The 101,818-nt window shown below is 44.8% G+C and overlaps 3 protein-coding genes and 1 long non-coding RNA gene across 4 annotated transcripts in view; 1 reads left to right on the plus strand and 3 right to left on the minus strand.

Moving 5' to 3' along the window:
- Window positions 1–251: 251 nt before the first annotated feature.
- LOC135391643 (regulatory-associated protein of mTOR-like) lies at window positions 252–69,105 on the minus strand. The gene is made up of 28 exons (XM_064621969.1): window positions 68,717–69,105; window positions 68,143–68,245; window positions 66,817–66,977; window positions 64,483–64,563; window positions 63,202–63,429; window positions 59,322–59,588; window positions 57,139–57,369; window positions 56,379–56,525; window positions 55,215–55,325; window positions 55,060–55,134; window positions 52,059–52,124; window positions 46,401–46,592; window positions 44,960–45,103; window positions 40,533–40,671; window positions 38,638–38,712; window positions 29,065–29,342; window positions 28,005–28,096; window positions 26,402–26,543; window positions 22,745–22,855; window positions 21,346–21,454; window positions 18,114–18,231; window positions 16,685–16,806; window positions 15,073–15,171; window positions 5,870–5,976; window positions 5,139–5,266; window positions 4,058–4,258; window positions 2,016–2,145; window positions 252–525 (listed from the first exon to the last, which is right to left on the minus strand). Exons 1-28 carry the CDS (start codon window positions 68,846–68,848, stop codon window positions 460–462), a joined length of 3,855 nt encoding a protein of 1,284 aa, XP_064478039.1. The 5' UTR covers window positions 68,849–69,105; the 3' UTR covers window positions 252–459.
- A 5,663-nt stretch (window positions 69,106–74,768) lies between these two features.
- On the plus strand, window positions 74,769–76,709 carry LOC135393257 (uncharacterized). Its single transcript, XR_010422557.1, has 3 exons — window positions 74,769–74,849; window positions 76,282–76,438; window positions 76,564–76,709. It is a non-coding gene; the product is annotated as an uncharacterized LOC135393257 (long non-coding RNA).
- A 22,107-nt stretch (window positions 76,710–98,816) lies between these two features.
- LOC135392488 (uncharacterized protein K02A2.6-like) lies at window positions 98,817–99,827 on the minus strand. Its single transcript, XM_064623196.1, has one exon. It carries the CDS (start codon window positions 99,825–99,827, stop codon window positions 98,817–98,819), a length of 1,011 nt encoding a protein of 336 aa, XP_064479266.1.
- Window positions 99,828–100,630: 803 nt separating this feature from the next.
- LOC135392489 (uncharacterized protein K02A2.6-like) overlaps window positions 100,631–101,818 on the minus strand; it is a 2,208-nt gene continuing 1,020 nt past the window's right edge. The window contains exon 1 of the mRNA XM_064623197.1: window positions 100,631–101,818. This exon is cut by the window's right edge and continues 1,020 nt beyond it. Within this exon, the coding sequence (XP_064479267.1) occupies window positions 100,631–101,818 (1,188 nt within the window).

Consider the following 101,818-nt stretch of genomic DNA (forward strand, 5'->3'; position numbering starts at 1 on the left):
ACCCTAAAGAGGCAACCTTCAATTCGGGGAAGAATCGTGTTAGACCCATCTTCAGGCTCTACGAGGGATCTCTGGAGCCTGGCCCTCTCTGTGGGGAAGGCACCCGGGGTGGCAGCCCATATCTCACACCCCTCGGAATGGCCCTGGCCGCCCCAAGCTCATGCTTACCATATTTTGGGGGGAGGGGTGGGAAATTGTTTTGGTTGTCTGCAAGTCCTAGGAGAAACTTGCTGACAATAAGAAACACAAGACAAGTTGTAAGCTTTTGTTTCTTTTGAGAAAGCCTGTACATATGTATTTTCTCTGTTGTCAGGGAGAGGGTAGCACTAGTAGCAATGAGATGGCACCACACTGTATGGCGCGATGGCCTATGCCGTTGAGCGTCCTGAGCGCGAGTCTGCTGTGCACGAGGCGTCTGTCAGCTAAAAAAGGGCATCCTTTTGTCTAAAGAAGCGTAGGTCAGTGCCTCTTGTCCGTACTGTAAACACTGACTATCGTGTCTGTACTTCCTGATGCGAGGCACATCTGTGTGAGAAAAATTTGCGTTTAATGTCAAAACTGCTACAGTTTTTTGTTGAAGTGGAAAGGAGAACTAGTGTGTCTACTCGTACGGTTAACATGTCCAACACTTGGGCAGCCAAATGCTCTATTTACCACATATTTTGCGCACCTTGGCTTTAGCAGCAACACATCATGCACGGCCACAATGGTGTAGTGCCAATTAGTGCATCATCTCAATAGAGTCACTAACATGAGTAAATACACCATTTAAAAAGTTTCAAGATAAGTTCCAAGATAAGGGCCACACACGCAATATTAAAGCTTCTGGAACCGCTCCGGACTGACGCAAGATGAAGGCGTGCATGCACACGGTTAAGGCCCCGGGTTTTCCGCGAAATATCGCAGAATCCTTCGTTTGGCACCGAATTTCACAGAATCCCTTATTTTTAGGCGTATGCGGATATTCGAATTCTCGAATTCGAATCAAACATCAATTACTCGAAGTATTTCATTCGTGAATCGAATAACCAATATTTGGACTTCCGAATATCTCACTATTCGCCGAATACGAACGACACCTCCCAAAAGTGGGCTTCACCTGAAGCTTCCCTGCATGAGGTGAAGCCTGCTTTACGAAACCGTCCCTGCTGCAGTATCAGCATAGACAGATTGTAGTTTAGCTTAAGATAACGTTAGTCCAAGTTTATTGTGCATACTTCGCCAGAGGAAGGGGCGGCGTCCCTCTCGGGTGCAGGCGTGCAGCTTAGCGGTGGCAGTAGGGGACTTTGATTTGATGTCTGGGAGGTTGCCTTTAAAGAATAATGCCTATAGCTGAGAAACAAAAAGGGTGTCCTGTAACTTCCACAGGGCATGTATTGTAAGCTCCTTCCTATAATCTTCCTATAAAGTTCCTATAAACTCTGAATATGCTGAAAGATCTTTCAGCAGGTATAAAATGATTGCAGGTGACAGACTTTTGTCTTTGTCAGAGGAGAATGCAAGATATAATGTATGTAATGCTAAGCCACAACAGTGCTTTCAATCTGTAATTTTATAAAATATTTTTGTTCCCACATTATCCAAGAAAATAAAGTGTTTCCCATTTCAAGCTGCCATTGAAAGAAAGCCGTCAAGAAAATCGCAGAATTTACAAGTCGGTGCCGCAGAATTTTGAATTTGCCGCAGCAGAAAACCAGGGGCTTTACACATGGTACTGTCCCTCCTAGGCCCAGTTTCACTAACACTAGTTAACTTTGAACTGAGATCAAGGGTTGCTAGAACATGAAGGTAACACTCAAATCTTTTTGGCAGCATTAGTTAGTGACATGACAAATGTTTCAGTGAAAATAACTACCCTTTGTGAAGCAGAGTGAAGGGTTAAATTAATTCAAGTTGAGGGACTGCTGATCTCGGTTCAAATGGTAATCGGAGTGGTGAAACAGGGCCATAGTAGTTCTGACCAGTAGAGAACATGTGAGCGTGAACAGTGAATGTGAACACTGAATCTGTCTTACCTTGAGAGGATGGAAAGCAAGGCAGGCAACTGACCCTACCCGCTGCCCTATGAACCAGTCATGGTGTTTAATGTGTCCAATGGACTGCCCTTCATCATTGAAAACGCTGATCTGCTGATTGGCCGATCCACTGAAAGGAGAAAAATGAGGGTCCTTAATGGGGTAGTTCGCTTACCAAGTACTGATTCATTGATTTCTGTTGCAGACAGCAGCACATATTTAAACCTTTATCAGGTCCGTGGCTTAGCTTCCAACAGCTCGAGCAGTATGGTGTATTGTAGGTGTCTGAATGGAACGAGATCCACGCAAGCAGGCTTTCCCGCAGAAAACGACATATGCGCGACATAAGTCTGACAACAATGTGACGACAAGAGGGCATTCCTGTTCCCCGGGCAGAGATGCGGCTTCCTATTGCCGGCCCGGAAGCAATGTTACGAGACATCATGAGACGTCACGCGAGCCAATCGCAGCCTCCCATAATACCTCCTACCCCTGATGCTGGTTCCCACAGGAAAATACTGAAAACTTGGAAAATACATCGATTTTGAACTAGAAGGATTGACGAGGTGTTGTTCATTGTCTATTGCAGATGTCTAGCACGTTTTTTTCCAGTTCTGCCAGGGAGCGAACTTTCCCTTTAATGAATGTAAGGGCTTCATTTTTTGCACTCTACCTTCTTCTTCAAAAGCTTGACCTTGAGCTTTGTTGTAAGCACCAAAAGCTTTGGTGCTTGACCTAGGTGAATGTCTAGGGCACATGCCTACAAGTTAATGAGTCACAAAAATTATGAATATTAAAAATCAGTTTAGATTGCTTTGCTGGGTTAAACTGAACTTTACTATCGAAGTACCCTATGGATAGAGCCTGAAGTTTTAGGGTTTAACCCGATTCTTCCCTAAATTTGCACCCAGAATTCAAGGTTGCCTCTTTAGGGTGAAACCCGATTTTTACCCGGCAAATTGCCCTCACTCAGATGTCTGTACAAATGCAGACTAACTTGCCTGGGTGCAATTTGCTCACATTTGTCAAAAGTGAGTACCTTGTGTGGTTTTGCAGACATATTGTGTTTTTATTCAATGATGTTGTGTCAACCTCCTCATATATTACATTAGGTTGACTATTCGTCTCCCCAACTGGCTTCTTGCCACCTGGCGGACCCCAGCAGAAGCACTCAACCAATAATAGTAACAGCAGACGACAGGTATATTTCGCGCTGACCCGAAACTGCCGCAACTTCCCTTCGTGTGTGATGGAGTTTCCCAGCTTACAGAACTCAATTCGGCAGTGCAAAACTACTGTGGAGAAGAATATTCAATGTCAAGCAAGGGAAGAGGAAAAATATGCTATCACAGGAACGGCGTGAACGAAAACAACAAAGACAGAGAGGACATGCGACTTATGTTATTTGTACAATTTTTAAATCGTGTCTCGTGGAAGAAGGCACGAAGCGGGTTGATTTATTCGTCGGCTATTATTCTTTTCTCCGCCATCTTGAGGACGACGCGAGCACCTCTACAGGTAGCCGGAGAGGCAAATAGATACCATATTTGCTCACATAGCTAAGGCACATTTTCCAAAACACAGCACCATAAACAGGGTGCATTAACTAGGGAAAAAAACTGCATCACAACCAGTTACGGTACACTCAACTGCTCTTACATTCCAAACCATTAGAATCAGTGTTCTGGGAAACGCATGCGTTAAATATGCAAAAGGAAAATCCGGCACCCAAGGTAGGGTCGCACAAATTACAAATTATTGTGCAAATACAGTAATCTACGCTGTATTCCTATCTCTAGAATCCAGTTTCCAAGGCATGTGTCACTCGCTTTCTGGGCTTCCTGCCCTTTCAGTTCTGATGTAACTGTGAAAAAAAAAAAAAAAAAAAATGAAAAAAAAAAACTTATCAAAAATTTTAATTTATCCTATCTTATCTTCCACACAAGCTTTCAAAAACAACAACAACAACAAAGAAACAGCAGGTAAAATCAATCCTGGATTGGAGGAATTTACCTTCGATTTCCTTGCGCTTGCCAACTCACCAAGCAAAGATGTCGAAGGCAGGATGAACGGCCATGGCAGTGACGTCAGTGCCCGTTTTGACGGTGCGGTGTGAGGTCGTCTGTCCCAGCTCCCAGAAGCGGACATCCCCGGACACGCTTCCACTGATGATCCGACGGTCACGAACTTCTAAGTGAACATTAACCACCCAAGAGCTGTGGCCACGGAGAGTCATGATTCGGCTGTGGACACAAATCCCCCATCAGCACCATGGCAAAGCCCTGACCTTGGTCTTAGATCTTAGGTTTTTTTTTATCATACCTGCTACCACTAATGAAAACAAGTTGGGTTGCACGAGGGAGGACTAAACGAAAACTCCCAAAGTACAACGGACGTTCAACATACTGTTCAATTGCACTGCAGATTGGCACTGTGTGCACTGGCATCTGCAAACTGCACTCTGCAGTGTATACATATATGGTGGTAAGTTTGTCGTTGAGGTTTTTCGGGTTTAACCCCAAGTGATGATGCCAATCAGGAGTAAAAACAAGTCTTTCTGGGTTCGAACCTAGAACCTCTATATTAGGGCCGTGTTTTCGGGTCTTGTGTTTTTTGCAAATTGGGGGGGGGGGTTAATTATCAGGTTTTATTTCAGGACCTGTGAAACGGTAAAATTGGCTGATATCTAAATTTTTTGGCTGAAAAAAAAAAAAAACAAAAAATTAAAATAAAGGATGTTTCTCACACTTTAGATGAGCACAAGATACGAAACAGCAGCGCTAAATGTACAGTACCTAGCCTTCAGCATTGCCCATATTGCTGGCTGAATTTGCACATTGCCAAGTTTTTTATTTTACCAAAAACGCAGGCCCTATCTATGCTTTATCATCAGAAATGGCCTTTGACCATCCACAGCCCAGTACGAAGTGAAGTTTGAAGGCAATAATGCCAGTAAGCGCAAAGAAGAACAAAACGAATGAACCAAAGCAAAACTACAGGCAGCCACGACAAGGAAACCATCAGGGCGATGTTCCGGGTTCCTGCTGCTTGGTGCCCCTATCCCGTCAAAATTATGCAGGACTGCCTTTAAATTCCTATAATGAGGTAAGAAGGTCCCAATACCAGTCTGAAGGTGGCAACCGCCGGTCGTAAACTCGAACAGTTCCATCACCGCACCCGGCCACCAGGAGTGAACCTTCATGGTCCGTCGAAAGACTAGTGATTGGGCTGTCCGTGCCCGTTGGCATGTCCTGTGCAAGGTCAATATGTCATTAAATGTGAGACACTAAGGTGAGACACTAAGGCGAGACACTAAGGCGAGACACTAAGGCGAGACACTAAGGCGAGACACTAGGGAGAGACACTAGGGCGAGACACTAGGGCGAGACACTAGGGCGAGACACTAGGGAGATACACTAGGGAGATACACTAAGGAGATACACTAAGGCGAGACACTAAGGCGATACACTAAGGCGAGACACTAAGGCGAGACACTAAGGCGAGACACTAAGGCGAGACACTAAGGCGAGACACTATGGCGAGACACTAAGGCGAGACACTAGGGCGACACACTAGGGTGAGACACTAAGGTGAGGCACTAAGGTGAGACACTAAGGTGAGATGGTTTCAGCAATGCAGATTAATATTTGAACCGAGATCAACAGTCCTTTAACTTGAATTTAACAATTCGCTCTGCTACATTCATCTCGTCATCAACTAGTGTTTGTAAAAAAAGAATTGAGTGTTCGTTGAAGTTTCAGCGACTCCTAATTTTGGTTCAAAGTTAACCGGCATTGGTGAAACTGGGCCTAAGTAGTGGTCAACCACATCAAAAAGCCGGCCAGCAAGCGCACCAGAATTTTCCTCTCTTGCTCCGTGTCCCAAATCCGGATGACCCGCACGTCTCCGGATGCAATCAGTGTTGTGGACTCTTGGTCCCAATCCAGCACCATACCAGCTCCTGGAATGTAATGTAATCCTTAAATTATTGTGCACTGTACAGATTCAACTTAGTACGCAATATGTTGTGTATGATACCAAAGCACGATGATACAGTCAAATTCCTTTACAATGCAGCAAAGGCAGCAAAAAAAAATTCACAGTAAAGGTATTTTCGTTAAAAAGGATGTTCATTATTGGACCTATAGGGCTCCAGTGGGACTACAAAAAAAATTACTGTAGTGGTATTTTCGTTAAAAAGGTGTTCGCTATAAAGGAGTTTGACTGTATATGATATGATGATAGCACAGAAAGACTTGACACCGAGCGCTTGAGCTCACGTGGCAGCAGAAAGCTACAACGTTTCGTGCATCGTCCACCGTAGTATTCTGGGGAATGCCGCTCCTGTGAATACACAGTAGTAAGAGCGACTATACTTCACGAAAGTTCTCAAACTGGCAGAAGTGTAAGGAAAAGTGGCTGCAGCTGTGCTGAGAGGAGAGGAGAGGAGAGGAGAGCTTTTTATTACAAAGTAGTTTCATAGGAATTTCATTCCCTTGGCAGACAGACTTTTCTGCACAATACATTTTTATTCCTTATCGTGGATATGGCTTACTCTTTATACAACAAATTTTTTTCTGTTGGAATATGGTGCGACAAAGGCACTGGCGCTAAGACTCACTCTGCTGGTGCAATGCACTCAAACTTGGAAGGAATAGGCTTCCAGGTCAAGTAAGAAGCAATATACCAGTTACATGCACCAAATAGGCTCGTCTAATCATTTTGTGCTGGTAGAGAAGTGCCAGGCAAGCATGAAAATGGGATATGTACAGAGTCAAATGACCTCAAAATGATACCTAAGCAAATATAGAAACCTCGGCCTCTTGGTAGTAGCACTGGCGTGTGTCTCCCGGTCACTCGTCTTCGTAAAGGCTTAATGCAATACAGTGTATCATGCTCTCAAAATGATGTTATGTGTGGCTAGGACAAGATAATGATTTTGCCACAACTGACTACTTAAGGGCAGTCACAAAAATGATGGGAGTCTTGCACTCCATCCCTCCTCCCAAATACATGAACCATGCAAGGAAAGAGAAAGGAGAAGCATCTCCTTTTGCATATAAAAGACATGACCCTGTCATGTTCTACGTTATCTCCTTTTGCCTTTGTAAGTAAGTATAGCTTTGTCTACCTAGAATGAAAATGATACAAAATTCTACCAAGATGTGCTTCAAATAGTGAGATGTTCCAATATCAGGCTGTACCGTATGCAAGGACCTCTATCAATGTGCCAGAAGGAATACCCTGTGTGATGCCAGAGTACAAAGTGTCCGATTTCCAACATATTTCACTGACTGTTCACGTGCGTGCTGTGTCTAGCATGGCAAACGTGACATCACCAGAAAACTTGCCTCTGGTCGTCACAGAGACCTACTCTTTGGTGCTTGTTGCTTTTCTTTGGCACTCCGCATTATTAGAGCCTGAATTTTTCGGGGAATATCTTTGTCTAAATTCGGAGGGGGGTAAAAATCAGGTAAATAAAGATCCGCACTAAATTCACACAAATTCAGGTGAAAAAACTTCCAGTATGCTAAATTCGGGGAGAAATCCGTGCCACTTACCCAAACTAACTGCACTGGTTGGGTACAAATGATGATCCAACTGCACTTGCTGCCAAACAAGTTAGGTATTGTGCATTCTTACAGTCGTCCCAGTGAGGGCAATGTGCGCGGTAAAAATCGGGTGTCACCCTATAGAGGCAACCTTCAATTCGGGGTGCAAATTCGGGACGCAAATTCAGGGAAGGATCGGGTTAAATCCCAAAACTTCAGGCTCTGTGCATTATGGAGTCTATTCATGAAAACCAATGTATACCACTAAGACAGCTCGTTTCACCGTGACAAGACCAGTGTCGTTTGACAATGTTCCTTGCGGCGAGTCAAACAATATTCATCTTTGGCGCTATAAATGAGTGTGGTATTGAAGACACGAGTACTGCAGCTGACACACTGTACCGCTGTGATGCTACACACATGCTACATACGAATCCTAGGCAGAGATTCGAAATTCGCGAATCCAAATCCCAGTGCCCAAAACGCCGAATCTTTCGTGCCAGTTCGAGACATGTTATCCGTCGGTCCTTGAGGATCAGGCGCTCCACAAGTCGGATGTTCTCAGGAACTCTGACACTGGGCTCTGAGCCGCCCTGGCCGGGATCGTCCTGCACTGATGTACGGCCATCTCGGAACCGTTTACACCACTCAAAGGCTTTGCTGCGGTTAAGTGTATCGTGGCCATACTGAGCCTGAAGTCTTCTGTGAATTTCAGATGACTTTACGTCTTCATTCACTGTCACGACTGTGTCGCTACCGTCGGTCCCGCTCTACTGCCATCATCACAGGCATCGTCGGGCGCGGGAAAACGCGGGCGGCTCGTGCACGAAACGAACAAAACCGGGCAGCACGGGAGCTGATGGTCTCTCTCTTGACTGGTCTGGTCCATCGTCATGTCTGCCAGGGATTACGACTTTCATTAAAATCCAGTTGCTGGACCTCTCTGTGTCGTCGTTTCGGGGGAAGGAATGCATCAACTGGTGGCAGCGGTGCACGGCGGACCTCATGTGCTTCGAGTATGTAAAGGTGGGTACTAGCTTTGCTGATTAGTTGTAACCAGGATTTAGCCTAGTGTTCTAAATCTGGTTAGTTAACCCTACTGTCGAGGAGTCCTCGTTCGTTTTCCTCATAGTATTGTTTGTAGGCAAAGATACCCAAGTATGAAGCTAGATTCACTCAAGAAAGATGACTTGTTAGAAATATGTGAGGATTTAGGTATTGATACTTCGAAATTGAAGCGAAAGCCTCACATTATTGAAGCCATATTGAGTGCGGATATCGACGATGATGAAGTCGAAGAAACCTGGCAGATGATAAGGGACAGAAGGGAGAGGAAAGAGAGAGAGTATGCTCAGCAAAAAGAATTATTAGATATTCAGCTTAAATTGCAAGTCACGCGCAACGAGGAAGCTGATAAAATTGCTGAGACTAGCTTTCCTCAAGTAATGCAGGTGGAGTCATTTAAGATGACAAATTTTATGCAGCCCTACAAGTTAGGAGAGGACATAGGTATGTATCTAGTAAACTTTGAACGTACCTGCGAAAGGCAACATTTTGTCAAGTCTTCTTGGCCACAAAGGCTCCTTACTCTTTTGCCTGGTGAAACAGCAGATGTTCTAGCGAGGATGCCAAAGGATGAGTCTGAAGATTACGATAAAGTAAAGAGCAGTCTTTTGAGAAAGTATCGCCTATCTGCTGAGGCTTTCCGCCAAAGATTCAGATCAGATGTTAAGAAGCCCAATCAACCTTACGTAGACTTCGCGTATAATTTAAAGTCTAATTTGGTGGAATGGTTGACGGAGGTAAAGGCTTATGGCGATCATGACAAAGTCATACAGCATATTTGCATAGAACAGTTCTTTGATCGCATCCCAGAAGATATGAGATTCTGGATTCAGGACAAACCAGACGTTGACACCATAGAAAAAGCATCAGAATTGGCTGATGATTATGTATCTAGAAGGGTCTACAATTCGTCATCCATGAGCTTGAAAACACGCAAACCTTTCACACCTTATCGGAAGTTTGCTACTAACAAACCGGAAAGAGACATCCCACTTGCTACCCCTCGTGAAAGCAGTCAGAAAGGTGCACAGAGTACCACCATGAAAGAAAAAACTGCCAATGCGAGAGTTTTCGAAGCTAGAAAACCTCCAGTTTGTTATTTCTGTCACGAACCAGGTCACATCGCAAGTGTTTGTGATAAAAAACCGAAAACAGCCTTTTCCTACGTAAAAGATGACGAGGAAAACCTTAAGTTGCTAGGACCTTACCTCTGTGACTTAACGGTAAACGGTACACCGTGTAAAGCACTAAGAGATAGCGGTGCCACGATAGATGTTGCCCATCCTTCGCTGGTTAGACCCGAGGATTATACAGGCGAATCAACGTGGATCAGGCAAATTGTGCAGGAAAACAGTGTATGTCTTCCTGTAGCTAAGGTGACCCTTAAGGGATCCTTTGGTGAAATCACAACCGAAGCTGCTGTATCTAAAGGTATTCCCCAACATTATCCCTATTTATTTTCGAACAAGTCTGCAAATCTATTAGCAGAACAAGGGAAAGAATGCAGTGCACAACAGGTGAACGCTCTCACACGTTCGAAAGCGCGTGAACTGGCGAATAAGCTTCGGTACGATTACCACACAGAGCAAATCCTAGAGACGGAACCAAAAGTTCCCGTTCCGAATCCTAACGAAGAATCCTCCCCAGATGTTGGTCAAAACAGTATTCAGCAGGATCTTGAATACGCAGAAAACTCTGCAGCGTGCTCCTTTTTGCCTCCCATATCAAATAGTTTTGACAGCTTACGAGGACTTGACAAACAAACTCTAAAGCTGGAGCAACAAAGTGACTCAACGCTAGAGAGACTTTTCAAACTCATTGATGGTGTCCCTAGAAAAAATGCGACGTTTGCCACAAAGTCTGATCTCTTATATCGTTATTACAACGACCGCAAAGGTAGAACTTTGGATCAGCTAGTTGTACCACGAAAGTACAGACAAGATATTCTGCACCTCAGTCATGCATGTTCATGGTCAGGTCATTTAGGAATCAGAAAAACTAAGGACAGACTCCTTCAGGAATACTACTGGCCAGGATGTTTTAAAGATGTAGAAAACTTCGTTCGGTCATGTGATTCATGCCAAAGAGTAGGGAAATCTACCGACCAGTGGAAAGCACCACTTAAACTAGTCCCTATAATCACAGAACCCTTCAAGCGCTTAGTAATCGACACGGTAGGTCCTTTACCACAAACTAAGTCAGGATACCGTTACATACTAACGCTGCTGTGTCCAGCAACGAAGTTTCCTGAAGCAGTGCCTCTCAAGGAAATAACTTCTTCCGAAATAGTGGATGCCTTGCTTGGCGTCTTTGCACGAATAGGTTTCCCCAGCGAAATTCAAAGCGATCAGGCAAGCGTGTTTACTAGTGCACTGACAACAACCTTTCTACAACGCTGCGGGATTACCATCGTCCACAGCTCAGTATATCATCCACAAAGCAATGCAGTTGAACGTTGGCATTCAACACTCAAACGAGTTCTACGAGCTCTATGTTATGAACATAAAAAAGATTGGGACATGTGTTTGCCGGCAGCAATGTTTGCTCTTAGAACTGTTCCCCATGAGGCAACAGGATTTAGCCCTGCGGAACTAGTCTATGGCAGATCACTAAGATCACCGCTGAGAATAATCAGAGAACAATGGGAAGATAGTGGGGACGATCCCACAGTGGTAGACTACGTTTTAGAATTGTTAAATCGTTTACATGTAGCTCAAGAGCTAACACTAGAGAACATGAAAATTGCCCAGGAAAAAGCTAAAACTTACTACGACAGGACAGCTAGGTCACGGCTCTTCTCACCGGGGCAAAAAGTAATGATATTACGACCGTGTCGTCAAAACAAACTGCAAGTTCAGTGGGAAGGTCCAGCACAGGTAATAGAAAAACTTTCCGACACCAACTATGTCGTTCAGCTTGGCAAACGTAAATCATCCGTCAAAATCTACCACGCAAACTTGATGAAACCGTACACCGAACGCGAGGCTATTGTTAACCTCACACTAAACGAACCTGAGGAAATCCCCTTAGACATCCCTTCTCTAGGAACGGGTAAAGTTCCCACAGTTCATGAAATAATGCTTAATATCGTCGAAGCCGGTGACTTGCAACCTAATCAAATCCAAGATCTGACTCATTTAATCGAGGAGTACCAGACTTTATTTTCTGATAGGCCCGGCAAAACTACGTTAGCTTGTCATGACATAGAACTAACATCAGAAAAGCCAGTTAAGTCCAAGCCGTATAGAATGGCACCTAGACAGAAGGCCATACTAGAAACTGAAATTAAGAAAATGCTCGACTTAGGGGTAATAGAACCCGGTGAAAGTGATTATGCATCGCCTCTAATTTTAGTTGAAGCTCCAGGCAAGGATCCTCGCCCTTGCATTGATTATAGAAAGCTCAACGCAATAACGCGGGATCAAATCTACCCAATTCCGAACATCGAAGAAAGGATTGAGACTGTTAGTGCAGCAAAATTTATCTCAACCTTAGATTTGGTACGAGGATATTGGCAAGTACCCCTCACAGAACGAGCAAAAAGGTACGCAGCATTCACATCACCAATCGGTACTTTCAGACCTGTCATGCTCACATTCGGCCTGAAGAATGCTCCTTTCTGTTTTTCGAAGCTCATGGACACAGTTCTAAAGGGTCTCGAAAACTTTGCAGTTCCCTACCTTGATGATGTTGCAATTTTTTCTTCCACTTGGGAAGACCACATTCAACACCTTAAAATAGTTTTTCAGCGTTTTAGAGAGGCAGGGCTTATTATGAAAGCAAAGAAGTGCAAACTTGCACGCTCCCATGTAACATATCTCGGTCACATTGTTGGACATGGGTACCGCAGCCCACTTCAGACAAAAGTTGCGGCGATTAAAGATTTTCCTCGCCCAACTACAAAAACCCAAGTCAGGTCTTTCTTAGGACTCACTGGATACTATCAAAGGTACATCAGAAACTATGCTGACATCGCCAGTCCTTTAACCGATGCATTGAAAAACAATCAACCCAATCGTATTCTATGGGATACGACCAAAGAAAGCGCTTTTCAAAAGTTAAAAACAGCGCTATGTTCAAAACCACTCCTTCGGGCCCCAGACTTCGCACGTCCTTTCATCATTCAGTGTGATGCAAGTGACAGAGGTATAGGTGCGGTGCTTTGCCAAAGGGACGAAGCTGGAAGAGAACACCCCGTCGTATACATAAGTAGAAAACTAACCCTACGCGAACAGGCATATTGTGCTTCCGAAAAGGAATGTGCTTGCATTGTATGGGCCATTCAAAAACTTAGTTGTTACATGTACGGAACGAGGTTTACAGTCGAGACAGACCACTGTCCTCTCACTTGGCTAAACCAAATGTCAAACAAAAACTCTAGACTTTTACGTTGGAGTATCATTCTTCAACAATATAACTTCGATGTTCGCTACCGTAAAGGTAAAGAGAATGGCAACGCTGATGCTCTCAGCCGCGCAGTATGAGTTCATTTTTGGAATACTTTTTCATTTTCAGAATCTTTCTTTCATTCTCCCACTCTTCCCTTCGTTTGCTATGGTGTATCAAAACTTACTTCGTTACTGCACATTGTTGGATTTTTGTATATAAAAGTGCAGTTCACACTTTGGTTACTATTTTGGGTATCGTTCTTGATATTCTGATTTCATACGTACTTTGCCTTCATGGGATTAAGGATAGGACACCTTTTCTTCTTTACATATCCTGGTTCAATTGAAAGGTATAGGCTAGGCCTCGCCTGAGCTGCTTGGGGTGCTTTGGTGGTTTGTCTGCTTCCGTTTGCTCACACAGTGTTCACAACCCCAACTACATCTGGAGGCTTCATACATGAATTCCCTCCTGGTCATCGAACAAACGTCATCGATTGGCCACTGTCCAAGCCGCCACCTTCAGGCCCTGGACCTTACTGCGCCATTGGATAAAACATCGCCACCATCAAGCCACTCCAGAGTCACGGCAGCAAGCCGTCACACCTCCTTGGCTTCCTCTTCATCGGCGGGGAAAGTTGTCACGACTGTGTCGCTACCGTCGGTCCCGCTCTACTGCCATCATCACAGGCATCGTCGGGCGCGGGAAAACGCGGGCGGCTCGTGCACGAAACGAACAAAACCGGGCAGCACGGGAGCTGATGGTCTCTCTCTTGACTGGTCTGGTCCATCGTCATGTCTGCCAGGGATTACGACTTTCATTAAAATCCAGTTGCTGGACCTCTCTGTGTCGTCGTTTCGGGGGAAGGAATGCATCATCACGAGAACCTTCATGACAACTTGCTGTTTGATGTGCACGCTCACCTCGTTGTCGGCCATCTTGTCCAGCACGTGTCTTCTGTTTTGCACAAACTTTGGACCACCATGTGGTGAATGCGGAGGCCTGTCGCGTGTGAAAATGCCGAAAAAGAAGTAGTGTGAGCCATTTGTACACTCAGGAGACAGAAAGTCCCGGTTTGACTTGAACGCCTCTCATAAAAACAGGTGACAGGGCAATCGAGACACCTGTTTTTAATTTTGTACAAAGCTATACCAACTATGTATGTATCATCGGTCTTCAATTCAGTTCAATTAAACTGTCTTTCCCATTCAGCTTCTTCGTGTGATCCTGGTAGTGAGTGCAGTTTCTCCTTGCACATAGCTTATTGCTGCTATTCTGTTGTCTTCGGATAAAATGATGGATATTCAAACATTGTTGAGATTAACCAGGCAAGGTGGTAAATGAAACATGCACTTCTATTCGTTAAGAGTAGAGTGGAGCAGTGCTTTTGTAATATGTAGTGGGACTGTTGGACAAGCGCTACGACTGCAGTTGCTTCCTTTTCCGAATCTATATTAAGGTGTCGAAGCACAATAACTGCAGTGAATGCTCACACAGCGACTGTGAACTGCATACAAATGACATGGAAACTGCAGTCCATAGTCAATGGCAGACGACGCAGCGGATGGCACCTACTTGCACGCTCGCATTCTTTTCGGTTCGAGGGGTGGGGGCACCAGTCAGGCACTCTCGCATAATTTCTGTTGCACCCTTGGTGAAAATGGTAAAATAAGGCAGCACCATTTTTTGACGAAAAGGATGCGCCTATTAACCATATCGGGTGCGTGACCGACACGTGACAGCATCCGAATTAACAAGCACGTCGAAAAACCAGTGAGCGACTATAATCACCCATTATGTTACGATATATCTTATACAACGATCACTGCCACGTTTTTAACAATGCGCTGGCAACCAAAAAGGTTACTGATGTGCATTCCGTAATGCTGAATGACCAGCTGCGGAGCATCTTACGAGACATTATGGAACCCAGCTTGAGAGCCCCTATCCTAGCAGTGTAATGATGTGTAACATAGCAGGGAGCAATCCAACACTACTAGTCATAAAAGTCATTTCAACCTTTTGTGCAAAGTGAAAGTCACAAAAGAGCTTGCCTTTTGTTGTAGATGCAGTGTCACCAAGGGCTTGGAATGCTGTCACCAAATCTCGGCTGGAGCTTGAGTAATTTCGCCACACTCTTACTGCTCCATCATCTGCAAGAATTTCGTTCTTCTTAAAGTGCATTCTTGTCTGTTAAATTAGTTGCGTAGCATAGATGAACAAATATAAATATACGAATGATATACTGTAAACATGTTTTTATTCCGGATGTATTAATTTTCGCGAATTTTGTGACCGCTAAAATATTGCGAAAAATTGTACTCACAAATAAAGAGGCACCAATGAACACTGCATTGCCTCGATGCATTTACAAGATACACTCTGTTGGTTAAGTTGTCACAAAACAACAGGAAGTACAAAGTATATATATTCATTTATGTTCACATTTGTCTTCTGTTCTTGGAGCCAGCCCTTCTTCAACAAAGCCTGAACAAATAGTGGCGTCACGCAGAGATATTTTCAATCAACCACGCAGCATGGATGAGTTTGTTAGACACAGCATGGATGTCCACCTTGACTTCAGAAGATGAACAGTGCTTGTCCAGCAGAGCTTTGACACACGTGGCATAATATTTAGTGAACTTTTCACGCATGATACCTTTCAATGAGGAATTCACAGCTAGGTCATTCAGTTGCAGTTTTGCCAGTATAACTTGCTGGAACTTCCTTACAGACATGTCATGCAGCAAGCACATTTTGAGATCAACAGGAAAAACCTTCGAAAACACGTGCCAATCGGACGCCTTAATCGGCTTCATGTTAATTCTACAACACGAAACTGACTGCGGAATTAAATACACGTGAATAACTTAATGATGTGATGGTGATATCTGGTGGAAACATACAGTTTTCGGAGGGAAATAAAAAAGAGCGCTTATCGTATTTTAGATGAACATGAGATGCCGAATGGCTGTGCTCAATGTGCAACGCTTAGCACATAGCAGCGCTCGTATCAGTGGCTGCATTGGCCCTTTGACAAGTTAGTTTTCGAGGATTCTGCGTTTTGCTCTAAGTGAGGATGATGCAAATCAGGTCTTAGTGGGTTTAACCATAAAACACAAAGGCCCTATGTATTCTCCCAAAATATTTTGTGTGTGTAAACCTCTCTCTAAGGTGGAAGTATCATTAAATTAATTTCTAGTTTTAAGAAGTATGATGCCGTAGGGTGCTCAATCTGCAATGCGGCTGGCAACATTGCTCCTCGATGGTCCATTTCCGTCTCCTCACCACAACTGCTGGCAGACATCGAACCTTCTGGGGAGAGCGGAGACGCTCGCACTATTGCTAGGAGAGAGACGCCGACTCCAGATAACGTCATCCGCTTTTGGAGAATCCGAATGTATGGCGTTTCGCGGCTTCTTTCGAAAATTCGTGGGAGTGCGCAACTCTCATTGACGCCGTTCATAATCAAATAAATGCCATTTTTTAGTCTGTGGAGGCTTTAACTATGAGATAGATACATAGATTGCAACATCCTCTAAGCCCATGTGACGAGAAGGAAGACACTCTTGGAAGCCTTCGGCCAGTTACTTTAGCGCGTGATTACAGAAAGCCACAGTTGGAATGCATCGATCTGAGCATTCCACATGCTCTGCAGATGCTCACCTGAACCAGTCAGAAGCAGTGGCATGTCATGAGCATTGAGGTAGTGTAGTGCAGTGATGCGAGTCTGAGGCAAGTTGTCATTAGAATGTGTGCTCTGTAGGGTACCGTGCTCATCCCACAGACTGCAAGGGAAATGGTACAGGTTGGCCCATTGCATGTGAAACTGCCACATAAACTATTTGTCAATGGTTCTTTATATGGATAGTTCGCTCCCTAACAAAACTGGAAAAAATATGCTGGACGTGTGCAATAGACAACGAACAACTCCCCGTCAATCCCTTTCATCTGAAATCGGCATATTTTCGGAGTATTTTCCCGTAGGTATCGGCAGCACAGTCGAGCGCCGGCGATGGAGCATATTACGGGAGCGGTCAGTCAGCTCGAGCAACTTTTCGTGACATTGCTTCAGGACTGGCGAAATGAAGCCTAATTCGATGCCGGGGAAAAGCGGGGAAACGGACCGCCCTCTTAAGGCCACACTGTTCTCAGACAGACGTCGTGCACGCGCGTCCTTCTTTGCGGGAATGGCTGCTTGTCGGGATCTCGTTGCTTTCGGATGCCTGCAATGAATCATACTGCACGAGCTGCGGGGAACTAATGCACAGACCTGCTAAAGTTCTAATTACACTACTGTCCACAAGAAAAATAAACGAATCGATGCTTGGAGAGCGAACTATCCCTTTAATAGCAGAACATTTTTGTGCAGCACAATAGACGAGTTCAGAAAATCCCAGAGTGCTTAGCGCTGCTTTGAACTGTGGGAGTTTACTAATACGAAAGAAACGGGTGGCCTTCAAACTGTTCCGATTTCTCCCCTACCGGTCCATTGTCCACGACGTGTCAAGGTCAGCGAAAGCGAAATGTGAAGGATTATTCTTCGTTCCCAGCGATGCGCGCCCAGGATGTAATGCGTGCGCAAAGAGCACTGGGATTTTCTGAAGTCGTCTATTGACACTCATTGTATGAGACATAGATACCACAGTCACCACCAATTCTTTCAGGTGTTCTACGACAGAAACTCGTGCTGTGAAACACCCGGTAATATGACCGTAGGGTGATGTCATCATACCAAACGGTGAGGATCAGCATTGGAGTCCCTGTACAAAATCTTTGGTGGTTGGGGCTATTTGTGGCACTCAGCATGATTGGCTGTTACAGGGGGGTTAGGAGAAAACTGTGCCAGTAACCACACCTTCATCTATTAACTGATTCCTGTGCATAAAAGGCTGTGCTTCGAAAATTAAATGCTGGTGCGTCAATGAGTTTATATGTTGTTTATGTGTTAGTTTACTATTATCTTATTCCTAGATATCGAGGTTTTCTCAATGTCATGCACCACCAGCCAGCCATTGTGCTGTCAATTCTAATGTAAAGCTACGCTACGTCCCCCATGTTTTATCCACTGATTAAAAAATCAGGCTGCAGCTACCTGTAGGAGTCTCTGTCAGCAATGCAGAGCTCTGCCTCGTAAGGATGAAATACAAGGCACATTGGCGGCGTTGTGCTGGAGCTGCAGAACTGCTGCTCTTCTAATCGAGCTCCCTCTTCTGAAAGAATGGAGCACATTATTAGGCTGCTGTTGGTGTCATTGGCTGGCTTTGAGAGGAAGTATTCCCAGAATACATTTCACATTGCATCATGCTGAATGAGCCTAGACATGACTAGAACATTACAACACTAGAACACTCGTTCATTATTTCACGTTATTTAACCTATCACGAAATGATAAATGGAATCGCAAAAAATATTTTTTCTTCTCATTAATATACTTCAAGAACTGCAACATATTTCCAATATATACACAGTATATACGAGGGGTGTTCCAGAAAAAGACAGAGCTTATGCTCTGCACCTTTATTCGCTGTCCTGCATCAGACTAAACACAGTTGTCCTCAAAGTACTCCCCTGTGCTGCCAATGCACCGTTCCTAGCATTTCTTCCACTGCTGGCATGCTTCGTGGAACACACTTCCTGCTGTGGTGTGTAGATCCCTTGTTGCATTCTCTTGAATTTCCTGTACTGTCTCAAAGTGACATCCTTTCAATGTCGTCTTCAGTTTGGGGAAGAGGAAAAAGTCTGCCGAAGCCAAGTCACGCAATAGGGAGGGTGGGGCACGACTGATACATTGTGTTTGGCCAAATAATTACGGACCAAGAGTGACGAATGTGCCGACGCATTGTCCTGGTGCAGGAGTTCCTTCATGCCATGTTTGTTCCTTCCACAGCATTAGCAAGCAGCTCTGGGTGATTGCAACACCAGTCTCCTTTAAGTCGTCGGTTAACAAGCATGGAACGAAGTTTTGCCTGAGCCGTCGCATTTAAAGACATGGCCCGATGCTGACACCCACTTCATCAGCGACCTTTCTCACCATTAACTGGCAATTTCCGCGACTCACTGCATTAATTTTCAGCACACTTTCATCGCGCGTTGAAGCGGGTAGTCGTCCAGGAAACGGATCTTCAGTGACCGACGTCCTGCCTTCCTGGAAGCGTTTAAACCAATTGTAGCACTATGTTCTGCTCATGCAGTCTTCTCCTTATGATTGGCGAATCAACTGGAGCATCTCTGTAAAGTTCTTGCCACGTATGAAACAGAATTTCACACAAACACGTTACTCTACAAGCTCTTTCAATCCTAAAGAGTCAAAAACGCGACGAAGGACTTCGGGCTGTGTGGAGTTCACAAGCTGTAACTCGACAACAAACGGTCGCAGAGAATTCAAATGAACAGCAGTCCGTTGCATAGGAACACCTGTAGCCGTGCACATTGTGCAAGCGCCCTCTGTATTCCGGAGGACACACCATTTCAGAAGTTCGGTCCCTTTTTTTAACATGCCTCGTATATGCTGGTGGAGTACTACCTGCACAATGTCTGTCTTGAGCAGCCCTCTCCCCCACCCTCCTATTTCAAACTTTCCACATGGTGCTGTATGAAAATATGGTGGATTTGTTAATTCAAACTTGGATACTTCATACTTTTAGATGAATTCAAACAGATTTCAAACTTTTGTTTTCTAAAATCTTGAATTAATAAACTTTGCTAAAATATGTGAGCCAGCTTCTAGGAGCAACAAAATCAGTCTAAATTTATTAGTGGATGGCTTAAATACACTTTATTTCAAAAGCCTTCACTCAATACAATCAAAGTGGCTTAAAAAAAGTATCTATACATGCCTGCTTCGCAACGCGAATGCTAAACAACATATTGTTGCAAACTTCAGTGAGTGTAGTACTATCCTCGTACCACCTAGTGGCACTAGTATCATCCTAAATATTCTACTATCCCTGTTGCCTGTACACGTTCATCAGTCTAGTTAGCGCAGCAAGGATTGCCGCTGCGGACAGGAGCGCAAAAAGGACATCCTCATCACTACCAGCGTTTTTCTTTTTACTTTTATTTGTTTCTATGTTGTCGTTGGCAAAAATGACGCTTATGGTGGTGTTGCTGAAGCTTCAAATGGCAACATCACATTAGCCTAGATCGTCGACGAATTTGTCATCGCTTCTACTAAGTATGCCTACTAACATAAGAGTGTCAAACCGAAATGGGTTTATTTCGGGTTGGGTTAGGTCATAAAGGTTTGGTTCCTGTTTAGCTCCAAGTTCACATTTGTCGGCTCGATTAACTTGCTCAGAGGCTGTAAACCAGTTCGGAACCGGTTCGAGGTTCTAATATGCTACAAAATTATAGGTAGCCGCTAAACATGATACAAGATCTCTAGTTACATTTTTTATGCATTTGTTTCTGTTTTTCGATTAACAGTATCCCCTTTCATCCCTTCCTCAAGCAACATACCATCAATCTAGGCAGACAGACTGCTCAAATCCCCACATCACCCCCCCCACACACAGCAACCCGAACTGAACCGGCATCCCGACCCAGTTACCGAAGTTTTTACATTAGTTCGGTTCTGGTTCAGTTCAGCTCCAAGATGGTGCTAGTAACTACAGTTCACTTCCGGTTCAGTTCCAGCTAAAAATTACGGTTAATTACGGTTTTTGGTTTGGTTTGACGCTCTGACTAACATCATCGACATCCTCACTTGAGGTTCAGAACGACATTTCAGTATTTCCGCTCTTTTTCAGCTCTTGCAACGTCGCTGAGGCGGAGTGTTTGGTTCAGTCATCTGCAAATAGGCTTCACCATCCCTCACGCGCATGCTGTAATTCTGCAGATGCATCACGTTGGTAATTGCTTTCATTTCACAACACAGTATGAAATGTCGGGCATGAGAGCACACTGTTCCACTGTATTTCTGGTGCTCGGAAGACGGTAAGTTCCAAAAACCTGATATGAGTACGTATAATCGAGCCTGTCTTTCGAAGAACGGTGCGAATTATTGGACGCGGAAATGCATTGGTTCTTTGGGGCATTTGACATTGCCGACAGTTTTGTCCGAAAAGTGGGGAAGTCTGAATTTTTTTAGTCCGAATTATCCGTCGTCAACTGTATTTGCAGCTACGCATATAACAAACCACAATCTTGTCTTGCCACAACACATTTCAATGTATTACTAGTATAGTTCAAACAAAACAACTGGGGTCCACTGGAGTTTGAATTGAAAAGAGTCTACTACACATAATTTTATGTTCAAGGGCGCTGTGCACAACAGAAATGAAAACTGTCCGAAGCGCTCAACAACATTTTCATTTACACCTTACCTATTTTCCGTCGCTCGTTTCGGGCACGTATGCGAGCCTTGCGGTTTCGCAAATACCTCCATTCTCGCTGCTGGTAACTGCTGCTTTCTGTGTCCTGTTCTCCTGGATTCTGTGGGAGGAAGAAATATTTTCACCAGGAAAATCTAGAGTGAAAAACATTACAAAATGCTACTACAGTGTTAATCACTCGTGAAAACCTCATGCCCGAGCACAACGTATACCAAAAAGCACACGGAGGGTCACAAGTTCCATTCGTAACTCTAGGTTCAAAAAGGTTCCATATTGGCAGCAAAGGCTCTCAATTTTTCTCTGAGAGGAAGGTTCGAAGAATCAAGATTTTATATTAACTATGTTTCTCAAAGAGTGAGACTTGATCTCTCAGCATGGATGCAGTTATACATTTCAGCCAAGTCTGCTCCCCATGCTTCTGCTCTGGTGCAGCGTGGAGATATTTCTGACACAAAAACACTACCATCACAACAAGTGGCAGGTCAATTAGGAAAGTGATCCATCTGGTATTAAAAATAATTTTTCCACCATTAAGAGCCTTGCGTTTTAGGATTAAAGCTGGTAAAATCTGTTTTACCTCCCAATTTGTATCATAAGCACTTGGGGCAAAACCTGAAAACCAACTTGCCAAAGTAGTTTGTAATAAACTTCTGTGTAATCAGTGACTTGCAGAATTCCACTTGACTGCACACATTTCTAACTGTAAATTAACTACTTTTATAGTGATTTGTAATTCACTTGATATGACTTTGCATGCAATTTTCAGATTTAACCTCAGGTTAAGTGTTTTGTCTATTTTCACCATGTCAACAATCCTTGCTTCTTTGGAAAAGACAAGTTTACAGAGGACAACTCCCTGTGACGTTTTTTTCCAGCCTTAATTAAGGAATTGTTGTGTTTTTACTGAGCACAGGTTTCTAGTCATCATTCTATGTGAGTCATTTCATTTGTTCTTATAGCTACAGTGTACTAGTACTACTTTCATCCTGGAGCAAGAATAAGATCATGCATCAATGGTAACACATATTGCAATGAATGGTGTTCCACATAATTCAATTACTCATCACAGTTAACTGTAACTATAACTGTAATTGAGTTACAACTCCTGGACTGTAATTGGAACTGAGCCATTCCACGCAAAATGATCAAAACATGCCGCTCAACCATCACAGATTTCTTTTATATTTTTTTATTGTGCAGGTAGATTGCTTTGCGGGAAGAGTAGTATCAAAGTTGTTTGTTCAAAAGTTTTCGGACAACGTAGTTGCAATCGTGACTCAATTACTTTTGAAAAGTGATTTTTTACAGGTCTGCCCAAAATGCCATAAAGTGATGTGACTGCATTAGCCTAGCCAAAACAGTATGTTATTAGTCAATAAAACGTCCTTACCTTTAACAATGGTCGAGTGAAGTAGCTAGAACACCAATCAACAAAGCCAGTATGCACCAGTGGAGGCGCAGCCTTCACACTCTGTTGGTCATCCGTGTCATCCTCCGCCACCTTGAAGATAGAGACCAAATACCATATAAGTGGTTAAATTTGCGGGCTCAACAATCGGCGAATTTGTGAAGGTCCAGGATCAGGCAATTATTCGCAGAACCTTAAATTTGCGGTACTGCGCTGCGTCGACCAAGCACCAGGCATCTTAGGGGCCCTTCACCTTAAAGTAGCACAGAAGTCATTTTTAACACCCAGTTTTCTTCCTGTAAAACTGTTAAGTAGGCCAGTAAGATGCACCATGCGAAGTAATTTACACCACAGAGTCATAATTATCGCAGAAGTTGAATTTAAAATACGCCGCAAAAAGCCACCGTGCGCAACGGTGGTGAAGAGCAGTACCAGCCTGTGATCTGCCTGGAACCTCGTGCTGACGCTATAAGGAGAACGCTCACTGATTGGCCTAGAGAAATGTTGTCTGCTACTCCGCTGTCGTCTGCTACTCGGCTGTTCGGGGTTCTGATAAAGCCTTTCTCCTTGCTCGGTAATGCTTCGGCCGCTCCTTCTATCCCCAATTCTCCGGGAGAACTGGCAAAACAGGTTTACGGCGGCAAAGGGACAAGGCGCTGGCCCCACTGACCGGCGAACCAGAACGAGTTCTCCTTATACCGTCATCGGTGACGTGTCATCATACCTCCTCATCCTCGTTATAGCTGGAGTGGCGAGTTAAGGGTGAACGCGCGGAGCTATGTTTATGTGAGTTTTTTTCTGCGAAACAAACTGCACATATCAAAACCTTTCGCGCTATTCCGTATAATGACACACACACTTTTATCATATGTCTTAATCTGAAATTTTTTTGGATGGCCCTCTGTACTCCTTTAAACTTGCAGGAAGGAGTTAAAAAAAAAAAAGGTGTCACAACTAAGTAATAACATGTTGCACTCAGTGCCTTCCTTTTGAGTCTTTTTGACTGAAAGTGCTGCGACTAGGGGGTCCTTACTCGGATGGTACCTGGGACCAGAGTTCGAGGTAACTCGTTACTGTAACTAAGTTCCTTTTTTTGATAAGTTGTAACTTAACTCAGTACTTTTGCGCCGTGGTAACTTTCAGAGGAACTCGTTTCTTTTTCAGGTAACTTTTGCCAAAGTAACTTAAGGTAAGTTCCAAGTTACTTCTAATTCGCTTTTAACGAACGTCCACTTATTTTCTTGCTTTCTCTCTGGTTCTTTCATGACATTATATGCCATAAAATGTGATATTTCATCAATGACATTATAGTATTCAGGAAGGGAGAACCGCTGCCATTGAAATGAAGCTCAACCATTGTGCGTCCATAGGGAATAAGATGCAAAGCGTTCAAATTATTAGACATAAACGAAAACGATCTATGTGTGTTGCACTCCTCCGCAGTCAACTCAAGGCCGAACTCAACCAGGGCTCGAAACCGTTATTTTTTGGGGTTCGGTTCAATTTCCACTTCACGGTTATCGGTTTGGTTCGGGTTCAGTGCAACCAAAATAATGGTTTGAACCGATATCGATCAGTTCGAACCAGTTTACGTGTGTTGTGCTAATCAGTGTACCACATGTGAGAATTAATATCAGGTTCCGGCGATGGCTTGCTCCTTCTTTCTTCCTCCCACTCCCTCGCCTCTGCACTTCATAGGTACAAAGACCATGCAGTTCACAGCAGATAATCTTTTACTGCACCAAAAAGTTCTGGGAAATGGCGTACAGCTAGCATGACATTGAACTCCATTGCAAAAGGCTATTGCCAATTTCTAAAGAAAAAAAAAAAGAGAGAGAGAAGAAAGCGGCCACGTGGTAGATAGGCGTATCCCAGACTCCCACGCGCAGGCCGACACGTTGCCCTCTGTTGAAAAGAGGGCGCTGCTCCTGTGTTTCCTTCCTCGCTGCTCTGGGTCTGGACCACACGCAAACGTCTTTCCCGTAGTCGCTAGAGGTTTGCGTTGCTTGCGGATGTTACTTTGTGAACTATTAAAATTTACATTGCCTTCACACTGCAACGCTGAATGAATGCAAGCAGCTGAGGCAACAATGCAAAGTGTAGCTGTTGTGTAGGTTTACTTTTTTGTTTTTTACACCTCGGGTCACAAAAATGTACAGGGGTGCCGTGAACCTTTTGGAGGTGAGGCTGTAGGAGGTACATGGACTCACCACTTCTTGGTTTATCAACTTGTTCGCTCTACGAATTCGGCAAAATTCCGAGCGATGTAGGGAGCTGGTGCGTGGCAGTCGAGTGGGAAGGTATAGGCGTTTTTACCATCTGGCGAACTGGTTACCACATCATAATTTTTCGGCTCAGTTCTGGTTCGCTCAAGGGGAGAGAAAAGATGTTTGCGGTTCGGGTCGGGTTCGGTTCGACGAAAAATAACGTTTTTTTTGCGGTTTTCGGTTACGGTTCAGTTCCGGTTTCGACCCCTGAACTCGACTGCTCACGTGCGCTGCACCTGGGTAGTGTTATTTTGCGTCCGAAGTAACTTGGAAGTAACTCGTTCTTTTTTTTTTTAAGTAAATCCATAACTGCGAGTTACATTTCAGGCTGAAGAACTTCATTATTAACATAGTTACATTTTTCACACTGTAACTTAACTTGTAACGAGTTCTTTTTGATGGGTAATTTCTCGATCTATGCCTGGGACATTGCTGAATTGCTCTGTCTCCCACCTCTGAAGAACACAATTCAGCAGTTTTTGATGGCTACTTTCTTGTAATCTTCATCGTAAGGTTTACACAAGGATCAAGGATTAGGAAAAGTTTAAGGGATTCACGCATAATGCTCCTAGCATAACCTGATTGCATCTAATCTCCCTTGCTTCACACATCAAGCTTTTTCATACCCAACACCTTATTTAGCAAGGACGCATCTTGGCTGGGGCTGTGATGACAGCCTTTGTGGCATACCTATGGTGCTCGGAAGGCATACTATTGCTCACTTTGGCGCAATGGTATGTGCACTTTTCCTTTAAAAAAAACAAGAAGGAAAAAAGGGAGCCTATGAAGTATCTATGTGGGCACACATACAGGTGAGGAGGTGGAGCAGAGCACAGATACTACAGGGAGGGGAGGGTGGGTGTCGGGATGTCCTGAATCCCCCTCAACTTCTATCATCATATAGTGCTTCAATCAAGTGCTTCACTCTGAACATATGGAAGACAAGCACCAGATAGTGGGTAGGCAAACATGGTGAGCAGCATTTAAGAAGGAAATGGAGCAGATGCTTCAAGCCATGCTGTTGCTTATTAAAGTCATTGTTACAAAACATCCTCAAAATTCCTATATTCTCAAGAGCAGCTTCAAATTCATAAGCCCCTAGACCGTATGATTCTTTTTCTAATGCCTAGTTTTTCTTTCTTGGTGTTTCCAGGGCCTGTGCGAACCTCACATACACATTTTCTTTGATTTTGCAAACCTTCTCTACCAAGAATTATGGCTTGAAGTGACATTCTCAGACAGCTGTGAGGACCTCTATCAGTATCCTCAATTTTACTTTTATCAGTATTGTAGTTGTTGCCCTCGGACTACATGAAAGGTGCTGCCAATTAATCTAGCTTTGGTCACATCACAAGTCTCTGGTGGAACTTACAGAAGCCGGCACGTCTGGGCCTCGGTCGAAGATCTTCCTTGTGCGGATGAAATGTGCCGCATGCTGATACTGCTGCCCTCGCATAGCTGGTGGAAGCGGAGGTCGCACCATGTTGATGTGGTGGTTTGGAGGAGAATCTTCTCTGCACATCATGAAGAGTAAGTATGCCAAGTAAGTAAGTGTGTGCAAATCAAACAAAAGCACCGCAATAACTTCGGTAGCACAGATGGCGTTGCGAAAAGCAATCTCCACGATCCCTGAGACGCATGTGCCAGATATCCGCGCACGAAAGCACTGCTCCGAAAATTACGTGACTTTTTGTTTTCTCGTCATTTTTAGTGCCAAACTAGGGGTGGGCAAATTATTAGGGGTGTGCGAGTCTGAATATTTTAAGTCTAATCGAATATTGAATCGAATGGGGGAAAAATTCCGAATACCGAATCGAATATCGAATATTCATGCAAAATTTACAATATGTGACTTTCGCACTAAAAGTTTCCATTTTGTAGCCCATGGCTTTAGTGTAATTTTTTTGGCATTAACTGTCACAAGAGAGAGATGCAATTCTTCTGTTTAAAGCCCCTGCTCTTTAATTTTACATGAGAGTGCTTCCTGCTTTTCAGGTGAGCCTACACTTACTGGAGTACTGGAATGGTTATCTTCATTTCAAAATTGTATGCCAGGAACGTACGTGCACGTGTATGCACGTTATACGGACGAGGCTGTAATTGTTTCAGACAATCACAGGCCATTTCTGAAACAAACGAATTGGCATCCTGCCTCAGCTTTGCCATGAACACCTTTTAGTTTCTTTGCACTCGCCCTAGGAAGTTGCACTACTGAAACTTTAAGATACCCTTCTTGCTCGTGGACAGCAGTCATTATTCGAGAGTCCTAACTTTTTAAAGGCAACCTCACAGACATCAAGTCAAAGTCCCTCGTCGGCACCGCTAAACTGCATGTGGGAGGGGCGCCACCCCTTCCACAGACGATGTCTACAAAACTAACTTTGGATAACATTATCTTGAACTAAACACCGTCCCGCCTGTGTTGGTCCTGCAGCAAGGGCAATTTCGTCAAGCAGGCTTCACCTCATGCACAGAAACATCAGGTGAAGCCCATTTTCGGGTTGTGTCGTTCATATTCGTGGAATAGTCAAATATTCGAAAAATCGAATATTGGATATTTGATTCGCAAATCGAATAGTTCGAGCGTTTGATATTCGATTCGAATATTCACACACCTCTACAAATTATGCGATGGCACAAAATCGCGAGTAAATACGGTATGTATTGGTAATTTAGCACATCAACAAAGCTCAGAAGATTAATGGCAGAAGCACAAAATTTGTGCAGCGGCAGCATAGCTTTGGTCATTGTGGCATTAACAGTTTCCCACCAAATACTGATTCAATTACTGACCTGTAGCAGTGCAAGGAGCACAAAACATGAAAGTTTACATAGTCACCCCTAGCAACATTGGCGGAGCACAAGACAGGGCCCTGAACATGACGTAAAGTCATTGAGGTCAGTTACTTTTAACGAGAATAGGGCCCTTGTTCTCTTCCTTCAAAACAACCGATTTTCTTTTTCAAGAAACTCACGTGAGATAGCTGACTTTTCCTGAAGGAGATGATGGTTCTGAATGCGAGAAGGAGTTCCGACGGCTCTTTTTTGAATCAAAGCTTGAGAGTGCCTAAAATAAAACATGGATTTTTTCCCACAGAACATTGATTTTGAAGTGATGACTTTGACACATGTTGCAAGTGTCAGTTATGTCTTTGGCAAACAGAATTATATGCTTGCATTGTACCCCTTATGGCTAGTTATCCTGTCACTAAAGCATCCATTTGGGTTTGTTGGTACATTTCTTTGACGATAAGTTTGATAAATTGTACAAAGTAGTGCTCTATGTTGTGTCGTCTGTGTTCGTCTCTTTTAGCGCTCTTATCGTCAAGGAATAGTTACCCTGTAATGCAAGAGCAACCGCATTGTGTGAGGAATTTGTGCATCACTACCTCAGCTAGACAAACGTACAGGGCTCTATTGTTTCCTATAAATTTCTGATATGCTGTAGTAGCCAGCGAATGTGAAAATAAAAAAAAGTCACGCGTTTCGACCACAACCTACTATAGATTATACCGGCCATGTCATAATCGGCAACTCCTATGCAGCAGCCCGTCCACATGATCCGCTACATACTGTCCTGCAAGATCTACATCAAGATTGGACAGTAGAAATTTGAATTCTGAACTGACAAAAATGGACATAAGGCTGTAGCAGACGACAACAACACAACAGTGTTCAGCCTTTGTTCAGCTCCCATCATGACAAATAGAATGATGATGATAATTAATTTACTACTTCAGCAAGAACACGTCTGCCGTGGGGCATGGATTGCTCGTACAAAAATTCTAACATAAGCTGAAGTACTAGGTATTATGTATAGCGATTGATGGAACAATAAACGGGCCGAACAGTAGCGCCCCCACTTGCTTCCAAATAGCAGGGCTAAGGAGAGGTGCAATGACATGCTCGCTGTAGTCTAGTAGGTTGTGGTCTCGTCTTGCGCTTGATTGCACATTTCTCCTGCCATATGTGATCTCCCCATTGGGAACGTATACAAAACTGCCAAAACGCCAGTAATTTCCTCCAACTGCTTACTTTTGCCTTGAAGGCCTGGACTAGAGTTTTTGCCATGGAAGCCACCTGTGGGTGTGGGTCGCTGCCGAGAGACACCAGGGTGCGCCACACCTGGTTGTATATGCAGCCCAGACCGAGAGCACTTCCCCCAAAGGAAGTCCCGACTCCCAATGGACCTCCGAGGCTTGAGATGGAGGTGCTGGAACTGACACGTCGCATTCGCTCAGGCTGAGCAGGAGATGCAGGTGCCACCACAGGTGCTGGCTCAGGAAAGCCCTCCACGACTGTGCCTGACAAAACTGCACCAAGGGCAGTATGTTATTAGGCAGTTTTGTTGCATTTTGATAGCTCTGCATTAAATGTATCATCTGATCAAAGCACCTAAGTGTCTAGAGCAAGCGGAGCTGCAAATATAGGCAACTGCCGTTGTTTTTCAACTTCTGGACTTCTATCAGATACCGGCTGCATACCTTCATATGCCTTACCTGTTATGAGTTGCAAAAGAACATATAGAGTGTTTCAAGTGATAAAAAATTTTAACTGGCGACGTACTTGCCAGAGGATTGTGGGACTTTCGACGATCGCCTTCTGGAAACTCTTGCCGCCATTTAGGAAGGCTTGGGACTATTTTTAATTGAGGTAAATTCTTTTTTTTTTCTATTGAACTGTGAAAATTGCCAAGCCAACCTAACTTTTTTCTTATTTACAGAAATATGAAGTCCTCCGCGGATAACCGCAGACCCAACAAAAACTATGCACAATATAGCAACATCAATAGTTGAAAAAAAAAAAAGAAGTAGAGGTGCTGCTTTAGCCCAGTCTGCTTAATTGTTGCAAGAAAAGCGCACACGAAAGTTGCGGCGATATGAAGAAGTATCCCCACCTTCTCTTGTTTTGCTGATTTCAGCGCTCTGACCTTACTTCCGCGGACAGCACTTGTATCAGAAGTAGCTTCCCGGATAAATCCCTTTTTTGTTTGTGACTGGCAAATGTGAATGAAACAGGGATCTATATCGTGAGTTCTTTGTGATAAGGCTGTCCTCACCAGCATTAAAGGTTGAAGCGGGGGAAAGAAAGGTAAAATAAGAGGCGGGGACACTCCCTCCTATTGCCGCACCTTTCACGCTTTTTTTTGTGACAGTCAAGCAGGTGGGGCTAAAGCAGCACTTTTACAAACTTTTAAAGACTATTTCTGTTGCTATACTGTGCACAGCTTTTGTTGGGTCTGCAGTTATCCGTGGAAGACTCCATGTTTCTGTAAAAAAAAAAGTGAGGTTGGCTTGGCAATTTTTAAAGTTTGATTGAAAAAATAAATTTTCCTCAATTAAAAATTGTCCAAAGCCTTCCTACATGGTGGCAAAAGCTTACAGAAGGCAATTGCCGAAAGTCCCACAATTGACAGGCAAGTATGTCACCAGTTAGAATTTTTTATCACTTTAGGTGTGTTAAATTGTCTTTTTTTAGGTGATACAGATTTCTCATTAAAAAACTATCAGGGCTATGGACATGCTGTTTTCACTTCTATCATCTCTGGACCGGCAGACGTTCTTGGCTATACGTTGCTCGTTTGTCAAATGACCAATTACCTAAAAATCGCTAATTAACTTTCTAATTATAAAAGCTACGAAGTTGTCCCAATGAGAACATCTGTTCCTTTTGGTGACATGATATCATCGCCGTTTTCAGAACAAAAATCCGTTCGGTAGCAAAAATCGTCCACAAAAAATTCGTGAAGGAACACCTTTTTTGTCTTCTTTATTTTGTTTATTGAGCATCTTCGGAGACGCGTCTTTCCTTCACCCCCAATGTGAGATGGTGAAGGAGCCTCATGCGTCGAAGATGCCGCCACAGTGCCACCTCATGCGTCGAAGATGAGCATTAACTTGCGGAAACAAAACAAAAACACATGTATCGGGTGACGCTATCGGAACTGCCCTTATCTTGTGTTGCATTTTCTGTTCATCTTTTTCCAGGACGCAACAGGCGACAGTGCGCTGTTTCATCCTCTCACATTGGGGGCAAAGGAAAGACGGGTCTCCAAAGATGCGCAATGAACAAAATAAAGAAAACATGGTGTTCCTTCACAAATTTTTTGCGGACGACCTACCGAATGGATTTTTGTTCTGAAAACGGCTACAATATCAGGTCACCGAAAGGGACAGATGGGACAACTTCGTAGCTTTTATAATTAAAAAGTTCATTAACGATTTTTAGGTAATTAGTCATTTGACGGTCGAGCAACATGTGGCCAAGAACGTCCGCCGGCCCAGAGATGAAGGAAGTGAAAACAGCACGTCTATAGCCCTTATAGTTTTTTATGAAAAATATGTATCGCCTAAAAAAAGACACCCGGTACATTATGTTGTCTGTAATATGGGACTGAAAATCTAAGTTCCTACTCTCTCTTACTTATTGTTACTGAATAGTTAGGGGCTAATTCCAGCAAATTTCGACCAAGCAAGGAACCTCACCATCTCCAATTTTTTCTTTAAATATATTCTTCAGGGGATGGGAAATGTTGAAAAATGCACCTATATTTAAGCCCCAACCTTCAGCCATTTTCGAGGGAGAGGGGGAGAAAGAAACTGGTCGAAATGGGACCCAGTCATTTCGGGCTACTTTGAGGGCTTCTCAATTGAGAACTATGCGGTTCTAAGAGCCACAATTTTTTTCACCTGCTCACTATTACATGAACAACACACTGTTTTCTTCCTACCCATTTGTAACTGAAACTTTTTTCGTAAAGATATGGCAAAGTCGCTAGAAAACGCAAAAATTGCCGTTTTTCAGAGCCCTTCTGTACTGACGCCTTTTATCGAAGAATAATGAAACCTACACTATTTGTTTCGTCATTCTATGCCCTATCTGTTGATACCATTTTCATTGTTCTAGAGTTAATCTGCTAGAAGCGGAATGTAACAATCACACAGGTGGTATCACGATTTAGCTGTATTGTGGCTGGCGCTCGCAAAAAATGGCCATCAAAAAGTTGCCGCGATTTTTTTATATGTTGCGCAGAAACCCTTTCCTAACACACAGAAAAAAAAATAGAGATTCGTATTTGATTTTCGGTGATGCCACGACTTTTAAAACTGACAGTGTGCACGCGTGCTGCCCCTAGGCAGTACTCTCCTGCAGCTGGTCGGCGTTACGGTCTCCAAGGGTGGACGCGATTCAGAGAAATCAAGTTAAAAACATGGTTATGGCTAAGTAATGCACTTTTAATTTGTATAACTCTGAAAAACACACAATGAGAACGCTAGTTTACAATGGTGGGATATCTGCTTGAGACTACTTCTACTTTACACTGTTGGGAGCCTCACTTTCCTTTTCCCACACGTAATGCGAATGAAAGCCAAGCACTAGACGTACATTCTTCCACCCATCTTCTTTTTGTTGCCTGAAGGTTTTCACATCTTCTGAGGGAAGGTGCAATAAAGTCATGTTTTTGACATGCCTTGACATGGCGGTAGTGAACTCACACGCGTTTCGTATTACTTCCGTTGCTGGAGAGCGCAAGTTAAAAATTGTTGTGGCATGTTTGTCAACACCTCCGACTCCGTCACAGGCGTTCTTTCCATGACCTGGAGTTGAGAAAAGCCACCTCTTTACAGTTGTGTTGCGTCCGAGCTCATAGTGCTGAAATCTGTTTTTGAAATGCGCACTGGCCCCATCAGAGACGTACAGTCGCCGACCGTTAATTCGGACCCTAAAAATTCAGACTTTCCAATAGTTCAGACAAAATCTTGGACTTTTAGCCCCCATAGAACCAATGCATTTCAGCTTCCAATAATTCGGACAGTTTTCGGGGCCACAGCTCGATAATTCAGACGGATTTTGGCCGACTTTCCCTACTTTTTGTGAAAATGCACGCTCCTAAATTCAAAATCGGAACCTTGAGCTTCCGGCTCCCGCTCGCTGCCAGGAGTTAATGTGATCGACGTTGCAGTTTAGACACGCACTTCGGATGCGACAATCGAAACTGTGGAAATGTCGTCGTCTCTGTCAACTGACAGTGATGACAATGCGATCAGTGGCATTTTGGATATCAGCGACGTGGATGGCACGCCGCTGGAGACTCGGGGGAACGTGGAACCGCTTGGACGAGTTTATTCCGACAGTGTGACATTATCAGAAATGCAGCGTGACGTTCTGTCTCGTGCGCGCGCTGCTCCATATGTTCTTCGATCTTGAGAAGAGAAAGCAATGGTGCTGCGCTGTCGTGCCGGGTGTCGTCGGACACAACAGCATGACATCGAGTTGAAGTTGACGTAGTAGCCACACATGTGAATATCGAAACTTGAGTTTTGTGCCAGTGGTAGCTCTGGACTTCCTCGGGCAGGATAACTGTCCAATTCTCTGAACAGTCGAAATGACATACAACGTGTCCTGGCTTTACAGAACACCTCTCCTTTCGGATCGATTCTTTCTGGACCTTCCTGATGTGCTCATGGCTATTATGGGAGCTAACCCACTGTCTAATTACTTCAATGAAGTCGCGCGCAGGTAATGTCTTCCTCAGCAGGCCTCTGTCCTCTCATATTGCAAAATCAATTTCTTGGTCATCTTGGGTGCCCAGACTTTCTTCAGTAAGTGCTTCTGGACCTGGACACTATTCGCTATCCCCAGAAAGACATTCTTCGGAGTTTCCATCACAGATGCACATGCTGATGATACTTTGCGTTGATATACCCGCTTCAGAATTCCTGATGGCAGCTGTCGTGGTAAGCTCAAAGTTTGCACAGTACGTGCATAGGCATTCCTCTCTGCATGGGCTAATACTAACCTACTTGGGGCAAATGGAGTAAAATTTGCTCAAGCTAAGCCTTATGTCTGGATACTTGTTCCTAAATTTTCCGTAGGCTTCGTGGATTGAACAAGTTATGTACCTCTTAGCTTTTGTGAGTTTCCGGCCTCCCTCTTTAACGTGCACGACATCTCTTGATCTTGGGCTCTGAACTGTGCAGTCCAGCTCAGCCACCGTATAAATGCTCGTTGCTGCCGCCAAATCATCTTCCTTCAGAGCACTGTGCTCGTACGGGTCAGGTAATGCCCACACATCTTTTTCCGCGACCAACTTCTGTGACTTCTTAATCATGTACGGAGTTGCCTCAGGAACGATTGCTTAGATGTCGCGCTCTGACATCGATGCAGGAAGAAGCGTAAGAATTTGGCATCGCTGTTGCAATGATTTACTTGCTCGGTAGGACATCCTTATATTTCCCAACAAATCTGGGCACAGCTGGCAGTTGGTATTCGATGTACCGGGAAGGGAAACGCCGAACGCTGCTTCAATCTATCGACGTGCCTTGACACGTAGAGCTTGGGAAATTTCTGAGTGCTTTCTTTTCACGTACGATGTGGAGGTATTCTTGCGCTTTCTCACTGGTGTCGCGTCGATGGCTTGCGACGTCATTAATCGATCGATCTCATCAATCGCTTCGTCTTGTGCTGGTTCTCTTTCGTGCTGGTGTTGGATGACGTGGACGTTGAAGGTTGTTGTCATTCACATAACCTCCAGGAGCTCACAAAGCGCTTTCGGCACAGCGTATATGATTCCCGGATATCACCTGCACGTTTGGCACCAAGTACAGATTTCAGGGCGTCAACACCAATGCAAGTCACGCACTGAAAGTGCTTAGTACGGCTTTTTTTCTTCTTGTGCTTGTGCAAGTAGCCTGCACAGTAGACCCGTTTACTGCTGTATGCAGAACTCATGTCTCATGCGGAAACGTCAGGAGTACAAGGCGAGTCTGAAACAGCCGAGGTCCAACAGCCGCGGGAAAAACTTGGGTGGTGACAATTTAAGCGCCGGCATTCACACAGGTCAACCGCTTGATACAGCCTTGACCAATTTTGGCGACGACCGATGTCTGTCAATATCCTCCGTCAAGGCCAGCTTTAGCTTGGTGCCTTTGAACACAAAAGTAGCGGCTCTTGGAAGCCACCACAATGAGGCATCATCACCAGCTGGCCCAAAAGGTTGGCCTGTGAGAAAGCTTTAGACATAAGGTTTCCCACGGTCTTGAGGAAACACGAACTCTGATGATATGTATTGATGGTGTCAGCGGCTCGGATATGAGCCATAACCTTGATTTCTTGATTTCTCGGAATCGCGTCCGCCCTTGGTAACGGTAATGCCGACCAGCTGCGGGAGAGTACTGCCAAGGGGCAGCGCACATCAACAGATAGGGCATGGAATGACGAAACAAACGGCAGGTTTCATTATTCTCTGATAAACGGCGTCAGTACAGAAAGGCTCTGAAAAACGGCAATTTTTGCGTTTTCTTGCGACTTTGCCATATCTTTACGAAAAAAGTTTCAGTTACAAATGGGTAGGAAGAAGACAGTGTGTTGTTCATGTAGTAGTGAGCAGGCGAAAAAAATTGTGGCTCTTAGAACCGTATAGTTCTCAACTGAGAGGCCTTCAAAGAAGGCCGAAATGACTGGGTCCTATTTCGACCAGTTTCTTTCTCCCCTTCTCCCTCGAAAATGGCTGAAGGTTGGGGCTTAAATATAGGCGTTTTTCATCATTTTTTCATCATCATCATTTCATCATTTCCCGTCCCCTGAAGAATATATTTTTTTCAAAAAAATTGGAGATGGTCAGGTTCCTTGCTTGGTCGAAATTCACTGGAATTAGCCAAGTACAATTCTCGGCAATTCCCTCAAAAGAAATTTCAAAACAGAGAACAACATAAAATTTAGCAAAAATGTGTAGAAAATGACTTTTTCGTTAGTTGGATCGTTACGTCATAGGAGGAAATAAAGCCGGGAGCAAAATACAATTTGAAATAAGAGCTCCATTATGTAAAGGCGTGAGTGTGGGCACACACACGGACAACACAAATGTGTAGGTCCCTCTGTGTGCCCAGACTCAGGCTTTTACATAATGGAGGTCTTCCACCAGCTTGCCTGCATGTACACCATTTTGTCAGTTGAAATAAGAGATCCCCTTAAATATATGTTCCAACAAACTGGAGTGCTATCTAGTGTTAATATAGTGTGTTTTTGCACTTTGTGTTTCTCGAAAAATGTGCTTTTATTTGAGAAGCTGTAAAATTGGGCAATGTTGAGTGGAAAAGCATATATTCGTGTGGAAAATAAAATAAGACGCACTTCTCACATTTCAGACAGGACTGCCGGGTGGCTGTGCTGAATCCACAGTGCTTAACGTTTTCCATTGCCTGCAATGGTTCCTGAATTTGCAAGTTTGTTTTCAGGGTTTTTTGGGTGTGACTCTAAGTTAGGACGATGCAAATCGGGGTTAAAACAGCTCCTGCCTGGAGTCGTAGTGCAGAAAAGCGTGTGCCACTTGACGCAGAGCTTGGCCATCGCACCTTTGACCCACATTCTACACTGGTTTGGATGCTTTCTTTTCTTTGGAGCGGATCACTTTGTGCTCTAGCAATGGGTTGTTACAGAGTGGTTGTTACAGATTTACAGGCGACTGAGCGATGGCGTCTTAACTGGAAAAACGTAAAGCTCAACAGCCTGGATGTCAAGGTCGCAATCATTGACGAACATCATTGTAGAACGACGGGCGATGTCCATCAACGAGAAGTAGGGCCTTTCTCAGTCGACAGTTTCATCGATTCTAAAGACTGAAGAGTGGCTGTGAACGTCTGGCAGGTGCAAGTGCGAAACACAAGTGAATCCAGCTGCGTGCACGTTTGAGCAGCGTGTCATGGACCGAATGATTTTCAACATCAACAACAGCACGGGGAAGATGAAGCAGCTGGTTCCCCGATAGTGACACTACTGATAGCTGTACAGTTTTTGTACGCGTCGTAGTATGAGGTGTGCCAGACGACTGTCATGAATTCGCTCCTGAAAGCATGTTTCGTTCTCCCGGTGCCAAAGGATAATAATGCATCCGATCTCGATGCAGTGATAGAAATAGCCCTTGGATTCGAACTCGGCATATGATGAGACATTGTTTGAGGAATACTTGAGAGAAACAGCCACATGCTACTGGTGACGCCATTGGGTCTGTTGACCTCGCCTTTGGAGCGTTCAAAACGCGAGTATGAGACACCTGGAGTGGCCACTAAAACATGGAAAAGCAATTTTGGAGCACTACACAGTTCACTGATGCCGCTTCCTGTTGTCTCCTCATTCGGCTTGCACAGACGGAGGACAGGTTCATTTTGTTTGAACCTATAGCAACGTTGGAAGAGACAATGGCGGTTGTGAAGAGTTTTCCTTGCAACGGCGAATGAAACGAAAAAGATGGAAATTTGTAACAGACACCATAGGAGCTGTTTCTTGCGAAGATGCTTGCATGGCGTGAAGGTGTCTGCATGAAAGCACCGAATTTCCCACAAATATCCATGTTGAAATTGTCCATTCGTAAAAAAATCACGATAAAAGTTCTAAAAATATTAGTTTACTGAAATCCGAGCACTGGTCCGTATTTTGCTTCAGAGTCCACACTTAGAAGGTCGTCCTGTCTCCACTCAACAGGAAATACGTAACAGAAAATGTCAAGCACCCAGGTGCTTGTCGTTTGCTTCCATGCACCTAAATATAAAGGGAGCGCGAAAAGCGGTTCGGAGTTTCACACTCCCGGGCGACCGAGTGGCGTTTATGTCGCTTTAAGTGAGTGGAGTCTGAAACACTCGTGGCCCAGGGCACCTTCTTGAAAAACGGCTGTTGTTTTCGAGGTTCATATGGGCGAAATTGCTTAATGCCAGATCTCATGAAGGTGAGGAGATTTTTCCACCCATCAAACATGCTGCCACATTTAGCGAAATCTATGTTTCCTTTACGGAACACGGCCTCTCTGCACAGTACATTACGCAGGATGCACTTGAGCACGATGATGTGTAGCTCAGCAACTACCAGAAGCAGTCAAAACTAAAAGACATTTTCAAATGTGTAAGACACTGGTTTCCCCAGCCTTCGCTGTAGTGTCTCTCTCTCACATTGCTCACGGGATACTGTGAGAGTTCGGTAGCAGGGCGCTGACACAAGCCAGCCCTCCTACAGCGATATCCCTCATATAATGATTACGTCAATTCGCGATAACCCCTCAACATTGCTATGCATGGTTGTTACTGTTACTGTTACTCCGCTACATATACAGTGTGATACTGGAGAAGGGTCACTGACTCTGTCAAACTGCTCTCCTTCTACACAATGGCTGTGATATGACACAGTGCATATCTTGTCCTGAACACATTTCTCTCACGCATGTTAAGCAGCATCTTTGGGCCTACTGTGCCGCTGTGGCAGCAGCCATACAGTGGGTATTGCAAGCGATCCTTGCCAAGCATGAAAAATGGTGGGCTGGTACTTACGCAAGGAACCAATATGTGACTTCCCTTTCAGGCAGAAAAGAAGAAATGTTCAAATAAGTTGCTCAACCCTGAATAACAGACACACACAAAACTGCTCTACATTCAATTCAGAGAAGTAATCCTATGAAACAGCCTGTATGCTTACAAGCCTCTTCACTAACCTTATGAAAGAAAGACGTCAACAATTAGCCAATAGTCTACCCCTTTCTAGCAGTGTTTCTATCAATCATACAAAAAGTTCCAAAGACATGCCCCTTGGGCTGCATGACATGCATGCATTACAGGCACTTACTATTGGTTGGAATTGGCAGCAACCTGTTGAGGCGTTCCCTCGAAGCCACTCTCTTCATCGGGGAAAGGGTCAAGTCTGCAGGCAACAGTGCACAATATTCAGTATTGGCAAGAAGAATTTGAAGCAGAAGTGAGAAGCTCCTTGCAAGGCACACCAAAATACAAAAACAAGATCAAAACGCAATTTCTAACCACAAGCATCTGCATCTCATATGGACTATTGTCCACAGCACCAATGATGGAGTGAAATGCAATTTTCTTTAAAGCTAATACTGTATATACAACAAGAATGCTTTCTTATGTTACCTTAGAGCCCTGGACCGGCAATCCAGAAGATGTGTGTTCGACTCCTACAGCTGGCTAACCTTCTCAGTGACTTTCATCTTTCAAAGAATGCTTTCTCTTCAATTATTCTGAAGATTCTATGTGTAGGCATAAGTTACCGTATTTACTTGGATAATTTACACGATCACATAATTCGGCAAGAAAAATTCAAGGAAAGAAAAAAATCGCATAATTTGCACGCCCGCAGTTATCTGGTATCCGGCGCCACACCTCTCAGTGACTGTAGCACTTGGTTGCCGCTTACCACGTGGTCTTCGCCACGCCCCATGTGTGTTCCAAACCGGTTCAAGATGAACTAAACCGGTTCCAAACCAGTTCAAGATGAATTAAACCGGTTCCAAACCAGTTCAAGATGAGCTAAACCGGTTCCAAACCGGTTCATACCACAAGGTATATGTATGTCCAAAAATAAACGGCAGGAAAATTCCGAAAGCTATATTTCTCTTCGCATGTCCTAGCTGGCCGCAAAGCTGTGACAAAAACGCTTATTCACAGGAAAACGGTACTATAGAGCGCGGTTGTCTGACATTGTCTCCATCGATGCGGGCGTCCAGTTATACGTTTCCGCTTGTATTGGAGACTCGGGTTGCAAAACATGTCGCATGAACCTGTCACTTTTGGAACAGGTTCCAGCACGTAAGGTAGGTAAGATGAAAACTGTTCAGTCTCAAACTCTGGATGCTCTGAAACCGGTTTTGAAACGGCAACCAAAATTTTCTAAATCGGTTCGCTTCCAGTTCAGCTCCAAAATGGCGGCAGCCTTCTTGGTTCGGTTCCAGTTCACCGGCAAAAAATAGCGGTTCTTTCCAGTTTGGTTTGATGCTCTGCACATGACTATAATTTACTGATATATACTAAAATTTGGGAGTATCACATAGCGTCTGTGTTCCCACACACTTTTCTGGCTCTTTGGGAAGAAAATGTGTGTAAATTGTGCGAGTAAATATGGTACTATTACACTGGAGCTTTCCCTGCTCACTGTTTTCCTCGCAAGGTCGCAGAAAAAACACATTTCCGTTCAGAATCAAAAGTCCCGGAGTGCCTAGTGAGTGCAAAGTTGGTTCTTCTTGGGTTTGTAAAGTTCTACGTGTATGTGAACCTGCTCAAATTAGATTAATCCTGCAGATGATTTACATGGCCACCTGTACAGAAGCACTACCTCGCAAAGCTCACACTACATACGCATCACACACCGTTTGCAAACTTTTCATTTTTGCATATACCCAAAAACATACTGACTGAAGTTACCAGCAACCTTAATACACAACATCCACATTCAAAACATAGCTGGGAGAGCAAAGTTCAGGCATCTGTACAGTATCATGACAGAAAAAAGAAAGAAAGCCAAAGATAACTAATAACCACTTGATTTGCTTGTCACGGCCTCAGTCATTTCTAAGGTGTTCCTAATAGAAGTTCTAAAGTTTGGTTCCTAAAGATAGCAACTATTGTGAAAGCTTATATAAACTGCCGACTTTAACTCAGCAGTGACGGTTAGCACCAAAATGGGAAATGAGGGGGGGGGGGGAAGCAAGCTCTAATACAACTTACCCGGTGGATTCAGGAAATGCTTTGGAGCTGGCTGAGCCACTTCTGCCTTTGTAGATTCTTCCTCAAAATACTGATATGCTACAGCTATGAACTGGTTCTCAAACACGAACAGCAACCACTGGAGTGACACGACCAGTTCCTGGGATAAAGAAAGGACACATTTTTTGTTTGCTGGAGTCCCAGTTCATCTAGGTGCCCACTTGGATGGTGTAGTGAGGGGATGTCATGTCGAAGGAAAATTTGACCACAAAAAATGCAGGGAGTCAGGGAACACATCCACTACGTAAAATATGTTCCTCTTGTGCACTTGCGTGCACCATGGGTGCTGTCGCAATGAATGTTATCGCAAATTCTATTCCTGATCTGTTTGTGTGTGTAACACGTGGCAACCTTTGTTTGTCTTCAGTGGAAACTTCACTTGAGGATTTCATAGTACATGGAATTTGAGGAGAATAACTGGGCGGATTCGGGTTTAACCCGAAAAGGTCACTCTCTAGCTATAAGCAATGGTCTTTGAAGTAACACAGTAAAACCTTGTTAAAACGTACTCCCACAACCGTACTTCCGCTTTAAAGTACTCAAACTGGGTCCCCGACAGAGGTGCCATTAAATATAATGCATTCAATAACCGCTTAAGCCGCAGTAGTTTGTTGTATACTCGTCGGTTAGTCTGTACTGCTTTCAAGTCCTGTCACATCAGACTTTTGTCATCAGATTTCTGCCAATCAGCATTAAATAAAGGTTAGGATTGTGCAGGTTTTGTAAATTGTGTCTTGAATGGTGATTCTCATTGATCGGCTGGCACATGGATGTGTATGTGTGAGTTTTGGTAATATCGTACTAGTACCGCTTCGTACGTACTCCTTTTGCATCACTGCCAGGTCCACTTTAACAGGGTTCTACTGTACTAAGTAAACTTCACAGTTAATAAATAAATGTGTCCTTAACATAGCAGCAGCATGCTGGCCAGCACTCTTTGAGGTCAGTGCATACTTGGGTGCAGGCTACCGATCTTGTTCTAATAAACTGCCGTACACCACTCATATGTTCGAATTACTGGATATTCCCGCCATTCAAATACGCATGACAATGATAAGGCTCAAGCGTCAATTTGAATTATCTGGAAGTTCATATTGTGAGATTCAAATTAACATGAATGTGCTGCATTTACACAGCCTTACATCGCAAGCTTCTGGTAATTTAAAAAAAGCGAAAACAAAATGACATTCACAACGACAGTGCTGTTCTCTAAATCACCAGTGTTAAAGTTATCAAAAGTCATTGTAAAGTCATTGTATCATTATAATGTAATTCACGGGGATCGCAATATCTTTTGTTGTATCAAACATTTTGCTCTACGGAAGTCAATTAAATCTGCAAAGATTTAAGCTGTGAATTGTGAAGAGGCAAGCAATATAAGGTACACAGGGGGTTGGGTCGCGTCAAGCTGCACACAAGCAGCTTTTTGCCTGACCTCCCCACCAACTTGTTTGGAATTGAATTGAATAAGCAAGTATATGCAGTAGAATCACAATTATACAATCACAAAAATTTTTTAATATCCGCACCAGAGTGTTTTACGCATAACGTGTTACGCTGTGGGATAGGACAAACGCTTTTCCAGGTCCCTATAAATGATATGAACAGGGCAAGCTGCTGTGTGCAACACTCATACTTGCACCAGAAACAGCACAGCATGAACTGGCTGTGCTGTGTCTCTCTCTTGGGGTGCAAAGACACCGGCTATCCGACGACAGACAGCGCAGGCAATGCATGCTCGATCAGTTGTAACAACTGAGAGCGACGATCTTTTGTTTTGCCGACAAAGGATGGTTGAAGCAGGTGTTTGTCGCTGCAGCTAAATGCTTACACCTTTCACATGCTTCTTTGGCCTGTAGAGTAAATGTACCGTTTCCTACATGGCATTGTATTGAGGTTTGACTGTATCAGAAGAGCCACTAAAATTTTCAGCCCCAAGCAAATTGCTGACCTCATCTAAAACTCCCACTGCACTGAAACTAGAGCCTGATTTGTAGTATGCATGCATTAAAATGGCAAGGTTCACTAAGTGCCTTATATACCCCATTCTCATACGCACATTTTCGAAAAAATTTCATCCCATTACCACGTGCACAAATAATTCACAGAGCTTGCACATCCAAAATACGACACTTGCAGGGGGCGCCGTAAGTGCCTAGAAGTCCGTACCACGTGCTGTGTCCTACATCATCCTAAACTGCCATAAACCAACCATAAACTGCCTGCCTACAGTGCGGAGCCCGGTGAATCAGTGCGTAACTTGCTGGCGACGCTGCGTGTTGGAGCAAGTATCGGAAACCCGCAATGAAGCAAAAGAGGATCCACTACAAAGCTTCTTTCAAGTGACAAGTGGAAACAAAGGGAGAATTGTGTTTTCAGTGCCGGAGACATATGTTCGAGACTGGAGGAAGCAGAAAGTACAAACCCTGGCTTCAAAGTCCACATGCAAATGATTCAATAGACCATAGTGTGGTACGTACACACAGGTGGAAGGCCTTCTCATCATTTCTATTAAGGACTTGCGAACGAGACATTTGCCAGTGACTTCAGAACTACTTAAAGTTACGGCACTGGAACTCACAAGGGCTGCCAGCATCCCATGTGCACACTTCAAAGCCAGTAGGAACTGGATCACAAGATTAATGAAGAGCTCAGGAATCTCCTTACGGCAACAGATTACAATCTTACAGAAACTGTCAGAAGAGCATGAAGAGAAATTAGTTGTGCTTCAGCGCTACATATCAACCTGTGCAGTACCCATTGCCATCTGGTCGGCTAGTTCAGAAATTCCGATCAAACCCCGATGTTTTTTTTAACTTTCTGTCAAACTACGCCGTCAGCGAAAAGGGTGCAAAGCAGGTCGCCATTTCATCAATGAGAAACAACCATGTGAAGGCCATGCTCTGCTGTACCGCCGACAGCTACAAGCTTTTGTAAGCCTCATCTTTTGCCGAAAGGCTTTACCATTCCCATCTGGTACAATTCCCTGGTACAATTCATTCCCACCTGGTACAATACTGAGAGCAAATGAAAAAGGGTGGATGGTGGGAGGGTGGAGGGTGGGTGGATGGGTGGAACTCACGATCGACTGGGTCGACCTCACGTGGCTGAAGAGACCGGGTGCCAATGAGGGTCTCCGTTCGATGCTGGTGCTAAACTTTTCCCACTGCCACGTTTAGGACACCTCAAAGAGAATCTGCACGCATGCAATACAGATCTTGTCATCATCCCGGGTGGGATGACATTGCAACTGCAGCCACTGGATGCGCATCTGAACTAACTATTGACGGGATCTGGGCAGCGTACAACAGTTGGCTCATTGATGGCGACCATGTCCTTACGTAAGAAATTTACCAGGGTTGGTTACCGAAAATATTATTGTTTCCGGATCTGCTTCCGGTAACTGAAAAGCTCGGCTTTTTGTTTCCGTTTCTGGACGATTTTCGGTAGCAGTTTCTGTTTCCGTTTCTTTTAAGAATTTCGTTTTTGTTTCCGAGGTAATTTCGGTACTGGTTTCTGTTTCTCATCCGGAACTTGTACTGTCTGGTTTTGGCTTTTTCATGTCAGATATTCTAGATACATAATAGATGCAAAAGGACAGCCACACCAAACACAAACACTAAACACTTTAATGCAAAGTTCGTCACGAATATTATACACCGCAAGTAGATGCCTCTCTAGGTTGTGGAAATATATACATGCTTTTAAGTTTCAAAGGTCTCCGCGCGCGCAAAACTAACACGTCATCCAAAACTTTCGCGTCCATATTGCTGTGCAGTGGGCTCAACACGAAAGAAAGTCCCGAAAATAAACGAATGAATGATGACTGGAAGAATAGTGCGGATATATATAATTTTCATATCAACGTGAAAACACTGAGGGAAACGTCCTGCGAATTTGGTTTCCGTTAACGTTACCACTTTTGAATTTTGTTTCCATTTCGGTTTCTGGTAGTGGAAACTAAAACAATTTTGTTTCCGTTTCCATTTACGTTTCCTGTTGAATTTGGGTTATAACAGTTTCTCGTTTCCGTTTCCGGTAGACAACCCTGAAATTTACGGAACTTCGACCCAGGAGGGAGGATGAAGCGCCCCCCATTTCAGTGTTTGTCGTCATGGATAGACGACGCTTGAAGATGCCCCCCGAAGTTGGAGGTTGTAAATGGATTTAAAAACCATGTAACTGAGGACGACTGCCTTTGGACTGTCGACAGTGACAAAGAAACGTGTAACGATGACACCGATGCGGAATAAACAATGGTTCCCTGTTTCTCTGTCATGAGGTGTACTTACCAATTTTTTTTCGTGCACAAGTTTCTAAAATCACCCGCATGTTAGATTCGGGGGCACGATAGAATCAGGGAAATATTGTAACACCTTCCGCCATACCTTGCGGACAAGTGGGCTTCCGTCACCGGCCATGGTGGAGGCGAGATTCATGCCGATGCCGTGGTCAATGGTGTCTGCATGATCCGTACGTTTGGCTGGGCAGTTCAGGATGGTACCCAAAGCAAACACTGCAGCTGCTCTCACCTGATGGAATGTAAGGAAAATTGTCTGTAACCACAACACACGTGACACCATAGCCTCCCATGCACTGGTAACTTTACCTCTGCATAGGATGTAAGATTCTGTGGTGCATCAGGGTGTCTACCAAATAATACTTCCCAAATTCCCTGAATAAACACAGTGGACTCTCTGACCATACCCAAGGTTTCTGTCTGTATCGGTAATCACTATCACGTGATTAAGACTAGTTGCGTTGTCAAGCAAGAACTAAAGGGTTCCAGGCAACGGCCAAAGTGATACGGTGGTCATCTCGCACAACACGTGAGGGGCATGCATCTGTAGTGGACGAGTTTCAACATGACGCGTGCTCTGAAAGAAGACGCAGTACCTCGGACCAACAAACACAGCATGCATGGGACTATAAGTGGTTTGCAACACTGGTTCCTGCCTTGAATACTCTAAAGAAGTTGTTCACGATGGAAAAAAAAAAGCATATTCATTGAATGAAAGCAGAACCCAAATAGGTTGAGGAAACTCCATGGGAAATTAACGTTTCTTTAATACTCCCTCCCAATATAAGTGCTACTTTTTAAGAATGTCAATTTTCCCTGAATCAACGAGGCCTCGTACTGTGCTCCACGTATCGCTTTTTGTTTCTCTTACTCAAGCTCATTTATTTCTGTGACAGCCTTCCTTTTCTGTCAGCTGAGCTTGATGCACAACTTGCTTTTTCTTGTTTCTTTCTTCAATGGTCGTAGCCATGGGCCATGGAGACGAACCACTGTCGTCTGCGAACAGTGATAGAACGTCCCCGCGTACCAAATGGGAAAACTTTAAAATAGAGCTCAAAACGGTCCCATATCTTTCTCAGGACTGATTTCCTGGAAAGCGTGTTGCGCTTTTTGTCTACAGATTTATGTCTACAGGTTCCAAGTCAGTTGCAAACATTTCCGACTTCCTGAATTCGCAGAACAGCGAATCGGAGTAGCAGACGAATTCTGACCTTATATGTCCACTTAGCAAAGGAGGGAGAGGAGGCAATAAGCGGGCATTCTGCATCTAGGTGGCATCAGAACTGCAATGGTTCTACAAGATGGTGACAAATAATTCATGGGCCTTTGCCCCATTCCAGGAGACTCGATCACAGGAACGGCGCTTACAGTAACAACCACCCACTGCTGCATTCACTCCCCTGCACCCGTAATATCAATTCAGTGCGCCCATTGTGAACTACTTTTCCCACTCTTTCCCTATGCATGTCTGTCCCCGCATGGCATAACCAACAAATCAGCTTCAAATTAGGGAAGGCATGTGCACATACTTCAGGTACAGGGTCTGCGAGCAAAGAATAGAGCTTCTCGTGGGCGCTGTCTCTAATCCCACACCAACGAGCTGCGCTGTATCCGTGCCACGTGCGCCCCAAGCACACGGCTAGCCACTGGCGAAGGCGAGCATGGCCATCTTGCAGCTGCTCGGTGCACAGTGCAATTACGTTGCCCTTTAGAGCTGCTTCCTGCGTACAAAGGTGAAGGTACAAAATTACCAAAGCAGAAAAACTTGCGAGCTGAGCAAACCAATATTAAGAAAACACAAAACTAATCTGAAGAAAGCAGCAGTAGTACGAAGTTGACCCTCCTTTTGCACATCCGTGTTAGCTAAGGCGATGCCTTCCTTACAACAGTATCCTAGATTTCCTACTGAATGCGATTCCACTATAGGAACAATCCGGGGTAGTCAGTACCAACACATGACTTGATGCACTGCAGCAAGAAGACAAGGAGTTGGAATGAAGCAAACAGGACAGGTGTATAATCCTATTCCCTTCAATCTAAGTCCTTGTCTTCTTGCTGCAGTGCATCAAATCATGAACTACTGAATACTCTGCAAAGGTAATTGACATGAATTACGCCGGCTCAAGTACACATTGATCACAAGCAGATATGCAGAGTGATACTGGGTCTTTCCATCTTCGATGTTTCAATATACGGTGACATCATAACCATAGCATACAAAAAAATAAATTAAGAAACACGATTCTTCACATTATGCAACTTCTTTGACTATGCACAGATTTTGTTCAGCATACCCTTTCTTGTACCCTTTGTTGCAGATAAAACATAGCAGAAGTTTTTTGAATTTTTGCTGCGTGTAATATGGCCCCACCTCTTGCAATTTCCTGCATGTGATTTGCATTCCTGTGAACAGCATATTTTTGTTTTGTTTTTTTCTTTTTTTATTGATCTATTCATACTCTCAAGTCGTCGAGGTGATACATATAATCATAACGACACACTATTCGTATGCCTGTTCTGTGCAAAGGGGCACATTTAAGGATTTTACAGTTGTAGTTATCTACAAACACATTTCTCCGACCCTGCTACACAAAATAATACTAATTAGTAATTCCTGGCTTTACGTTGCGAGACAACTGTGATCCCCGCTACACAAAACAGAGAAAGGAAAGTGCTCTTGTAGCAAATGGAAGATGTATGCAGTGATCGTGCTACCCAACTTGCCTGTTCTGCAGTCAGAATAAATGGCTCATGTACCATATCTTATTTAATGCAAGGATCCTCCCCACTTTGGACAACCCGATTTTGAAAGAAAAGCACGCGTATCTAAGGACCCTCTCCCACTTCACTCGCGCTATCGCGTCAGGGGGCGTTTATGTTTAGCCACTCGGAGCAGAGCCTGAGCTGGGTGGAAGTACGTCATCGAACTTGATATCGCTCAGTTGGAGGAAACTGAGGAGAAAAGAAAATTCTATACACGACCAAGCAACAGCGACAATGCGCTTGCACAGCATCTATTGCTGTGCCGTCTGCTTCTCGTTGGCTCACGTTGCAGGGCACCGTTTATCACTTAATAACAGAAAATCCGGACTTCATTCTTGAACACACAGATTCTTGAACTGAACCAGTTTTTCTCTATTCTAATCACCTGTCGCAAGTTCTATTGTGTGTGTCACTTTTCCTCATTCATCTGTTTGCTGTTTCACCACCTTTCTCACTAGGATGAATATTACATATTACATGCTGTACATATGCTGCGTGGAGAAGTGCAGACTCTGCATGAAAGCCTGTGTCACATCACTATGTTCACATAATCCCCTCCACACTCTAACAAAGCGGCCATTCACTCCGGCCGTAGAAGCCCATATGGACCCTTTCTTCCCTCCGGGCTGTTGACCCACAATTCGCATGAACCTTTAAACACGTCACACCTAACCCTTTAAATACCATGCCAATGATGAGGACGGTGCCCAGAAGAAGTACAGTCTCTGTTCGAAATATCGGCGGCTTCTGTCCTGAGGCAACTCCCTTCCTGTGTCACATTAAAGTTATTCGACATGTTTCATTCCCGGCGATCTTTTACATTTGTTATACCAGCGGCAAAATTTAAGCACTTGTGACCCATTCCACGGCCTGATTCGTATGGTAAGGCGGAGTTGTCGAAAACCATTTCAAAACTTTCAAATAGCTGCCATCTCCCAGCTGAGAAATTGTGGGAAGGATTTGGCGAGCTCGCCCTCCGTACTCCAAGCAAAGCGAGCTGCCTTGGGTGTGGCCTTCAGGGAATGCCCAAACATAGAGCGGGCTAGCCTGAGCCAATCTTTATACGCATTCGATCCAGCTACGTGATGTCATATCTGCTGTGAGCGAATAAACATAGATGCCTAGTGTGTCACATTATCACGAGTGAGTCGCACCCCTTTCCCGTTGCCTGAACATTGGCCCCCAAGGCGATAAACTCTGTGAGCTGGACAACTTCGCGAAGAACTCTATCTTCGAGTCAGCTTCGTCGATAGATAGCGGTGTCAATTGAAATAGTAAAGCTATATGAGAGAGGCGGAACCCGAGACGGGGAAGGAGAAAGACGACACAACAAGAATTCTCGAACACAGCAAAAAATTTTATTTACCAGAGCTCTATATATTCAAAAACCTCCGGAGAGGAGGAAGAGGAAGGAGGGAAGGCTTGCTTACGCAGTTGCCACGTGTACTAATCTCACAGGTCTCCCTGAGCAACCTACGCCAAGTGTTCTTTTCTTTGCACAAAACTTGGGTCTCGGGGAAAACCGGCTTACAGCCTCTGCATTCACGGAGATGCTACACGAGTTCGCTCGACACAAAGCTCCGTTCATTGTTGCGCGAGTGTTCCCGTAAACGGTCATTGAGGCAGCGTCCCGTTTGCCCTACATAGCAAAAGCCGCATTCAAGGGGGATAGAATAGACAACAGAGCGGTTACAGGGCACAAGCGGGTCACGGTGCTTGACATTGCATCCCTTAAAAACAGAAGAAAATGGTGTTAACTTGCTTAGCTTCAAAGCATTTGAAAAAACGATCTTTATGCCGAAATCCTTGGCGACTGCATAAATGTTGTGCGACACAGAGTGATGGTACGGGATGACAGCAATTTGACCAGAGTGAGATTGGGGGACATCTGAAGAACAAGTGTTGTGATAAAATAGCTTTCGAAACAACATAAGAGCCCTAGCAGAAATGACATCATAACCATACCCAGCAGAACATAATCTGGAGCATTGGCGCAACAAACTGAAATTGACATGATGGAAGCAACTTTTTGTCACAGAAGCGTTCAACAAAGATGATATAATACCGGATTTGACAATCTTAGAGTGTGAGCTAGAACGAGGCAGAAGAGGCTTGGCACCATCCTTACCGTAACACCAACAAATGCCTGACAGAGAAAAAACTGTTAAATCAAGAAACTTCAGCTTACTGTCTGAGGGGTACTCAACAGAGAATTTAAGCTCGGGGGCAAAGGAAGTAAGGGTGGTGACCAAACTCTCCGCTGAATAGACACTGGGATCAAAAAGAACAATGATGTCATCTACGTATCTTCGGACAAATAACACACCATCATCAAAACGGGAGATGAAAGACCGAATCGTGTTGTCGAGAACGTTCAAATAGATTTCAGCCAAAACCGGCGCTACCGATGACCCAATACATACACCTTCAGCCTGAATGAAAGACTGATTATCCCAATTGATGACGGTGGATGTTAAATAGGACCGAAGAATAGCCAAAAAATCAACAACAGGCATACCTGCAGAGTTCTGAAACATAACCAAGTTGTTGTCAATTACATCTGAAATACGCTTGAGAAGAAGTGGGAGATTCATAGAGTAATAAAGATCCTTGATATCAAGGGAAAACATGCTGAGGCGCGTGCCATGGAATTGTCTAAGGGAATCAATCAATTCCATGGAGTTACGTAAAGACAGGGAACCGGGAAGTGGCAAAGTTTTGAGAACACGTTGGAGGAAATCGGATACACACCTCTGCCATGCGCCACGCTCACTAACAACAACGCGGAGGGGCATGTCAGTTTTGTGATCCTTGAGCAGGAACTTGACAGCAAGAGAGTCGATACGGCAATTGTCAACACGTTTCAACAAGGAGTGGTTATTTTTGGAAAGGATGGAAAGAATTAGAGCCTTGGACTTCTTGAGGGAACCCGCAAAGGGCTTAAAGAGAGTGGAGAGAGCAAGCTGGACTTTAGAGTGAAAGATAGGCATGGGAAGAATACCAAATTTACCAGATTTGTCACATTCAAGCAACATTAAGTTAGAACTCTGCAGCTCTGACTGTACATTAACGACAGGGGAGGCTTTAGTGCGAACATTGACTGCATATGAGCTACTAGGGATGCGCGAGATACATCGTTCTACAAAAACATTCTTGTCTACAGGATCGGCAATCTTAGAAGCAACATTGGCAAGGGAAGCAGCGACATCAAACTTAGTTGGCTTGACAGGTAGGCAATACTTGGGAGTTAAGGAAAGGAGGCGGGAAGTAGGCACAGAAATGAAAGCATTGGACGGCAGCAAAAAAATTTTTTGCTGTGTTCGAGAATTCTTGTTGTGTCGTCTTTCTCCTTCCCCGTCTCGGGTTCCGCCTCTCTCATCATGCACCAGCTTGTCAGCGCCCTGTCACTTCTTTCGAGTAAAGCTATAATTCAGTGATTGATTCTGATAAATTTCTTCTGTTTAATGTATTAAGCTTAGAGCCTGAAGTTTTCGGGAAATATTTTTTTCTAAATTCGGGGGGTAAAAATTATGTAAATAAACATGTGCACTAAATTCACGCGAATTCAAGTGAAAAAACTTCCAGTACGCTAAATTCGGGGAGAAATCGGGCTCAGTTACTCAAACTATAACTGTAGTGGTTTGGTACAAACGGTGATGTAACTGCATTTGCTGCCAAACAAGTAAGTTAGTGCAGTCCTACAGACATCCCAGTGAGGGGAATTTGCCGGGTAAAAATCAGGTTTCACCCTAGAGAGTGAACCTTCAATTCGGGGTGCAAATTCGGGGAAGAATCGGGTAAAACCCTAAAACTTCAGGCTCTAATTAAGCTTCATTTACAATATGCACTTGCTCCTATTAGTGTTTCTAAATTCCCTGTACTCAAACATAGGGACTTCTCCTCACTTTGGACAGCCTCATATTGAAAAAAAGAGAAAAGAAGGGGGGTCCTTAGTATCAAGAAAATATGTAGTAGTTTTTCATTCCAAAATAAAAAAACTGAACTATGTCAATTTATCGACATGGGTATTTACTTACTCGGCTTGCAAACAACTAAGGCAACATCAAAAGATACCTTTCTGTCACGCACTGTCAAGCACATACCACATTTCTGTCGCGCAATTGAAGGGACCATCTAGAATGTGCTGCATCATTGATTCACGACAAAGCAAGTGTGAAAAAGGACAGCTAGACTGTACAACAGCATACAGAAATAAGGAAACATAAAAGTTGTCCTCTAGAAAGAGGACACAAAAACAAATACATAAAACGCATAAAAACAAGCATAAACACAAGCATAAAAACATAGAAACAGACATAGGACACATAAAAATGAACCACCATTCTGAAATGTGGTATATGCACAACAGGTTCGAGAAAAACACAAAAAGGCAGAAACTTCTTGCCTAGAGCAAGATCGCTCACCTGGCCGCTGGGATGGCCACAGACGATGCAAGACATAACAAAGGCTGCCATTGTCCTGTGCTCTGCCTGTCAAATAACATGGCCTTGTGTAAGATGCTTGTTTTATGTGGGTGATGGTGTTTCCCAAGGAAACTAGGGCTGTGCGAATACAGATGTTCAAGTTCAAATCGAATACGAATCGAATATGGAGAACCACTGAAGCAAATATGAATGCGTACGAATCGAATATGAATAATGAAGACATAGAATACAAACATATTACTTTTAATGAAATTAAGGTGGGGTACACATAATTTTTTGTTGACGGGTACAGGGTATTTTCATTCAAAAACATTAGCTGCTCAAGATGTTCTAGCCGTCCTCAGTAGCTCAGTCGGTAACGTGTTGGCTTGCTGAGCTCAAGATCGCGGGTTTAATCCCAGCCGAGGACGGCAGCAATGCGGGGCAGGTAAACACTGCTTCCAGCACCGTGTGCCGGAGATCTCTGACGGACGCATGTCAAAAGAACCCCCAAGTGGTCCAAATTATCCGCAGTCCTCCGCTGCGGCACGTGCAGCATGTCGCCACACTGCGCAGACAAACCTTATGTGTAACATCAGAATACCATTATCATTCTAATTCAAGGTGTTCTGGTGACAGGTCTGTGCGACAATTCGTAACCGTGTTGCTCATGTTTCTAGCTTTCATCAGTTCCTGGACAGTGTCCACAGTCCACTCCGCGTACAATCGCCGAACGTTCTCCGTGAACGGTTTGTTGATTCCAAAGGCTGTAACACAGATGTCAGTCCGCACAGTATTACCCCAACATCAGCATGGCAGTTTTTTCCACACTGGTGCGACCAGGTGACCACAGCTGCTGTCCAGCACCAGAAGCGTGCGCAGCTGCAATGAAGCTCCGTGGTGCTATTTCCATCCAGTTTCCACCCGGTTCACCATCAGTTCTTGGGATATCCAGCCCCTTTTCCTGAGCATGGATTTGGATGCCACGTGGAAGCGTTCCCTTCTTTATTGTCTTCCTTTTGAAGAAAACGTATGAATTTCTTCAAACGTATTTCAAATTCAAAACGTATGAAAACTTCCTGCCATCTCCTATAAATGCCAGCATGACCGTGCATCTTTGCTTTTCTGCCCCTGTAGTTCTCACTGACACACTTCTAGAGCCCTTGGAGTCTTCACAGGCATGTCATAGTAGAGGGGGATCTGATCGGCACTTCCTGTTTAGGACAAAATGAAGTGCTTGTCTTTTCCTGCGTTTATCACTAATCTGTGAAAGCCCGCCAGCTTGTCTTCAAGATCCCCTGGAAGTCGCTGGCACAGGCTGGTCCGTCTTCGTAGCACTAGGCGGTGTGAACACGTAAAGCAAACTGCCCACCCACAATACGAAATGCAAAAACCCGTGGCGGTGATTCCTACCTTTCGAGCTGTTTACTGTGCATATGTTTGTATGATCTCGCACTTCACTGCCAGTCCTTTCTGCCGAAGTTGCTGTATGTATGTAAGAACAGTGCCTTCCACTTGCGGAAAAATGCCACTCTTTGGTCCCCAAAACGCCATGCGCGTTTTCTTCAATGCCATCTGGCTATCCTTCTGTTTCCTCCAGTGCCGTACTTGAATTTCGTTGACAGAGAAACGCCAAGCAGCATCGCGGTTTCCGTACTCCTCCGCATGCCGAATTCATCAACTTGAACTTGGACGTGAAACTTGAATGTGTTTCCATGGAGCCGAAAGTTCACATGCATGTGGAGAAAATTCATGCACTGCTAATGCATGAACTGTCTTCCCCGCCCGTGATGAGGAGAGGCATGGAGCTAGAACCAATGACATGAAAGCCTCAGATAAGAGGAGGAGAGTTGCAAACAGTCCTGGGTCAGACGGCGACCAGGCATACAAACATGGTTGCCCTGACATGCACCTTCCTCTGCTTGGGGGTGCGCTTTTATACATGCAAAAAATTAAGTGACTATATATGAGTCCTCAAGTTCGTTCTATACACAAGTAAATACAGTGGAGACCACTTATAACGTAACTGCTTGCAGTGCGGGACCGCTTATAATGCGGCTTTTTTCTAACCCCAAAATGCGTCCCATAGAACACAATGTATAGGAATACAGCTTATAATGGTCCATCCCTACGCGGGATACCGGTTATAGAGCGGTCACTGACATTCTCCTCGAACTACGCAAAGGACAGAGCGTATTTGTCAGCAAATTCCGAAGTGTGAGTCACCCATCACGAAGTATGCTTCTGCTATCGCCTCGTGACGAGGCGGGCGAGGGTGTCGTGCGAGGAGGTTGGCCGCCGACTTCTCTTTGCATTACGTCACCCGTGCCATCTGAGACAGAATCAACGCGCAAGACTTGTGGAACGATCTCGTCGAGGACAACATAGTTTATTCAGCAGACACTTTTGACAGGCACTGATGTCTGCATCTGCGAGCGAACAGCTACCAATGAAGCGAAAGTGAAAGGCGTCCGGTACCGTGAGGTGTGCGTGCCAGAAAATGACTCGGATGATGATCGGGACTTTGCGGCAGTAGAGGTGACCAGCAAAGATGTGATAGAGTGTGTGCACAAACTAAAGGGCTCCTGTACCCAGAATGGACTGAGCAATGAGGCATTCAGTTGCCGCAGAGTTGTTGGGAACACAAAAGTGCAAGACATGGCCAGGAAACTATGCCGGACAAAAATCATGCCGTTTTTTTCGGGCTCCCTGAGAATGTCGAATAAATTATTTTCTCTGCAAGGGATCTCCATGCTATTCAGTCCGTTTCACAACATGGTATAACAGAAAGGCGAGTGCTCAATCTCGAAACGCTATTAGCCTAAAAGTGTGATATTTGGTTACAACGCGGTACCGCTTATAGTGCGGATTTTTGGCTGTCCTGCGGCATATGTTATAAGCGGTCTCCACTGCGTATGATCAACCGATTCGACATTCAAAAATTTTTGAATGTTCGCACAGCCCTAGATATATGGCACAATGTGAAAGACTGTCGACTCACTGGCATGTAGGGGTCTGAGAGAACACTTAAGAAGTAACGGTGGCCATTGTCCCGCACAAGATCCACTTGGCAGGACTACATTTTGAATGATGAAAAGAGCATAAAATAAGAGAATGAGCACTCTCGAGGCAGCACTGCAAAGAATTTGCAATTACCATGTCTACGGCCAAGATTTTCGCCCAGATGAAAACCAGCAGTGGCCGAAGCTCTCGTGCACAGCTCTGAAGCAGTTTCAGGATGTAGGGGAAGATTCCTACAGAAAGTGCCTAAAATGAAGGCGAGAGATTTTACAACAAAAATATTTCCCCTGCAAGACTACACAGAAGTACAGTTGAACCTCTATATAACGAATTTGTAAATGCTGGCTCTTTGTTTCGTTAAATGGAGATATTCGTTAAAGGGAACACGCCAAGTTAAACAAAGATGGCCGCCGCACTACCAGCGCCGCGCGTACCGCAAAACGTCATTTGTCATAAAACAGGTACTAAGGTAAGAAGGGCACAAAATATCAAGCTTTATTCATTACATAACGCTAGGTAACGCGTAATTTGTGCACAATATCGTTCTGAGCATTCATAACCTTCGTAACTCCGGATGACCTCGACTGCTTTCTCCTACGCGATCGCGTATCGAAGTTTCTTGGTTGGTTCACTTGCACTCATGACGTCCGGAAAGAACAACCGTACACCGCCGAAAAGAACGAGAAACGGGTACATGTCACGTAGACGTCTGCGCCGATGGAACCTTGAACGGCAGCGGCATCGTGCCCATTTTACCACCGTCAGCATCAGCGGTGCGAACAAAAACAAGTAATGAAAAGGCACAAAACCGCAACGTACTGTCGTCTTCATCAACACAAGCAAATTAGACTTCGCGAGATGTCAGCAATGCGTGTTTTCTTGTCCGAAAACAGGTGCGAAGAGACCCTCGCGCCGGTTTCGAAACAGCGTCGGCACAACGATTACCGGCGGCGGAGATGCACATGTCGGCACACTCGTGCCTACAGCACGTGACAACCGAAGTAACCAACGAAAACTTGCGTAAGGGCAACAGAGAGGGAAAGTTTCTCCTCCTTTTCTTCGTGTTGAAGGGGAAAGACACGCGCAGAAGAGCCCAGAGATTTCGTTAAATAGAGGTGACCAAACGAATGTATTTCGTTAAATCGAATGCAAAAATACATTGGCGTCTATAGGGATGCGTTCGCGCAACGGAAATTTTTCGTTAAACAGAGGATTTCGTTAAATCGACGTTCGTTATTGAGAGGTTCAACTGTACTAACTTGCATTGTATTCTGCATTATAACTGCTAATGCAACGTACCAGATTGACTGCCCATGGTCCGAGGTCCAGAAATCTGCCCAAGAGATCTAGGGCTCGTAGCCGGTGGATTTGACTCAGTAATACTTGTAGCACAATGGGGAGCTGTTCTGGAGGGGACAGCCGCTCTGATCCAATAGACAGCCACACCTAAATGCACAAAACAAGCTACTTCAAATCCAATGTCATGCTTGCTTACGATATCTGTGTGTGTACCAGGTATCTTCCTCATTCAATGAGCACGAGATAGTTAGCGTCCAAAACTTTCGGCTGTTATGTCCATCCCAAATGCACACGAGTTCGGACAAATTTACCTTGGTATCCAGGGCCACTCATGTGGGATAAGAAGTGCTAAGAATTACCATAAGCTCTGGGCATAACATTCAACCTCAGTAACTGGGAACATCTGGTGGCCATTGACATCCCAAAGACTTGCCCTCAGCTTTTCATAACATGGAACACTTAATCCCATCTTCCATGTGCTAAGGCTTGGAGCAATAGGCCATCTGAAAAAGTTCCAGGCAGCACCGCGTGCCCTGGCAGGGCGTGCCGAGAAATGCTGTGCAAAAGGACAGCGATTTGCTATCGTCTCCGATCGTCGTCGTCGTACTGGTGTATGCAATGTCGCTGTCGTTTTGCACAGCATTTCCCGGCACGGCCCACCAAGGCCGTGCACTGCTCCCTGGAACTTTTGCAAATTGCCTATTTAACGTAGGTTTTGAGCACACAATCTGACTATCAAATAGTTGGAGACTTTAGTCACCTGGAAGGCAGTGAGCTGCTCTGCAAAGAAAGGTGAATGCCTGAATGGGTGTCCAGCTTGCACTTGGGCCAGTTGAGCCAGGCACTGGTCGAGAGCCAAATCCCAGGCAGCCCACATGGGGTGGCGAAATGTTGGGGGCAAAGCAGGCTGGGACACTGGCTGGCAGTTGTACACTCGCATGATGCGCTCCGCCAGAAGGAAGTTGCGGAACAGACTTGCCACTAGAAGGTCCTGGTTCAGAGACAAGAAAATGTTCACTTACTTTGGCCCCAACAAGGCAAAAGATAATTATGGCACAGCCAGGCCTGTTCATAATCCGGTCCGGATTCCGGCCGGAAATCCGGTCATTACAGTCGCCAACTGATTTTTCGGACGCGCTCGATTATTCGGACTCGTTCGCGGAACGGCCGCGGGTCCCATAGAGTTTATGTATAAGAACGTCCAAAATTTCAGAGACCGTGCAGCCCCGTCACTCGATATTTCGAACTCTGTTTGCCCAACAAGGGGGTTTCTCTCGGGGTGACGGAAAATATTGGTATCATCCAAAATTCGTATCAAAAGGAATCAACCAACTAAAATATTGAGGCAAATAAATCGGCAATGATCGTTCATTTTCCATTCCTCAGAGTAGAAGAGGTCTGTCGTGACGCTTTTGCGTCTTCGTTTTTGGCCAATGGCTTGATTCAAAAGGCCCAGCACATGCTGTCCGCCCGCAAGTCGCTTGACAGTGCTGTAAAGTGAGCTTCACCTGAAGCATGCATGCGTTAGGTGAAGCCCACTTGCAGAATTGATGATATCAGTGCCTCTGTCAGTGTACAGTGACGAAATGTCGCTTCGGGGAATAGAAGCTGATGTTATCAGGCAGAACTGGAAGTGCGTTAGGAAAGCATTGAGAAATTTTTCCAGCCTACTAGTGCTTAGTAAAGTTTATTTTGAAGCAAAATGTGTTTTTTCGAACAGCTCGATTATTCTGACTTTTGCGCGGTCCCTGCTGAGTCCGAAAAATCAGACGTCGACTGAATATCTGAGTGTCCTTACGTATGAAATCACTTTCATGAAATTACTGATCGGGATCACATTAACGAAGAACAGCAGAGTATATAATGCCACTGAACAGTCCTCTTGATGAGAGCATGAAAACATTTTATCTATCTCTAGAAAGCAGCAGCTTTGTAACAGATTCCATGAACACTTTTTCAATAGCAACATAATTCTGCACCCCTTGAGATCGATGATGGTGTCCATTGCACACATCATAGTGCCACAGTCACTGTTTTGATGATCGGAACTGCATTGCCTATTGAAGCACGGGTCCACGGTTAATTTAATTCATCAACACGTGTTTGAGTGTTGATAAAAAACAGCCGGCAAACTCATACTCTGGAAGGCACCGTTTTTTGCAACAAGATTTTGCACTGGTACGTCGGTACAAAATCCGCCGAGCATGCACAACTTCATTTTGAGTCATGTGCTTTCCTCATCGAAACGGCTCCCAGAGCTGCAGTTGCCATTGTCACGTTGCACACAGAAACTCAGAAAAACGTTGAGGGAAAGAGAATGATGCACAGAGGAAGCAACCTTCATTACATCATGCAAGCACCTTCAAATTTGTGCGCTCTGCAACACATGCATCCAATCTCCGTCATTGCGCTCTGACTTCAATGCTAAGCGAGGCTACGGATTTCAAAAATTGCTCCCGCTCCTGTTGTAAAAAAAAAGAGTCATGCTTCTCGACTTTCATGCATTTTATCATCAAAAAAACTACAAGAAGGTAAAAATCGGGTTTTGTTTCAGGAGCTGTGCATGGTGACATCAGGCTACATGAATCGAACATAGAAAAGAGTGTGTGCCTTGCACTTAAGACGAACAGCGAGATGCCTACCGGCTGTTCCGGTTGCACAGCGCTCAGCATACTCCAGTGGAACATAGGCAAGTTCCTTTTCAGGGAATTTTGCATTTTACCCTGGGTGACTATGATGCAGCTCGGGGGAAAGAAGAGGCTTTACCGGGTTGAACCCGAGAACACAATGTCTGTCGTATAATGAACAACATAACGTGACAAAAATGGGCTACAAAAAATAGTTGATGTTCATAGTGTCCAAACAGGAGCCATGGACAGAAAGGCAAAGACAGATACAACACTGTGTTTGCAAAGCTGCGACAGGATGCACACATGTTCCAACCTGTCGAAAGAGCTTCTGGAAGAGGGCCCTGGGCAGGACATTCCACGCAATAGTGTCAGTGATGGCAGTGAAGATCCAGTTGAGCTCCCCGAGCATAGTTCGTCGGTCGTGCAGCTGGCCTGGCACTCTGTCCAGCTGTTCCAGCGTAATCTCCTGCACCAGCCGACTAGAGTTTTGTAGGACAAACCAGCGCAGGGCCATCTGCACTGGCGTTGTCAGGCATGTTGTGAACAGGTCAGCAGGAAGATCAGGATTCATGGGCAGGACCTAGCAGGATAATACATGCTGCAGTTGGATAGGGTCATGAAAAGCTATTGAACTGGAACCCTTTCAATTACCCAACAGGAACTTTATTTCAAGATGATGAATGGGAAATTTCATCGCTAGGGTTGACACACTACCCCATTGTTGGAACTGCCATTCCAGCTAAACATATTAATTTTTCCTTTTAGTGTCTGAGTAATGTGCCATTAGTTCTGCCGGAAACATCAATACAGGTCTGCCCTTTATAGGGTTCGCGCAGATAACTCGAGAAAATTCTTTAGGGCTTTCAAGAACCCACTCATACTTTTTAATGTAATATCTCTAGGCATGGAACTACATAGTTCTGTGCACACTACTGCTATAGGAAGCATTATTATAGAAATAATGAGAAAACATTGCAGCAAAACAACTGTTACACCAGTTAATATTGCACGCAATATCCAATAATGGTAGGTTTCGTCGATTTGCCACAATACTTGGAAGGTACACTCTCCGGGCATTTTCACTAACTTTAAAGGAGCAATGCGGTGACATTTAACACGGCTAAAAACCCTGTTTCATTCATCGAGCTGTCCATCAGGAGCCACTGTGGAAAATATTTTTGCTCTGCGGTGTATTATAACAATCAAATTTACAAACGCTGCTTTATTTTCACAGCTGGGTGATTCCATACGAAAAGATCATCACACAAAACTATAGCAAATTTTTCCGAAATTTTTTTTTGTGCAGTCCCTAATAGTGCAAAATGACATACCCAAAATGTTTCTTACCAGATCTCAACGTGATGGGTGCTAGACATAAGCGAAGCTCGCAGCGCTGGTAAAAACCGTGCCTGGCGTGAACGGCAGCCGCGGCTCATAGACAGCATATAGAAGTGTGCGGTTTTCCTTTCTGTATAGAGGAAACCATGCTCTACACAGCGTCGCAAATCCCAGTTGTCACGCTGTAATCGGTGCTGGTATACACAGGCCGGAAGTTTTGCAATTTTCCTCCTACATTTTGCGATTCGCAAATTTTTTTAGCACCCCAGTGAGTACATGCAAAGTGGGTCAACTACGGCCATAATACCCTCTACTACAAAAAAAAAAAAAAAATAAATAAAATAAAATAAAAAGAAAACTATTGTATACGAAAAAGCACTCTCGAGAATTTTTAATATGTTGTAGAGGAAGGCTTGTTCTATAAAACTGCATTGGTTTCAGACATCTTTTCTGACCATTTCATTGCAAGTTTTATGCTTGATTGTAGCAAATTTTGGAATGAGCACATACTTCCCCTATTTTTCCTGCAACGACTACAAAAGTCACGTGTCTTGCGATTTTTCCTGTTGAAGTATTTCACGAGAAATTGGAAGAAAAAAATATTCATTAAAATTTAATGGTGTGATTTTCCACAAAAAATTGCAAAATAGGATGAAAATTGTGAAACTTCCATCCTGTGTATAGCAGCACTGATTACAGTGTGACAGCCAGGATTTTCGATGCTGTGTAGAGCATGGTTTCCTCTATATCCAAAAGAAAACCGCATATTGCTTGGTGCTTTCTATGAGCCACCACTGCTGTTCACCCCAGGCACGGTTTTCACTAGCGCTGCGAGCTTCGCTCGTGCCTAGCACCCGCCACGTTGAGATCTGGGAAGAAACGTTGCATGGTATGTCATTAGGGACTCCTAAAAAAATGTCGGAAAAATTCGTGATATTTTGTGAGGGCCGGATTATTTCACGAGGAATTGCCCAGCTGCTGTCAACGACAACCACTCAGACACATAGCTAGTTTGCATCGATGCAGACTAGGCAAACGACACCATAAATAGCAGTCTAGGCGGGAATTGGAACGAAACTTAACATGGCGGCACGTCTGGTTATACCGCCAAATAGTTGACTCATGAGTACCCTTTCGTGCTCAGGAGTACGAAACACAGCCCAAGTAAAAGATGGCACAAAACCGCAACCTACTGTCATCAGCATCAACAAAAGCAACTTAGACGATCAAGGCCAGCAATGTGCATGTTCATGTTCGAAAACAGGTGCGAAGAAGCCCTCGGCCTCTTGCGGCCTTCGTGCTGGTTTCGAAACGGCGTCGGCATAGCTAAAATTGCCGGCGTCCGTGGCACAGATCCCTACATGCTCCTTTCACGGCAGTAACCAACGAAAACCAGCATAGAGGACAATGAAGAGGGGAAGGTTTCTCCTTCTGTGCCCCTCTTCTTCTATGTGGTGAAGGGGAAAGACACGTGCAGAAGGTATTCGTCGCCCAGATACTTTGTTAAATAGAGCCTACCAAACAAATGTATTTTGTTAAATTGAGTGCAAAAATACATTGTCGTCTACAGGGACACGTACGAGCGATGGAAATTCTTCGTTAAATCGACATTCGTTATTGAGAGGTTCAACTGGAACAGATATATGCCAATCAGCATGAAATAAAGGGCTAGGACTGTGCACATTTTGTGAGTTGCCTCTCAAACAGTGTTTCCCATCTGTCGGCCGGCAGGTGGGTGTGTATGTACGATTGTCGGCTATGCCGTAGTACCACTGTTTACGTCCTTCTTTCGCGTCATCGCCATGTGTGCATTAACGAGGCTCTACTGTATTGCGAATTTCGTTCCATTGTGTTACGCTGCAACAGGGTTTGACTGTATTTATGCAGACTTTTTATCCTTAACACAATGCAATTGAGGAGCTGCATTGAATACGCAGGAGAAACTGGAACCCAACACTTACGTACACGTAACTCCTATTTCATTTCGAGAAATCTGCAACGATCGCCCTGAAATCGAATGTCGCGATTCTGCCTTGGTGTCGCGATTTATCCAGATATAGCCACAGTGATCGCTCTGGAACCGAACGTCATGATTCTCCCCCACCAAATTATCTTGTGTTCCATCAAGTGTGGACGAAACACTACCTCGCCAAGAATTGAGCTACGCTTGAAGCTAGAGGTGGACAAGGTCGCGCCCGAAAGCCACGGTCTTGAGGGGATTACAATATGGTCCCTTAAAGGGACATGACCCTCGGTCCTACTTTTCTTTCAATGGGAGGCAGCGAACAAGTGCCCGTTTGTAGAACCCAGCCCTCTCCTTCCAATTTGTTTCGGTTTCAGCCTGTCTACCAATGTCATGATGACGTTTCTCCGGTAGAGGTCTATTCGAATGCTTTGCATCTTACTCCCTGTGGGCGCACAATGGTTCAGCTTCATTTCAATGGCAGCAGTTCTTAATTCCTGAATAAAATACTGTCACTGATTGAATATCACGTTTTATGGCAAAAAATGCCTCGAAGGAAACGGAGAGAAAGCAAGAAAATATGTGGACGTGAGGGAAAAGCGAGTTAAAAGTAACTTGGAACTTAACTTAAGTTACTTTGGCAACGTTACCTGAAAAAGGAACGAGTTCCTCTGAAAGTTACCATGGCGCGAAAGTACCGAGTTAAGTTACAAGTTACCAAAAAAAAAGGAACTTAGTTACAGTAACGAGTTACCTCGAACTCTGATCCTACTACCATTTTTAACTTCGAAAGCTGTACTTTTTGTGTTTATTTATTAGAAGGGTCATGTCTGTGAACCTTTGCGACCCCGGCTAGAGTGCAAGGATAGGATCTATCCCCCACCCCACTCACCTGGTTCTGCCGGCAGGCAGCCAGTTGAATGCAGTGCCGATATCCAGGAGGGCTCTGTCCTTTGACACTTCCGAGCGAGATCTCAAACTCCCGCTCGTGCTGCACCGCAAACTTGTTGAAGGACTCCAGGATGAGTCCAGCCGCAGAGCAGTCATAGACATAGATCGAAGGTGCACCCATCCACTGCTGGAGGTCATACATTGACAGGGGAATGTACTGGGTGTAACTCTGCAATACATAGCCAGCAACCTCATTAGGCGCTTAGGGAAACTGGAAGCTTGAGCGTGACAAACAACAGAAATGGTCAGTTCTCCCTTGTGTTGTGTCCCTTTTTGTTGCATTTACTTGTGTTAGTATGAACTACCAACTTTCCTGCTTGTGTACTTTAGTCAACTATTTTTCCCGTGCAAAGGGGATGCAGTTTTCATTGTTTGTCACTTCTTTCTTGTGTTTGTGTCCCTTTTTGCTTCGTTTGCTTGTACTGTTATGAACTACCAACTTCCCCGCTTATGTACTTTAAAGGGGCGCTAAAATGCAAAAACAACTTGCTCTCAAATGACAATCCGTGTTTCAATTAGTATAATGCAAGCAAAATTAGTTCACACAGTGCTACCTTCTAGAAGAAAAACGCGATGAAAACAAAATCGTCCTTGGCGGCGATGAATGGCATCCCCAGTGGGCAAAGATTGGTGGCATCCAATGAGACAGCAGGAGAAGCGAACGCATACCTATCGCGGGCATGTGGATTTGGAACGGATCCGATCGTAGTGTTCCATATACGCAGCATGGTGTGCACTGCATTTTTCAATACCGATTCACTGAATTGTAGCCCAATATAGTTCTCGCGAATGTTTCACTAACAACATTTATCTTCATGGCCTTCAGGCAGCGACGGCAGCCTGCTTCGCAATGTGCGCTATGTTTTTCACCAGGACTGGCGTGGCACGCGCAACATGGACTAAAAACACGAGAGCTGAAACGCTGTTCACTGCTTAGCGCTGAAGCAAAAAAGAGTTCGGTATAATTTAGATTGTAGCTCCGTAATGGTATCGAAGTTTTAAATTATGATACCCTGTACGAAATTAACATAGCGTGTAACGTAATTTGAAGAGAACTTGTTTTTTAATTTTAGTACCCCTTCAATGGCCCTACTGTTCCGTTAATCCGTAATTTCCATCTAACCGTGTTTCACATAGTGGGTGTCCGCTGTAAAACAGTTCCCCAAAAACCATGGAAACAGACGGATATCTTAACATCTGCGAGGAAGCAAGGTGTACTCACTCGATTGAATACCCAAATTTCACCATTGCCTGTTGGCTTGGGCACTCCATGACCATTATAATGAAACAGTACTCTGTCTTCCTGCAAAACAGAAGTCAAGTTATATTTCAGGAACGCCGCTCAACAATGATCATCCACCCAACTGATTACATCCACTAATTCAAAGGGCCAATTTTGCACTTTCATCTATTTTCTGCCCTCACATTTATAGAATACATGAGCACCAAAAAACATCTCTTACGAGTCACAAATTGAGTGTTTGAGAGTCTCAAATTCAGAACTAGTATCAGAGTTTTAAGTTATAAACCCTTGCCACCAGCTTGCTTCTTTTCTCACCCTTCCATCAGACTTTATGTTCTGTAACGGTACTGTGCTGTGAAATGTGCATTGCACTTGTAGAGCTAATTTGCTAGAAGATTTAGGTACGGCAACCAAAGGAAAACTTGTCTGGGCATTGTTACAAACACAGCTAAGGAAAGATGATAAGGCCATGAGGAAGATACTGCACCAATGTGTTTCACGGTGTCTGCAATTTCACACTATATGTTAAACAACAGTTTTCTTGGAACCTACAAATCAAGCAAGCACACAACAATGGGCACCAGCTGCTCCGGACTGGAATCTAACTGCTAGCATCACACTTTAGATCCTGTTCCTTAAGTGTGACACCGGTGGCGGATGGGCAAGTGATCTCGCTTGTTTAAGATCCGTCTTGAACTTTGCTTAATGCTTTCAGTAGTCATTAAAACATCCTCTTGGGCTTGTTGGTGAGAGACTTTCATGACGTAAACTGTTTACTCAAATGTTTCTAAAACAGTAAAAAGAGGCGTGGTCCTGGGGGCTACCAAAGCAGCTCTATCCAAGTCGTGCAGCCATGAGGTAAACAAAAGTTTTTGTGGGCAGATAGAAAGGTTGAAACACGCAGGGTGCACCTTGGGAATGATATATAGTGTTTGTTGTAAACTTCTTAAAGGAACAGGGCGAGACAAAGATGACACGGAGGTTAGCCAGGATAGCATTGTTGTAATTCCATATATCCACGGGCTATCACATAGACTGATCAAGATGGCACGTAGCCATCATGTTCGGGTAGTGTGTCGGCGCAATAAAAGCTGTCGTGTCTACCTGCAGTTATCAACAGCGATAAAAGAATAGGTTGTACAATTAAGCATCTGGAAGCTCAGGTACCATGTGTACAAGAAGTGGTTTCTGAGATTCCGTTGAGTTGTGGGAAGAGCTACAGTCGCCGTCCGATTTTTCGGACTCGGCGGGGATCGCGCAAAAGTCCGAATAATCGAGCAGTCCGAAAAAACGAATTTCGCTTCAAAATAAACTTTACTAAGCCCTAGTAGGCTGCAAAAATTTGTCGATGCTTTCGTAACGCGCTTCCAGCTCTTGCCTGATGACATCAGCTTCTATTTCCCGAAGCGACATTTCGTCAATGTACACAGTCAGAGGCACCGCCGTCCTCAAGTCCGCAAGTCGGCTTCACCTAACGCATGCGTGCTTTAGGTGAAGCTCGCTTTACAGCCCTGTCGCGCGGCTCGCGGGCGGAGAGCACGTGCTGGGCCGTTGGCCAAATCGAAGACGCAAAGGCGCCACGACAGACCTCTTCTACTCAGAGGAATGGAAAATGAACAATCATCACTGCCTATTATTTTGCCTCAATGTTTCAGTTGGTTGATTTCTTTCGATACGAATTTCAGACGATACCAATATTTATCCGTCACCCCAAGAGACAAATTCGCTGGTTGGTCAAACAGAGTCCGAAATATCGAGCGACGTAGCTGCATAGCGTCCGAAATTTTGGACGCTCTTATACATCAACTCTATGGGACCCGCGGCCGTTCCGCGAACGAGTCCAAATAATCAAGCATGTCCGAAAAATCGGGGTCCGAAAAATCGGTCGGCGACTGTATATAGGGCAAACGGGGAGATGTCTGAACTCCCACTTAAAAAGAACATAAGAATTGTAAAAACTGTAAACAAGGTAACTTGCTTATACACACAAGGGCGTGCGGGTGTTAGAGTTTAAAGAGTTTTATCCACATCTTGTGTCATCTAAGATCCCCACAGGGCCCCTGAGCAGCTCAGAAAACTTGCGCTAACCTCAAATAAACCTCAACAAGTTATTTTGCAGCTCGGTGTACATTGATTTTGTTAGGCTCCAAGAACGTTTCATAGGAATATTCGTGCTACCAAGCGAGCCATCCATAGGACTTCCAAGGAACGAAATATTATCTGTCATTATGAGTACCTGCCAGACATTGTTACCGCGCTGATGACTGCGGGAAGAAAGGGCAAAACTCCAGACAAAAAACAAAGGTGTCGCACCTTTGAGTTGCGTCGTAGAGAGGTGCACAGTTTCTTGACTTCTTCAACTGTGGGGTCAAGGCTGAGCTTGTAACGTGCCCTCGACTGCCAACGCTCGTACTGCTTTTGGAGAGCAGCACCAATTGCTTCTAAGGCCTTCTGTGGCGGTGACTGGAGAGGATCTGTTTGGGACACAACATAGCTTCAGCATCTCCATAAAGAGCTCATAGTCACGCAGACACTACAGAAAATTATTCTTAAGACACCTTTTGTGAATCTCTTATAGTTATAGTCTTAGCTAGGGTTCCACGTTTTCGATGTTTATTTCTGGGTGGATTCGGCGTACCTTTTTCGATGTTTATTGATTTTAGCAAAATCTGAGTTTTTCTATGTTTTTCGTTGCGTGTACACGGTTTATCCGACAGCTATCGGCGAATAGCAATTACAATGTAATTTCAGTGCTGTGCGCGTCTAACGCAGCCTTAACAACAACCAATGTGATTTGCCAGTTTCTTAAGCACCAGTTCTGCTGCAAAAAATGAGCGGAAGGTGTTTGCTCACCTTGTTCGTTATGAGGATTCTCCAGATTCACGTGGCTCCGCGATTGCGCGCGTTGCGATATGCGAGCCGCACCTGTTCCACAGCCCACATTAACTGTCACGCGACAATACTTGCATACGACAACATCTTCCTCGCCTGAGGGTTCAAAATCTTGATTTTCGCAAACGTAGTCCGAGGCCCTCTTTCTTTTCCTTCCCACCTCGGATGCCGCGGAAAGACAGGACCACCGTACGTAGAAAGTGCAGGTGCGTGTACTGTCGTAACCTCTCCACTAACAACTAAACAACTAAAGGCCGGTGACAGAGATTCTATTTGACGTCACGTCCCTAAAAGGTTTACAAGTGCGGTGGGGCACCTACAATGGCTGAAGGATGAGATTCCAATCAGCTCACCCGATCGTGGATGAAGGGTTGACCCTGGAACGCTCAATGTGGTCGCAGGTCATCCAACCATAGCAAACACCAAGAAAGGAACAGTAATAAAGGAAAGCCTGCTTGGCATGTTGGAATCTCAAGCTGGGCACGTGCAGCAATTTATCTGTCATGGTTCCTGGAATGTTCCTCTGTATCCGATGCACTTCGATTAAAACCGAAAACGCGGAACCCTTGTCATAGCTCATTAGCTACAGCAAAGAAAGCTTCAGTGTAGGTCACCTGTACAATTTCCAATGTAGCATACGGCTCTGTAGAACTGTTTATGCCATACAGTTGACGTGGGACCGGTATGGAGGCATGATGTGCACATAGGAAAGCACTTATTAAACCATATAGGAAAACACTTGCTTACCTATCCAACATTCTAGCCTTGCACATGGTTGTGTCTTGACCACATCTGGGGGATCAACACCGATGTTGAGGCACATAACCAATGCTACGCTAACCGTCTTCATCTAAATGCAAGAAAATGGTTCCAAGTCAATAGTTTCCCACATGAAGCATGGAATAAGCAAACGTAGAGCTGGGAGACTTTCCCTTCTATGCTGGCATGGTAAGTGTCATAAATAAATTTCAGCGGTTATCAATCCTACTGGTCAAATATGAACAGCACCCATCTCACGATCCAACGATTTTTCTGTCCTGTGCAAGAAACTCGCAAAGGCGATGCTGTTTTATGTGTAGTACGCAGCTGTTTCGCTCAACGCTGATGATAAAAAGGATCAATGTCCCAGGGGCTCTGAGCACAGTATTGCATAATATCCAGAGGAATCAAAGGTCACGGTATTTATTTTAAACGCTGTACGTTTGAAATCGGACTTCAAGTTTGCTTATAATGACCGACAACTTCAATAAATAATGTGGCAGAAACACTTCACAGTGATGACAACTTCAGGGTGTTCCATTTTTATCGTAAAAACACAAACCCGTTCTTTCATTCTCCACGTCTGGGTAGATATGCTTTGCGCCAATATTTTCTCCGTGTGCCTAGGTTCACTCAATGCTAAAGGCACTTTCCAGTCCGGTAAGTCACTCGGTTCATCCTCCGGTTCGTGCATCTTGGCAAGCAGGCAACAGAATATCAACGCATCATGACGTTCAATGTCGACACATAAAAGTTTTCAACGTAAGTTCTGAACATGGTGAGCACACGGTGCAAAACAGCAGGCATGTTTTCATTATTTGCTGCTGTTGTCGTTGGATTTTGACCACGTGACAATGCATGTGCTGCCGCCCTGCTGCTGTCGGACTGTCGCTGAACGCGCTGAACAGACGAAGATCCACGCAATGATTCAACCTGCTCCTTTTGCATTTTCGAAAACTACAAAAGTCAAACATAAACCCCATTAAAATGTAATATTTGATTTGGCGTTTCTGTAACACAAATGTTGCGACCGTTGTATGCAGAGTGCATGGAGGAAGGAAAGAAGGAAACTCAGGAGCGGCCGTTTCGAGCAGATTTCCGTGAAACCCCTCTGGCGGTTGCTCCTGTCGAAACCGCCATTACTTCCTGTCCACCACGTGATCCTCTCTAAAGTTTCGGTTTCGCAACGCTTTGTTGCTCGCGCTCCGTTTCGTGCTTTTATGCTTTTCCAAAGTCATTTACTCTTAAAATGTGAACACCACTGAAAAAACAACATTGTGTTAACGTGTTCTTACCGCGGTTGCGGCTGTGGTTACGGCACGGCGGTTACGGTTACGGCGCGGTTACGGCACTGCCACGAGAATACGTTTCATTCGTAAGCACGTACTTGACCGGTTGTTTCGTACCCCTGTCTGTGAGAGAGTCATCTTGAATCGTTCCTTTGCAAGCTGCCGCCGTGCCTCAGCTGCAGATTCAATTGATTTGCTCCATCGTTGTACAAATTTGATTACTGGCATGCTTTACCCAGTGCCGCATTTAGGAAGGGGCAACCGGGGCGTGTGCCCCGGGGCCCCCACCGCTGCAGTATATCTATCTTTTTTTTTTTTTTAAGTGGTAGTTGTTCTAGAAATAGAGGTTCTGGCCAAAGTGACGCTTACAAGAGGCTCAAGATGTACAAGAGATTAAGGTACAAGATGCGCCTGCAGAGCAGATACGATGGGAGCATTATTCAATGGCTACCCTTTTTTCTTAAAAGCGCTGTAGCATACATTATATGAATTAGAGTTAAGAGAGTGTTTTATTTTAAAAGAGAATTTGTTTTTGTAGCTATCAATCTGTGTACACAAAACAATAAATTTACAGGTCTGGCATCGTGTTTTGCCACATGGAGCACAACTTGGGGGTTGATGTTGAATCTTTCACGATACTATAGTAGGTTACGCAAGTTCGTCTGTGGCTTGAAAGCGACCGTTGGTGCCTGCGGGAAAACTTCCTTCAATTTCCTGTCAGCGTGAAGGATATTTAAATGGCGGTTTAGGATTGTTTTACAGTTATTGAGAGATTTATGGAGCTGAGTGGTGAAAACTAAGTTTGGGCTTTCTATTCTAGTTTTACGTGCTAGTTCGACATCTCTTTCCTGGAAGTTTGATTTGTGGAGGGCATCACTATGACTAGAGGGAAAGGATAACCACGGTTTAGGAAGTCCTTAATCATGTCGCGTGCATGTTTAGAAAAGTCTTCCTGGTCTGAGCATATACGTTTTAAGCGCAAAAACTTTCCATAAGGTTACTTTTCTGTTTCTGGGGGTGGTAACTGTCAAAATGGAGATACTGGCGTCGATCCGTGGGTTTTTTAAAAAGCAAAAGTGACAAGTGAGCCCGATCTAAGAGAGACGGCTACGTCTAAGAAGTTAACAGATTGGTGTGAGAAGTGACATGACAATTTAATTGAATGATGCACCGAGTTAAAATGCTCAAAAATCGTTTTAGAGACGTTTCATCATCAGGCCAGATGATGAATATGTCGTCGATGTATCTATAGTATGCTAGGGGACTTATATCAAATGATTCTAGTGCTCTATGTTAAAATTGGGCCCATAAAAAGGTTAGCATAACTTGGGGAAACTCGCGAACCCATCGCTGCTCTGTGGATCTGTACATAATGGGTGTCCGAAAAGGTAAAGTTGTTGCATATTTCAGAATCAACTCTAAGAGAGGAGTTATAGCGGTGCTATGGAGAATATTGGGAGGATGTAAAGAAAGAAACGATTCAACACTTCTAAGTCCTTCATCATGAGGGATATTAGTGTACAGGGATACTACATCCATGGTCGCTAGAATGACATTACTAAGATTGAGCTGGAGATTGTTGAGTGAATCGATCTTGCCGAGAAAATCCTTTGAGTGAGTGAGTGAGTGATTGAGGTTTTTCTGGCGCATGAGGAAAATCTTTTGTGTCGTTAACATATGATGGCAGAAGAGGAAGGATGTGGTTGATGCACTTATCTAAAACTAAAGAAATGTTCTCTGTCGGGGTATTTACACCTGAAATGATAGGTCTGCCTGGATGATTTTCCTTATAGACTTTGATCAGACGGTAAAAATTGCCTGGCTTAACGTGCTTTGGCTTAATGAATTTAGATATATCAGAGGGTACCAGGTTTTTACGTGAGAGGGCGTCTATGGTTTCCCAGACAACACAGAGGCGTCCCGAGGACGTCTATATGACGTCCCGATCCGGATATTCGTATGTCATATGGACATCCGCGAATGTTCAAAAGACGGTCAGTTGGCAGTCCGCGGGACTGCATTTGCAACACCCTACGATGGTCGGCGGATGTCCCAAAATAGGACGGGAACGACTTTGCCCGAACGTTTGTGGGACATTTTTAAGTGTGCCCATCGGACCATACTGTAGCCCCCCCCCCCCCCCCGCTGGTGTGGTGTGTTACCTCCATTCTCAAAGTGACTGACATATGCCTAAATAGCTGGCACTGTTTATTCTCGTTTGACATCCCAGGCGAAAATCTGGAGTGGTCCAATAAACCACTTCAAAGTGGTTTATTGGACAGGACCCACTTTGGGTGTGGGACCACTTAGTGACTGGGACCAGTTGAAATTGCAACCAGCTTCACGATGGTCCCACTTCAAGGAGAACCAGTGAAATTGATCCAGTGGTCCCATCTGCTAAGTGGTCCGGGATCCGGCCACTTAGCGGGTGGGACCACTGAATGCATGATCGAAAATAATGCGTAGATATGCACATATTGCTCATATAAATACCGTTTATTTTGCTAAAAGCACACACTGAGCAGAAAGAAATAATCAGTACGTCTCTACATGTTCGTAGTACAAGTCTGATCACTCACTGTGTCTAGACAAAGCATACGCCTGACTGCGCGATCCACTCACAGACCACAGGGAGCTTTCGTTCGTTGGCCGCCACACATCTTGTATTTTCTTAGAGAAGATGACACATGACACTCTCCGTGTCTAGACTTGTTTAGCAGTGCCTTCCTAGTTGGTGTTTTCATCTTGTGTTAGCCCTCAAGTTTCGTAGCGATGTTGCAGGGCTAAGTGCTCCGTCTCAAGCCTTTTCTCCATGTTGTCGCATGTTCAGCATTTGCAGTAGCGGTTAGACCTTTTTCCTGGTGTTTTGTATGCTCTCTCGCATGTTTACCCAGGCAAAAATCTGGAGTGGGACCACTTCGAAGTGAATTATTGGACAGGAACCACTTGGAATGTAGAACCATTCACTGGCTCCCAGTAAACCACTAATATCCCTAGGATATCCGTACAAGGTCGTGAACGTCCTGAATGTCTGGACATCCATCGATATCTGTGGGATATCCCAGGACAACATTCGCGTTTCAGTTTTACTTAGTAAATAACTGATATCCCAGGGACGTCTGTAGGATATCGCACTTTGGATGTTTCAAAAGCCTGCATCCCCGAGCTGTTCATACACCCAGCAAACCATGAATATCCCACAGACCTCCCAAATTGGTCTCACACGTCACAGATGTCACGCGTATCCTCACAACGTCCGCTGTGTATCCACCATGAGACGTCACAAATATCCCCCAGTGAATATTCTGTGGATATACTACGAATATCACAGCAATGACATTTCTTTACCACACAAGGATTTATTGCGTCGATAACAGTCATTTCCAGCATTCTCAGACGTGGCAATTTCATTTTTTTGCATAAAAAGGTTATAAACTATCCTTAACTAAATCACTTCTCACTTCAGACATGTACAGCAGAACAAATAAAAAAGCTGTCACAGAATAAGCTGCTAGTCAACACCGACTGTTGGTGTAACGTGCACGTTGTCTAATGTTGACTAATGTTGAGCAATGTTGTATGTAGATAGATAGTGCTGAATCAACGCTATTTCAACTGTACCTGGTCAATGGTGGATTGTGAACATAAAGAACAACGTTGATTTTCCAAGAGCCACTCAACTAAAGATTTACGCAGCAAATATTTGCGTGGGTTCTACATTGTAACTTCAACATATTGTCAGCTTTTATCACGAACGGAAAAGTCGTTGCGTCTTTACTCAACATACTGCGCACCCAATTTGTTCATGTGCCGTTCGCATGTAGAGGAAGGCCTGTTTGATGTGGTACTTTCCTCATTCTCACTCACTCACTCTTTCCTCATAATAATAATAATAATGATTTTATACCCTCATATCCATACCTTTTCTAATCATATTTGTAACGATTCATCACGTATCGCACCATAGCCAATAAACAAAAGAGAGAGAGAGAGAGAAAAAAAAACATATTTTACCTTTTCCACGGGAATTATAATGATCGGTCACGTATGTTGAGGAATATAAGAAGAATGAAGTTCCCAACAAGCGCGAGCCGAAGCGTAACGACGTCTGCCTCATCGCCATCGACGTTCTCCAACCGCCGTTTCAATAGGGACCCGGCCCAAACAGGCGAGGCGCGTCGTCGTAGCGGTTCGGTAGGATATGACATGTTACACGAAAGGGTCTTTGGAACCTCAGCATCATGCGTATTTTGTACTGGAATCTCGGGAGCATCGAGGCAGTACCAAGGTATATCTAAACTTGTAGCGAAAACTAGCGAAAATACCAAATCAGACCCATCGGCAAGGCCACCAGCATGAGGCGCGAGCGATCCTGGGTGTTGACAGTAGAAGTACGGTTGTAAACAGAAAAACTTTACAACATGGGCCTGGCTTGTGTGTGTACTAATAGGTTATTCTTAATTTCAATGTAGAAAAAGCTTTCTGTTGCCCCGCTCGTGCATATATACGAGATCATCTACCACTCCAGTACATTTCCGTATCCTGCTCCTTTGCGCATGTGACACAGTTGGGGGGGTGTTTATCCGTGTGTCTCTGTATCCGTACCGTGTGTCCGTGCATTGTAATACGGAGTTCGTACACTCTTTGGGTTAAACAGGAAGCGACCTTCACATCTCCGTGCTGTAGACAAAGATTAACAGATGTGAACAGATATGAATGCAACAATGCATCTCCTGTTGCTGGGCCCGCGAAAAAAAGATTTCGTCCTGGGACGAGCGGCCATGATGGTGTGAGTGTTTAGCAGGAACCAACTGTGCACCAACGATGTTGTGTTTTGTTGCAATGGACCTATAACGGCCACTCATTGAATAAATGCAAACGTCTAATCACTAGATGTACGTATAGCTCCAGGTGAGAAATGGGCCTTATGTGAGCCTTTCTAATTTCTTTGTGGTCTCAAGACGCCTTTCTGTTTGGAGTTGTCAAAATCTGTGATAACTGTATGTATTTGGAATTGATATGATTCATTAAATATGATATGCTTTATTTTTCTGTGTTCTCGTCTGGTATTGTTGACTGGGCGCGGAAAAGGGAATACAAGGCAAGCGAAGTGGGCCAGTATAAACGTGCATGGCTAATTATGCACTACTTATTATTCATACTAGTGACGTCGTCTCTGACGTCATTTATTTACAATCGTAGTAGTCCGCGCAACGGATGGATGGCGCTGACCGTCTCTATCATGGCGTCATTCTGAAGACACAGGGGCCTATGGGAGTTGCGCTACCTGTTGAAATATACCTTGGCAGTACTGGCCAGTACGTCGAACAACTACGTTGTGCATAACAACGATTGCCGTGGTGTGCGAGAGCTAGCGTTCCTGTGTTCTCCGGCTTTGCAGTTAAGGTGAGTTCGTTCTTCTTTTCGCCTCACTTAAGATTTGTGCGTTGTTCTTTTTTCAACAATCACATGTGGTAGAGGTGTGGAGCAATGACAGCTTTGTATCTGAGTAAACAGCTGTAGTTTGCTTTACCTGCGGAGTCTGGTACGTATCACTGACGAACTCATGCGAACGGCGGAACTGTGTGAGATTGTGTGTGTACAGGTACAAAGTGCAAGTCCAATTCTTCACATCTCTTTGATTTAGGATTTGATTGGGGATGATGAAGGCAATTGTGAAGCAAATTCTATTAAAGGAGCATTAAAGTGGTATCTAACATGGCCCAAAACTGCTGTCATCTTGTAAAGCAGTATGTGAAAAGCATTCCCACAAAATATTTCTGTCCAAAGTTGTATCACCACGGTGCAATTAATTTGGAAAATCGCTGCCGCGGTGACAGGCCGGAGCGCTCCAACTGCAGACCACACCCACTCTAGTGTGACGTTCGTGGTAGAGAGCCTCTCATTCGTTCGTAGGAAAAACCGTCTGCTACGAACATTGCTAGCTGCTTCGTGTTGACTTCTATTATTTATATGATTTATATCACGTTTTCTTTAAAAGAAGAAGCATATACGCAGCCTGAGAAAATAAGACTACGATGACAAGAGTAATATATCCGTGGCTTCTGTGCAATCTCAGAATTCACAGCAGCAGAAAGCTATTGCGAAGCGGTATTGTGGCGCCACCTGTTAGCCACTGAACCAACTGCGCGGTGAAAACTGTCGGGCAGGCTGCACACTGTCGAGAAGCACGGGGTTTTTGCTGTACAAACGCAGTTAATTTCGGGCTGCACCACTCGTTCTTCCCGTGGTGCCTGCGGTCCCAAAAAATCGTGGTTGTGTCGTTGACGGCCTTCAAACCCTCCGTTTCGGACATCACGAAGCCGGAGAACGCATGGCGTCTCCCAAGCGGTAGCAGACGCTCCGGCCTGGGCAATGTTGCTCACCTCGATCATGTGATCCCAAGTCCAATGAGGAGCGTCCTCACCACTTGCGTCACATAGTGACGTGTGTGGTGGCGCTCATCACGTGCCTATCGTGAAGGCGAAGGAGGGTGTTTCGCGCGCGGGAGGTTCGGGGAGCTATTTCAGGCGTCCCAATTTAGCTACGGTTGCACTAATTGTGGGAAAACTGTTTTCGGCCGCCTAACATTCCATACTGACCAAAAACAGAAAAAAAGTTGTGGGCCTCTAGACTGCTCCTTTAAGTATGCGCAGCCTGCTAGTAGATAAGCTTGGCTCAGCTACAGTTGTCTTTCATATAAAGGATAGCAGTTGTGTTTTCACGTTTGACTGCACTGTTTTTCAAAGTTCCTTGTTTTTTGCATGACCTTTATCTTTCTTAAATGTCACATGGACGCGATGTGACTCTAGATTAATAAAACATGACTGTTTTACAGTACCCACACACAACCATGGATAGCCTCACACATGTGTAAAGTTACTGGTGTCTCTACAACACTGAAGAGCCAGGCATAAACCCGAACACGTCGCTTGGGTCTGCCAGTGATTAGGCTGCTTCCGCATGTAACCATCTATACTGCAAGAGAAACTGCGGTAAGTCACTGTCTTGCATTTGTTCCCATTTTTTGCAGAGTGTCTGTTCTTTACGCCTATTTATGGCAGTGTTTGAGCTGCTATCCCAATAGATGGAACTAACTATGTTATTGGTTATCTTTCAGGGACGACGGTTGCGAAGTGGCGTAGCAATCACGTGATTATTATTATTATGACCATTATTGTCTTATTATGCGTCTTATCCGTGTCACCCTATATTGTTAATAATTAGCCTATTTATGTTGTAATATCATATTTTGTACTATTAGAAAGAGCGTTTCTTACAGTGCATGTAACATCACTGTACTTGGTTTGTGCTCAATAAACAAGAGTTCGTTGATACGAGGTTCTCTGTTGCAGAGTAGTATTTTCCGTAGAATAAGTAAAAATTGCAAAAAAGCTACAAAATACAATAATAATAATACGTCCTGTATATGTCCTCTATAAGTCCAAATATCCCTGAGAGATTTTCCTGGAACCTTCCCTGGATCAGCAAATGTGGAAGAAATACGGGTCCTCTGTCTGTCCCAGAGACGTCAACGGGCTATTCAGCCTAGTCTCTGGGATATCCGAAAATCCGAAGTGGGATATCGTGTGGACGTTTCTGAGACATATATGGTTTACTGGGCAAGATCTAGTATACACCACATTTTGGGCACTGATTGAACAATTGAACACCAGTGGGATGTCGCCAGGACGTCGCCTGGAGATATACGGATAAATATGTGATGTTTGACATGTTATTTGGACAGCAACTTTTTCTTGCGCTGAGAGCAAGCAAAAACTTCTATGAATCTTAACTATATATGGGGGAACAAATAAAACCGTTACATATCTCTATCCTTCGCGTGCTGCTGGCCATGCAACGTATTTATCTGTGCGTGACACTAGCCGAGCAACAGAATTCGATCACTTTTACAACTCCACTCAGCAGTTCATCACATTATAGACAATAGCCTGAGCTAAAAACACAATACTAGATAGGAAGGAATGTCAGAAACGTTATTGGTTACACCTCTAATCTGCACATACACGAGTTAACTGCAAAGACGCACCCCTCTCACCGTTACAAATGTGTTAAGCCGCAATACTCTTATAATGAACGTGCCCCAACAATTGTATTTCAGTATATGCTCTAGCCATTTCGGCAACAGACGCTATTGTGAATGCTCTGGTCTCCCTCCGCGTACGCGGTGGGTTGGAAGGGGCCGCACAATGGGAGACTGCTCTTATTTTTAGGGTGAGAGCACCTTTAAACTCGTTTACGTTCATTAATTAACATATGTATATATTTTGTAAGTATGTAGGCTACTTTCCGTTAATAAAACCGTGGCGTCGTCACTTCTGATGCATCAAGTGAAATAAGTGCATATTATATTGAATTTTAACAGCCAGAACAACGGTTCATAAACGTCCCACATTTGTCCCAATATCCCGAGGAGACATCGCAGGGATATACCTGCGACGTCCAAACAGTGCCCATATCCTGGTCTCCTGTATGTCGCATGGATATCTATGGGATATTCAGGCTGCTCCCAGGGATACCCCATTGTCCAAAATGGGATATCCTACAGACATCGTCAGGACGTCTGTTGTTTGTTGGGCTGGGACCAGTTAAAAGTGGAACGAGTTTCATAGTGGTCCCACTTGAAGTGGAGCCGATGGAATGTATCCAGTGGTCCCGTCTGCTAAGTGGTCTCGGATCCGACCACTTTGCAGCTGGGACCACTGAATGCATGACCGAAAGTAATGCGTAGAAAAGCACACGCTGTTCAAGTAAATATTGTTTATTCTGCTATGAGCATACATTAAGTATAATGAAATAATCGATACATCTCTCACGCATTTACACGTAATCACTCCCTATCAAAAAATAATGCTGGTGGACCACCAGGAATTCTGATGGCCAATCACATTTTTTGGGGGCATCTGGTGGCCCACTAGTCATTCCCTGATTGCACCTGGTGGACCACCAGACACTCCCTGACTGTACCTGGTGGACCACCAGACCTGTTCTGGTGGCACGTGACTGGCCACCAGGTTGACTCTGACAGCACCTGGTGGAACACCAGACCTGTTCTTGTGGCCCCTGATTGGCCACCAGGTTGATTCTGACAGGTTGATTCCCTGGTTGGCCACCAGGACGGCTGGGGCAGCACCTGATGGACCACCACACTTTTTACAGAAGCAATCAGGTGAGCCACCAGCTGAGTACTTTTGATGTGAACCACACGACATTGATAGTAAATGATTGGACACCAGACTGCCCTGAAGCTGCAACTGGTTTTTGGTGTGGTAGAGCATCACGCTGTAGACTGAGGTGTCTTAGCTGCCCTTTCAAATCTGTGTTATAGTCATATGCACTCGTTCCATGGCGTTAGTTTTAAATTACTATTGTGTAAAATCCTGAGTGGCAATATGTGTCTGCCTACAGATGAAAATGTATATCAAGTCCAGCAAATGCGCATATATGCACATAAACGTCTGTGGATGTACATACTGCACATCGGGGCTGGTGGTACATTCAGCCAATCAGAGCTGGTGGGGCATTCAGCTAGTCAAGGCTGGTGGAATCAGGGCTGGCCAATCAGCCCATCAAGGTCCAAAAACACACCAGACATCAGCTCTGGTGGCCCACCAAAAACAGTTTTTCAATAGGGCTCACTGTCTAAACTATGCATATCCCTATGCGATGCACTCACGGCCCACAGGAAGCATGGTGTTTTGTTGACCGCCTCACACCTTGTATTTTCTCAGAGAAGATGACACCTCCGTCCATGTAGGTCGCGACATAGACCCTTTTCCTCTTCACCAAACGATCCTAGTCTTTATAGACTCTTCATAACCATGTTTCTGAGGTTCCTCTAGCTCCTGAAATAAAACGTATAATCAACAGCAATCGAAGCATCACGGTGAGCACTTATACCTGTTATATCAGAACAAGCATTATGTGAAGTCCTTTGGCGTTTCATCATCCGGTCCTTCTCCGGACGCTGTGTCGTCTTCTTTGCATCAAAACTTCTCTGAGATATCGACAATTTGTTTCACATGAATCATTGTCATCACATTGTCTTAGAAAATGCACTAAAAACACGTAAATACTGCACAGGGGATGCCCGATCTCTGCCACGGCAACCGAAGAGAAAAACCAACTTGCTACGACGCGTCCAAGTTCCAACTGACACTCTCCTCTCTCTGCTCTCTCTCGCCCTCCCGCTGCCCGCCTTTCGAATTTGAATTGAAAGCCTCCCAGCAAACCATACATATCCCGAAAACGTCTACAGGATATCATATTTCGGATGTTGGGATATCCCACGGACTTTGCCACAAAGCCCATTTACATCTCCGAGACGTTCTGTGGACTAGCACTTCTTTGTCATTTGTAGATACTGCGAATATCCCAGAAACGTCTTTTTAGGATATATGGACGTACGTGGGACATCATGCAAGCAGGTCCAAACATGCACTTGCTTTTAGTTGATACATATCTGACATGACAGCACCACTCTGATATGTACCCACACAACCAAGACACATTCTGAGGATGTCTATATGATGTCAACAACTGGACAATAAGATGTCCGTAAGATATCCCGGATTGTCCGGATGACATACTATTGGACATCATTCGTACTTCCATTGCAACAGCCGGGGTCTTGATTTGGGCAATCCTTGTGGCTTTCATTATGACATTTTCAGGATATTTTTCTAGGCATCTCAGGATGTTTTTCTGGACATTCCAGAACGTTAATGCAGTATGCCCCCCTGCCCCGTATGCTGTGTATAGATCTTATAATGCAAGCTGTTCCATCACACAAGCCTGTTCACTGTGACAAGACATTTTATTGAACATTCTGTACTCCCACTCAGAAAAACCCATCTGTATATCACCTGGCAATGAGCTAGCTAACAATGTGTATCAAGTTAACATCAGTTCTTGGAATGAGCAGTTGATCTAGGAACTGGTGTTTCATCTAAGTGGGTGAGTATCCTGAACAACGAAGGCGGTTAATTAAGTTACCAGTACCATAAAGGGCATATAGATGCGAGCTAGCCCAGGCACTTTGGTACACCTAAAATGTGAAAATTGCTCGCATCCTAACACGAAGATATCACAGGGTAGATCTGACATGTAGTATAAACAGTAACTGCCACCAAGGAATATTGGAGGCATAGTTTAAATAGGCAATTGTACTGAAACAGATTTGCCACACAAACTTCCGCTTGCCCTTTTGAACAACCCAGCTGAACTCTGCAGCAACGCAGTTCGTCAGAAGGTACTCGAGTATCTTTCGTGTAGATTGTTTACTTCATTACCGCCAAGCTGATCAAGCTCTTGAACCTGAAAGCAGGAAATGTTCCAAAAGCTCATCACACTTACAGAAAAAGATTACCACTGACTTAACACAACACATGATTGAGACTTTTCCTCTCTTATGCGGAAGACTCGTGGTGTCCCTGCGGTCTGATGATGTTTCCTGCATATACTGTACCAACATGAGTAGAGCCTGAAATGGTTTAACCTGCTAATTCCCCGAATTTACAACCCAAATTAGAGGTTGCCTGTTTAGGGTGAAATTAGTTTTTTTTACAAAGAAAATTGCCCTCACCGAAACTTACTAAAAAACAAACCGAGGAAAACAAACTGAAAAGATGCACACTAGCTTGTTTGGCAGCAAACGCAATTACTTCACTATTTCTATGAAACCTGCACAGTTTGTTGGAGTAGTAGAGTCAGATTTCTCCTGAACTTTAGCATAAAGGAAGATTTCTCCCCAGAATTCGCATAAATGTAGAGCATATGATTATTTCTCCGATTTTTCACCACGAATTTGGAAAAAAATATTTCCTGAAACCTTCAGGCTCCAGACATAAGCTCATGTAATTATATGACGCCTAGTTTGATATGTTTCTGCATGCGTAGTTAAATTGACTGATAGAAATAATTGACTAGTACCGCAATGCTTCTGTTCCAGGGATCACTAGAGCCGAACCGAAACCATGCGATGCAAATCAGTACTTTCAGTATAGGCATATCATGCATTATTGCATCTGATAAACATGGCAAGATCACGTTGGTAATACTAGAGATTTTAAGAGCTTCGAGTGGAGCACGAGTACACATCATGAATGCAGTTCAGATAACTATAGGTAAATCTCTGTGGCTATTCGTCCGGCGTCGGAAGAACGGCTCTTCGACTAATTCTTCCGGCGCTCCCGTGATTGGCTCCTCCGGTGCAGGTCACGTGACCTCTCCGCCGCCCGTATTCCGTTCCCGTCGTGTGTCCGCCGCTGGCCTAAGCACCTAAGCGTGTCTTTGCCGCGGTTTGCTGTTTTGCTCCCCGTAGATATACGTCGTGAGTCGACTATGACTGCAGTGACTGTGTCTGTCTACTTTTATCCTTGTGTCTATGGGTTAAATCCGGAGGTCGTACTCAAGCTTCAGCAACTGCCATATAATCGGCGTGTCGTTTCGTCGGAGAAAATGTGTACTTGCGCTACTGCGAGTCAACAGTAGTCCGAATGTTACTGCTACGTGCCGTTTTTGACTGCCTACTGAACATGTGTATTCTCGTTACCATAGTCTGTCACACACGAACGCGTCTCGGTATATGGAATTATTACGAGAATTGCTAGTTCACTTCCCTGGCGTGAAGGATTACAAGTGCATGGTACGTGAGACGTACCATTAGTTATGTTCAAGCCCCCCCCCCCCCAAGCACACACGTACTTCTTTTGACACACTTTTCACGCGCATTTATTGAGGGAGTAACTTTGTGTATTCGCCTGGTTTCCTATTTCGATGAACCGCAGGTAGCGCACATCCACTTCTTCCTCTTTGGTGCACTGTCCATCCCACAGCAACGGAAATGATGCCACTGTAGACAAAAGTCACAAATGATGCTGTCACATCCCTCTAGTGTAACTTTACAGGCTCCTCATGTCCAGATGTCAAGTTCTCTCTTTCTTTGACAAACTTCTTCAACAGCTTTCCACCCATCACAAGTGAAAAACTCTTTGATTAAAGGCAAATTGACCTGTTCGTCAAGGATGCCGTCGCTGATTAACTCAGGTCTCATTTCCACTTGATCCTCATCTGTAAAAGAAAAAAAGGAATAAGCAGATTGGTGTGTTGAGTAAAATTACTGCATGCAAGGGGATATTCGACAACATTACATCGCAAAATAACATTACGTGGTGCATACCCTCCCAAAGAAGTCCGGAAATACCGTGCTAATCCTTCCCCATAGAAAGCCTAGAGTCTGAGAACGGACGCGACAACACAGGATTCAGAAACTCATGCTACCCTGAAAGCCCACGGCAACTGGCTTGTCTAATTCTCCTAGCGACCACAATGTATCCCTTTTTTCGACACAGATTTTTTTTTCCATGGCTTTATGCGGCACTATATCCCTTAAAGGCACTGGACATTTCGCTGTCAGGATAATAGTGTGTAGTGTACATTACATAATTCATGGCTTCAAACAATTTTCAAACCTAGAAACACAGATTTCGGAAAGGTACCTGTCCCCTGCACCAGTGGCGGTCCCATAGGAAGATTGGTCTTCTCCCTAAAACCAGTTGTGACCAATTTTTCAGAACCTTTGTCCTCAAATTTTGAAATTCCTTCAACGCGGTCAAACGTGGCAGAACATTGCACATGACACTCTTTTAATCTTGTAAGAAAAACAAAAGCCATTTAACTAGCATCAGCTGGAACCGCAGAAAAGTGTGTTTGCGGCCATAATGAGTTGTACGTCACACACTCTACTGCATTGCATAACAGACTATCTGGACTGCCACTGGTTTCTACTGATTTTATGTTGGTGAGATTTTATCTTGCAAGTTTCCCGCGAAGAAGAGAAGCCCGCGCCGCTTGGTCAGGCGACTGCGTTGCAGGAACCAATCAAAGGATCGAACCATCGTACCACCGAACTAATCGAACCAATCGCCAGAGCGCTAGGGCTCTGGCGATTGGTTCCTGCAACGCAGGCGCCTGACCAAGCGGCGCGGGCTTCTCTTCTTCGCGGGAAACTTGCGCTTTCTCTTTCGGAAGTTTCTTGCGCCTCTGCGATGGACTCCAATGACGGGACGCAATTGCAGTGCGGCGATAAGTTCGGGGCTATAGACGACCTCGATCGTGCCGTTGAGAAATGGTCGAGCGCGCGAAACCAGAAATATTATCGCCGGGATTCGCGCACGATAGAAGCTGCGCGAAGAAAGACGAGCCGATACTTGAATCCTCGCATCAAGTTTTACGAGGTGACATACGCCTGCATCAAAGGTGGGAAGGACTTCAAGACAACATCGAGTGGAGCACGACAGTCACGGTAGCTTACACTCTCCTGTTTTAATATGTCAACGTGCATGGGCTCTGTGAGAAGGGCATACACAATTTGCTGTTTTTTCTTAGGACATACAAGGCTGGCTGCAAAGCAAAAATAGCCTGTCTGGCATCCGATGATGGCAACCATTTGGAGGTCAAAAGAATTGAAGATGAGCACAACCACGTCACCTCTGAGGTATGGTATCAATAGCATTTATCCCCCCCTTTTTTTTACAAATTTGGTTTAATCTAGGAAAGCTATCTTACTTTTTTACTCCCCTTACTATAGGAGCTGCACAGACACTTGCCACATGAACGCAGACTTCCAGAGTCTGTTCGGAGGGAAGTAAACGAAATGCTGGGCCTACAGGCGAATAAGAAGCTAATTAGAGAAACTGTTCAAGAAAGGACAGGGAAAATTGTCACCATGAAGGATATTGACAACATAAAGAGAGCGTTCGCTTCACCAGAACGGAACGACATAGAAAAGACGACACAGATGCTTCGCGTAAAATATGGTAATGTCTTTCAATATCTGTGTCACTAAAACTTTCAGCATTGGAAAGGAAATGCTTTGTACTTGCTCCGTCATTGCTGTAACAGTGTATTACTCTCTTCTGCAGGATGCGACTGCCACATCTTTGCAGAAAATGATGTGCTGAAAGGCATGTACATCTCGAATGCAAGAATGAGGTCCCAAATGGCTGCATACCCGGAGTTTCTTGGCATTGACGCCACCTACAAGCTGTTGGAGATTCGGGCACCAGTCTTTCTCATCCATATTGAAGATGGAAATGGCAAGAGCGAGATCGTGGCTGTTGGTATACTCTGCTCAGAAGATGCCGAGAGCCTGACGTGGTTCCTACAGAAGTTTAAAGAAACAAACCCATCCTGGACCCAAACGGCTTGTGTAATGGCAGATAAAGACCTGATGGAGCGTGATATACTGAAGCAAGAGTTCCCTCAAGCAAACGTGTTGATATGCATATTCCATGCACTCAGGACATTTTCAAGAGAAATAAGTTGTCAGAAAATGGGAATATCTTCTAGCCAACGTGACACCTGTCTGCAATTGCTGCAAGCCATGGTATGGGCTAAAGACCCGTCACAATATGACAACCTGCTGCAGAAACTGGAAGACGTGGCTCCGAAGCCAGTGATGGACTATTTTGATGCCAACTGGCGGCCAATAAGGAATGAATGGTCACTGGGGCCCGAATTTTTTAAGTCCAGCTTTCTGAACACTACGAATAATAGGTTGGAATCCATCAATGCAAAGCTCAAATCAGTGATAAAGCGGCACAGCACTCTGGAGCAATTTGCAGAAGGGCTTTTTGCAGTGCTCGCAACACTGAATGGTGAGGCTGATCATAAGGCCGCACAGGCAGTACACAAAAGGCCAGTCATGCTGTTTCAGAGCGAGGCACAGCAGAAGTACTATGAGCATCTCTCGTGGTATGCGTTTTCTTTTGTAGCAAAGCAGTTGGAACGGCAAAAGAACTACAAGCTGCCTCCTGAGAATGACGGCACCTATCATGTGTCATCTTCGAGTGGATATATTTTGCTCACATCAAAGAGCTGCACATGTTCCCTAAGAAGGTCCATGATGTTACCATGCCACCATATGTTTGCTGCACGGTCATTGGAAGGTAAAGACCTATTTGACATCACCCTTTGTCACAGAAGATGGACATTAGAGTTCTTTCACAACAACCAGGGGCTACTCCATTCCCATGAACTCCCCGAAACGCAGTGCACAGTCACCAGGTGCTCACCAAAGGCCCTGAGATGCCTCTCTCAGCACGAAAAATTCAAAAAGGCATTACAAGTGACAAAAGACTTGGCGTCTCTTGCTTCGGAAGCCACTGGCAATGAATATGTTCGACGAATGAAAGTCCTGCTTGATCTCAAGAAAAAGTGGGAGAGCGGCACTCTTGAGAGCGACGTGGGAGAACTCCATTCAGCACCAACTTCCAATGCTGAACAAGGATCACACAAAGCCAGTGATGGTCTGATGACAGATAATGACCAACATGAGCTTGCAGAACATTCGGTACTGGCCACAAACACAACGTTTGAATCAGATGACGAAAGCCACGTACCTCCCGCATCACATGAAACAATAGAAGATCTGCCGCTGACTACGCACAGCACTGCTGCACCGCATGAAGAAGGTCTCATGTTAGATACCCTACAGCCTGTTCAAGCAGGAGGACAGCGCAGTGAAGCCGACCAAGGTGACTGCACCACCCAAGCATCCTCTTCTGGTTGTCGCCTTTCACAAATTCGTGTACCGCCCGCCATGAAGCAGCGAGGTCGCCCAAAGGGAGCAGGAAACACGGTGATTGGCCTTCCCAAAAAGCGAAAACAAGCTTCGATGTTGGTGCCCTTCTCGAGACTCCCTGGGTCGGAAAAGAAGCTCAAAATACTGACATGGCTGGTTGACAAAGATTTAGCAGACAGGGCAGTGAAGCAACAACTACAGATAGGTAAGCAATGTTGAGGAAGTTACTAATTTTATTGAAGTGAAAAGTGTGGGTTAGGTGTACACCACTGATTACCACTCTGCATTTTGCAAGATAAAATCTCACCAACATAAAATCAGTAGAAACCAGTGGCAGTCCAGATAGTCTGTTATGCAATGCAGTAGAGTGTGTGACGTACAACTCATTATGGCCGCAAACACACTTTTCTGCGGTTCCAGCTGATGCTAGTTAAATAGCTTTTGTTTTTCTTACAAGATTAAAAGAGTGTCATGTGCAATGTTCTGCCACGTTTGACCGCGTTGAAGGAATTTCAAAATTTGAGGACAAAGGTTCTGAAAAATTGGTCACAACTGGTTTTAGGGAGAAGACCAATCTTCCTATGGGACCGCCACTGGTGCAGGGGACAGGTACCTTTCCGAAATCTGTGTTTCTAGGTTTGAAAATTGTTTGAAGCCATGAATTATGTAATGTACACTACACACTATTATCCTGACAGCGAAATGTCCAGTGCCTTTAAGGGATATAGTGCCGCATAAAGCCATGGAAAAAAAAATCTGTGTCGAAAAAAGGGATACATTGTGGTCGCTAGGAGAATTAGACAAGCCAGTTGCCGTGGGCTTTCAGGGTAGCATGAGTTTCTGAATCCTGTGTTGTCGCGTCCGTTCTCAGACTCTAGGCTTTCTATGGGGAAGGATTAGCACGGTATTTCCGGACTTCTTTGGGAGGGTATGCACCACGTAATGTTATTTTGCGATGTAATGTTGTCGAATATCCCCTAGCATGCAGTAATTTTACTCAACACACCAATCTGCTTATTCCTTTTTTTCTTTTACAGATGAGGATCAAGTGGAAATGAGACCTGAGTTAATCAGCGACGGCATCCTTGACGAACAGGTCAATTTGCCTTTAATCAAAGAGTTTTTCACTTGTGATGGGTGGAAAGCTGTTGAAGAAGTTTGTCAAAGAAAGAGAGAACTTGACATCTGGACATGTGGAGCCTGTAAAGTTACACTAGAGGGATGTGACAGCATCATTTGTGACTTTTGTCTACAGTGGCATCATTTCCGTTGCTGTGGGATGGACAGTGCACCAAAGAGGAAGCAGTGGATGTGCGCTACCTGCGGTTCATCGAAATAGGAAACCAGGCGAATACACAAAGTTACTCCCTCAATAAATGCGCGCGAAAAGTGTGTCAAAAGAAGTACGTGTGTGCTTGGGGGGGGGGGGGGGGCTTGAACATAACTAATGGTACGTCTCACGTACCATGCACTTGTAATCCTTCACGCCAGGGAAGTGAACTAGCAATTCTCGTAATAATTCCATATACCGAGACGCGTTCGTGTGTGACAGACTATGGTAACGAGAATACACATGTTCAGTAGGCAGTCAAAAACGGCACGTAGCAGTAACATTCGGACTACTGTTGACTCGCAGTAGCGCAAGTACACATTTTCTCCGACGAAACGACACGCCGATTATATGGCAGTTGCTGAAGCTTGAGCACGACCTCCGGATTTAACCCATAGACACAAGGATAAAAGTAGACAGACACAGTCACTGCAGTCATAGTCGACTCACGACGTATATCTACGGGGAACAAAACAGCAAACCGCGGCAAAGACACGCTTAGGTGCTTAGGCCAGCGGCGGACACACGACGGGAACGGAATACGGGCGGCGGAGAGGTCACGTGACCTGCACCGGAGGAGCCAATCACGGGAGCGCCGGAAGAATAAGTCGAAGAGCCGTTCTTCCGACGCCGGACGAATAGCCACAGCGTAGATAAATATCTGGTCACCACCTTATGGTTCGGAACTTGCGACTTGTGTTCTACACACGCCGCTTCCCCTTTGCCGTAATAGAGCTTCTGCAAAGCTTCAGGAACAAAATGCATAAGGAAGCACCTCACTACACAGATGAAAAGACGTTCACATTTTTATACGTTCAGAAGAGTTGAAGGACAGGATCGAGGAAACACAATTCACCAGGATGCGTAGACGCTACGCCAACATAAGTTTCCAAGTTGAAAACAGACTACAAGTTGATGCCTATGCCAGGCTCCAACAGCTCCCCATAGAGCCCATAGTTTGAGATAATTCACACAACACTGGGCACACGACCAATGAGAGTGCAACGTTGTAGAAATTATGCAATGCCAGTCGGCCAATCAGGAGCCTTAACTTTGGCTGACCTTTCGACCGGTTCTAGCTACCATCGACTTCTACCGGATTTCACGCCTACCGCAGTTACCCGATATTGAAAATAACTGAAGATTCTTTTGGCTAAAAGAAATATTTATTTGACACAAAGCACTGATTCAAAGATCTGATACATGGATGCACTGTGGATACAAAGTCCACTGCGTTGCTGACACACTGTAACTAAGTTCGAACTTGAAGCAAAACGAACACAGCTCTCGAAATCCGACGGGGCCCGCGCTTGTTCTTCACACTCCAACCGCTCCAACTCACGAAGCATTCCAGTTCCGGAGCTGATAGACTGTTCGTGGGATAATAGTCGTGTCCAGGAACAGCACAACACACGTTTAATCACATCGACGCATGAATAAACCAGAGAACACTTCTACAAACTGTTCTGCCGATTGACATCACCGAAACACGGAACACAAGAGGACGCCTTGCCGGCCGATTTTATGATGAGCATCTTCTTTCGTTGTTTGCAGAGCGGAAAAGGCGCTTGTGTGGCACGTAATCGTAATCCTGTCTTTGTTGTCAGGCCTCAAAATCCGACGGCGCCCGAACGCGTTCTTCACGCTCCAACCGCACCAGCCCACGAAGCATTCCAGTTCCGTAGTTGATAGACTGTACGTGGGATAATAGTCGTGTCCAGGAACAGCACAACACGCGTAGAATCACAAACTGTTCTGCCGATTGACATCACCGAAACAGGGAACACAAGAGGACTGACGCCATGCCGACCAATGCGAGCTATTTCGAAACTATGCTGAAACTGCTGAAACGGCCGCCGGGACGCTGCACACACATGCGCGCGTACAAAATGCGATTTCAAAACGTTGTCGACCAACCGGAGCGCGCACGCCGTCTGGGTCAATGAGCTTGCAACGTTGTAGATTGGCGCAGTGGTACATACTCTACAGCCGCATCCTCGGTTACCTGAGGAGGACTGCCTATGCTGCTTGGTCGCATGTGACGATGAGAGCACTGTGGCTATAGTTAAGTTTCGGTTTGAAAGACCGGGAAAGCTCACGTCTCGCAACGTAACTAAAGCCAGGAACTATCGTATTGCACAATCCGTTTTTGCAATACTCAGGTATTCGGAGTTGTATGCACAACTTTGTAAACTTTTGGTATATATTTATATTATTATTTTATTTATTTGTTTTATTATTTAATTAATTAATTTCTTTGTTTTATTTATTTATTTATTTATTTGTATGTTTGAGCATGAATTATTTGCACACGTTTGCGCACTTTGGACAATTTCCTAAATTGTGTGTTGAAGACACAGAAACCAAACAAAGGGCAATAACTGCAGTATTTGAATTCCCTCTAAGGTAGTGGGAAATTGAAGTGACTTGATATCCGAGCTCTCTAACTGCGCTGAAGAGTCTTATGACGTCTACTGTTTTGTCTCGTCACACACAATGCAATGAAAAAATGGCTAGGAAGCAAGCGAGCTGGTGAAGATGATGCATAATGTAAAAAACCGAGACTAGGGAACACTATACACACAATACGCCAAGAGTGAGTGACGGGAAATGCTTCAATCCCCGTGTAACTTCGACTTGTCTGCTCAGACGTTTCTGCACAAATCTTGCAGTGGAATTTGCCAAAGGACTGTGCAACCACAGTGGCACTTGACATTAACCATTTTAATATGCTGTTGTACATATCCTTTTGTGTTCTGTGCTGTTTGGGACGACACACAATTAGTGTGAAATCATTCATTAGTGGGATCAGATTGAGGCAAGACTCCGTGCTTCATGCCAGTAATAATGGATCATCCAAGAGATCCACAAAAAACATCAAATCAAGTAATCAGAAACAAAATGAGTCTTGGGCTAATTATTAGAATATTTGTGTAGCATGTCAATTGAGCTTATAGCTATTTTGCCTTTTTGCTATACAATACGTACATTGTATTATTAATGTGACATGCAAGTCGGGATAGAATTACACCCACCACATACTTTGGGAATTCATACCACATGATTTCAATCGCAACTTCTGATTTGACATGAGACATGAGCCACAGGATGACTGCAGGATATCTACAGGATGTACGGTTTTATTGTCCCAACGGACATCGCAAATAGACATCCACAAGACATCCTATTTACGTCACATTCCGACAAAGATATTCTGACCATTTCAGGACGTCCTCTGGACATTGGTGGTTGTGTGGGTATGTAAATATATATGTATTTGCATACGTATTATGTAAAATGTTAATTTTTACGTGTGTGTGTTGAAAGAAATGCCTCGAACATCAAAAACAGGTCAAAAATTCAGGGAATGCAGTAAGCCCCGCCAGCGTTCGACCAAACTCTGACGCACGGTCCACCAAGGCTGACCATGTTACCACACGTGCTTCCACCCTAAAAAGAAGAGCAGGCTCCCTTTTTGTCCCCTCCACCGCGATCGCGAATTTGAACGGGAATTCGCGGGAGTATTCACAGCTGTTTATGCTGACAAAATGCCCAGGGCTTATACTGAAATAAAGGCCGTTGGGGCTAGTTCGTTACGTATTTGGGGCGTGATACACCTGTAAAGGTGAGGAAGTGCTTCTTTGCAATTAACCCGTGAATCTGCAGAGACATGGTATAACCAATAACGTTTCTCACATTCCTTCATGCCAGATACTGTGCTTTTAATTCAAGCTATTGTCTAAAATGGGATTAGCTGCTGAGTGGAGCTATAAAAGTGATTAAATCCCACTGTTGCTTGACGATCGCTACAAATACAGATAAACACTTTCACGGCTAGCAGCACGGGAACGATAGAAATATATACCGATTTTTGCTTGTTCCCCCCATCCAGTTAACGTTTACAGAAGTTTTTGCTTGCTCTCAGCAGAACAAAAATGTGGCTGTCGGAACAAGATGCATAAACTTCACGTTTATTCGCATATCTTCAGTCAACGTCCTGGCGACGTTCCTGTGACGTTCAACCAGTGCCCAAAATCTAGTGTATTGGATCTTTCATGGGTATCCAAGGGATCTCCAGGCTTTTAGAAACTCGAATGTCGTTGTGGGACATCCCACAGACATTGCATGGATGTCCAGATATTCAAGAGGTTCACGACCTTGTAAGGATGTCCTAGGGATATTAGTGGTTTACTGGGCTCCTGCCGCACCCTGGCGCCCTCATAATTATTGCACCTGTTTTGGATCCGCCCGTGCTATTACCTCTTTGGCTTTTCTTCTAATTATTTAGCGTAGTTTGTTATCTTTTGAATGCATCTTCTAACATTTTGCTGGTACTTTTTTATGACGTTCACCTTTAGATGAGAATATGAGTACGAATTGAAGTTACATAATACATTTTGTCGAAGGCGTAGATGGATAAAAGCAATAAAAATAGATGTTACGTGTGCTAAAATACATCAAATAATAGATCAAACTAACCACAAGGGTATATGGTAAGAATGGACTAATCCTCCTCTAACGGATCCTAAAGGGGAAGCTGCCGAGCTTGGAATCTCAAGTGGTTCAATTCACCATTGTGGGAACAAAATGGTACCTGTGAGGCTCCCACTGTAAGTTCTGGAACCATTTGAGGCCATAGTGGCACCTCATGGTACCACGTGGTTCCACATTGTGCTCACAATGTGGAACTAGCCACTCCACTTGGGAATCCAGCTGGGACCATCCAGATTAAACTGGAACCGTTCCGGGACCATCTACATTCAACTGGAACCATTCCAGATTCAACTGGAACCATTCTGCAACCAGTCCAGATTTTTGCCTGGGTAGACTTGTTTAGCAGTGTCTTTCTTATTGCAATTTTTACCTGCCGGTACTATTTTGGTTTTCTCTGTCTCTCTCGCATAGAGCTATGACGGTGGCTCCATCTGCTGTGATGCCTTGCAACTAGGCGGTCACCTGTCGTCGATCTCTGTAACTATCGGCCGTCAACAAGCAACATGGCGGTCGCTGGTCACTCCGCCGTTCTGGAGTGATTTCTTCGACGCGGCATCATTGATTTTCGAATAAATTGTTTCTCACCACTCTATTTCTACTTATTTTCCTTTTTATGACCACAAGTATTAGGAAACATGCGGGGTGGTCTCGACACAAGTTATATGATGAGATTTGAAAGTCACTGAAAAGTTCCTTCTATGTTGTTCCAGCCTCAGAACATCAGTTCTCTCAGGGCCAGTTCTCACTTGGCGACGCCCGACGCGACGTCGTGAACGGACGGCGGAAATAGATGTCCATTTCCGGCGTTGAGATAGGGTAGACGTCGAACCAAAAAACCTGCCATGCCGAACTTCTTTCAAGACGTCGGCGAGAGCTGACGAGAACGATATACCGGCGACCAATAAGGTGACACAGAAAGGCCACGCCTCCTGATTTTTCGTCTGCTTTTGACGACGGAATGACACTGTGGTGGGAACATGAAAATCCTGCGCTCGGACGGAGCGGCGGAAATGCGCCTCTACTTCCGTCGTCCGTTCACGACGTCGCGTCGGACGTCGCCAAGTGAGAACTGGCCCTCATGTTCAACAGTTGCCGCCTGCGTCGATCCCTGTCGTATGAATGTGTGTATGAGTGAGCAGAGTTAGTTAGAAACAACCCAATCGGAATTTATTTTTGGACAAATTTGTTAAGACAGCGCTGATTTGTATAAGAAAGACGTGAGGATTTTTGGCGTGATTTACCGATACTCTCGTTCACAGACTGCCCAGTAGAGTTCGTAATCCACTTCGCGGCAGCCATATTTGTTGACATTGCACGGTGGTTAAGTGTTACCGGCGAAATCGCGAAATACTCGCAGTGAAGCACTGAATAATGGAAGACAAAAAAGACAGGGCGTCGTGGTCTGAGATAGAAACCTATGCTATCACATGGGAGGACCAAGCGAAACGCGAAAGTGTATGCTGACATCGCGGGCCAGTTGCACGCGCAAGACATAGTAAAGACCACCAAAGAGGTGAAGAAGAAGATTGAACATTTGTCAAATAAATACACTTGTGTTGGTTCGCAACAATTATATTTATGACGCTCAATCGACTTCAACTGCGAAGAAAATCTTTATGAAATGTCTCTGGATGTAAAAAAAATGATTTTACCTAGAAAGTATGGCGCACTCCCCGATGTTAGGCAGGAGTTCAAGCTCGCCCATCGTCATCACTATGACTACTTAGTGACACTTACTTATGCCGTGTAGCAGGAGCGTAGTAAAAGTGACATTACAGGACGGAGTGCACTTCAAATAAGTGACACTAAATTAGTACGTCTGACAGGGGTATTAGCTCAATTGGTAGAGCAAGCCGCCGGCTCTAAAGCGAAACGCACCGCCTCCAAAATATAGTCGCCACCAACGCACGTACGCGGAAGATCTCTGATTGGCTGCACAATATATATATATAAATATTTGGATGCTCATTGGTTTAAAAACTGGGGTCAGTTTCCTTCGCGCTGATTGGGCGAGAGTCATTTGACTGAGGAGCGAGCATCCGAACACGCGAACCGTTCAACGGAAGCAGTCGAATGGAGGAGAAAGAAAAACACATCGCGTCTGTCCGGCCACGCGTGTTCTCTCGGACTGCAACCGTTGTGCACGTAGACGCTAGGGGGTAGTTTGAGGGTTTTGAACCCAGACAGAACACCATCTCCCATGGACGTCCGAAATAGACCCCAATGTTCATATGCGAAAATGGATCTCCGTGGGACTTCCCTGGGAGGTATATCCGTAGCCGTATATCCGCAGGAGGTCCCGTTGTGGTTGTTTCACGGATTGTCCAAATTGACTCCGTGATGTGATGCTGCATGGATCATGCATTCATAGAGAGAGAGAAACGCGGGATGATGTAGCACAGCACAAATTCGACTTACCATAAACCAACTCAGTTTCTCAAACCGAATGAGTAAGAAACAGAGACATTACCTCCACAGTGACTTAATACGCAAAGCAGTTTCTCACATCACTGTTGTTTGTGCACGCAATCGAATTAGACTTGCACATGTCACCCTTCATTTCGACCAACAGACGAACAGGGCTCTCGTACTTGTAGAAGCTCGCGAAAACACCAATGTACAGTGTCTGTTTTCTGTTTGGAAGTGAATACGACTTCATTTCCAAAGCTTTTCGGCTAAGTGGCCCAATCTCTTGTTGCTATTTTTTTTCTTTTTTTGAATGCACAAATGTGCACTGGTCCTGACTGTCATATATTACGAGTGCTTGTACTTTTTTTGCGGGGTTTTGCGTTTTAATTGCACAAGTATGCTGTGCAGAATTTGTGAGCCTGGTGAACGTTGAAAATTAACACTGCATTCACATGCTATCTGCATTTGTAGCGTTTAAAAATATATTGTTCTTAGTTCCTACGGTGTTTTTCTATCTGTTACATGCTGTTACAATAAATTCTAATAAAAACACTATGCATTTTGAATACGTGTCTGTTAAGGCTGATAATCCTGCTAAGACAGCTGTGGGTGCATGAGCTGTAACAGTCCCATACATGTCCGCTGCTATGACCTCTGAGGATCACAGCAGGACTTCCACAGGATATCAAAACTGCGGCCACGCGGAGCTCCACAGGACATCCTCTACATGTCAACTCCCCAAAATGTTCGGACGTCCGGATCTCCACCTCAGATTTTCCACGGGAAATCCACAGGAGAGCATTGTTCCCTCCGGGAATGCTTTAGATTTAGATTGTGGCGAACTGCTAATGTGAGAACGGAATGGTACATCCACCTCATCATCACAACAGCGGGAAGTCGAACATGACATGGAATCCCTGCACCTCCAAAGGACGCGGAAATCGTCAGAGTGGAAGTCTGCACTCTTTCCGACGTACTGCAGGTGAACGGTAAGACAAGCTTGATTACTTTTTTGTGACTGAAGGAAGTAATGCACGTTTATCACGTTAAGTGTATTACGTACAACATTAAACGGGTCACTCGGTACGTTAGCGGCGCTTCATTGTGCAGTGCAGTGCCGTAACTTGTACGTTTCTGATATGCCGTTAATCAAATTATGTGTGGTTATGCTAGTTGCCCCTCATGCGCGTCGCAGCCGTTCATTCAGTGTGATCTACGAACATTCGTCGAATTCGACGAATGCCTTTGTGTTCAAATACGAAATCAAGATCGATTGACTATCATAGCAGTGATTTTCGTGCTGAGTTACGGACCATCAATATATTTTTTTGTTTTGTTTTAGTTCTCCCGCAGCCATCGGCAACAACGACGCACATAGCTCAGCATTGGCTTTTGAACTGCCCTTCGATGTCGAAGCACCTAAAGCTCCAGTGAAGCCTGTTACAAGACGTAAAAAGATATGTACTGTGGCTTTTTGGAGGCAGTTCCCGGGGACAAATAAAGTTGATTTGTCATGCACCATCGCTTTTTGATTGTCTGCTTTGGTGTCCAGACTAGAGCACTGCACGGGCCCGGGCTTACCGAAAGCCCGGGCCGGGTACGGGCTTGCCAACGCCAACCGTGGTCGGGCATGTACGCGAACATATTTGGCGAGACTGGACAGCTGAATTTTAATATCACTTTTTTTTCATTGGGTATGGTGTATCATGATATTCATGGTATTCTCATCTGAGAACTATCACTTTTTTATATGTGATCATGCTTATTTCGTGTAATGTGTCAGGATTTCACAAGTGCACTCACACACCTTTGGGTAAGTTTGGTGTGACGGGCGCGCTGAGCAAGTCCGGCACGAGGGTCAGTTAGGTTAGGTGTTGGGACATATTTCGTTCCCGTGAGAGTCCTGTACGAGGGTCGCTTAGGATAGATGTTCTGACATATTTCATTCACGTGAGAGTCCGGCGCGAGGGTCAATTAAGTTAGGTGTTCTGACACATTTCGTTCGCGTGTCGAGTCCTGTACGAGGGTCAGTTAGGTTAGGTGTTCTGACATACTTCATTCGCGTGAGAGTTCGAGAAGTGGGAATAACACCGGCGCATGCGCAATAGAGTGGAAATGAGTCTCTCTTGATCCGCGAGGTACATACTGTAATAACTTGAGGCCGTGGTCTTAACCATTTATTCCAATTCCCAGGAACACAGATACAGTCACCCAAGCATTCCAAAAGCCCAACAGACGCTCACGCGCCAGATCACATCGTCGTTGTCTTTCTCGTAACTTCTATAGCATAGACTATCACACCTCACCCCTTATTAGAAAACACACTCGCACGTCATGCCACCGGTTAACACGATGTCCAGCAGTCCACACACAACTATTCCACCAATCCGTCTTTAAACATATCGTAGTCTCTCAGGTTGCTTCCTCATTCGGCTTGACCGACGTAGTGGTAACGCCGGACCAACAATGGTCTCAGGAACGACAGGTGTATTCACAGGTGTTCCTTGTTCTGGTTCCGGCTCACGAAATTCGGGCCAAAAACACTGCTCATCACCACGCAACCTCAGATGATCCGCATGACAAAATCGAACATTCTCCCCTACTTTCACCAGATATGTCACGTCGGACATCACCCTGATCACTTTTCCTGGCCACCAATTTATCTTTTCATTTCTTACGCTTTTCACATAGACGTCTTGACCACAGACGAACACCCGAGACTTCCCCCTTCTCTGATCAGCCTTCACTTTGTTGTGTGCTGTCCTTTGTGCAAATTTTGTCAACGAGTTCGGTTTCAGCATCGATAATCGTGTGCGTACATGACGCCTCAGAAAGATCTCACTCGGTGACTTTTCCGTAAATGTGTGAGGTGTCGCTCTATACGCAAACAGGAAATTGTCAATCTGGTGTTGCAAGGTGCGTTTTTTTTCCCCTTAGCATTATCTCCACAACGTGCCTTCAACAACCCTTTTTTTACCGACTGCACTACTCTCTCAACAGCTCCCTTGGACTGCGGATGATAAGGAGGGGTACAAACGTCCTTTACTCCATTCTCATGCAAGAAGGTTTTGAACTCATTTGACCGAAATTGCGGTCCATTATCTGTTACTGCCTCAACAGGAAGCCCATACGCGGCGAAACATGTCCTGACAGCCTCAACGGTTTGCTCTGCTGTCGTCGATGTCATTATCTTGACCTCGACCCACTTTGAGTAAGTATCCACGATTATCAAGAGGGATTTCCCTTTTACGTCCGCAAAATCAATATGTATCCGCTCCCAAACGTTGCTTGCAAGTGGCCAAGGCTGTAAGGGCACGCAGTGAATGGATTTTTGTACGCCTTGGCAAATGTTGCACTCCTTGACTAGTTTTTCCAAGTCTCCATCCATATTAGGCCACCATACCCAGCTTCGTGCTAACATTTTTGCTCTACTTATGCCAGGATGCTCCTCGTGCAACAAGCTTAACACTGCATGTCGAAGCGAATGTGGAATAATCACTCGATTGTTCCACAAAATACATCCCTGGTCAGTAGACAATTCATAACGACGTACAAAATATGGCCTGTACTCTTCGTTTACTCTCTGTGGCCATCCACACATTACGAGGTCATACACTTTGCTCAATACCACATCATTTCTAGTTTCTAGTTCCACCTCGTGAGCTGTGAAGGGTATTTCAGTAAATGGAGAAAAGTAATCCACGAATTCTTCCATTGTTTCGTTTTCCGGCAAGGGTAACCGCGACAAACAGTCTGCATGGCTTATTTCACGACCCTTCTTGTATTTGATCCCATAGTCGTAGCCCATGAGCAGATTTATCCACCTTTGAATTCTGGCGGCTGCCACTTGGTTAGAGTGCCTCTTCGGATTAAAGATCTGCATGAGCGGTTGATGATCCGTCACTATTTCAAAATGACGACCATAAAGATACTTGTGGTATTTCTTTACGCCAAATATTATGGCTAAGCCCTCTCTTTCAATGTGGGCGTAGTTACGCTCAGCACCGGACAAAGTCCGTGAGGCAAACCCAATTGGCCTGTTAGTTTCGCCGTCATACTGTGATAATACGACTCCAAGGCCGTAGGATGATGCGTCACAGGTCACCTTCAGTGGCTTTTTACTGTCGTATAATGCAAGAACTTGACTATTCTGCAACAACTCTTTTGCCCTTTTGAAGCTGTTTTCACAGTCTGCTGACCATTGCCATTGTGCATTCTTTTTCAGGAGCTTGTACAGCGGTTCAAGCACAGTCGCAGTGTTTGGGATAAACCTTGAATAAAAATTCAAGAGCCCTAAGAAAGCCTTCAACTCTGTGACTGTGGTGTTCCGAGTGATCAGGGATACGGATGCCAGGTACACGATGAGATTGCAAAGGATTTTACTGAGCATTCAGCCATCGCTACATACACGCCTCACATGTCGCCATAACTCACACCACGACAACGATCCCCCTGGCCAGAGTGTAGACCATACAATAGAAGAATGAAACGAAACTGAAACTTAACACATGACAATACATGACATCTCCCCCTACTAGGCGAAAACGTAGTCCTTCATCCAACCCGGAGGCTTCCGAGCTCTTGTAGGATAGTCACGCACTGTTTCACGATTCCTTGTGGGTATTACGGCCACACGGGAAGAATCCGTGGAATCCTCGTCTATAACCGTATCTGGACTTTGTAGAGCTCCCCAGGCTGTGGCCGGAGATATGTGGATTTCTTGCTGGGCATGTTCCACCTCAGGTTCCCTTGCCGCCCGTCTGATGTGGTCGAGATGTCTGCGTTGCAGTCTTGTTCCTGTGTCGACAATCCATGATCGCAGCCCATGACGCTCAACAAGTTTCCCTGGTATCCAGGCCGGGGTGCCATTAAAATTGCGTATCCAGACCCTCTGCTGCGGTGCCAATGTTCTGGCTCTTGACAAATTCCTGTCTTCGTACGCTGTTCTCCTTTTAAGACGAAGCAAGTCCAGACTCGAAGGAAACTCTCGTCCAAACATCCGAACAGCTGGTGTCTCCCCTGTGCTGGCGCTGACAGTTGAATGCTGTTTGAAAAGAAAACGAGCCAGTCGACACTCAATCGACCCTTGAGTATACTTCCGAAGCGCCGTTTTTACCTCGGCAACCATTCTCTCCGCCAGGCCATTGGTTGCCGGGTGATATGGTGCACTAGTCACCAGGGTAATACCATTGCTCTTGTAGAAGTCCTGAATTTCAGCGGAAACGAAAGGCGTACCATTGTCCGAAACTATCTTTTCAGGGATACCGAAGGTGGAAAAGATCCACCTCAGCTCTCGGATTACAGTCATCGACGAAGCTGAGTGCACGTTCCTCACTTCAAGCCACTTCGTAAATGAGTCCACCACTACAAGCAGCATGAAGCCTTTCACTGGTCCCGCAAAGTCCAAGTGAAGGACCTGCCACGGTCGAGAAGCCTCTTCGAAATGAGGTACGGGAGCCTTCGCCGGAAGCCTTCTGTTTTCCTGGCAGATGACACAGTCTTGAACCTGACGCTCAATCTCAGAGTCCATGCCCGGCCACCACATGTAGGCTCTGGCGCAGGCCTTGGCAGCAACGATACCTCTGTGGCCTGCATGGAGCAAGTCCAGAGCCTTCCTTCGGGCTCGGGGTGGAATCACTACACGTGAACCTCTTATTACACAGCCGTTATGGGTTGATAACTCAGATGCTAACCGAACGTAAGGCCTGAAACGCGCATCTGTAAGCTTGTGCACAGTTCCTGCTTGCACTGCTTTAAACACATCCGAAAGAATGTCATTATGGAAAGTGGCGGCGACTTGAAGCCTTCTAACATAAGCACGTCTGCCGGCGCATTTGGTTCATCCAAGTCGCTCTCTAGGGGCAAACGACTCATGAAATCAGCATTCTGATTTTCGCTTCTTTTGCGATAGATCAAGTCATAATCATAAGCGGCCAGTTTCAAACACCAGCGCAACATCCGCGGAGACAGAACCTCTGGAACCGGTCTGTTACTGCCCAAAATTCCCAGAAGTGGTTTGTGGTCTGTTACAATGGTAACATGGCGACCGGCGATGAACTGATGGAATTTTGCTGTGGCAAATATAATTGCCAGTCCCTCCCGGTCCAGTTGGGAGTAATTCTGTTCCGCTTGGCCCAAAGTTCGAGAGGTGAAAGCTAGCGGGGCTTCTTCACCGTGCTCGTCAGGCTGAGACAGAACCGCCCCAATCCCATAAGGAGAAGCATCGCAGGAAATAAGGAGGGGCTTTCTTTCATCGTAGTGTGCCAACACAATGCGCGAGTTCAATAGCTGCTTGAGGTTGTTGTAAGCCTCCTTATGCTTTGGCTCCCAAGACCATGTAGTCTCCTTTCACAGTAGCTCGTAGAGATCCTTAGCTGTCGATGCCCGATCTGGCAGAAATTTATCGTAGAATGCTAACATCCCCAAAAGTGGTTGGAGCTGCGCCTTATTTGTTGGCTCTGGAGCATCCAGTAGTGCTTGCACTTTTTCTTCGGTCGTATGAATGCCCTCTGCATTGATGCGATGCCCTAGGTAGCGAACCTCCGGCATAGCAAAATGACACTTAGACTTCTTTAGTCTCAGATTGGCATCACACAGTCGTCGTAACACTGCTTCCAGCCTCTGTTTATGCTCATCGTCTGTTCTCCCTGCAACAATCACATCATCCAGGTACACACTTGTGCCTGGAATTCCTGCCAGAATGGTTTCCATAAATCTTTGAAAAATGGCTGGAGCAGCCGAAATACCAAAAGGGAGCCTGTGGACGGCGTAAAGCCCTTTCAGTGTGTTGATTGTACGGATCTTTGATGTTTGTTCTGTCACGTGCAACTGCTGATACGCCTCAGCCAGATCGAGAGTCGAAAACACACTGCCACCTTGCAGACTCGCAAGCACTTCACTCGCTGTGGGTAGAGGAAAAGAAGCCTTCCTAGCCATAGCATTAACTGTTGACTTATAGTCACCGCACATGCGGATCCCACCGTCTTTTTTACGCACTATGACCACTGGAGTAGCCCAGTCCGAATATTGAACTGGCGAGATGAATCCTTGCTTTTCCCACTTCTCGAGTTCACGCTCCACTGCCCCGCGCAAGGCAAAAGGAACCGGGCGTGCCTTCCTGAACTGTGGCACGGCATCTGGCTTAAGTTCTATTTCAACTGGTGGCCCAGCATGTCCTTCACAAGGATCCGCAAACACTGATGAGAACTTGCTCAGCAATGCATCTATGCTGGTAGCAGCGGAAACGTTGTTGACACCACTGATCTTGATGTTGAGCGGCTGGAACCTGTTGCGGCCCAACAAGCTGCACCCGGTACCCTTCACCACCAGAAGAGGTAACAGATAGTCCTTTGACTTCCACCTGACTCTGACTTGCACCGAACCTTTTAACTTCATTGGTTCACCCGACCACGTTTGCAAGCCTACCTCAACTGGCCCGAGCCGGGGTGGCTTCTTGATCCAAGTAGCTGTGTATGTTTCTTCACTTATAAGTGTGTGAGCACAACCAGAGTCAACCTCGAAGGGCACAAGCTTGTC

This window comes from Ornithodoros turicata, chromosome 4, assembly GCF_037126465.1.
Source record: "Ornithodoros turicata isolate Travis chromosome 4, ASM3712646v1, whole genome shotgun sequence".
In the NCBI taxonomy this organism is placed as follows: Eukaryota; Metazoa; Arthropoda; class Arachnida; order Ixodida; family Argasidae; genus Ornithodoros; species Ornithodoros turicata.

What these genes read in the sequence shown, in the direction of transcription:
- LOC135392488 (XM_064623196.1), bottom strand. Translation starts at nt 99,827, where the DNA reads ATGTGGTGGCCGGGCATGGACTCTGAGATTGAGCGTCAGGTTCAAGAC.
- LOC135391643 (XM_064621969.1), bottom strand. Translation starts at nt 68,848, where the DNA reads ATGCACGAACCGGAGGATGAACCGAGTGACTTACCGGACTGGAAAGTG. An exon ending in TCGCAGACCCTGTACCTGAA is followed by an intron (nt 45,104 to 46,400) that starts GTATGTGCACAT and finishes ACATTCCATCAG; the next exon opens with GTGAGAGCAGCTGCAGTGTT. An exon ending in GGAAAAGTCAGCTATCTCAC is followed by an intron (nt 26,544 to 28,004) that starts GTGAGTTTCTTG and finishes CATGATGTGCAG; the next exon opens with AGAAGATTCTCCTCCAAACC.